This window comes from Eleutherodactylus coqui, chromosome 7, assembly GCF_035609145.1.
Source record: "Eleutherodactylus coqui strain aEleCoq1 chromosome 7, aEleCoq1.hap1, whole genome shotgun sequence".
NCBI lineage: Eukaryota > Metazoa > Chordata > Amphibia > Anura > Eleutherodactylidae > Eleutherodactylus > Eleutherodactylus coqui.
This window is the reverse complement of record NC_089843.1, coordinates 13,398,937-13,543,115: the sequence shown is the minus strand read 5'-3', so window position 1 is coordinate 13,543,115 and position 144,179 is coordinate 13,398,937. Positions and strand designations below refer to the sequence as shown.

Sequence of the window (144,179 nt, the reverse complement as noted above, 5' to 3'; positions counted from 1 at the left end):
CTTTCAGCTGTTCCCAGCTGGATGGACAGGACACACAATCACACACCCATCAGGACATAAAGAATCTATGCGTAGACTGCGACGAAGTATACCAGGTGGATCTTTTGATGCAGGTATTTATATTGATGAAATAGGGGTACCCAGGGGAGTGCCAAATGAGTTTAAAGCTAGAAACCAGATTACAGGTGGAATTGAATCATTCTTTTGTCCTTGGTGCACAATTAATAAAAATATTGATTGGATTAATTATATATATTACTAGCTTACCCGTCGCGCGTTGCTGCGAAGACAGACAGACATACATTGATTCATTTTTATATATCTAGATAACAACCAATCACAGCGCAGCTTTCATGTTACCTCAGTGGTATAATATATAACAACCAATCACAGCGCAGCTTTCATGTTACCTCAGCAGTAAGAGAAATAACAACCAATCACAGCGCAACTTTTATTCTGCCTCAGCAATATAAAAAATAGCAACCAATCACAGCGCAGCTTTCATGTTACCTCTGCGGTATTATATATAGCAACCAATCACAGCGCAGCTTTCATGTTACCTCTGCGGTATTATGTATAGCAACCAATCACAGCGCAGCTTTCATGTTACCTCAGTGGTATAATATATAACAACGAATTGCAGCACAGCTTTCATGCAACCTCAGCAGTATAAGAAATAGCAACCAATCACAGCACAGCTTTCATTTTACCTCAGCATTCTCAATATCCAGCAATTGTCTGGCAAAACGTTCGGCAGATGCATCATTTTCTGGTTGAACACTCATCCCGTTGGTCGTAATGCCTTTTGCTTTCGTGCTTGAGATGGAAATCAAACGATCTTTGTCTGGGGGGCATAACTGTCGACGACGCTCGCACGCGCGGCACCTATCGTAGGATAGATGTACTATGGCAGTAATCTTCCCAGGAGTGTACTCAACAACTTCCCAAAGTCTCAGGGCAATTGGATGAATGGTGTAGTAATGCATAAAGGACAGACAGACAGACATACATTCATTTATATATATCATGAAGTGAGAGAATTAGATTCCGTATGTAAAATTTGGACGCTAATTCTTTTGCGCATAGAATTGAATAATCGAGTTTGGACCCATTAGCTTTTCCTATTTATGACATATTCAATGCCCGTGCCAAATTTAAAGTTTCTATGTGAGAAAATTACATTCCGTACGTAAAATTTGGACGCTAATTCTTTGGCGCATAGAATTAAATAATCGAGTTGGGACCCATTAGCGTTTCCTATTTATGACATATTCAATGCCCGTGCCAAATTTCAAGTTTCTATGTGAGAAAATTACATTCCGTACGTAAAATTTGGACGCTAATTCTTTGGCGCTTACAATTGAATAATCGAGTTGGGACCCATTAACTTTTCCTATTTATGACATAATCAATGCTCGTGCCAAATTTCAAGTTTCCATGACATTGGTAAGCGAGAAAATTAGATTCCGTACGTAAAATTTGGACGCTAATTCTTTGGTGCTTAGAATTGAATAATTGAGTTGGGACCCATTAACTTTTCCTATTTATGACATAATCAATGCTTGTGCCAAATTTCATGTTTCTACAACATCGGGAAGTGAGAGAATTAGTGGCAATGATGGAAATCGAACGATCTAGGTTTGGGGGGGTCGCAACTGTCGACAACGCTCGCACGCGCGCCATTTATCATAGCATAGTTGTACTATGCCTATAATCTTCCCAGGAGTGTACTCAACAACTTCCCAAAGTTTCATGGCGATCGGATGAATGGTATAGTAGCGCATAAAGGACAAACAGACAGACAGACACACACACACGCATACATTCAATTTTATATATATAGATAATCAACAGAGATTTGTAAACTACACCAGAGATGCCATACAAGGATTAGCGGAACAACTAGGATCAACATCCTCTATGGCCTTTCAGAACCGTCTTGCATTGGACATGCTTCTAGCAGAAAAAGGAGGAGTCTGCATGATGATTGGGGATTCATGCTGCACCTACATCCCCAACAACACGGCTCCGGACGGATGAGTGACTAAAGCTTTGCATGGACTACAAAGTCTATCTATTGAACTTGCAGAAAATTCTGGTGTTTATGATCCATTTACATCATGGTTGGAGGACATTTTTGGACAATGGAGTGTTTGGATCATGTCTCTTCTTACCACCTTGATTATTATAGTAATTGCTTTTGTAGTAGTAGGTTGTTGTCTAGTACCTTGTATACGCCGTATATTGGCAAAATCTGCTGAAAAGGTGATACCCACTATGATAGCACAAAATGGTATCTATGCCCAGCTCTTAAGTATACCCGGCTTTGAACATTCTTATATTGATCAGAACAATAGTAATTTGGAGGAATCCAGTGAAGAAATGTAATTAAAAGGCTGGCAGACATCGCTAGGATGAACTGAAGTTTGTCAAATGTTTACTGTTGTTCTGGGATGAGATAAGAAACAAAAGGGGGCAATGTCATGGAATATAAAGTGTTAAGTTTAAAGAATGCAATAAGTGTATGTTTCTTATCTAGTTTTGGACTATTGGTTCTTAAATAGAAGACTAAAACCTATGCTTTGTAGTGCCAGGAACTAGGATTCTTAGATAAGAATTGAATAGACAAAGCAAATAAAGCTAAGCTTTATTATAGAACTATTGTCTAATTCACCAGCAATCTCCTGACTTGGGTAATTTTGTGTCTTTGAGCTTTGAGACTATTTGGTAGATGTCAATAAGTCCTAAGTAGTTTCACCTTTGTACCAGTAAGTGATAAGTAGTTTCACCTTTGTACCAGTAAGTGACACATTTAGATACGCCTTCTTCTTCTTGTATAAGAATTGGCAATGTTCACAATAAAGTAGAATTCATCCATTGATTCTCACTGGAGGTGTCTTGACATAACATGGAGTGATTTCATGCTATTGATAGATAATTTCTAGCAAAATCTCCTTATCACGGGCTTCCATATCTACCAATTTGGCACCTGGCAACGAGGTCATCAGATCGGTACCGGTGGGGTCCGGTAACACACCCAATAGTTGTATGGAGCAGAGGCATCACGGCGGATTGTGGTGTGATCGGCTACCTATTCCCTCACCATCTTTTTACAGTGCTCCCTCCAACTCAGCCTTACTGGGGAGTGGTGACACAGTCTGCTGGGGAGCCATAAAGCTGGCAAAGGCCTTGGAGAGTGTTGTCTGCACTGGACATGCTGCCTGATCCCCGCTCCTCCCTTGCTACTTGGCCCTCGGAACTGCATCTTCTGCCACTAGCGCTGTCAGATTGGAACTTTACCATCACTTTTTTCACCAAGCCCTGTGGTATTGCATCACTCTTGTACCCCTTTCCTCTTCGGGAATAAAAGTGGAAAGGTTCGCCTTATACCATGGGTCTAGAAGGGTGTACACCCAGTAATCTGTGAGGCCAGAATGCATCTAATGCAAGGGTCACGGGAAAGCAGCTTAACATGAAGTCAGCCATGTGTGCCAGGGTCCCAGTACGCAACATATTGCTGTCCTCACTAGGAAGATGACTTTCAGGATCCTCTTCCTCCTCCTCCCCCTCTTCAGCCCATACACGCTGAACAGATGAGAGGCAAGCAGCATGGGTACCTTCTGCAGTGTGGCCAGCTGTCTCTTCCCCCTCCTCCTCTTCCTCCCCCTCTCCCCCTCCTCCTAAGCCTCCAAAACGCACTGAGATATAGACATCAGGGTGGTCTGGCTATAAAGCAACATACTGTAATCCCCCGTCTCCTGTTTCAACCACAAGGCGTTGGCATTTATGCTTAGCAGCGAACTTCTCAGCAGGCAAAGCAGCGGGATGGTAATGCTAATGATGGCCGCATCGCTGCTCACCATCTAGGTAGACTCCTCAAAGTTTCAGAGGACCTGGCAGATATCTGCCATCCATGCCCACTCCTCAGTAAAGAATTGCGGAGGCTGAATTCCACTCTGCCGCCCATGTTGCAGCTGGTATTCCACAATTGCTCTACGCTGCTCGTACAGTCTGGCCAACAAGTGCAGCGTAGAATTCCAGCGTGTGGGCACATCGCACAGCAGTCGGTGCTCTGGCAGTTGAAACCGACGTTGCAGGGTCCTCAGGTTGGCAGCGTCCGTGGTGTACTTGCTGAAATGTGCGCAGACGCGGCACACCTTGCTGAGCAGGTCTGACAAGTGGGGGTAATTTTTCAGAAACCGCTGAACCACCAGATTGAAGACATGGGCCAGGCATGGCACGTGTGTGAGGCTGCCGAGCTGCATAGCCGCCACCAGGTTACGGCTGTTGTCACACACGACCATGCCTGGTTGGATGCTCAGCGGCGAAAGCCAGAGGTCAGTCTGCTCTGTCAGACCCTGCAAAAACTTGGGGGCCATGTGCCTCTTGTCACCTAAGCTGATTAGTTTCAGCACGGCTTGCTGACGCTTGCCCACAGCTGTGCTGCCATGCCGCACGATACCGACTGCTGGCGACGTGCTCACACTTCTTAATTGAGAGGTAGACGTGGCGGAGGAGGAGGAGGGTTTGGAGGAGGTGGCAAAAAATGCCGCAGATACCAGCACAGAGGTAGGACCCACTATTCTGGGTGTGGGTAGGACGTGAGCGGTCCCAGGCTCTGACTCAGTCCCAGCTTCCACCAAGTTCTCCCAATGTGCCGTCAGGGAGATATAGTGGCCCTGCCTGCCAGTACTTGTCCAGATGTCCGTGGTTAAGTGGACCTTCCCAGTAACCGTGTTGGTGAGGGCATGATTTATGTTGCGGGAGACGTGCTGGTGTAGGGCGGGCATGGCACACCAGGAAAAATAATGGTGATTGGGGACCGAGTAGCACGGGACCACCGCCACCATCATGTTTTTAAAAGCCTCCGTTTCCACAAGCTTGTAGGCAACATCTCCAGGCTGATTAATTTGGCAATGTGCACGTTTAAAGCTTGTGCATGCGGGTGGGTGGTGGCATATTTCCGCTTTCGCTCCAACGCTTGTGTTAGCGACACCTGAACGCTGCGCTGAGAGACATTGCTGGATGGAGTGGAGAACGGTGGAGGTGAGGGTGCCGGCTGAACGGCGCTCATGCCTGCATCCTGGAAAGCGGATTTGAGTTGGGGCACAGGGGAAGAGGCAGTGGTGTGACTCCGAGGTGGTGAATGGCCTTCGTCCCATCTTATGGGGTGCTTGACCATAATATGCCTGCACATGCTGGTGGTGGTGAGGCTGGTAGTGGTGGCTCCCTGGCTGATCTTGGTGCGACACAGGTTGCACACCACTGTTCGTTGGTCCTACACGCTCTCACTAAAAAACATCCACACCTTTGAACAACTAGCCCTCTGCATGAAGGCTTGCATGATATGCACCCATTACAATCCGGGCGAATTGGTCAAGGTACCTTCTCGGTGTGAGTCAGACTATCTGTTTCAGTGTCTGCAGAATGACAGCAGATATCAAAGATGGGTGCTTGGAGTTTGTTGGTTTGCATAGAACTCTTTTCTTGTTAATTGGAGGCGTAGCTTGAGAAATAAAATTAAATTAAAACGCCATTAAAATGACTAAAGGAATTGTTTTATAAAAGTAATTTTGAATTTTTCAAAGTCATAGTAAATAATAGAGGTAAACATTTTATTAGTCATCTACTCGGTTAGAACCACGCCACATTGTAAGACTAAGTTGAGTCCTTATGAATGTTTGTTTGGTAGGGCTCCTGTAATAAGCCTATGCTTATTCCAGGCCAAAAAGGAGGGCCTCGTCTCCCACGTGAGTGCCTTACATCAGGAGTTAACTGTCACTCATAAATGTGTATTTTCCTTGTTTCCAGATCAAGAGTCGCATAGTTTGCTTTCAGGTGGTTGGGTTGTCCTAAAAAGATGCAAGGAAGAGCTTGGAATCAAGAAAAAAAGAACCCTTTCAAGTGCTGTTAAACACTACAACCCCAGTGAAACTTAAAGAAAGCTAACTTAGGTTCATGTCAGGCATTGAATAAAGATTATCAAGGGAGGAGACAAATGTGGCCCATATCCTTTGTTATATGTGGGACCCTTGCTATCATTGGGCTGTCGTTTCTCTTCTTCCTTATAAGGGGAACGGAAGTCTTGTATCCTGTGAAAAGGGTTATTACTGTTTCACATGTAATGTTTCAGAGATCCGAGAATGTCAGCAGATACAACAAGGTAGCAGTAAGTCTACAAATGATTCAGCCGTATTGTGTAATCAGACAAAGTGTAAATATGTAACAAATAATTTGACCTGAAAATTGTACCATGGTAAGCCGATCACATTAAACATGTTATGTTATCTAAACTATGAACAAGGTGGGTTATGCGGAAAAGATAAATATTTTAGGAGCCATCTACCCAGAATACCATTGGGAAAATGTAACGTGTTGTGAGGTATTTTCCTTATCCTAGATATCACCCAGCAGTAGGGAGGGATAATTTAGGAGACAGGGAAAGGGTGGAGGCATGAGCAGATTTCTTTGCAGAAAGGAGGGAATTGTGGGAGATGGCTGAGAGTTTCGCCATTTTGTGTATTTTCTGTTGTAAGCCGTGAAGGTGTTAAGATGGGGAAGGCAACATCCCCCACAAGAATTGAAGGAGTAGTGTATGGTGTCCAAAAACAGGTCAAACCAGTTTTGACCAGCAGTGGAAAACTTATGCAAGGCTCAAGTTACAGCCGCATGGCAAAAAGGAATGTCTTTGTGTTAAAGGACAGAAAATGGCTGGAGAGAAACAGAAAGTATCTTCTTTGGACAACAAGTCAAAAATGAATAGAGCATGCTCAAGGGAAGCTCCTTCCTGGTGAATGATCTCACAGCTACCACACAAATACCTCCTTATGAGAATGACCTATCAGCACACAAAATGCTGTAACTGGACCCTGAATGACCCAACTTCCTTATATAAACTTTTACCCGTCTAAATAAAGGTTAGATCCCTTTTGGTGCACACCATGTAGTGTTCATTTTGGGGGGGGGGGGGGGGTGTCCTCCGGGCCTATATATATATTAATCAGATCTAATATGGCACCCACAGTATATTGAATAGCGAAAATTGCGCTATCAGTACTAGCCTAGCATAGCCCACCTATATTATACCGAGTGTCTTTGGATTTACTCGGAATCATCAGTGGAAAACCAAACTGAGTGTCAGCCCAAAAAGGATACTAATTGCATAACACTCCAAAATGGGTTCCAATGTGTTATAAAAGGTTCAGAATTCCACCATGCATCCACAGACTTGATTTAAATCTTCAGTGGAAAACCAAAGTGGGTGAAAGCCAAAGTAGATGCTGATTGTGCATAACACCCACAAATGGATTCCAGCACATAAAATAAGACTCAACACATTTCTAAGATTCGGATAAATACTCTTTCATCAGAAGTCTAAACCTATGTGGAGATGATCGTGCTGTCTGTTCTATTAGCTGGCAGGATACACTAAAGCTTAGTAAGTCAGTCTTCATGCCCTGACATCAGGCTGATTAGACTAGAGTTTAGTAGATAATTCTAACTGCCCTGATAACTAGCAAGTTTGCTGTGGATCACAAGTTTGCTGCATCTGTCCCCGTGTGTGAGTAGACCGCAGAGTCAGCAGTGCAAGCCTTGGGCCACTTCACACAAGCGTTTTTTTCAAAAATACTGTGTTTTTCAATCCTGAAAACAGCGTTTTACAGTGTTTTGTGAGCATTTGCCTGCATTTTTACTGCATATTTTGTGCAGTAACAACACAGGCAAAGCAAGCTGACGAAGTCACCCCCCCCCCCCCCCAGTGGCTTAGTAAGCAGTGTTAAAAGGCTGTAAGACACTGTAAAATGCTGTACACTATTTTAACAAACCCCATGCATTTCAATGAACGATACAAGGCAGCAAAAACATGCTGAATGCCTGAAACTAGAACACACAGCGTTATAAATGCTGAAATAAAAAAGCTCATCTGAGAAACCTCATTGGAATGAATGGATGCTTAGTACAGCGTTTTTAATGCCTGCTAAATCCTGTAAAAGACTGTCTGTGTGAGAGTGGCGTTACAGAAATATTTCGTATTGCTGTATGGTTGTCCCACTGCAACAGTATCGAGAACACCGATCCTCATCATCAGTATTGATCACAAAATGTATGATGTTAAGAAAGGGGAGGAGTTCCCTCTGTGATGTCATCGGCCCGCTGCCATGAAATAGCAAAGGCTGATTGGTTGACATGTCAACAACAGGCCTAACAGTGGCCTTTGAATCTGACATGACATTCAATGTGCAACAATAGCAATAATCACACTGCAGTACAGTAGTGCAAGGACATAGAAAAGGTGAAAAAATAGTAAAAAATAAATTTAAAAAAACCATGTTTGGTATTGTTGCATCTGTAATGACCCACATAATGCAACGCTGTAAATTGAAAACACTGCAAACACTATTTTAAAAAATATATATATTTTATTCTTTTTTTTTTTTTAAAAAAAAAAGGTTTTATTGTAAAAGAAAGTGAAAAAGCCTACACAAATATAATTTTGATATTTTCATAATGGTGCTCATCCGCAGAAAAAAGTTATCATTATTTATTTTGCATAGTAAATACTTTAATAAAAACAATTGCAGAATTGACGTGTTTTTTCTTCCTGCTCCCCTAATAAGATAAATAAAAGTTATTCATTACATTATATGTACCAGGAAATGTTGCCAATAAAAACTACAGCTTGTCACCCAAATAACAAATCCTTATATGGCCATGTCAATGGAAAAATAAAGTTTTAACTTTTAATAAGTGGTGATGGGAATTCGAAAAAAAATCACTGCATCCTGGTGCATCCTATTTCCTGAAGTATAACTTCTAGAAATAGTGGTCCCATTTCTAGACGTTGTGCTTCAGGAAATAGACAGTTGTGTACATGGCCCAGTGGCCCAGTGTGGTATTGTTGGGTGAGACCTATTGAAGCTAATGAGACTCAGCCCGCACTAGGGAGCCAAGCCACAGCACAATGTAGTCATCTACTTTCTGCAGCTAAATAGCTAGAAGTGGGACAACCCCTTTAAGTACCAATCTAAGCTGAATCCTTAAGGGGTTAATTGAAGAGTTGTACTAGTTGTACCAGATGCCCCACCCCCTTCCAGGAAAATTGGGCTAGAGAACACCTAAACCAAATCCTTTTGTAGCTCTTGATAAATGGTGGAAGGTCAGAGGGAAAGGAGGCCAGACTACACTGATGAGATGGTATGGGTGTATGACAACCCAGTGCATACTGCCTGCTGATGCTTTAGAAGAATAGATGGTGCCACCTGAACATAATGATGCCAGTCTGTAGAAACAGTGAAGAGTGGACATCGCAGAACTGGATGAGATAATCAAAGGAAGAGATGTATAACAGTGGCTTAGAAACTAGTTCCGTGTATCCTAATGACTAATGGAAAATTGAAAGAGTTAAGCCTGTAGGCAGAAGACCAAATCATGGTAGACAGTAGTGGCAATAGGAGGACTGGAAAGTCGCAGTGGAGATGGTAACCCATTCCGTATGAAGGTAGATGTCATCCCAATTCTTTTATACCAGTAATTGAGGTGAAACCAGAAGGGAGTCAAGTATCTGTATGGACAGTACATAGAAATGTGATGAAACTAGTGGTAGATTAAGGGGCCCAAAGGCTTGGTTTGCACCACACGGACACAACACTCCCCCTCTGGTAGAATATTTTCAGTCCCAGAAGCTCCTGTAGTCTTCATAGGCTGGTGTATCATTCACATGACTGCTGCAGCCAATCACTGGCCCCAGCAATCATGTCTGCATGAATGGATGAAGGTCACATGATCGCAGAAGATAACCATTGAGCTCAGCAATCATGGAAACAATGAACTGACTGATGAAAGCTGCAGGAGCTTTCTGGACCAAAGTGGCAACAAGTGACCAGAGGCACAATTTAAAGGAGATTATGGTTTTGCTTTATTTTATACTGCTAGAATATGTTCACATGGGGTGGAAATACTGCAGAAAATTGTGACTCTAAATCAGCTGATTTCATCAGAACAAGCGCTACCTTCATTTTACATTGTGCTGTCAGCAAACCATGGCACCTCGCAGACTATAGCAAGCGCCGAGCCGCTGGTCAGGTGTTGCCATTTCCAAATCACCTGACCAGCGGTTTGGCGCTCACTAGAGGTTGACATGTGATGGGGCTCAATGCATTGGGAGTTGAGAGGAAGCACTGTAGCTGCTGGAATCAGCTGCGGATACACAGCTGATTCCGTGTCAAAATTCATACCAATGGTGGAGATTTTAAGGTGGCAATTAATGTGGAAATTCTGCAGCATTTATGCTGTCTGTGTACCTACCCCTTAGGGTGCAGTCACACGTGGTTCACTTTGATGAGGATCCACAGCTGATTTTATCCTCTCAACATAGCTGCACCTCTGGCTACTATTAGAAAATCCAATAGGGGGTTTCTGACAAATGAAAAACATCAAAGCATACAAATGAGACCAACTTAGCTGAACTGTTTGGCCTCAATTACCCTATAAAGTTCAGTAAAAGGAAACCAAGACATCATCACTCCACTGATACCTATTGTGGAGCAAAACCGTGTGCATTAAGCTTTAGGACTGGTCTGTGTTGATGGCAAGATGACATGAAATATATAAAACTAACAAAAATAATTGATTTTGAGTTTAGGCCAACGTAGATATTTATTTTTTTATCTGTTTTCAATGTTACATTCAAATCTACAAAGTAAACGTGGATTTCCTTTTCTAATCTCCTGTATGACCCTTCATATCACTAGTTTTCACCGTAAAACTCATATTTTTAACAATTTCTTCTGACATTTCTGTCAGACTTCATGGTTATTATATAACATTTTGGTACAAATATACAACCTAATAGCCCAGCACTGGAGGCCAATATAGCAAATATCTCTACAGCCAACATGTATTTCCCCCTGGTACTCAGATAAGCTGGGATCATGGAGATCCAGACACTGCAGAACAGCACCATGCTGAAGGTGATGTACTTGGCCTCATTAAAACTGTCAGGTAATGTCCTCACCATGAAAGCCAGAACAAAGCTCACAGCTGCGAGTAGGCCCATATAACCCAACATTGAGTAGAACCAGTAATCTGACCCTTCATTACATTGTATGATGATCTTATCCATATATGATGTCATGTCTAACTCCCGATATGGAGGAGAAACAGACATCCAAGAAACACAAATCAGAATTTGGACTGATGAACAAATCCCCACCACATAATTAGATGTCTTCACCCCAATCAGCTTCCTCCAGATGCTTCCAGGTTTGGTGGCCTTAAAGGCAATGCAGACTGTGATAGTTTTGGAGAGCACAGAAGATACAGAGATGGAGAAACATATCCCAAAAGATGTTTGTCTCAGTAAGCAGGTTATATCCCCGGGACAACCAAGGAAGAAGAAGACACAGAGGAAGCTCAGCAAGATGGACAGCAGTAAGATGAAGCTCACAGTTCGGTTATTGGCTCTTACAATGGCAGAGTCCCAGTGATGGATAAAGATTCCTAATATACAAATGGTTGCAAGGGAAAATAATAAAGATGCAAATATAAAAATAATGCCAATATGGTCTTCAGAGGACAGGAACTCATATTTCTTCGGGACACATTTTGCTTTCCTCTCATCTGGCCACGCATCATCAGGACAACTGTGGCAGATCTCACTGTCTGTGGGAGAATGAACAAGAAGATATTAAATACTGTAAGTCAAACTGGAGGGATAAACAACTCCAAAAGGGATTTATGAAGCACCCTATGTACCCTCCAAGAACCCTGTAAATCCAACTCATAGGCTAGAGGATTAATGACTCGCGTTATGGCAAAGGGACCGATAAAATGCGGCGCAAGCTTTACCGAGGCGTGCTTCAATTTTAAATTTTTCGTGGACAGATAGACTTTTTGTTCGACCTGAAATGGCTCGAAACAGTGGAACTTTTACAACTACATAGTTGCATACGACCACTTGCTTCCTCCAGGTTTTTGTGTACACCATTCCAGACCTCCCGCAACTCACTAGTAACAACATCAACCGCAGGACAACTGTAGGTGCTGCAATGGAAGTCAGGAACTGCGGATGCCGACCGAACACACAGAAGAAAGGTGACACCCCCGTCGCCGAACTGATACGTTTATTTATGGCAAATTCGTCCAAAGGTAAAAACTCTACCCGCCGACTGACTCACCCACAAAAAGTCGCAAATATTGTACTAGGTCTTGATTCTTACGATCCATTTGCCCATTCGTCTGTGAATGAAACGCTGATGAGAACGACAGAGATGTTCCCAATTTTTTACAGAAGGCCCTCGAAATTGGGCCACGAATTTCACACCCCGATATGAAACTATATTAACCGGTATTCTGTGCAATCTTATAATCTCTCTAATGAAAATCTTCACTAATTCAGCGGCAGACGGTAATTTTTTCAGAGCAACAAAATGGGCCATCTTCGAGAACCTGTCAACAACTACCAAAATGGTGGAACAACCTTGAGACAGAGGCAGGTTAGTGACAAAATCCATGGACAAGTGCGACCATGGTCTACCAGGTGCTGGAAACGGCCTTAACGGTCCCTCAGGGCTCTTACAGCGACTCTTGCCATGTGCACAAGCTGAACACCGATTTATGAACTCCTGGACCTCCCGTGCCATTCCGGGCCACCAGTAGAATCAGGAACATAGCTCAAGAGTCCCTGGACCCCCGGATGCCCTGCAAAAATGGAAGAATGGGACTCCTCCAGAACCAACAACCGCAGAGACATTGGTACAAATAACTTTCCTGTCGGAACCCCCTCCGGGGCTTCTTGTTGATATTCCTGAATCAGACCTGGAAGTTTCTGTGTCAGGATTGCCACCATGACACCGGGAGGGAGGATGCCTTCTGGAGAAGAGTCCCCAACCTCCGGAGTCCCGAAACTGCGGGAGAGGGCGTCCGCTTTCACTTTTTTATCTCCCGGCAGGTACGTGACTGTAAAATTGAATCTCAAAAAGAAAAGCGGCCACCTGGCTTGCCGCGCATTGAGCTGCTTAGCATTATCAAGATACAGTAAGTTCTTGTGATCGATGAAGACTGTCACCTGGTATTGGGCCCCCCTACAGACGATGACACCATTCCTCAAATGCCAATTTTATTGCCAACAATTCCCTGTTCCAAACATCGCAGTTGCGCTCGGCGCTACTGAATTTATGGGAAAAGAAGGCACACGGACTATACACTGAGCGGCTCACCAATTCCTGGGAGAGGACTGCCCCCACCCCAACCTCCGAAGCGTTCACCTCCACAAAAAAGGGCTTCTGAGGGTCTGGCTGAACAAGCACCGGCACGGTGGAAAAAGCCCTCTTGAGTTGCTCAAATGCCTCTGAAGCTTCCGGAGACCACGACGTCATGCCGGCTCCTTTTTTAGTGAGCTCAGTCAGTGGTTGTGCAATCAAAACTCCTGTAGCCGCTCTAAAACTAAATGGAGATGTCTGACATGCGTGTCCCAATCCGACGAGTACACCAAAATGTCATCTAAATAGACAACCATAAAAACCCCAAGGAAATCGTGGAAGACCGTGTTCATAAACCCCGAAGGAGTTGCATAACACGAAGGGCATAACCAGACACTCGAAGTGCCCCAACGGGGTGTTGAATGTGGTTTTCCACTTGTCACCAGCCTTAATACGTATAAGATTATAAGCCCCCTGGAGGTCAAGCTTAGAGAACCAGGGTGCTCCCACCACCTGATTCAACAGATCAGGGATCAGAGGGAGCGAGCACTGATTCCTTATGGTGATCTTGTTTAAAGCCTGATAGTCAACACAAGGCCGCAAAGACCCATCTTTCTTTTCAACAAAAAATAGGCCTGCTCCAGCTGGTGACTTTGATGGTCCGATATGTTCCTCGGCTAAAGCCTCTGAAATATAGCATTTAAGAGCCTCATGCTCCTGACCCGACAGATTAAATATGGCCCCCTTAGGGATGGGACTATCTGGGACAAGATCAATCCTACAGTCCCATTCGCGGTGTGGGGGCAATACCTCAGAAAGCTTTTTAGTGAACACATCTTGAAACTCCCGTAAATAGTCTGGAAGACTAATAGTATCGGTGGAGCACAATGTAACAGGCACAAGATGTTCCTGACAGGACCCTCCCCACGACCTAGCTCCAGCGTAGATCAATCGAACTGAGGATTGTGCGTCCTTAGCCACGGCAATCCCAGAACGATATCCACAGACATCTTCTCCATGACCAGAAATAAAAACCTCCGAATGTAATGCACCCACCATGAACTGAAGTTCTGTTGTCCTCCACCGCGCTACCCAAGAGGACAGAGGGGTTGCATCAATGCTGGTAAAGTGGATCGGCAAACCTAATGCGGTAAAACTTGACAACAGTGGTCTTACAAACTGTAAATGGATACAGTCACCTAGGAGCTGAAGTTTTCTTGCTTCTTCCGTAGCTGCCTTTCCTGGGAGGATGCGATACAATGAACAGCCTGGCCGCAGTAAAAACATAGTTGGTTAGAAACCTGGAAACGCCTCCGCTCTCCAGGACTCAATCAGTCCACTTCCTTACCATCATCTCTGGGGGTTGACGATCGGGTACAGGCTGTAGAAGTCGCCAGAGACTTGGCACCACGTTCTTGATGGGCCTCTAACTTAGCTTCCTTTCTAGACCTGAGCCTACGATCAGCTCTGACTGCCAATTCCATAGCCTGATTTAAGGTAGATAGTGACGGATGGGACAGCAATAGATCTTTTACTGCGTCAGACAGGCCTACCAAAAATAAATCTTTGAGCACACAATTGTTCCATGCAGATTCACCAGAATACTGCCTGAAACTAGAGCAATATTCTTCTGCCGACTGGCACACCTGGCGTAGGGCCAGCAACTTACTGACTGCGTAACATGCACGATCGGGTTCGTCAAAAATATTCCTGAGCTCAAGAAAAAAAAGAGTCTACCAACTACAGACAAGCAGAATCAGCCGGTAAAGAATAGGCCCATGACTGAGGCCCTTCTCTGAGCAACGACATAACAATACCCACCCGTTGGGACTCATACCCAGTGGAACGAGGCCGCAAGTGAAAAAACAACGTACAAGCCTCCTGGAATACAAAGAATTTTTTCTGGTCCCCCAAGAACATCTCGGGTAATGGGCATTTCGGTTCTGGTACTGGATCAGCGGGCACAACCAACCGCTGCTCATGATGGCTGAGACGCCCCGACAGGTCCTGAACCATCCTGGCCAGGTCACGAATCTGACCGATAATCGTATTGTAGGACTCCATTCACACTGTGAATCCCACCTCAAAAAAACACAGGAAAATATTTTTTGGGCCAGTTATTATGATACTGTACTAGTGGAATGCACAGGTACGCACGGCGCGGGGCTCCCTGACCTTCACCCATGCCAATGTCCCTTCCTGGAGATAGCCCCAAAGGTGGACACATCCAGGCTGCCAACTCTGACCCTACGCTGCCTAGTGGCAGGACAGGAAGGCACCACCGTACCTATGCAGGTGACTACTCACTAGTACTGACAGGCCAGGCAGAAGGAATAACCAACACAAAAGGAAACCACAGAACACAGGCAGAGCTGGATCGGGGCAGGGTAACTTTCACTGGAGCAGGACCGAGTTCAGACACACAGAGGACGGAACCAATAACTGGCAACTGCTATCAGCAGCTGCCAGACTATATTCAGGAGTCTCCTCCCCTAGGGCAGAGACCAATCAAGCCGGCTGACTGGAGCTCCCAGCCAGCCACTATAACTCACAGAGCTAGAGCGCGCGCACCTCTCATAGCAGGCACACGTGTGCGCACGGCTGCGCGTGCCACCTGCCGTGCCCGCACACCGGAGCGTGGTGCTGCCACTCACCAACCCGAATGTGGGGGCAACGTCATCCCAGAACGCCGCGGTAAACCGTGCCACCGCGACCCGGGGTCCATGTACGGCCTCATGGTAACATTTTTAGTACTTTTTTATAGTTTTACTTGTACTAAATGAACTTGTACAATTGGCAGTGATGTAGACTTTCAGCTGGTGGATTCTCTCTACTTACCTCTAACCATTTTCTTTTCTCAAAATCAGTTGATTATTTTACGTATCAATCAGCTGGAACATTCCATCCACCAGCCTAATATTGTGTGTTATACAACTACACAGCCCCATACACAGCCAGCTGCGATGCCCAGTGGGATCTTACACCTTTTTACCTTTTCAGTAATTTAAACTACAGTCGCTCTTCTGTGAGATCAGATCAGACAGGTAGCCTTTACTTCCCAGGGGCATCATAGAGCCTTGGGCGCCCGTGATCCTCATCATGGAGCCTTGGGCGCCTGTGACCCTACTGCCAGTCCAATGATTGTCCTTCAGTAATACAATGCAGTTGCAGAAGGGGAAACAGCAGTTGTGCTCTCCGGGATGGGTGCAGAAAGATTTAGGTAACACGGAGGCAGAAGGGTTAACTACAAATAAGTATTTACTGATATAATAAGCAGTACATAAACCGGCCACACTGAAAAAGTCTCTGGGACTCCCCTGCATACCATGGTTACTTCCCCCTTTGTGCCGGTCACATAATTGTACATGTAATGTTCTCACTATCAGGAGTTCTTCTCTACATAACATCCCACCTGTTATTGGTGACATTTCTCCTTCAGAGCAGGGCACACAGTCATAGCAGCAGTCCGCGTGACCGGTTCTAGAAGCCATTCTGTATCCAGGAGGACATCTGTCATTACACCGGAACTGGGGGAGTTAGAAGATGCAATTGGTAGACTGAAAATATAAAAGGGGTCTCGTTGTAATTTCATCACATTCTTCGTATTCTCCTGGACTTCCTAATCTGTCAATGCAGACACATGTAAAGGGGATGGAAATACTAGCTTTGTGTAGTTGGGAATTGCTATAGCTTCTGATGTTTCTTAAATAACTACTAGTGTCAATTATGCTACTGCTTAAGCGGATTATTTTTATGTAGACTGTTATAGCTTCTGTGGATATTGTGTCTGTGGTCTCCATCACCAGTGGAATTCTAAGGTTTCTGTAACTGATTACTGTACCGTGTGAGGCATGTTACTATTCCGATTACTGTACCGTGTATGTCTGTTGCATGACTGGTACGGCTTGTCTTGTCCTGCAGGGTGTGCCTGTGTGTGATGCAGATGTCAGAGTGTGGCCACCAAGTGAGTCATTGTTGCTACTGTAGTGAGGTGTACATGTAAGTGGAAGAGGTCTGTGCAAGGTTGGGTGAAGTCCTGGAGCCTGCTGAGGAATTCAGTGCAGCCAAAAGCACTGTATGTGTGAAAGCCCAGGAGCCTCCTGAATGCAGAGCTGAGAGCAGACCGGTCAGTCTGGACCATCAAGGTGTGGGAGCTCCGAATATTGATCTGCTGTATAGCTAAAAGAGTGGAGGCCTTGACACCAGAGACTGTGAGTGCATACTTCTGTGCGCCGACAAGTGTGTTCCCGCAGCCACCCCAGGCCTGGGATTGTCTGTGAAGATACGGTAGTAATTGTTGCACACGCTCAGATCTTGTAGGAAGAAACAGGGAGGCAGCTGTAAGTAAAGGCTAAGTCCATGAGAGAGGAATTGTGAGAACTCTAGTCCTTTACATTAGTGATCCCACCAAGAAGAAGCCCCGGCAGCAAGAAAACTGCTGAGCTGCACAGGACTGAGCAAAAGATGAAAATGAAAAGAGTCTTCAGGTACATTCTGTAGGTACAGTTATTTATTTTAATAAGCTTGTGAACTCACTTTCATTCTTTCACCACATCACATCACCAATACAGGATACTATAAGTGATGTTTTAATATAAGTACATGAAAATAAACTAACCTTGGTTTATAGGACACTTACTCACTTGGCCAGGTTTCCATGTGATGTTTTCTCTGTGAATTTGGAGCTGTTGATCCTCTGCAGTGAAATAGATTCCTGTGTTCTTAAACAACATATCCTTTTCAATAACCAGCAAGTTCATTAGTGGAAGTTGAGAGGTAAGTTCTCCTTCCTCAGTGAAGGAAATCTTGTCACCATTATGACCCAAGTAATTAATTCTTCTAACAAAATGTTTTATCTATAAAAAAGAAAGATGAAGGAAATTCAAAGACAACAAAATTCTGCAAAAACAACTGAAGTGTATGGGAACAGAATGGGACGCCCACTCTCTCTATGACCTACTACTCTAGGGTGTGTAAACATCATCAAAATATGTCCCCTCCAGGGGGCATGGCTTGGTGAGGCACCAGAAAGGACGCTTGTGCCTAAGCTCCGTTAAAGAAAGGCTCACAGCAACATTAAAAGCATCAACAGACGGGAGAAAACAACCCCATCGGGGAACTCACCAGGCATCAAGCGATGTCCAAAAGGAGAACAACCAGGGTGAAGCCCTCCAGACTGGAAGATTTCTTCACGGTGCGCGGCTCCTCTCCTGACATGGCGGCGGAAGACGAACCAGCCGACGGCACACTGATGGGGGAAGTGCAGGCAACCACAGGCGCCGAGGACACAGGTGACCTGCTGACAGCCGTGGAAGAAGTAGAGGAAGTGGAGGAATGTGTGGAAGCTGTGGTAAAGAGGCAGGCAACAAAATCTCTCAGGGCTGGGGACAACACTAAGTGGGATAATAGGCACAAGATGGCGCCGGACACGCTGCTGCTGAGCGCTCCCTCCCCCACAGGCAGCCCGGAGAAACAAAGGCCAAGACTTTCTAATGCTGACAATCCAGATATACAGTGCAATAATCACACAAATGAGAATGGAAACAGCCTGGCTAATCTCTCAGCCTCAATCTCAGCCTCAAATAAACCAGCCTCAGAACTTTATATAAAAGAGATAGTAATGGCTCTGTGCGACACCATTCAACTCGACCTAAAAAACCTAACTTCCCACATGAATACCTCAGTCCAAGAAGTTAACAACCGTATTGAAAAAACGAAACTAGGATGGGAGAACTACTTAAATCTCACAACTCCCTAATAGATTCGCACTACGACTTGGAAGCAAGCGTAGCTAAACTGCCACAAAAACTTACAGACCTAGAGGACAGAAACAGACGTAACAACGTCAAAATACAAGGAGTGTCTGAAAAAAATCTCAAACGCTGAAATAATGGGAATTGTACTACACTTCCTCTGAAAAATCCTGCCTGAAATCCCAGAACAGGAGTTGAAAATTGATAGAGCCCACAGGCTTCCACTCCCGAAATTCCTCAAACATAATACTCCAAGAGACATTATTTTACGTATACATTATTACAGCACTAAAGAAGCCCTCATGAACGCGGTGAGGAAACTTAAAGTGCTTCCGAGCCCATATCCAGATCTACGCATTTTTATAGCCCTCTCACAAGCCACCATGGAAGCAAGAAGAGGCTTCACAGAAATAACATCTGCTCTGAGAGAAACAAACATCCATTTTAGGTGGGATTTCCCTACAAAAGTCATTGCCACCAAAGCAAACACAACCCACATCTTGCATAACCCCACTTCAGTGGCAGAGACTTTAAAAGCATGGGGCATCAAAATTCCATACCGTACCCTTAACGCACCTGTTAAACCTGGTTTGAGCAAATCTGAAACGCAAAGCTAAAAGATCAACACTTTAGATCACTAAAGCTTTAAATGTGCATCTAATCTAAGGATCTCCTACTTCACCATCCCGTCAAAGTCAAGATGTTGGTGAGTCTTCTCACCGTAGTGACTCCCCCCCCCCCCCAAATGATATCGCAGGCGCAAGCTTGTGTAGATAAATGTTCTAGCAAACACCTCTACTGTACCTTACTCCCCATGCAAAACATCTTCAGCTGTTTGGAGATAAATATCACTTGCTGGGACATAAGCTATATTGCAATTTTCCTACAAAGGGAAAAACGTCGATCCCATAGTAAGGTTTCCGTATGTGATTCAATCTTTTACTGGTTTCTAGTTGTACATGTAGTTTGTAAATGTTTGTACAGTTCTTTTGTTCTGGCAGAACCACACAGGATCCACCGATCTCCTCTCCTCCAAAGTAAACACACAACAACTCAAGAATGGCCACCAGATTGATGTCCCTAAATGCCAATGGTCTGAACACCCCCTTTAAGAGAAGCTTGGTGTGGAGAGAAGCAAATCGCCTTGGAGCAGAAATCGTATGTATACAAGAGACCCACCTGCTAAATGTTGACAGCCATAGAATGTCCCACAAAAAATTTCCACAAATAATACATGCCTGTGCACCCAAAAAACGCAGGAGTCCTAATAGCATTCAAAGAAACAGCCCCGTTTAAAATAGACAAACAAATCTGTGACCTAAAAGGCCGCTTTATAATCTTGGCAGGCTCCCTAAAGAACACACAGGTCACAATAGCCAGCGTATACGTACCTAACTCAAAACAAGTTAATTTCCTAAATAAATTCTTGAAAAAAATAAAACAGATGGCTAAAGGCTCATTAATTATTAGTGGCAATTTTAACTTGGTGCCAGAAAGATACATAGACACTACTTCTCGGGAAACAAGGGGAGGCAGGTCCTTGGGCATGTGGTTGAGAGAAGCTGCGTTATTTGACACATTTAGATGTATCAATGCTTCGGCCAGAGACTACTCCTTTTTCTCAATCACTTATAGCCTCGGTAGTTAAAGCCAAAATAGGCGTAATAACTTGGTCAGACCATGCTCCTATAATGACATCCCTGGCCTTCGAAAGCAACCGACAAAACAATAAATTGTGGAGAAACAATATCTATCTAATGAAAATACCTAAATTCCGTAAAGATATACAAGACGCGCTAGGAGATTACTTTTCTTTAAATGACACACCAGACGTTAGTCCTGAGACACTCTGGTTAGCTCACAAGGCCTATATAAGAGGCATTCTCATAAAATGGGAGCCAGATATTAAAAAGAAAAACTAAAAAACACCGAAACACTAATGGCAAAAATTCAGACTCTAGAAAATCAGATACAATCCTCCGCAACCCAACAATTGTATGACGACCTATTTAAAGCAAGATTGGAACTACGCAGAGTACTACAAAGGGACTTTGATAGAGAGGTGGCCTCCCATCGAGTGAACATCTACTCCTCCTTAAACAAGCCCTCTAAATGGATGGCAAACCTATTAAAAAGAAAAACAGTCAAAACCAACATCCCCTATATTTGGAACTCAAAAAACAAAAACTATAAAATATCGCACCCTAAACAAATCCTTGAGATATTCCGCTCTTTCTATAGCAACCTATATCATTTAGGAAAAGACCCACAACTTTCTTATCCCACAAATGCCAATATAGAAGAGTTCCTGAATAAAATCAAACTCCCTTTGGTGCACACATCTCAGGCAATCATGCTAGACCGTCCTATAACAATATCAGAAGGGGCCGAAACAATTTCCTCCATGAAAAGCCAAAAAGCCCCCGGGCCAGATGGCTTCTCATCTGAATATTACAAACTGTTTTCGGATCCCCTGTCCCCCTACCTAGGGAAAATTACAAACTCAGCTATGACAAAGGGATCCTTTCCGGAGGAAATGCTCCAGGCCACTGTAGTGGTACTGCCCAAACCTGGCAAAGAGCCAAACGAACCAGCAAATTTAAGACCGATATCTCTACTAAATACCGACGTCAAGATATATGCAAAAATACTAGCAAACAGAATGCTCAACATTCTTCCAAATATCATTCATACCGACCAGGTCGGATTTGTAAAGGGGCGGCAGGCCTCGGACGGCGCGAGAAAACTTCTCAATCTCATTCACTCTTCAAAAACATCAGGTTCCCCATCTATCATGGTAGCTTTAGACGCAGAAAAAGCGTTTGATAGGGTCCATTGGGGATATACATTCCAAACCCTAGCTAAATTTAGTTTTGGGGAGGGTGTGATTCGCACCGTCCGGGCCCTTTACTCCTATCCTATCGCTACGGTGTTAGTTGATGGTAATCTTTCGGATAAGTTTATAATAATTCACCAAAATTTCATATTACAAGCTTAACGTGGACAAATCAGTAATATTAGGCATAAATGTCCCAAGAGATCTAAAACACGCAATACAATCAGAATTTTCTTTCAGATGGAGGACAGACAGCATCCCATATCTGGGAGCAATGATGTCAGAAAACATTGACAAATTAGAAGAAATAAATTTTATACCGCTTTTGGAAATATTCCAAAAAGAGCTGGATTATCTATCGAGCATAAATTTATCTTGGCTTGGCAGGATTATGACATATAAAATGAAAATCTTACCAAAGATTTTATACCATTTCAGGGTTCTGCCAATCCCTATCTCAAAATACATCTTCAAAAAACTACAAAGGCAGCTGACAAAATTCATTTAGCAAGGAGGCATACCAAGAATTGCTTTACCAATTCTAGCCCTCGATCGGAAAAAAGGAGGTGCAGATATACCCAACTTAGAAAAACATTTCAAAGCCACAATTTTAAATCAAAGTAGACAATGCGTAAAAAACGACAACATAATGACCTGGGTGGGTATGGAGACACACACTACTAAATCCCCCAAAGGAAAATTACTACTTCTTGCAACATCAATTACAGCTACAGCAGAACACTCAGACGTAAAAATCATTTTAAAAAAACCACCCCCTACTGTAGTGGATATCCGCCATATGTATATTTTCGGGACAGTGGACATACATTTCATGTGTAGTGAACAGGAGACCTGTTTTCATTAAAGTTAGGCATTCTGTATACCAATTACAGTATTATTTCATTTTGTTTGCTCCTCTACAAATATAAATATATTCTTCATGTATCCAATATATCTACTTCCTCATATATCAAGAAACTTTCCGCTTACTAAACTCCTATAGATACAAGCAGAAGCTAGCATTTAGCAAGAACGCTCTAGTTCCCGATCCTGGTAACTTTAGGAGAAGTAAAAAATCAGACACAAGTAACCGCAGTCTGAGACATTACCACTTTTTAGCAGATGACGCAAATAGCTATGGAAAATTTAAACTAATAATAGTGCAAGCTATAACCTCCAATCATATCGGACCATCCACATGTGGGGTTCAAGCAAACCCTCTTCTCTTCCTGCCCTCTCCAGACTGATACCACGTGACGGGCAACAACAGATGACCGGATGAAGGAAGAATCTCAAGATGCTTATCCAGTAATTAAACAATACGTTGTATCTATGTAATCTTTGGCATGCCCAAAAGGGCAGATATGTTAAACCTTATAAAAGAGGCTCCGCGCCCACAAATAAAGGAGAAAGGAGGAACTTTTCATATGCTGAACTTGTGTCAGTGTGGTTGCTTCAGGCTGTGCGCACAGTCTCATAACCTTAATTTGGAAGGGTGCAAACACTCCTATTGAGTAAGCCGTGGACCCACAAAGGATATTCATGACAGTACGGTGTCAGCCTCCATAAAAATCTGGAGAGAATACTCGGAGAGAGCGGCTCTAGACGACTCTCACAAAAAACCCAAACTACCACTAGAGATACTGAACCTAATAATACCCGACATAAAACTTGACACATGGATAAAGAAGGGACTAAAAACACTAGATGACCTAACGACAGAAAAGGGGATAAAAACGTTTGAGAGTATAAGCCTAGAATTCAACTTAACACAAAAAGACCTCTTCAGCTACACAAGAATTGCTGCCTTTTTAAATAAGTCCCCTATATACAAAACAACAATTCCAAACATGGTTCTGGAAAAAATCAAACAACCCCCCCCCCCCCCCCCCCCCGCCTGGAAAATCAGAAACCAGATAATTCTACGATATTTTAACTGGAAATAATAACCTATCCAAAAAGACACATATGATCAGCTGGGATAAAGAAATAGGCGAGGACATACCAATTGAGAAATGGGAAAAGGCGTATAAAATGGTGTGTGGCTCCACCAGGGGACTGGGTGTCTTAGAGACACAAATGAAAATAAACTTAAGATGGTACTACACCCCAAGCTTAAAAGCCACAAGATTCCAACACAGCAATGACAAATGTCAAAGGGACTGCGGTCAGAGAGGTGCACTCACCCACATATTTTGGACATGCACCGAATTAAAATGTTTCTGGGATCCCATCCTAGACTATCTCAACAAAATTTTAAAAATTCAAATTAATCCTATTATTGGTAGACTTGAATAAATACCCTCCCAATTCTAGATACCTATTGGCTCATGCCCTGATGACAGCCAAATCCCTAATCGCCAAACATTGGAAATCTCCCTCCCCTCCTACATTTGGTGAATTCATAAACCGTATGGCTGAACAACATACATTTGAAAAATGTTTGGCGCTGAGAGATAATTCTCTAATAAAACACAAGGAGATCTGGAGACTGTGGAAAACAATCTAAATAGAATTTTATTTCTTAAAATGCCAAATGTTCGCTTTAATAAATGTTCGTTTAATAACATTATAGCCAAATACTTGTTTAAATTGTTGTAATAAAAAATAAAAAAAACTCGGAGATATTCAACAGATGACATACATGACATGTAAGATTTTGTAGAAATGTCACCCAAATGTACATATTTTATGTCAGATCGTTACGATGTTTGTAAACTGTCTAAAATCCGAGAATAAAGATCTAATATTTTAAAAAAAATAAAGATATATATATGTCCCCTCCAAATTATGAAATTGGAGGCATACACAAGGATTCCAAAGTCGGCCTTCGCCATATTGTTATGGTTCCATACAAGTCTGAGTTTAAGGTGACCTTGAATCTTTATGCCTGCCATTATGTGTGATTTCTAAAGAAATTACATGTTGGCAGCATGGTAGCAATTTGCATGTTACAATGTATATGGCATTTGTGTAACACATCTACCTACCTGCCTGCATTCTGGAATCATTGTTGTTGCCAAACAACTTACATTTTGGAAACATGACCGTTTAACTAATCAGAAAAAACAAAAACAATTATATATATATATTTATTCTAGATGACCTGTCAATGAGGTGTCCAAGCAGGATTGCATTCTGACCTTTGAACTTGTCTGACTACCCCAAGCCTGCTGTTCTGGTGATTAAGTTATTATATCAAATGCACCTTTATTATTAAATACATGAGACATCCAGACTATAGCTGAACGTACATCTCTCTGTATATAGTGGTATAGATCATGCTGGTGTAATCTGAATATCTATGTATGTAATGTAGAGGTGCAGGGAATGGCCTTTGGGGGACTACAGGCAGGCGTTCTGGTGCCCGAGATGAGAGGTTACACCTGTGGGTGTGGCAGGAGGTGACATAAAAGTTTGGGTTCCTCTGAGCAGAAAGTGGGCTGAAAGCCAGAGAGAGAGGTCCAAAAAGAGAGACATAGGCTGAAAGCCAGCAAAGGAAGTCGAGAGTGAGAGACCTGAACTGAGAGCCAAAGAGTGTGGAACTTGTCCTTGAGTGAGAAGCAAGTCCAGCAGAACAAAGAGAAATAGATCATCTCTATGCAGAAGCTCTGGAGAGCTGGGTGGAACTGACCTGGGAAAGCTGAATCATGTTAACCCTAAGAAGATAATGGATGAGAACCAGTCTTTAAACTTACAAGGATTGCAAATTGTTGAAGTTGTGGATATTGTAGTTGCTGAGCAATGCCTATTTAAGTGAGTTGTACAGACTTCTGAAACAAACTACCCTTAGTTACAGTCACTTCCTAATGCTGCCAGCTGATTTCTCATGTGGAAATAGACCTCTTATACCAGTGATGGCGAACCTTTTGGAGTCCGAGTGCCCAAACTGCGACCTAAAACCCACATATTTATCGCAAAGTGCCAACATGTCAGGGGGCGGGGCTTATCACGACGTATGATTTTACCTCCGTCGTTCTAAAAAGGACAGGGCCGCTTCAAAATAGACAGCGTGCAGATTTTAACTGCTTTTTGGATGCGCGTCCATCAAAGTAGCACATTATTTACCCCACATGGTGACCGTCATCCGAAAAAATTTAAAAAAAAAGAACGCCAGAAATGCACTTTCAGTCACCCTGTCTCCCAGAAAAAAATGCAATAAAAAGCGATCAAAAAGTCGTATGTATTCCGAAATGATACTAAAATAAACTACTGGACATCTCGCAAGAAATGAGCCCTCGCACAACTACGTTGATGGAAAAATTAAAAAGTTATTGTGCGCAGATGATGGCGGCAGAAAATAATTTTACAAAATTAGATGTCTTTACAAAAAAATAAAAGTAGTACAGCAAAAAAAACTATACAAGTTTGGTATCATTGTAATCGTACTGACCAACTCGTCCCGCAAAAAACAAGCGCTCATACAGCAACGTCGATGGATAAATAAAGGAGTTATGATTTTTAAAAGGGAAAAGGAAAAAACGAAAATGGGGAAAAAAAACGAGTCCACGTCATTACAGGGTTAAACGTGAACTTTGAGCCACCTGCACATAGCCGGGTCAGATCCCGCAGCAGAATCAACCCTGTGCCTCGCCAGTGATCCCCGTGTACCTATCCGGGTTCTTCATAATCTGTATTACGGCTCTACCAGCCAGCATGCATGCGCAGTACAGATTATGCCGCGCTGACGCAGGTCCTGCGGCCATTCTGTAATTATGACTGCGGAATGGCCGCAGGACAAGCTGCTTCCATTGACTTCAATGGAAGCCATCCGTGCGTAGCCCTCACAGAATCGCTGCATGCTGTGATTTCTCTTCCGCGAGCGGAAAATCGCAATCAATTTCTGCTCATGGAAGTGAAACCACGTATTTCCCCAGCATGCTATGGGGCGGTATTTGCTGTGGAGTTTGGAGGTGGACGCCCGCTGTGGACTCCACAATGCAAATCCACCTGTGTGCGTTCTGCCAAAGGCCGCCTGCACATGAGCGGAAATTCCGCGGTGGGATTTCCCGCGAAATTTCCGCTGCTGGAAGCCTGCATAGGATTGCGTTAACAAACGCAATCCTATGCAGACGGCCGCGGTTTGGCCGAGAGAAATATCGCGCAGCAAACAAATTGCGGCACGCTCTATTTCTGTGCAGGGCTCGCAGAAATGTCACTCACCCGCTGCCGGATCCGGTCTGCCCAGCAAGCCAGCACATCAAACAGCCGGAGCTGCGGGGCGCGGGTGCGTACGCACTGGTCCCTGCAGGTGCTCGGGTCGGATCCCGCGGCGAGAATTCTCGCTGCCGGATCCGACCCGCCCGTCTGCAGGCGGCCAAAATACAACATGCTGCGATTTTCCATCCGCGAGCGAAAAGTCGCAATTGATTTTCGCTCGGCGACATGGAAAACTGATTTCCAACAGCATGTCTATGTGCAGTATTTGCATTGCGGAATCCGGAGGCGGACACCGCAATGCCAAAACGCCCGTGTTTATGTGTGTAGTGGTGAACTGAAGTGTTTAGCAGTTATCTTTGCAGTAACTGCTGTTCGCTTCTTACTTTAACCCAGGCAGCAAGGATCTTCTTTTAAACCTCTTCTTTACTGCTGAAGCTCTGCTCTGCTTCTCTCACCACCGGCACTCACTGAGCGCAGGCTGTTGTCGGCTCTGCATTGGAAATCCCCGCACTACTTCTGACATGGGAGGTAGAAAGCGCTCCCATTGGGCTGCTGTGCGGAGGGGCGGGGATATGAGGAGCAGACAACAGCCTGCGCGTGCCGGCATCTCCTTCACCTCCGCTGCCGTCTGGGCTTTATTTAAATCTCCCGCTATAGGAGTGACAGGGGAGTAAGGAAGCGCTCCCATTGGCCTGATGTGTGGAGGGGCGGGGGACGAGGAGCTGCTAGAAGACCGCGCGTGCCGGCAATCAAGTTCACTCTGCAGTCAGCGCTGCCCTGCCTTACATTTGACAGGGCAGGAAGCTCTCTCTGCAGTGCCGACGGCCGGGTGATATCAGCGAACAGCACGCGTGCCGGCAGAAAGGACTCCGCGTGCCCTCCCCGGCACGCGTGCCATAGGTTCGCCAACACTGTCTTATACTATCCTGCTTACAATAATTCTATAGGTACAGCTGGTATGAGCTACAGGATTCTGTATGTAGTGATACTGACCATGCTGGTAGACCCTGGTATATCACTATATACAGGATGCATAACTTACACCAGATGTACATTATTAATTTTATACAGAAGATACCCAGGTTATACCAGTGTGCTCCAAATCAAAATACTAATAACCACCTGTCTGTGAGTGAGTAAGTGACTGTGTGAGTTATATGCGATGATGTCACCACCGTGTGATCAGTACCATGGCTCTGAGCTCCACCACTAATCACAGACTGCAGGAAACTGAACAGCAGGTATGGGGCTAGTCAAACAAATCCAAACGTCATAATGCAATTATGCTTGGTCTCCTTATTGACAGGTCATGTACACCGCTGGACTGGCAGAAATATTTGTTTTTTTCTGATTGGTCAAATTTCCATGTTTCATCACAGGTCCTAAAACAGCAGCCATGTAATTATTAATCAAATCCCTTCACCCTGGCTTTAAGCTTCACCCCTGATCACATGACAGTGACATCATCTCAGGTCCTAAAACAGCAGCCGTGTGCTTAAAACCCAATCCCATTCACTATATTATATTAGTAAGTGGTACATTATAATCTCCCTTAATTGCACCACCAGAAACACTGGCACTATAATTATCTAATAATTACTTGTCACTATATACATAAGATGTGTAACGTATTTCAGCTATAATATAATTATATACAGGAAATACCCAGGTTATATCAGCATGATCCATATTACTATATATACGGAGACGTATCACTTATACCAGCTGTACATATGTTATAATTAGAGATGAGCGAGCATGTTCGTCCGAGCTTGATGCTCGTTTGAGTATTAGCATATTCGAAAGTGCTCGTTACTCGAGCGAGCACCATGCGGTGTTTGAGAAATTGTCACCCCTTCTTCCCCACATGTTTAGCGGCTTTTTTAGCCAATGAACATGCAGGGAAGGCTTTGACATCTTCTGCTATGACGTGCCTACCCAGTTTTTTTATTTGTTTTTGGCTGAAAGCATTAGCATAATAGGCCCAAGTGTGTGTCCTGTCCATGCGCACTATATAACAACACTGTACTCATCTTACACTGTCTATTTTTTTATATATTGTACGCAAAATACCCCTGTGTGTGTCCTGTCGATCCGCACTATATAACAAGACTGTACACATTTTACACTGTCTATTGCATAGCATTTTGACGCAGTGCATTATACAACATGATCAACACTAGGGGTAAGGGTCGAGAACGTGGGCATCCGAATGGGGTGTGGGCAGAGGCCGAGGTCCTGGGTGAGGTGAAACAGTGCTTGCTGCTGAGGGAGAAGTACAATGCCGCGTATCTACGCTCCCTAGCTTCATCTCACAGTTTGCAGGTCCACGTGGTAGACCATTATTAAAACCACAACAGTGCGATCAGGTGATGACGTGGATAGCGGATAGTAATTTATCCACCACCCAGTCTTGCACGCAGTCCCCTCACGTTAGCCAAGGGACTGGACGTGTGAATCCTAATGCTGATCCTCCTTCCTGCCAGCCTGGTAACTCCAGGAGAAGGAGAGATTATGAACAGGCATACTCACAGGAACTGTTCTCGGGTCCCTTCCATGAGTCACAAACAACGGTTCATGAGCCACCTGAGGAGTTTGTCGTGACTGATGCCCCAAATTTGAACCTTTCACAGTCTCAAGGTGATGAGGGTGGGGACTTCCAAGTAGTATCTCTAGAGGTATTTGTTAATGATGATGATGAGACACAGTTGTCTGTCAGTGAGGTTGTTGTTAGTGCAGTAAGTCTGAGGGAGGAGCAGACTGAGGATTCAGAGGAAGAGCTGGTGGATGATGAGGTGACTGACCAGAGGACTGGAATACCCGGAGAGGCTATCAAAATTGGAATTTTTTACCCTGGAAAAAAGACGGCTAAGGGGCGACCAAATAACTATGTATAAATACATTTGAGGACAATACAAGGATCTCTCCATGATTTGCCATTATGGAGTCAGGAAGGAATTTTTTTCCTCCCAATGAGCTAAACTGACTTGTTTTTTAAAAATTTTGCCTTCCTTTGGACCAACAAGGATGGGGGTGATTGAAACAGGCTGAACTAGATGGACATTGTCTTCATTCAGCCTAACATACTATGGTACCCTGTGTATAGGAAGTATCACCTTCAGGTGCGAGGATCAACAGACTGCTAGTGGAACTCATTCTGGAACAGCCACATAGGACTGACAATGTGAAGAACAGTCCTCCCTCAAGTCTGTTGCTGCTATGAAATGTCCGCACTGACTAATTCATCAACACAGCGCCAAAACTACTCAAGTTAGAAATGTGAAATGTGGACAGCAGCTTCTTTGTATAATGTGGATTTCAACTAAGGAATTATATTTTGAAATTCAGCAATGCTTATCTGCTGGTTTTAATTGACACAATAAGAAGAGAAGCTGTGTAAATGTTATCCTACTGCCTGTTGAAATTTATTGGAGAGCGGCGCCAGACTACGGGTATGTTTTCTGCATTTGCTCCATTTTTGTCCACCAATTAGTGGTTCTATCTGGTTGGCAGCGCCTCCTAGTGAAATTAGTTTTCACACAAATCGACACTTTTTGATTAAGCTCCTGAAGACTTGTGGTCCCTGGACAACATACTGGGCTCCGAACCCTCCTACACCGTGTTTGCTCTACTCCTTGTCTTTTGTTTTTTACAAATGAATTTTTATTAAAGATTTTTTCATTACAAACACTTTACTGTCTTCCTTCAAACATATATATCGCCAAATATTAATATCTCAATTGCAGAAGCGATCAGTTTCTGATCTGACATTAAATAATCCACAAGCCAATACTAAGCTGCAAAATATAAAGATCTCACGGAAAACCGACAATATACTTTAATAAAAGACAACACTAAAGAATATAAATGGACAAAAGGAGAGGAGAAAGGAAGAATAGAGGGGAGAGTAGAGGGTATAAGCAGGGTAGGGAAGAGGGGACAAATCAGTAGTGGGAGCCACAAATCAGTGCACAAATTCATTCAGATACCTCAAACTCTGCCAAGGACTCCATATTTGGAGGACGTTCTCATGTGTATGTATATAGCATATCTCCACACGAAGCCCGAAAAGGCTGAATGAAGGGTCTTAAAGATCTTACTGGAATGTGAATAGGAAGCATACGAATCTTCTATAATATGATCGAAAGAATGTAGGATTTCAGGATATTTTTCCTGCCAAACCAGGAAATAAGCAGAATATTATAAGATCTCAGGAGATTATTAACTTGCGCAAGCAATGGCACGAAGGTAGCTGCATACAAATCTTTAATCTTTTTAGTTAATTTAACACCCAGCTAGTCCAATGAAGCTTCTGACCACATAAAGGGAAAACAGCTCTAAGGGCTCTACTGCAGGTAGAGGGTATAAAGATGTGCAGAACCATAGATTTTGAAAAATGAATTTTAAAATTTGAAAGCGAACAGAACATTTTCAGAAGCTCAGTGAGTCTAGGGAGGCCTTTTTCCAGGTCGGTGACTAAGAAGATGATGTCTGTGAAAGCCAAAATTCAGGCCTTTGATCATGGGAGTCTTGTCTAACTTTTTGAAGGATGGGTTCTATCGGTAAAATAAAGCGTGTGGGAGAAAGTGAGCAACCCTGACGGGTGCCATTTCTAATGTCAAATGGAGGGGACAAGATGTCATTGACTTTTAGTCTCATGTGGGGGCTGGCATAGAGGGAGAAGACAGCTGAGACGAATCCCACAGGTAGATTAAAGTGTAATAGAATTCTTTCCAGGTAGCAACAGTCAACCCTGTTGAATGCCTTTACGGCATCTGTTCTTACCAGGGCCAGTGGGATGTTGTGACATTGTGCAAATTGAGTGTGAAGTAACCTATGGCAGTTGTCTCTGCCCTCCCTCCCACGAAACCAGCTTGTTTCTCATTGATCGGGATACAATTCTCAAGTCTTTTAGCTAAAAGTTTTGCCCAAAGTTTAACATCAATATTAATCAAGAAAATCAGTCTATAGCTGCCGCATAGTTCCTGTTCTTTATTATCCTTATGGATTAGTGTGATATGGGCTTACTGTGATTGTTTTGGCAAAGGTGCTCCTTGTAATAGCACGTTAAAGAGATCAGGCAATCTGGGGACTAGAATTGTTTGAAATGACTTATAGTATGCTAAAGTTAGTCCATCCGGGCCTGGACGTTTGCTTGGCAGACAGGAATCCAATAACTTTTCAATCTCCGAATGCGAGACCGGTAACAGTAAGGAACAAGCATTGCTATCACTCAATTTGGGAAGATGAACTTGTTGCAAAAAATAATCTATGATCTCAGAAGAATTATTTACCTCACCAGGCGTTAAGTGGCCTTTAAATATTATGTAGGTTTGCGTAAAATCGTTGAAATTCCTTTGCTATATCTTTAGAGGAGGTAAGGGGTATATCCGCCTGAGTTTTTATGGCGTTAACCATGTTCCTTGCTCTGGATTTTTTAATTAGAGAGGACATAAATTTGCTCCCTTTATTGCCCTGAGCATACACCACATGTTTCAAATGTAAGTGTATTTTATTAAATCTAGATTTGAGACAGTCAGTGTCGTAATTCTCTCCTCATATCTGCCAATCAGTTAAGGTTTAACTTTGTTTGGTAAAGTTTCACCGTTTGTTCTAGTTTTGCTATAATGCACAATTTATCATCAATATCTGTAAGCGTTTCTTGGTTCTAGAGCCTAAGGCTATTAACAGTACTCTTACAAAAGCTTTATGGACCTCGCACACCTTCGGGACCCCAATATCACCCTCGGCATTAAAATGGAAGTACTCCTCTATGAATTTGGACAGAGATTCGCTCTCTTCTTTTGAGTCTAAAAGGGATGCATTAAGTCTCCATCTTCATTCTCTTGCAATCAGCTGAAAAGGTTTGGGACTTGCATGTAGTAGGGCATGGTCAGATACTGTCATTGGGTCTTTACTGGCCGAAGGTAAGGAGGCCAGAGGAGATAAAAATATAATGCAGTCTCTGAAATGAGGAGTGGACCTGTGAAAAAAAGGATAAATCTTTTGCTGTTAGGAACAGCGAACACCAGGCATCCACTACCCCTAACTCCTGAAGGCAACAATTGAGTTTCCGCAGCCTCATCTGTGAAATCTGAGACCGTTCCACTGAGCAATCAAGTAGATGATTTAGAGTGACATATAGATCTCCACCAAGAATTATCTGCCCCACTGCAAAGTGTTTTAAGACCTCCAATTGTTTAAGTAACCAGGGGATCTGATCAACATTGGGGGCATACAGAATCGCAATAGTAATTTTTGCATCATTAACTGACCCTTTTAGGAATAGTACTCTGCCCTCCTCATCCTTCTATTGAGCTTCACATACAAAATTCCCAGTTTTGTGGATAAAGATGGACACCCTCTTGTAAGCAGACGTGGGGTGAGCATTATGAAAATTCTGAGAGAAGTGTCTCCCGGGCAACGATAAGCATTTGTTTGTTTTGAAATGGATCTCCTGGAGAAGGAGAATATTAGTGTCGTACCTTTTTAGGAGAAGGGCGATATTGTGTCTCGTGTATGGCGAGTTTAGGCCTCTGACATTGAATGAAGTGATTTGCAGGTCATCCATATTATTCCAAACTTGTGCTATGTAAAAAAATGGAAAACGTTAAGTGATATAAAGCATCTTTTGCAAATAAAATCTAGGTTTAGCGCAATCCCCTTAACCCCTTGAGTGGCACGCCCGGAAAATTTCCGGGGACGAGCTCCACTGCTCATAGCAACATAGCCCGGAAGATTTCCGGGCTATGTATCACTATGGGAGCTGCAGAGCACAATGCCACAAGCTGTGACAGTGTGCTCTGCCTGCACAGACCCACAGAGCAGTGCAAGGGCTTTGAAAAAACAGCAGAAGATATTGCCGACATGTCGGCAACCTCCTGCTTTGTTTACAGGTTGCCATAGAGACCATCGGCTTGTCAGAAGCAAGCCGATGGTCTCAGTGGAGGGGGAGCTGGTTGTTAGCTGTCAGAGGACAGCTAGGTACTAGCCATTACAGCAGAGATCAGAGAAAACCTCCGATCTCTGCTGTGTTAACCCTTTACATGCTGCAGTCTATGTGACTGCAGCATGTAAAGGGTTGTCACTGCAGCATGTAAAGGGCTGTCATCATCGGACCCCGGAATGTGATCAGGGGTCCTGATGGGTCCCTGTGGAAGTCCCCTAAAGGGACAAAAAATAAAAAAATAAAAAAAAAAAATAAAAAAAATAAAAAGTAAAAAAATTATTAAAAAAATAAAAAAAACACTTGTCTCCCTTTACTTTGTAAAAAATAAAAAATACAATCACACATGGTATCCTTGTGCGTCGTAATGACCCAGAGAAGGAAGCTAATACATTATTTAACCCCTTAATGACATGGCCCCTTTTTTTCTTTTTTCCCCATTTCTTTTTTTCCTCCCCCCTGTTTAAAAAATCACAACTTGTCCTGCAAAAGACAAGCCCTCATATGGCCGTGTCAATGGAAAAATGAAAAAGTTATGGCTCTTGAGACGCAACTGCAAAACTAGTTGAAATTCAATGATTAGACCATTTTAAAAAACCTGCCCTGGTGGGCACGACAGGGTGGTAGGAAACCTGCCACTCAAGGGGTTAAAGGAGGGGAGGGGAAATTGGAGATGAGGAAAGGTGAAAGGATAACAAAGGGAAAGTAAAGTAAGGGAAAAATAAAAGAAAAAATTTGTTCACAAGATACGACCAGAAGTCTAGATTAGTACTCCGGAAGGTGGAGCCAGTCCCACTTGCACTTGCGGCCTACTCCAAAATTGTGGGCAAGGCACCGCAACGTACCACGAAGCATTAAAGACAAAAATTAAACACAGCCTGACCTGACAGGCACGATCTGAGACCCCTGCTTATGGGGAAAGAGCATGCAGGTATAAGATTTATGTTACATAAAATCAATCCTACAGACTCTATTCAACTTGAGAAAGAGAGGAACAGGAGGGAAGGACAGTAATTCCGCAAAGGGTAGGAATAGGACCCACTCCCACCACACCCACAAGGAGCCCATTAAGGAAACTATGAATCTGGTATGCAGACGAGGGTACCCATTCCTACCCTCCTAACCAAACAGTAGTAACTATATCAAAACCATCCTTGAAATGTCACATAGACTAATCACCGCCTTAAGAACGAGTCAGCACTCAGGTGTAATCCCCCAGCCTCGACTCTGGCCTTCTTCTTCTTGTTTTTGGGCAACTTGGAGTTACCCGCCAGATGCCATCTTTCTGTAAGTTCCAGGCTAGTGAACCTTGGAATATCAGGAAGAAGGAGCCAACAAGGAAGTTCCAAAAACTGCCAACAATTTTGGAGATCTTCGGGTGAAAGGATATTCAGCTACCTCCCCTTGTAGGTGATTCCCAGTCCAAATGGAAATAGCCATGCATATTTTATGCTGTTTTCCCTTAGAGCATCCAAAAGCGGACATAGCAGACTGTGCTTTGTCAGGGTGGATGGAGCCAAATCCTGAAAAATTTGGATAGGAGCATCCGTGTAGCAGAGATTTTTATAATTTCTTGCTGTTCTTAGAATAGCTGCTGCATGCGGGAAGGAGAGAAGTTTGGAAATGACATCTCTCGGTGGTTCTGTTGCAATTGGAAGGGGTCTGAGTGCTCTGTGGATGCGTTCAATAATAATAATATCAGCCGCCCAGTCCGCTCCAAGTAGCAATTCAAAGATTTTGTTAGCGACTTTAGCTAAGTAGTACCCTACTCAAGACTCCGGCAGCCCCTTAATGTGCAAATTGCTGCACCTATTTCTGTTCTCCAAATCCTCTTGCATTAGAAGGATCTTATTTATCTGAGAGTGCTGCTCTATGAGAATCTGTTCAAGTTCCAAGGTGTGAGAGGTGATAGATGCAGAAGCCTCCAGCTCCTCCACCCAACATCCCATCTGTTTGATCTCCTCCTTAATTTCAGCTAGATCTGATCTAACTGGGCGCAGGGCTTGAGAGAACAGGTCCCTCATAAACCCCTTGGAAATGTTCTCTCTGTCCTCCCAATCAGTGGAGGCTTCATCCTCCCCCTCCTTACTGTGAGACGCAGACATCTCCGAAGCCGGCCCCATCTTGGAGGCTGCACGTGGGGACTGGGCGCTCTGGTCTTTAAGATACCTCTGTAAGTCTGTTTGTCCTCTGCTTTGTCAAGGAGTGCTCTGGAGCTCTCCCCTCTTCTCCTTGCTGATCTTTCCCATCCTGTGCTGTATATAGCGGCTGAGAAGGGTCTCAGAAGGTACCGCTAAGATGGAGCTCTGTAATCAGATGTCCATCCTGGTCAGCAGCCAGGCTCTGCCCCCTGCTCTACCCCTTTTCTATCTCTCAGAGCAAAAGAAAGACGGGCGTTATGTAGCCAACTTGTTTTCAGTTACTCATGCAAATGTGACACATTATGATTGGTTTACATGTTATCACAAACTTCTGTCCCAGCTTAATTCAGTCTTCTACCTTCATCTTATGCTGCCTTCAAACTAAAATGCAGATATACATTTATAAACTAAAATGGCAGAAAACACAATTTTCTGATGTGATTCCATCATCCTATAACTGACACACTATATAGTACAAGTATATTCCCTACGTGTGCAAGAAGCTACTGACAAAGGGAATATAACTCATGGTGTTTAACTTCTATAGAAACCCTTATCTCGATCACAAACTACGTAAGGTCTGAGTACTTTCTGGCCTTGGTTAACCCTTTACATCAACATTTAACCATTTACTTCCCAGGTCTAGCTACCACAAAACCACCATAAGTGTGGGGTCGCAACAAAATCAGCAAAATAGTCAGCTGAACTTTTATAATTATTCCCATCACTATCATGAGATAATACATGACAGAAATAAAAGCTGCACTCTGATTGGTTGCTATGGGCACCACACCCTTATAAAAGCTTTCTAAAAAATCTGTTTTTGCTGCCCATAGCAGCCAATCACCACATAGCTTTGATTTCACCTCAGTAGTATAACTAATGAAAGCTGCTCTGTGATTGGTTGCTATACTACTGAGGTAAAATGAAAGTTATGCTGTGATTTGTTGCTATGGGCAGCAAAAACAGATTTTTTTTAGGCATCTTTCATAAGGGTATAGTGCCCATTGCAACCAATTACAGTGCACCTTTTATTCTTATGCTGCTGAAGTGAAGTGAAAGCTGCACTGTGATTGGCTGCTATGGGCAACTAGGATAGATAAACTTATAGACAGCTTTCATAAGTGTGTGGTGCCCAGCTGCTTTTCTAGCCCTCCGGTATTATTAATGATAATAATCTTTATTTATATAGCACCAACATATTCTGCAGCAAATACAAAAACAGGGGGATACAGAAAGACAAAAGTACAAAACTACAAAAGCCACGGTTACATGTAGAAATTAGTTGATGGAAACAGTAGAGATGAGGAGCCTGCTCCAATGAGCTTACATACTACAGCTAATAGGTGATATGGAAGGTAAAGGGGCTAGAGATGTGCCCGGTATGGCAAGGTGGAGAGCGAAGGATGCTATACACATAAACAATGGTCGTACATTAGGCCGTGTGGTGGCTAAATCAGTATGACTGCAGGGGACAGTTGATGGGGACTGGCAGGAATTGCAGTCAATGTGGCAGAAACCATGTTTTTAAGCAGAGTAAAAAGGGGCTTGGTTTAGGAGATATGGTGTAATGGAAACCCGATATATCTATATTTTGGATTGTGGAGCTTTGTAGTGGACAGTGAACCTGTTTTTATTCTGTATAATGAATGCCAGTACATTTCCATTACTGATATAAATATAGTTATGCCTTCGTTTCATGTATTCAATGTATCTGTTTCCTTTAACGAAACTTCCATTCCCTAAACTCTGCTGACGAGACAATATTTAGCATAAAACGCTGACAAGTTAATATAAAGCTAAACACGCTATATTTTTCCATCAATTTTGTGATTTTAGAAGAAGTAAAAATCAGACATAGATAACCGCAGTCTGAAGCAGCCAGCACAATAATAACCCAAGCAGTTTTACTGGAAACTTATGCAAATAACACGGGGGATTTGTGCAATTAATAGTTCAAGCTGTAATATCCAATCATACCGAAGGAACCACACGTGGGTCCAAGACAACCCACTCATTTCGTCCGCCACTTGATGGCCAATCACAGATGACCGGAGGATGGAAGAATTGCAAGATGCTTATCCAATAATTAAACAATACGTTGTATCTATGTAATCTTTGACCTGCCCAGATGGGCAGATATGTTAAACTCTTTTAAAAGAGGCTGCGCGCCCAACATTAAAGCAGAATTGAGGAATCTTATACATGCTGAACCTGTGTCAGTGTGAAATCTTCTTATGCGCATATAATCAATTCAGAATTAATCTGGAAGGGTGTAAACATTCCAAATTGAGTAAATCATTGGACACAAAAGGAAATCCACGACAGTTGGTGGCCCGTACGGGGAGTGATCGATAGGCTCCAAGCAGCTCGGACAGAAGACACGGACATAGGCAACCTTGGACTTGGCGGGCCCAACAAATCATCAGAACACGGTAAGATAAATTAATTATCTATACCTGTGTGGCTCATTCCAAGCTTGCCTATGTGCCGTGTCAAGGCCGATCGATTTGGATCCGCACGACAGGTATTTTTAAGTCTCGATCACTCGATAAGAACCTGTCATAAGATATAAAAGGAATGTTTGCATGCCTGTTGTCTTGAGAGTACTGGTCGATTGGCGAGGTCAGTAAGTTGCCCTAAGGGAAAGGAAGACCCTGTACAGGCGTCCCTGCTTGGGTCAGGTTTGGTGACAAAAACCTAAGAGTAAGGGACCTGTCAGGGGAGTTTGACTAGGTGTTCCTGCTCGGGTCAGGTTTGGTTACAAAACCTAAGAGTCAGGGAACTGTCAAACGTCTGGACAGGTACCGCTGCTTCGGTAAAGTCTGGAAAAGACCTAGGAGAGAGGGAACTGCCAGACAGCATCCCAAGGGGCAGTGAGACTAAGCCAGCCGTACTGGTGCTCTGTCTATTTGTGTGTGTACACCCATGTCTTGCCCAAATTGCCAAAAAGGGTTGTTGTTGATGATAAGTACCTGTGGATGGGAGATTTGTAGACAGGATAACCCCTACCCCACTCACCGGTATGGCTATGGTCCACTGGTTGAGGGTTACCATCCACACTTATTTGTTTATCGTTTGAACGTTCATGAGTAGATCCCTCTCTCTGAGAGTAGATTATTAACCTGTGCAGCGGCAGAAATGCTAGAGACTCCAGGGCGGGACATACTGTGTCCGGCGTCTGAGGAGGATCCTATACTCATGAATCTGGCTGCCATGATTGAGATTGAGAGGCAGCAGACATTGTACCAAGGTCAATTCTTACACCATCCAGGAAAGTGTGGAAGATGTGGAGAGTCAAGTTATCATTGATTAATCGAGCAATCTTCCTGTGTGCTCAAAACGTCCTACCTGTCAGTTTTATAAAGTTAGTGTGCTTGTCTGTTGTGTAGAGCTAATCCTGCTGAGTTGTTAATATAGAAATAGTCTGGTTGTCTGTCATATAGAATTAGTAGCAGTCCTGAAGAAGGGATTGTTGGCAATGAGAGCGCATTGGCTGGGTTATAGCCAAGATTGATGCACCGTACACAGCGGCTCACTGTGAGTTTGGACTTTATAGGTTAGATGTGCATGATTGGATCCCTTCTAGTAAAAGCAGACTGCTAAAATGTGTTGCTGTTGAATTGTTAAACGTTGAAAGTATAGGCTTGTGCCTGTAAGTGAATGTATACAAAGAGTTAACTGAGTTTTAGTGAGAGAGAAAGGCTGCTTGATGGAATCTGCAGCCTCAGACTCCCCCCCCCCCTCAGACCCCCTTACTTCCTCATTCTCCAGGAGGAAATAACTTTGTTGTTTAATAAAATAAAGGAATATAATGAGTTATACTGTCTTATAAAGGCAGGTAAAGATAGAAGTATTGTAAGGTGCATTTTTACCGGTGGCTAGAGTCACAGTTGGACGTTCTGTATTGTACTAAATTGTTAGAGCAGGTGGATTAGACCCAAGCGATAGAAGAGAAAGCAAATTCATGTGCTGTGACAAATAACAACTACTGTTCGTATGTCTTGTTATGTAATCTAATCTTTGTTATACGTCCATCATACAAATGTAAAGTTATATGCCACTCACATCCTGAGGGGGCTCTTAAGAATACAAGGGTTACAAACTGTAACAAACTGCATAGTCCGCCGTGCCCACTAAAAAAATACATCTATGTTTGCCAAATACCACATACAATGTTAGGTGGTCACAGCTGTGACCGTAAAGTTACAACATAGTAGTTATACATTAGACGTTAATGTCAGTCAAAGGAAGAGAAGGCGGGCTGAAATGGCGTCGGTACCAACGCATGCCAAGACACCAGCGTTCAATATAACAGTTCAGTAAATAAGGAGATAGAATAATATCTCACTCAGCAACCTTTGGCACACAATATGTGAATTGCAGTACGTTACCAATCAGATGGAGATGCCTGGCATCTAAGACTGCATCTGGCCGGTCGCCAGAGGGACGACCAGGAACAAGTCTGGGACAAAACTGTTGTAAAAGTAAATTAGCCACGTTCTCCCTTATAATCCTCTTTATCTGTCCCTTTTCATTCTGTGTTAGAGAAAGGAGGGGCTGTCAGGGGAGGGAGAGATTTTAAAAAGAGGAAGTTACTGGTGCTGAAGTCCCATGGAAGTTACATCTAAATACTGTAGTTTAAACTAGTTTGTATAGTTAAATTTAATAGAAGTTAAAATAAATTACAGGGAGTAAGAGGTAGATCTAGGTTAACCCCTTAGTGACAAAGCCTGTTTGCGCCTTAGTGACGGAGCCAAATTTTGGAAATCTGACATGCGTCGTTCAACGTAGCAAAACTCTGTAAAGGCTTTACATATCCAAGTGATTTTGACATTGTTTTTTTGCCACATGTTGTACTTCATTTTGGTTGTAAAAAGAGACCGGTATAATTCGTGTATATTTATTAAAAGTACCAATATTGGAAACATTTTGAAAAAATTGTCATTTTTTCAAATTTTCAACTGTAATATCTCAAATATGTCCAAACATACTGTACAAATTTTTGATAAGATATATATTTCCATCTGTTTACTTTATTCTGAATGCACACTTGAAAAACGTTTATGTTTTTTTTAACCATTTATAGGACGTACAAATTTAACATTACTTTTCAGCATTTTGAGGAACACTTTGTTTTCCTGCACCAAGCCAAGTTTGCAAAGGCTCATGAGTGTCAGAATAATAGATACCCCCCCCCAAATGACCCCATTTAAAAAACTACACCCCTTAATGTATTCAATGAGGGGTGTCATGAGTATTTTGACCCTACCAGTTTTTTTCAGGAATTAATTCAATTTAGAGAAGAAAAAATAAAATTTCATAGTTTTGCAAATATGTCATTTTAAAGACATATTTTTTTCCTATATTGCCCATGAAAATGAGGATTTACACCCCAAAATGCATACCCCCGTTTCTCCCGTGTTCAAAAACATACCCATTGTGGCCCTATTCTTATGTCTGGATGCACAACGGGACCCAAAATGAAAGGAGTAGTCAGTGTCTTTTAGAACATAAATTTTGCTTGAAGGCGTTTTAGACCCATAGCAATTTTGTAGAGCAATTGAGCGGCCAAAACCAAAGAGAACCCCCACAAGTGACCCCATTTTGACAACTAGACCCCTTAACGAATTTATCTAGGGGTGAACTGCCCATTTTGACCCCACAGTTTTTGAATGAATTCCAGCAAAGCAAAAGGAAAAAAATGTGATTTTCGTTTTTTTGGCCGTTCTATCGTTTTAAACACTGCTTTTTTGGTACAGCACACATATAAATGAAGACTTGCACCCCAAAATGCATACCCCTGTTTGTCCCATCTTCAGAGACATACCCATTGTGGCCCTAATATTTTGTCTGGATACACAACGGGGCCCAAAATGAAAGAAGTAGTCGGTGGCTTTCAGAACAGAAATTTAGCATGAAGGTGATTTAGGCCCCATTGCCCACTTGTAGAGCCCTTGAGCGGCCAAAACGACAGAGAACCCCAACAAATGACCCCATTTTGAAAACTAGACCCCTTAAAGAATTAATCTAGGGGTGTACTGTGTATTTTTACCCTACAGTTTTTGAATAAATCTAAGCAAAGCAGTAGGAAAAAAATTACAATTTTCATTTTTTTGGCATTTGTATCAATTTAAAAACTGTTTTTTTTGTACAGCACACATAGGAATGAAGACTTTCACCCCAAAATGGATACCCCTGTTTGTCCCGTGTTCAGAACCATACCCCTTGTGGCCCTAATCTACTTAAAGGACACATGGCTAGGCCTATAATGGAAGGAGCACCCGTTGGATTTCAGGGTACAACAGAATAAATTCCAGGCCCCATTGCCCACTTATAGAGCCATTGAGCGTCTAAAACGATAAAGAACGCCCTCAAATGACCCCATTTAAAAAACTAGACCCCTTAATGAATTCATCTAGGGGTGTACTGCGTATTTTGACCCCACAGTTTTTGAATAAATCTAAGCAAAGCAGAAGGAAAAAATTAAGTTTTTCATTTTTTTGGCAATTTTGTCAATTTTAAAACTGTTTTTTTTGTACAGCGTACATAGGAATGAAGAACTTCACCCCAAAATAGATACCCCCTCTTGTCCCGTGTTCCAAAACATACCCATTGTGGCCCTAATCTACTTATAGGACACATGGTTAGGCCTGTAATGCAGGGAACACCTGTTGGATTTCAGGGCAGAACTGAATAAATTCAAGGCCCCATTGTTCATTTGTACGGAATAAAAATTGACTCCCTAAAAATCCCCCGCCCCTCCCCCACACACTCCGCGCCCTTTTCAGCGTTCCCCAAATCTTAGATAAAAGTAATGATGTGAACTGTGTGGTATTTCCGAAGACAGGGATAATTACGAAGGCGAGTTGGGATGGGTACATGGGGCAATAAAACTAGTATCCCCCCCTCCTCTCATGCTTTTTGGGGGTCATTTCTTGACCTCAGTGGTGGGTATAGGGTGTAAAAAGTGGCGTTCTGTGAGTCTCCGTAAGCTTGATGAGGTGCGGCGGTATCGCACAGAAGACGCTCAACAAGCTGCTCCTGGAACTGCAGGAAGGTGAGCGCTCCCGGGGCTTCTTGTAAATTGCGTATTACAGGTAGCGGTCTGAATAATGCCGGGCTCATATGGCCGTAGGTGGAATCCGCTTGCGGAGGCCCGCAGCGGATCCCAGCTGTGAGCCCGGCTGTGTCCCTGTGTACGGCCTCCTATTGTACTGCACATAACTGCCTACTCACACGGGCGGTCATTCGCAGTACTTTTTTAAAATTTGTATTTCCCGCACAGTCGCTTAGCGATGACCCGGGTACCCGCAGCCCGTATACAAGGTAGTTGCATATGGGCAGCGGGTATATCCGTGACCATGGAGCACAATGGGCTCTATGTTGCGGATATCCGCGGTAAAATAGAACCTGCTGCGTTCTCTTTTCTGTGAGTGGATTACGCAATTCCGACCTGCTAATGTGAGCGGAATTGTGTAATCCAATGCGCTTCATCTGCGTATTACCGCGGATCAGACGCATGCGGAATCCGTAATTCCTATCCGGTCATGTGAGACCGGCCTAAGGTAGATCGCTACCTTTTTATCACGTGACCGGGGACCGCTCAACGAGGCCACCCGTCACTGCTGCAGGCTCTCGGCGACCGTTGGTCGCTGGGAGCAAGGAGATTTCCTGTGCTCCCCGACTCCTGCGCATGTGTTCGCTGTTTTGCCGGCGGTCACATGTGCAGAATCCGGGTAAGTTCACGGAGGAAGATCGCGTCGGGGTGCAAATACGGAGGCCTCCGGTAAAAAGTTTAATCTCCTCTCACCGATCCCATCGGTGAGGGGAGATGAAGCTTCACCTTTTTTTAACTTTTACGTGATCGCCATTATCCATTGGATAACGGCGAACAGGTGACGAGGAACCGCTCACTGCGGCCCCCCGTGAAATCTCCAGGCTCTCGGCTAAGTTTTGTAGCCAGGAGCAGGGAGATTTTAAATTATCCTGGCAATCCACGGCTTTTGCGCATGCGTCCGCCATTTTGGCGACGGGCGTGTGCGCAGAAGCTGGGGTAAGGTCCGCGGATAAATCCATGGGCCTTAGGTACGTCATTTCATCCTCCCTCACGAATATGATCCGTGGGGAGAGATGAAACGCAAGCTTTTTTAACTTTTTAAAAACTTTTTAAAACTTTTTTAAAACCTTTTTTTTTACTTTTACACTTTTTTTTTCACTTTTTACACTTTTTTTAACTTTACATGATCACTGTCATCCATTGGATAACAGTGATCATGTCCCCGGTATAATCTCTCTGTTCCTGGCTACACATGGCAGCCAAGAGCAGAGGGATTTTAAATTTCCCGGGGCTCGAGCCCGTCTGTGCACGCGCCCGATGTCAATCATCGGGCGCGCATGCGCAGACGGGGATTCGGGTTCCGGGACATCGGGGAGGACTTAGGTGAGTATTTTCACCTCCACTCATGGATCCGATCCACGAGGGGAGGTGAAACTGACTTTTTTTTTTACTTTTTCGCGATCGCCGCTATCCAATGGTTAGCGGCGATCGCGTGCCCAGGGACCGTTCACCGTGGTCCCCGGTAACACCTCCTGGTTCCCGGCTACCTTCAGGAGCCAGGAGCCAGGAGATTTCAAATTTGCCGGGGGCTCCCGGGCTTCTGCGCATGCGTCTGACGTCATCGCCTGGCGCGCATGCGCAGAAGACCGTCGGCGGGTCCGGGAGGACCTGATCTCCGGGGGACACCGCCGACAAGCCAGGTAAGAATTTTCAGCTGCTCTGATGGATCCGATCCATCAGGGCAGCTGAATATCTAACTTTTTAGGCACTTTTCTTTACTTTTTTGCGATCGGCACTATCCATTGGATAACGCCGATCGCAATACCGAGGGGGACTGCCCGCATCCTGGGATGACAGCTCCATGCTGTCGGCTACCTGCGTGCACCGACAGCATGGAGCTGTCACGTCCTCAGGCAAGTGGGCATCAATCCAAAGAGGATGCATAAAACTACGTCCTCTAGGATTAAAGCCCACTTAGAGAGGACGTAGTTTCCCGATGGGGCAGTTGTTAAGGGGATAAGCAGAGAAGCCAAAGAATGGGAAACAAGCAGGTAACGATAAGGCCTGGTATCCACAGGAGGGACGGGGCAGGTTGACCCGTAATGTGTAAAATGTAAATTGTGTGATGCATAAGACTTTATTTGGTTGTGATGTGTATCCGAGGACTGCAAACGTTGAATGAGAAAATGAGGAAGTAAGTGATCAGCCAAATTCAGAGGGGTGGAGCTAGATGATGCAAGAATACGTAATGGGTCTCTTATCCAAGGAGGGGGTGAGAATCATAGATAGCCAGGAAAAAGTTTTGTTTTTTTCTCCTGTCTCAAACTCAGCTTTCCACGGTTCCTGACAAACAGTATCCCCTTAGTGAAAAAAAAAAAGGGGGTGAAGGGTCAGCCACGCACGTTAGGTGCTGTGTGCTGATGCTTTGGGAAAACTGCCGACCGGCCACAATTTCACTGTTAATTTCCCTTGCAGTAGATGGCTGTAAGGCCTGGAGGCCTCCAAAGACTAACCAAGTTCTGCAAGAAAGGTTGTTCTCCTGGTCAGGCCATACCTGTACATACATCCGTTGCCAAATTTCGCACCTTTCTGGGCCTTGTTTCATACTGCCGCCCATACGACAGTATTGACACAAAAGCACGGAGGACAACCACGGCCACTGAGATACTACTCCATGAGGTTGGATCCAGTGACTCGAGGAGCTCCCTCATGTGTTTGTGCGGTGGCAGCAGTACAGGCAATGGCCGACAAATCTTCTAAGTTGGTATTGGCACTTATCTCTGGCCTATTAGATCCGGCTACAATGTGCTCTTTCCATGCCTCCCCTAATATTTCTTTCCGATATTGTACTACCTTGAACCTGGCTACTCTTCTTTTAATCAGGTATTCCGGTTCAAACGGGGGAGGGGAAGCATAGGTGATCTGAGTATGGCAGATCAGATATTTTTTTTATTTTTTAAATTCTTTGCAACAAGATTCTGACAAAAACTGTTAATAGAATCCACTGTTAATGATGCATATTTTGAGTTTTCTTTTGTAGATGGTACCAGGGTGAGGATTGATGACTCCGAACCAGATATGCAGAAGTTACACAACAAGATGTCCTAAACGCAGAAGCTCGGCCTCCGCATGCCCCAGTGCAAGAAGCGGAACCGAAGGCCCTCACTGAGGCATGTAGAGTGGTAGAAGGTAAGACGGCAACTCTTTACACTGACTCCTGGAATGCATTTGGCATAGCTCATGATTACAGCCCAATATGGAAGGCCAGACAGCTTGTTATCTCAGTAGGACAGCCAATTAAGAATGGTGCAGCGGTACAGAGTCTCATGGAAACCCTATTACTACTACCGGGCAATGGAGAGCTCACACCGATTTCTATAAAGGAGAAGCGAGAGATGACACCCTCGCCGACAGCACAGCAAAGGCAGCGGCCCTCAAGCCGTGGAAGAAAGAAGAAAAGATACTGACAGCATGAGTCAGTGGTAAAAACTTTGGACATTGATAAAACCTTTGGACTTTGATAAAAACTTTGGACATTGACAAAACTTTGGACATTGATATGTCAGGGACTTTACAGTTACAAGCCCACGAGGAAGGAAAGCAAGATGGGCTAAAAGACGGGATCAAGAGAACAGGACGGCGTTTGGCGAACAGTCAACAGAACTTGCCTACAGAGGTCCCTGTCCCCCATGATGGCCCAACTGGTACACAGAATCAAAAGCAGCAATGACGTCGACACTGAACAAGAATGGGTGACACCTGGGTTCTCTGTAGCTGCTGCATCATTTGTCCAGTTAGCATGGTCATTGCCATATGCGAGTCAGGACAGAAGTAAGGTGGCCATATAACACTTGCCTGGACCACTCTACCCATTTCAGAGATTGCCAATTTTACCACATTCAGCTCACACCTGTTGGGGGGTATGAATATGTGCTTGTTGTTACTGGAGTCTTTTTCAGGTTGGAGGCCCACCCTGATACTAAGGTAAGTGAGCAGGTAACCACACAGAAGCTCATGAATGAGGTAATCTACAAATACAGGGTACCGAAAGTGAATGAGGTAAACAAAGGTACACACTTCATAGGTGAAATAATGTGACATCATGTCTGGTAGGTAATTGGACAGGGGAGTGTGCCTTAGTAAAGCTCTTATGCTCCCCCACATCCTGTCAGACAGCATTGAGGATAATGAGGTTACCCCCAATAGTTACTTTATCTCGATCCAACCCTGTCTGTGCTCTGTGGTTATCCTGTCATGTTGGTCTGTCCTTGTTTTCCGCATAGGTACGGCGGCTCCTTCCAGTCTTGTCACTAGGTAGTGTAGGGTCAGTGTCAGCGGCCTGGACGTGTCCACCATCCAGGCTATCTCCAGGAGGGACATTGGTGTGGGTGAAGATCAGGGAGTCCCAGGCCATGCGTACCTGTGCACACTACTAGCATTGTAATAGTACACTAGAATGAGAAGAGAGGCTCCTGGTGGTAGTTTTGACCTACACGTGTACATTGACGTCATAGGACAGCCAAGGGGGGTACCTGACGAGTTTTTAAAACTTAGAGACCACGTTAAAGCTGGGTTCGAGTCCATTTTTCTGATCATTATGGTAAATAAAATGTTGACTGGATTAATTAATGTTTATTATAATTAGCAGCGGTTTATAAATTATACTAGAGATGCCTTATAGGGACTAATCGACCAATAGGACCTACCTCGACTATGACTCTTCAAAATAAAATGGCACGAGGTACAATTTTAGCCAAAAGGGGAGATTTGCACCTACATTCCAGACAAAACGTGACCCGCGGGTAAAGACGTAGTTGCCATTAAGAAGCTGACCGCACTAACTAAAAAGAGCTAACCTTAGTCTGTTTCCTCAGTTAGGTACACACCTAACAGCAGAATAGAAAAATAAGTTTTAAAATATTGTGTATTTAGAACACTGATAGGTTTTCGCTAAGATTTTGCTTTATTTTATCTGCAGTGCACTCTGCTCATGCCACGCAACATGCCGGTGTTACAACGCCCCTGGTCCTGTTACCTTGCCGCCTCTGGAAAAGGGAAGTGGGAATAATCACCTTGCAGCTCTTTCCTTCCAGACTGATAGATACGATTATGCACTTACTAATAAGACAGAAGTTCAGTCATGTTGATCAGGCATTAGATAACCCTAATTTTACACTCTTTGTGGATGAATCGAGGTAGTGTCAAGAAGGCGGGTTCTACACAAGAGGTTACTCTGATAAAAAAGATACTAACTATATTTGTTGCCATTATAATTGTCCTAATTTCTGTTTGTTGTTGCATACATTGAATTCCGACCCTGATAACTACCTGGTCCACCTGTCTCACTATGATGTCCAACAAAAAGCCCCCTGTCAGCGCAAACGTCGTCATCATGGATCCAGAATATGATGATGTCGAACCATCCTATACCCCCATGGCAGTGATAGCCTCAGTCCACAACACAATGCAGGTCTAGGGTCAACGGTGGGGGATTAGGGTGGGACAGAGTAGGGACACGGAGTGTAGTGAGTTTAGTGAAACAGATAGTTTCAAGGGGGGTCTGTAATGGAAACCCAATATATCTATATTTTGGATTGTGGAGCTTTGTAGTGGACAGTGAACCTGTTTTTATTCTGTATAATGAATGCCAGTACATTTCCATTACTGATATAAATATAGATATGCCTTCGTTTCATGTATTCAATGTATCTGTTTCCTTTAATGAAACTTCCATTCCCTAAACTCTGCTGACGAGACAATATTTAGCATAAAATGCTGACAAGTAAATATTACCCTAGACACGCATATTTTTCCATCTGTTTTGTGATTTTAGAAGAAGTAAAAATCAGACATAGATAACCGCAGTCTGAAGCAGCTACCACAATAATAACCCAAGCAGTTTTACTGGAAACTTATGCAAATAACACGGGGGATTTATGCAATTAATAGTTCAAGCTGTAATATCCAATCATACCGAAGGAAACACACGTGGGTCCAAGACAACCCACTCATTTCGTCTACCACCTGATGGCCAATCACAGATGTCCAGAGGATGGAAGAATTGCAAGATGTTTATCCAATAATTAAACAATACGTTGTATCTATGTAATCTTTGACCTGCCCAGATGGGTGGATATGTTAAACTCTTTTAAAAGAGGCTGCACGCCCAACATTAAAGCAGAATTGAGGAAGCTTATACATGCTGAACCTGTGTCAGTGTGAAATCTTCTTATGTGCATATAATCAATTCAGAATTAATCTGGAAGGGTGTAAACATTCCAAATTGAGTAAGTCATTGGACACAAAAGGAAATCCACGACAATGGTATACATCCCTAAAGAGGTCCATTTTTAAAGCACGCCTGAAGCTTTGTGAGTCATGGATTACCCTGATTGAAAGAGAAGGAAAAAATGCCAGAGGTCAGAGATAGGTTGAATATAGTGGTGAGATGGGCGATAACAACTGGGGAGAGGAACCGGGGCAGGTGTGACGGGAGGGGTTTACTAATGCAGGTAGTGGGGAGAGCAGAAGAAATCAATCTGGAGACTTCTTCCTCTGTCATTGGTGTGAGTACAAATTGTGAGTAGGAGCTGTTACTGACAAGACTAGGGTCAGGGCTATTCTGAGATATGGAGGTTATATCCTGCCGGATGTCATCAATTTTCTTTTTGAAGTAGGCAGACAGCTCTTCAGCACTGATATCTGTTATGGGGTATGGGTGGGCTGCAGTTTAGGGCTGAGAAGGGAGTGAAAGGTATCAAAGAGAGGTTTTGGGTCGTGAGATAGTGAAGAGATGAGAGAAGTGAAGTAGACTTAGGGCGAACACCCACTGGCGTTTGCGTTTTCCGCGGGAAAAAACGCAGCGTTTTTGCGGCGTTTTCGCGGCGTTTTCACGGCTTTTCCATTAATTTCCATGGAGAAAAATAAGGACACATATGCAACTGACAGTTCCTATGTTAAAAACGCAAACGCAACGCAAAAAAAACGCCAGTGGACAGGAACACATGTTATCTCTATGCCTGTGCAGGAAAAACGCAAAACGCAGGTAAAAAAACGCCAGTGGGTGCTCGCCCTTACTTGGCATAGTGGAGGGCTAGGTTGTAGTTTCTGAGCATGAATTTGTAATGGAGAAAGTCCATGGACATTTGTGACTTTCTCCACAGCTTTTCAGCAATCTAGAGCACTGCTGGATAAAGTGGGTTTGAGGCGTGAGTCAGGATTACTGATGTCTACATCGGATGGCTTGGGTCACGGGGGTTGCCGCTTCATCCATGTTTGAGAGTCGTGTTGTAGTGCGCGGCAGCCAGATTAGGGCAGCAGAGGAAAGGGAAAGAGGACAAAGAGGACTGTAGGGACTCAACAATGTATTTGGTGTGAACGGCCTGAAGTTTCCTGTAAGTATGGTAGGTAGGAGGGTCTGGGGAGATATTAGGAAGCTTTACAGAGAAAGAAAGGAGGTTATGATCAGAGAGTGGGAGAGGGAAGCTGGTGAAGTGGGAAACAGAACAGACACGGAGGAAGAGCAGATCAAGAGTATTGCTATCCTTATGAGTGGGAGAGGCTGTGAGTTGTGAGAGACCAAGGGAAGGGGTGAAAGATAGAAGCTGAGAGGCAGATGGGGACATGGGGTAATTTATGGCCATGTTAAAATCACCTAAGATGGGGATTGGAATTTCGCAGGATAGGAAGTGGGGAGCCAGTTGGCAAAGCAGTCCGGAAAAAGGCGAGGAGCACCTGGGGGCGGTAGATAACTGCTATTTGCATGGACATTGGATGGAAAAGTCATAACATATGTACCTCAAGCGATGAAAAAGTGAGTGAGGGTATGGGGGGATGACCTGGTAAGTACATTTCGGGGAGAGAAGAGCACCTACTCTTCTGCCACACCTGTTTTTCAGGTCTTAGGGTACGGGAGAACTGCAGCCCATTGTAAGACAGTGCAGCAGGGGAGGCCGTGTCAGACTGCTGTATTCATGTTTCTGTGAGAGCTAGCAGATTTAGCAGTAAGAAAGTCGTGGATGGTGGGAAGTTTATTGCATGCTGACTGGCAGTTCCAAAGCGCACATTTAAAGGAGTCAGGGGAGGGTATGCATGGCATAGTAGTTGGGCTTGAGGGGTGTCTAAGTGAGTCAGGTAGGGGGTAAGAGTCAAGGGAAGTGGAGGGTGGGCCAGGATGGAGAGAATTATCTCCAACTTCTAGTAGCAGCAAGATAGCAGATGGCTAGGAGCTGTTTTGGGGGACTGTTATGTTTGTCAGTGGCATTAGGGGGTTTGATGCTTAGTAAGAAAGTAAATAATGCATGTAAACTGCATGGGTGAGGGTAGGAGAGAGGGGCTAATGTGAATAGAATGCCCCAAAGGTGGCCATTGGAAAGAGGTTCTGAAACTGACAGTAAAGATGAGGACAGAGGTGACAGCATTAGTAATAGCTTTGAAGTGCAAGGATTTTTGGCAGAGTCTGTGGCTTACCTCTCTCTTGCCCTGTCAAACTGCCATTTCAAACTGCATAAAAAACTTGATCCAGCTGCCACTTAATACAGCTTATATTCGCGAGGCATGCATACACTTGGCTAACATGCATACACTGATTTTATAATGAAAGTCAAGGTACAACAAGGAATCACCTGGGAGTGGGTACTCAAGTACTATTGACTAGGCAGCTGGGGTTAGCATTGCAAACTAACTGACCAAAAAGTGTATGTGCATATGTGCATGTGTGTAGGGGGGGGGGGGGATTTATTGCTCTCCTTAGGTAAGGCAAGGAACTCCAAAAAGGCTGAGTGAAGATGCTATTATTGGGGGAGGTGAATGGCAGAAATGACTAAACAGTAAAGTTTCATTTAGCCAGGAAGATGTACCAAATGCAGACAACACAGAGGGTTTAAGTAGAGGGGTAGAGCAGAGATATTATTTTGTTTCTTTGTTTGTTATCCCACTACAGTCATGTTCTCCTCATTTTGAAATGGCTGATAACAGGGAGCAATAGATAACATTTAACAGGAGATATGGAGCACATGGTGAATCACTGGGGTGATTGTCTCATGATAGTGATGGGAATAATTATAACAGTTCTGCTAACTATTTAGCTGATATGTTGGACCTCACACTTATGGTGGTTTGTGTGATTTAGTGACAGCCGGGCAAATATTTAGGTCTGTGTTTTTGACAATCGGTAAAATACATGTCTAATTATTTGTTGAATAGATTATTTTTGCCAAGTTTCAAGTACATAGATGCATTAGATATTGTTTTTCCATAAAAAATTGTGACCCTCTTGAGAGAGAGAGAGAGAGAGAGAGAGAGAGAGAGAGAGAGAGAGAGAGAGAGAGAGAGAGAGAATTGGCGTCGAAATTATACGTACATAATCTAAATCTGTCACTTCCCAATGCCATAGAAACATGTGAATACAGCAGTCTGACACGGCCTCCCCTGCTGCACTGTCTTACAATGGGCTGCAGTTCTCCCGTACCCTAAGACCTGAAAAACAGGTGTGGCAGAAGAGTAGGTGCTCTTCTCTCCCCGAAATGTACTTACCAGGTCATCCCCCCATACCCTCACTCACTTTTTCATCGCTTGAGGTACATATGTTATGACTTTTCCATCCAATGTCCATGCAAATAGCAGTTATCTACCGCCCCCAGGTGCTCCTCGCCTTTTTCCGGACTGCTTTGCCAACTGGCTCCCCACTTCCTATCCTGCGAAATTCCAATCCCCATCTTAGGTGATTTTAACATGGCCATAAATTACCCCATGTCCCCATCTGCCTCTCAGCTTCTATCTTTCACCCCTTCCCTTGGTCTCTCACAACTCACAGCCTCTCCCACTCATAAGGATAGCAATACTCTTGATCTGCTCTTCCTCCGTGTCTGTTCTGTTTCCCACTTCACCAGCTTCCCTCTCCCACTCTCTGATCATAACCTCCTTTCTTTCTCTGTAAAGCTTCCTAATATCTCCCCAGACCCTCCTACCTACCATACTTACAGGAAACTTCAGCAAGAAATACAATTTATGAGAGGGTTTTTTTTTCAAAAATATATAAAGCCTAGGAAAGTTCTTTTTGGCACTCGCACTACTTTTAGGCCTTTAACTTCAGGTAATAGGCAGGCATTTTTGAGAAATTCATTGCCCATCCGTGATAATTTAGAATAAAATTGTGAATCTTGAAAAAAATGTAATTTATTTCCCATTAAACTATTAAATCTATCTTATCTGAATTTATTTGTAAACACAATGTCTATTGAATTCATCATTGTTGATGGGCATCCTACCCCACACAAAGTGGTAAATATTCCTCCGGATGGTTCCTGTCTTTTCCACTCTTTATCTTATTTACTTTATGGAAATCTGACTAGAAGCCACTACATCTTATTGTCAACCATGTACTGTGCTGTTGGCAGAGGTTAAAAGTCTGGACGGATGATGGGAGGGGTAGTAATTATTTAACAGAAGAGGATTACAGGGAGGAGATGCTAAAACCCACTACCTATGGTTGTGCTTGCGAGTTGGTGGCAGCAGGAGAAATATTTCCTTTTTACTTTGAAATTTACTACAATAAAAACAAACTGTGTCATGCTTTTGGTCAAGAAGGGAGGCTTGTCAAAAGACTTCGATTCAGCGGTGAGGATTTTAGCAATGGTCACTTTGACGTTTATGAAGAAGTTGTAGCCTTACCTGAAACTGTCAAAGAGCACACACTAAGTGTGGCAACACCTGCTAAGACACAAAAATATGAGGTAAACAGTTCAGATGAAGACAGGTTCCTTAAACCAAAACATCGAAGGTACAAAGGGAAATTTTCAGATGCTGCCAGGAAAAAACAGCAACGAGACGCTGCATCAAAATATGCAAAAACTCACCCAGAAGTCCATCGCAAATCTGTAGCAAAGTACACTGAAAAAAATCCACAAGCTCATAGAGACGCAGCAGCTAAATACACCCAACAACACCCTGATGTAAACATGAAGGCAGTTGCTAAATATACCCAACAACACCCTGATATACACAGGAAGGCAGTTACTAAATACACCCAACAACACCCTGATGTACATGTGAAGGCAGTTGCTAAATACACCCAACAACACCCTGATGTAAACAGGAAGGCAGTAACTAAATACACCCAACAACACCCTGATGTACACAGGAAGGCAGTTACTAAATACACCCAACAACACCCTGATGTACACAGGAAGGCAGTTACTAAATACACCCAACAACACCCTGATGTACACAGGAAGGCAGTTGCTAAATACACCCAACAACACCCTGATGTAAACAGGAAGGCAGTTGCTAAATACACCCAACAACACCCTGATGTAAACAGGAAGGCAGTTGCAAAATACACCCAACAACACCCTGATGTACACAGGAAGGCAGTTGCAAAATACACCCAACAACACCCTGATGTACACAGGAAGGCAGTTGCTAAATACACCCAACAACACCCTGATGTACACAGGAAGGCAGTTACTAAATACACCCAACAACACCCTGATGTACATGTGAAGGCAGTTACTAAATACACCCAACAACATCCTGATGTAAACAGGAAGGCAGTTACTAAATACACCCAACAACACCCTGATGTACACAGGAAGGCAGTTGCTAAATACACCCAACAACACCCTGATGTACACAGGAAGGCAGTTACTAAATACACCCAACAACACCCTGATGTACATGTGAAGGCAGTTACTAAATACACCCAACAACATCCTGATGTAAACAGGAAGGCAGTTGCTAAATACACCCAACAACACCCTGATGTACACGTGAAGGCAGTAACTAAATATAGTCAACAACACCCAGAGGTAAATAGAGCCTGTGTTAAAAAGTACACTAGGTCAAATCCTAAAGTTCATCAAGATGCTGCAGCAAAATATGTCCAGACTCATCCACATGTTAATCGAAACGCTGTTTCCAGATATGATCCACACAATGAAAGACGACTTCAGCGTAAAAAGCAAGTTTGGAGTAAAAAGGAAAATTCTGGATTTACATATGATCCTGATATTTTATATGAAAGTGATCGATCTGTCACTATAGGAGGTATGGAAACTGTTTGTGTTTTCTGTGAAGCTCTAAAGTGGAAAGATGAGACTCCTGGAATGTGCTGCTGTAGTGGTAAAGTTAGAGACCTACCCATACTTCTTAATTCTCTTTTCATAGGGAAACATCCTGAAAGTGAACACTTTTTGAATTCAATCCAAAAATACAACAGTGCGTTCCAAATGACTTCTTTTGGAGCTAAGCAGGTTGTGGAAGGAAATTTTATGCCTACCTTCAAAGTTCAAGGACAGGTTTACCACTTAATAGGTAGTTTATTGGCATCTCCTGAACATCAGCATACGTTTTTACAAATTTATTTTGTCGATGATGAAGAAAAACAAATTAATATAAGATGTAAAAATGCATCTGTTGTCAATCCTAATTTGATTCGACAGCTTCAAAGAATGCTTCATGACTGCAACCTGTACATTAAAGACTTTAAATCTGCAGTGGAAAGTCTACCCAGTGATGACAAGGATCAGGTTCAAATAGTCATTCATGCTGAAAGAAATCCTGTAAATGCTCATTAGGGCTGTTTTAACAAACCTACAGTCAATGAAGTTGCAGTTGTCATAGTAGGCCAAACATTTGAAAAAAGGGATATTGTGTTACAAGCTACAGACAGCAAACTTCATAGAATCAGCGAAATTCATCAATCATAATGCTTTACAGTACCCAATTATGTTTTGCTATGGAGAAGACGGCTATTCCATATCTCTGCCTCAGGTCCATCCTACCACGAAACAGCCACTTAACAAAACAATCTCAGCTTTGAATTTTTATGCGTATCGTCTAATGATAAGACAGGATAAACAAAATCACATATTCCACTGTAGATCTTTGCTTAGCCAGTTTTTGGTGGATATGTAGGCAAAAATAGAAACAGAGAGGTTACATTTCATCCGAAATAACCAGAAAACATTGAGAGCAGAAAGTTACATTCACCTCAAAGACGCCATTGATAAAAATGATGCAGACATCAGACAGTTGGGCCAGGCTGTTATCTTGCCATCGTCATTCACAGGAGGACCACGGTACATGCACGAACGTACCCAGGATGCGATGACCTATGTGCGTCACTATGGCCGTCCAGACTTATTCATTACCTTTACGTGTAACCCAAAATGGACAGAAATTACAGAAACTCTACTCCCCAGGCAGAAACCCCAGCATCGTCATGACATCACAAGCCGAGTTTTCCATCTTAGGGCGCCCACCCACTGGCGTTTGCGATTTTCGTGCGTGAAGAACGCAGCGTTTTCGCGGCGTTTTTCCCGCGTTTTCCGCACGTTTTTCGTGGCGTTTTGTGCCGCGTTTTCGCGGCGTTTTCGCAGCTTTTCCATTAATTTCCATTGACTTTCATGGGTGCATTAGGAGAAAAATAAGGACACATATGCAACTGACAGTTCCTATGTTAAAAATCGCAACGCAACGCAAAAAAAAACGCCAGTGGACAGGAGTACATGCAATTCTAATTGCTCTTGAGAAAAAACGCAAAACGCAAAGAAATAAAAAATCGCCAGTGGGTGGGCGCCCTTAAAGTTAAAAAGATCATGAGTTTGTTAACCAAAGGGAGTCTTTTTGGAAAGCCCAGGTGTTACATGTATTCTGTCGAATGGCGGAAACGTGGTCTCCCTCACATTCATATTTTGTTATGGCTTGAAAATGCAATCACACCAGACCGGATTGACAATATAATTTGTGCAGAGATACCAAATCCAAAAGAAGATCCTATTCTGTACAGCATTGTTAAACGTAATATGATACATGGGCCATGTGGAAACTTCAACACACATTCCCAGTGCATAAAGGATGGCAAGTGTTCCAAGAGGTACCCCAAGCCATTTCTCAGTGAGACCCAGACTGGTGATGATGGGTATCCGAAGTATAGAAGAAGATCACCTAGTGAGGGTGGCTTTACAGTAACTATTGAGAAGGCCCAAGGGACTTGGGTACTTGATAACAGCTGGGTAGTTCCTTTTAATCCTGTTCTTGTCCGCACCTTTAATGCACACATCAATGTTGAGTACTGCAATTCTGTCAAATCCATTAAATATATTTGCAAGTATGTGAATAAAGGTAGTGATCAGGACACGTTTGCAGTGGAGAATGAATGTGATGAAATAAACATATACCAGACAGGTCGCTATATTAGCAGTTCTGAAGCCATTTGGCGTATTTTCTCTTTTCAAATCCATGAAAGATTCCCTTCTGTAAAGCACCTTGCGGTTCATCTGGAAAATGGGCAAAGAGTCTATTTTACTGCAGATAATGCAATAGATAAAATTAACACCCCTTCAAAAACTACTCTTATAGGATTTTTTGAACTGTGTAAGGTTGATGGCTTTGCAAGAACCCTCCTATACCACGAAGTTCCTTCATTCTATTTATGGAAAAAAGATAGATTTGATCGAAGAGAACAAGGAACCTGTGTTATCGGATATCCAGGCGTGAAAAAAGACACAGTTCTTGGTAGAGTTTATACAGTGCATCCAAATAACTCTGAATGTTACCATTTGCGACTGCTACTGCATGAGGTTCGGGCCCCACATCTTTCAGTCATCTAAAAACTGTGGACAGTGTGCTTCATCTAACATTCCAGTCAGCATGTAAGTCACTCGGTTTACTTGAGGATGACAGTCATTGGAACAAAACATTGGAAGAAGCAGCTTTGTCTGATTCAGCAGTTAGGTTGAGGGAATTGTTTGCCATCATGGTGATCTTTTGTCAGGTGTCTGAGCCATTGCTGTTGTGGGAGACTCACAAAGACAATTTCTCTGAGGATATCATGCGGCAAGTGCAGAGACATAATCAAGAAATAAAGACAAAATAAAGAGCATATTTATAACAAGACCTTGATTTTGCTGGAAGACATCATTCTGTCTTTGGGAGGTCGAACCTTACAAGAGTATAGCTTACCAGAATCAATATGAACTGAACATTTTAGAAAACCGAGAATATCTGAAGCAAATTACTCACGATGTTGCAATACTGAAAGACACAGTGACAAAACATGAAGCATGCCTTACTGATGACCAAAAGATTGTCTACCATAAAGTACTACAAAGTGTTGAGTCTAATTCAAACAAAGTCTTCTTTTTGGATGCATCAGGAGGAACTGGAAAAACCTATTTGATAAATTTGTTGTTGGCCAAAGTAAGGAGCACAAAAAACATTGCAATCGCTGTAGCATCCTCAGGCATTGCTGCTACACTACTACAGGGAGGAAAAACATCACACGCCACCTTCAAGCTGCCATTAAATTTAATTCGAGTTGAAGCCCCAGTCTGCAGTATTTCGAAGCAGAGTGACCTTGCACGAGTACTCCAAGACTGTAAACTTATAGTGTGGGATGAATGTACAATGTCGCATAAAGCCGGAATAGAGGCAGTTGACCGCACTCTTTGAGATCTCCGTAACAGCAACAAACTCATGGGAGGAGTCAGTGTTGTTCTCAGGAGACTTCAGGCAAACTTTACCTGTCATGCCCCAAGGTACTCGTGCTGATGAGGTCAATGCTTGCCTCAAGAGTTCCTTTCTTTGGCCAAAAGTAGAAAAATTATCTCTTTCTACAAATATGAGGGTTCATCTTGTCAGGGTAAAATTCTAAGTACAGCACCAATCAGGCCCACCCCACTTGCCCCGTTGCCGGCGGTAAGAATAGACACCACACAGAGGTCTGGTATAGTTTCTCACACGGGACATGGCTCTCTTTGCCGACGTCGTGCTTTATTACAGATTACATGAGATCTTATACCCTTTGTCCCATCCCCAGCAAGGGGTGATGGGCTAATAACCATATACGGGCAGTCCGGATTTCCGGCCTGAGACACTGAAAATCATATAACAGTCATTATCTTGATACTGGCGCCTCTGGCTTATGTACAGAAAATCACGTATTCAATTAACTCCAGTGCAAAGAATCACCCACTCAATTCTAAGAAAACGGCCAAGCATGCATTCTCCATATATGGGAAGTCCGGATTTCCGGCCTGGGACAGTGAAAATTATGTACATTTGAACATCTTGATATCTTGCTTCTGGGAAAACAGCCAAGTACATGCGGCCTTCATGTCTGGTTCTTCTTTGCTGTGTTTAAAATACATTTTGTTCAAGCCTGGCAAGGCCTCTTGGAATATCTGATGTAAGGCGACATATAAGTTTTTTCTCATTTGGAATTGAATAAAACTTGAATATAGGTATAAAGCATAAAAAAACATGTGGCAATATATATATATATATATATATATATATATATACCCTCACAATCTGAGGGGGTGACATCAATGCCAGCGAATTTGCTGATCTTCTGTTAAAAATAGGCAATGGAGATCTTAACAACATCCATAGCATCCTTAAGATCCCACCAAATCTGTGTACTACTGTCGACCCTGTAGACAGTCTCATCGCAGAAATATATCCTGACATTAAACACCTCAGACAGAAACCTGCCTCTTGGCTATGAGAAAGAGCATTGTTAACGCCTACAAACGCTTCTGTCTCTGAGTTAAATCATTGTTTGTTGGAACGTCTTGGTGGAAGTGAGACTGTTTACAAGTCGATTGACTTCTGAACAGTGATGATGCTGTCAACTATCCTGTTGAGTTTCTCAATACACTGGAGCCGCCAGGAATGCCTGCTCACCGTCTTACTCTCAAGGTTGGAGCACCCATAATGTTGTTACGGAATTTGAACCCTCCAAAACTGTGTAATGGAACAAGGCTGCAAATAAAGACATTGCGGCCGAATGTTATTGAGGCGACTTTGTTCACAGGCTGTGGTGAAGGTGAAACAGTGTTTATTCCACGGATACCTATAATCCCTTCAGACTACATTTTTTAATTTAATTCAATTTCCTATTAAATTATGTTTCACCATGACTATTAACAAGTCGCAGGGGCAGTCACTGACAAAGGCAGGTATAGATGTGAGACAGGGCTGATTCTCTCATGGCCAGTTCTATGTGGCATGTCCCCGAGTCGGCCAGCCAAGTAACCTGTTGATACTGGCTCCTGGGGGTGAAACTGCCAACATAGTGTACAAAGAGGCCCTCACCACTTAATACCATTATTTGTTTTCTATTTGTAAAATTGATAAAAATCTGAAGTTTTAAATGTTTCTTTTAAGCAAAGTTTTAACCTTACCTATGATGAGAGTTAGATTCCTAAGTTTAGTATTTTACATTCATATTTGTTATTTACAGCAAAAAACTACCTTTTTAGTTTTAACGAGGAATTATTATATACTTTTTAAATTCAATTGTTTTCTTATTTGTTTTTCACAAATCTTTTTAGTTTTATTTTTTATTTTATATGAAGGAAACGTCGCATGGTTACCTCCACGTGGTGTTTCCTGGGTAACGCAGAGAACTATGCAAAATGGTGAACATATGTTTTTCCTCAGTATCTCTAAAGTAAGCACGACTTCATAAGATTTTCCGTGTGAACATCAGATAAACACCAGTACCAAATTAACTCGGGCGAAGCCGGGTATATCAGCTAGTATCTATATATATAAAGCTGAAAGCCGTCACTGACTCACTGACTGACTGACTCACTCACTCACTCACTGACTGACTCACTGACTGACTCGCCAAAAGTTCTCCAACTTCCCGATGTCGTAGAAACATGAAATTTGGCGCAAGCATAGATTATCTCCAAAATAGGAAAAGAAATTGGGTCCCAACTCGATTATTCAATTCTAGCGCAAAAGAATTGGCGTCGAAATTTTACATGCGGAATGTCATTTTTTCACTTTCCGGTGTCATAGAAACGGGAAATTTGGAATGAGCATTGATTATGTCATAAATAGGAAAAGCTAATGGGTCCCAACTCCATTATTCAATTCTATGCGCAAAAGAATTAGCGTCCAAATTTTACGTACGGAATCTAATTTTCTCACTTTCCGGTGTCATAGAAACGGGAAATTTGGCACGAGCATTGATTATGTCATAAATAGGAAAAGCTAATGGGTCCCAACTCGATTATTCAATTCTATGCGGAAAAGAATTAGCGTCCAAATTTTACGTGCGAAATGTAATTTTCTCACTTTCCGGTGTCATAGAAACGGGAAATTTGGCACGAGCATTGATTAAGTCATAAATAGGAAAAGCTAATAGGTCCCAACTCGATTATTCAATTCGATGCGCAAAAGAATTAGCGTCCAAATTTTACGTACGGAATCTAATTTTCTCACTTTCCGGTGTCATAGAAACAGGAAATTTGGCAGGAGCATTGATTATGTCATAAATAGGAAAAGCTAATGGGTCACAACTCCATTATTCAATTCTATGCGCAAAAGAATTAGCGTCCAAATTTTACGTACATAATTTAAATCTCTCACTTCCCAATGTAATAGAAACATGAAATTTGGCACGGGCATTGATTATGTCATAGATAGGAAAAGTTAATGTGTCCCAACTTGATTGTTCAATTCTATGCGCAAAAGAATTAGCGTCCAAAATTTTACGTACGGAATCTAATTTTCTCACTTTCCGGTGTCATAGAAACGTGAAATTTTGCACGAGCATTGATTATGTCATAAATAGGAAAAGTTCATAGGTCCCAACTCGATTATTCAATTCTAGCGCAAAAGAATTAGCGTCGAAATTTTACGTGCGGAATGTAATTTTCTCACTTTCTGGTGTCATAGAAACGGGAAATTTGGCACGAGCATTGATTATGTCATAAATAGGAAAAGCTAATGGGTCTCAACTTGATTATTCAATTCTATGCGCAAAAGAATTAGCGTCCAAATTTTATGTACGTAATCTAATTCTCTCACTTCCTGATGTCATTTTATATAAAGTAAACGTCACATGGTTACCTCCACGTGGTGTTTCCTGGGTAACGCAGAGAATTATGCAAAATAGTGAACATATGTTTTTCCGGTATCTCTAAAGAAAGCACGACTTCATAAGATTTTCCGTGTGAACACCAGATAAACACCAGTACCAAATTAACTCGGGCGAAGCCGGGTATATCAGCTAGTATATATATATATATATATATATATATATATATATATATATATATATATATATATATACAGCTGGTATAAGTTATACATCTCCCTGCATATAGTGATATGGGCCATGCTGATATAACTTGAGTATCTCCTGTACATGATTATATATGTACAGCATGTATAAGTTATACATCTTACTGCACATAATGATATGGACCATGCTGGTATAACCTGGGTATCTCCTCTGTATATTTATATGGGCACAGATAGTCTAGGCTACACAGCTACCTGTATAAAGTGATATTGACCATACTGGTATAACCTGGGTATCTCATGTATATGATTAAAAATGCACAGCTGCCATAAGTTATACATGCTGTATATAGTGATATGAACCATGCTGGTTAAACCTGGGTATCTCCTGTATATGATTATATATGTACAGCTGGATTAATATATACATCTCCCTGTATACAGTGATATGGACCATGCTGGTATAACCTGGGTATCTCCTGTATATGATTGCATACTTTACAAACAATTAAAAAAAGGCATCAAAGATCGACATGCGGTTAAAAAAAAATGACACATATATTGTTTAAATTCACATGCAGTGTTCAATAGTGTATGTAGGTTTTGTATGTGTTTTTTTTAATTGTGGTTCAAAAATCAACAAATCATGTATGTAAACTATTTTTGCAGCACAGTTTAAGTTTGGGTATAGATACAGGTGATGGGGCAAAGCTGAACATTTGCACGCAGGCCCCTGAGCCATTAGCTACACCCTTGCTCCTGGTATTTGACTCTGTTCCTGACTCTGGATATTTTACCCTTTGGCTCTGATGCACCCTCTGACTTTACAGTATAAACCCCTGGCCTATTCACTCTGTCTCCTGTTGCTCCACTAATCAGTTGCTAGTCTGGAGATGCACCCCAGGGATTTGCAGCAGTGGAGGTCACATCCCTTAACAAGAGGTCAAAGGGTGAAGACCTGCAGTCCCTGTTAGCCCCTAACCAGAGAAGCCAGTGACAAGCCTGATTGTAGACCGTCTGTTACTGGAGGGGCTATTCCTCCATTATTAGTAATGTTATAGTTTTGCCCATAAAGGTCTAATATTGTAGGACCTCTGTTTCAGTGCCATTTAGCTTCTATTGCTGTAGATGTTTGTGGTGCGCTGAAACTTTGTATGTAGGAATCTATTATATTACAGTGTGTTTTGTGTGTACTCCTTTGTGTAGATGGGAGCTTTTAGGTGCACCTATAAGATTTATTACAGTTTGTTTTCAACTCTCTCTTTTTAACACAACAACATTTTGTGAAGGTGGACATGGCTATACGCAGCTGGTTAGGAGAAGTGAAATGTGAGTCCTTGGACTCAGTGCCCTAGTCTTTATACATCCATATATGTATATTGTATATATGGCTCATAGAAGCTCCCGCTAGAAAGTAAATGTAAACTGAGGTGAGGGAAGGTGTTAATAATATAAGCGATTAGGACGATAATAGTAGTGATGATGATGAAGGTGATGATGTATATCACTAATAGAAGTTCAGCTGGTAAGTATTACCATCCGGCTGTAGTCAGATGCTCTGGATCCTGTATGGCTCATTTTCAGATAGAGAATCATTTCATGAATAGCATGAGCCAGGACCTGTACCGCCGTGTATACATTGTAATCCGCGGTACGGTGTGAATTATACTTTAGAAGATTGATATGATGTTCTTCACTTGTACAGTTTTTAAGATGCCACTGCATAAATCTTTGTAATATGCGCAGCTTAGAAACATTTGTTAAGGAACAATTACCATAAAAGTAATAGATGTCTTCCAGAAGAGGATCACCGGGACGGTTAACTAGGTTTACTTCACCCAGAAATGTCACCAGGCCCGGGATCGGCTTGTAAAATGGTAAAAATATCAATATACAGTCGGCTATTTGGTAAAATTTATGCAAAAAATGTAAACTGATGAACCAAGAATCATTGAGGATCAGAGTTCTGTCCCGATGGACAACTTCTATTTGTAAAATATCAAGAAGATAAGGAGAAATTTGACCACAAATTATGATAACTTTAGACGTTGACTTCTGGATGATGTTTTGTTCCTTACTAAAGGTTTTGCTTTTAAAATATTTCAAGCTAAATTCAATGCAGATTCCATGTTTGGCCAATTCCTTGCTCAGATACAATAATTCTGATTCTCCGCAGCCTTCATCTGATACAATAATACCAACCCAGTTCCATTCTAAGTTTTCAAGGAGAGATATAACGGCCAAAGACCAAAAGTTCCTTGTTTGAGCAATTTTAAAATCAGTTTTTAAAAAATCAGTGTCCCTTTGAATTGATTCAGTTGCTCCATAGCTGATCTAGAGGAAAGAAATTAGAGAAAATGTTTTAAACATCCCTTTGTAGCTGTGTTGTGTTATGTATGACAGAGCTATGGGCACCTTTATTGCTCCATTCAGGCTCCATGAACAAATCTCAGTAATGTGCATGAGGCCCAAATACTGAAATTTTGATTTGGATTCCCCCGAGGAGCAGCTGATGGCAGGGCAGTCAGTAATCAGAGCCTGAAGATAAGAACAACACGTCAGCGTTGAGTGCTCTGTACAGAGTCAAACGTTTGTATGACCAGCTTCTGTGCTGCACACCATCATCTCTCCTCCCTAGCTGATCATGGTGCAGGCAGATTGAGGGGTCGCCCTTTGCCCTGTCCCTGACATCCTTGAGAAAATTATCACCAGAATTTTCGTGAAATTTTTGATACATTCTGTTTTTTATTTAAAAAAACCCAAAATGTTTTGACCAAAGTTTACCACTAACATAAAGTACAGTGGGTCATATAAAGCATTCTCAGAATCACTTGGATACATAAAAATACTCCAAGGTTATCACCACATAAAATGACATGTTATATTTAAAAAATGGGTCTGAGTCTACAAGACCAAAACTGGCTGCAACTGTATCATGGTTACAATAAACATGCACAACCTACCTAAATATTGTACAGACTAAGTACAGTAACCCCCTTTATGGCAGCAGTGCCCTTTTTAAAGGATAATGTGCAGGCCATTTGGAAACATTGTTCAGGAATATGACGAGCTCTTGGCGATGACTTGTCCTCCAATCTCATTGAGCATCTGTGGGATGTGCTGGGAAAACAAGCCAGATTCATGGAGGCTGCACCTCACAACTTACAGGATTTATGGTTCGTGCTGCTGGTGCCTTGTGCCAGATACCACAGGACACCTTAGAGGCCTTGTGGACTAGATGCCTCAATGAGTCAAAGCTCTTTTGTGAAAGTTGATCTATACAATATTAGGCTGGTGGTCTTAATCCTTCAGTGACCAGCCATATGTCACTATGGGATGTTAGGGTAAGACGCTGTAAAAAGATCATGGCTTAGTCTGAGGCTGGCATAGAGGCCCTGTGTCAGAAGAGCCAGAGCTTCAGTATCTATTGATCAACAGGATTCTTCTCTAATAGCCAGGTGCAGAGAAAGTTCTGATCCTAGCTGTTTAACCCCTTACATGCGATGATCATTAGTAATCATACCATGTAAGCAATTGGCAGAGAAGAGGGCTCTCCCTGTCATCTGTCTGCACCCCCAGTGTGATTGCAACGTGCTGGTAGGCTCCCATGGAAGCCAGAGGTCAGATCAAGACCTCCAAGTTAGCCATGCAAGCCAGCCTAATTATCAGAGTCTCATAGGGGATGTCAAAAGTATGCTACACTGCACTTCAGAAACTGTTTAGTGTGGTATAATAGTGATCAATCTATCACATCTTTAATTCTCCGTTAGAGACTAGAGATGAGCGAGCACCAAAATGCTCGGGTGCTCGTTACTCGGGACGAAATTATCGCGATGCTCGAGGGTTCATTTCGAGTAACGAACCCCATTGAAGTCAATGGGCGACCCGAGCATTTTTGTATATCGCCGATGCTCGCTAAGGTTTTCATGTGTGAAAATCTGGGCAATTCAAGAAAGTGATGGGAACGACACAGCAACGGATAGGGCAGGCGAGGGGCTACATGTTGGGCTGCATCTCAAGTTCACAGGTCCCACTATTAAGCCACAATACCGGCAAGAGTGCCCCCCCCTCCCAACAACTTTTACTTCTGAAAAGCCCTCATTAGCATGGCATACCTTAGCTAAGCACCACACTACCTCCAACAAAGCACAATCACTGCCTGCATGACATTCCGCTGCCACTTTTCCTGGGTTACATGATGCCCAACCCCCCCCCCCCCCCCGGCACGACCCAGTGTCCACAGCGCACACAAAAGTGTCCCTGCGCAGCCTTCAGCTGCCCTCATGCCACACCACCCTCATGTCTATTTATAAGTGCGTCTGTCATGACGAGGAACCGCAGGCACACACTGCAGAGGGTTGGCACGGCCAGGCAGCGACCCTCTTTAAAAGGGGCAGGGCGATAGCCCACAATGCTGTACAGAAGCAATGAGAAATATAATCCTGTGCCACCGCCATCAGGAGCTGCACACGTGGGCATAGCAATGGGGAACGTATGTGCCACACACTATTCATTCTGTCAAGGTGTCTGCATGCCCCAGTCAGACCGCGGTTTTTAATTCATAGACACAGGCAGGTACAACTCCCTATTGTGAAGTCCCTGTGGACTGACAGCATGGGTGGCTCCCTGGAACCCACCGGCGGTACATAAAAATATCCCATTGCATTGCCCAACACAGCTGAGGTAGTAATGTTGTGCTTAATGCAGGTGGGCTTCGGCCCACACTGCATGCCCCAGTCAGACAGGGGTTCTTTAGAAGTGGAAACAGATGCATTTACAAGTCCCTGTGGACCCACAGCATGGGTGGCTCCCTGGAACCCACCGGCGGTACATAAAAATATCCCATTGCATTGCCCAACACAGCTGAGGTAGTAATGTCGTGCTTAATGCAGGTGGGCTTCGGCCCACACTGCATGCCCCAGTCTGACTGGGGTTCTTTAGATGTGCTTTCAGATGCATTTATAATTCTCTGTGGACCCACAGCATGGGTGGGTGCCTGGAAGCCTCCGGCGGTACATAAATATATCCCATTGCATTGCCCAACACAGCTGAGGTAGTAATGTCGTGCTTAATGCAGGTGGGCTTCGGCCCACACTGCATGCCCCAGTCTGACTGGGGTTCTTTAGATGTGCTTTCAGATGCATTTATAATTCTCTGTGGACCCACAGCATGGGTGGGTGCCAGGAAGCCACTGGCGGTACATAAAAATATCCCATTGCATTGCCCAACACAGCTGAGGTAGTAATGTCGTGCTTAATGCAGGTGGGCTTCGGCCCACACTGCATGCCCCAGTCAGACTGGTAATATGTACCTTAACAGTAACCGCGTTGGTGGTAATGTGGTGGTGACTGCGGACCTAGTAGCGCGGTTTTATTTTAATGGTTTTCGGAATGTGGCCAGGATTAAGTGGGCTGTGGCGGGGGATGTTTTTGAGGCACTACGTGTCCTCTCCACGTGTCCGTGGTTATATGCACCTTAACAGTAACAGCGTTGGTGGGAAATGGCCTCGCCGCCATCATGTCTTTGGGTAGCCTCTGTTTCCACACCCCAGAGACATACCATTAACAGCGGTATAGGCAGAGCCCATAATTAGTAACATTTCAGCAGTAGCATTAGGACAGGCCCCACTAACATATCACTAGCAGCATTATAGGGGGAGCACAGTATTCGTTCCATTTCAGTAATAGTAGCACTCAAGACAGGCCCCAGTAACAATTCCGAAGCAGCAGTATAGTGGGAGCGCAGTCTTCGTTCCATTTCAGTAGCTGCAGTATAGACAAGGCACAAGTTACATTTATGTAGCTAAAGTGTAGGCCAACCCCACACACCTTTCTGTACCATGAGTGCAGGCGAAGAACATAGAAATTGCTATGATTACACTGTAGGCGAGGGCCCACAAAAATTGCTGTATCAACAGTACTAATGTACATCCAAAAAATTGGCCATGGCCAACCAAGAGGGCAGGTGAAACCCATTAATCTCTTTGGTTAATGTGGCTTAAGTGGTAACTAGGCCTGGAGGCAGCCCAGTTTAACGAAAAATTGGTTCAAGTTAAAGTTTCAACGCTTTTAAAGTTTCAACGCTTTGTTTAGAAAAATTATATGAGTGAGCCTTGTGGCCCTAAGAAAAATTGCCCGTTTGGCGTGATTACGTGAGGTTTCAGGAGGAGGAGCAGGAGGAGGAGGAGGAGGAATATTATACACAGATTGATGAAGCAGAAATATCCCCGTTTTGGATGGTGAGAGAGAACGATGCTTCCATCCGTGGGTGCAGCCTATGTATTGCTTAGGTATCGCTGCTGTCCGCTGGTGGAGAAGAGAAGTCTGGGGAAATCCAGGCTTTGTTCATCTTGATGAGTGTAAGCCTGTCGGCACTGTCGGTTGACAGGTGGGTACGCTTATCCGTGATGATTCCCCCAGCCAAACTAAACACACTCTCTGACAAGACACTAGCCGCAGGACAAGCAAGCACCTCCAGGGCATACAGTGCGAGTTCAGGCCACGTGTCCAGCTTCGACACCCAGTAGTTGTAGGTGGCAGAGGCGTCACGGAGGACGGTTGTGCGATCGGCTACGTACTCCCTCACCATCCTTTTACAGTGCTCCCGCCGACTCAGCCTTGACTGGGGAGCGGTGACACAGTCTTGCTGGGGAGCCATAAAGCTGGCAAAGGCCTTGGAGAATGTTCCCCTGCCTGCGCTGTACATGCTGCCTGATCTCTGCGCCTCCCCTGCTACCTGGCCCTCGGAACTGCGCCTTCTGCCACTAGCGCTGTCGGATGGGAAGTTTACCATCAGTTTGTCCGCCAGGGTCCTGTGGTATAGCATCATTCTCGAACCCCTTTCCTCTTCGGGAATGAGAGTGCAAAGGCTCTCCTTATACCGTGGGTCGAGCAGTGTGTACACCCAGTAATCCGTAGTGGCCAGAATGCGTGTAACGCGAGGGTCACGAGAAAGGCATCCTAACATGAAGTCAGCCATGTGTGCAGGGTACCTGTACGCAACACATGGCTGTCTTCACTAGGAAGATCACTTTCAGGATCCTCCTCCTCCTCCTCAGGCCATACACGCTAAAATGATGACAGGCAAGCAGCAGGGTACCGTCAGCAGTGGGCCAAGCTGTCTCTTCCCCCTCCTCCTCATGCTCCTCCTCCTCCTCCTCAACGCGCTGAGATATAGACAGGAGGGTGCTCTGACTATCCAGCGACATACTGTCTTCCCCCGGCTCTGTTTCCGAGCGCAAAGCGTCTGCCTTTATGCTTTGCAGGGAACTTCTCAAGATGCATAGCAGAGGAATGGTGACGCTAATGATTGCAGCATCGCCGCTCACCACCTGGGTAGACTCCTCAAATTTTCCAAGGACCTGGCAGATGGCTGCCAACCAGGCCCTCTCTTCTGTAAATAATTGAGGAGGCTGACTCCCACTGCGCCGCGCAAGTTTGAGTTGGTATTCCACTATAGCTCTACGCTGCTCATAGAGTCTGGCCAACATGTGGAGCGTAGAGTTCCACTGTGTGGGCACGTCGCACAGCAGTCGGTGCACTGGCACATGAAACCGATTTTGCAGGGTCCGCAGGGTGGCAACGTGCGTGTGTGATTTGCGGAAATGTGCGCAGATCCGGCGCACCTTTCGGAGCAGGTATGACAAGTGGGGGTAGCTTTTCAGAAAGTGCTGAACCACCAAATTAAACACATGGGCCAGGCATGGCACGTGCGTGAGGCTGCCGAGCTGCAGAGCTGCCACCAGCTTACGGCCGTTGTCACACACGACCATGCCCTGTTGGAGGCTCAGCGGCACAAGCCAGCGGTCGGTCTGCTCTGTCAGACCCTGCAGCAGTTCGTGGGCCGTGTGGCTCTTCTCTCCTAAGCTGAGTAGTTTCAGAACGGCCTGCTGACGCTTGCCCACCGCTGTGCTGCGGTGCCGCGCGACACCGACTGCTGGCGACGTGCTGCTGCTTGCTGACACATCTTGATTGCGAGACAGAGGTTGCGTTGGAGGAGGAGGAGGAGGAAGGTGCTTTAGTGGAGGAAGCATACACCGCCGCAGATAGCACCACCGAGCTGGGGCCCGCAATTCTGGGGGTGGGTAGGACGTGAGCGGTCCCAGGCTCTGACTCTGTCCCAGCCTCCACTAAATTCACCCAATGTGCCGTCAGGGAGATATAGTGGCCCTGCCCACCTGTGCTTGTCCACGTGTCTGTTGTTAAGTGGACCTTGGCAGTAACCGTGTTGGTGAGGGCGCGTACAATGTTGCGGGAGACGTGGTCGTGCAGGCCTGGGACGGCACATCGGGAAAAGTAGTGGCGACTGGGAACCGAGTAGCGCGGGGCAGCCGCCGCCATCATGCTTTTGATAGCCTCCATTTCCACAAGCCTATACGGCAGCATCTCTAGGCTGATCAATTTTGCAATGTGCACGTTTAACGCTTGAGCGTGCGGGTGCGTGGCGTCGTACTTGCGCTTGCGCTCAAACTGTGGCGCTAGCGACGTCTGGACGCTACGCTGAGAGACATTGCTGGATGGGGCCGAGGACAGCGGAGGTGAGGGTGTGGGTGCAGGCCAGGAGACGGTAGTGCCTGTGTCCTCAGAGGGGGGTTAGATCTCAGTGGCAGGTTGGGGCACAGGGGGAGAGGCAGTGGTGCAAACCGGAGGCGGTGAACGGGCATCGTCCCACCTTGTGGGGTGCTTGGCCATCATATGCCTGCGCATGCTGTTGGTGGTGCCTCCCCAGCTGATCTTGGCGCGACAAAGGTTGCACACCACTGTTCGTCGGTCGTCAGGCGTCTCTGTGAAAAACTGCCACACCGTAGAGCACCTTGACCTGTGCAGGGTGGCATGGCGCGAGGGGGCGCTTTGGGAAACAGTTGGTGGATTATTCGGTCTGGCCCTGCCTCTACCCCTGGCCACCGCACTGGCTCGGCCTGTACCCACACCCTGACTTGGGCCTCCGCGTCCTCGCCCGCGTCCACGTCCTATAGGCCTACTCCTACCCCTCAGCATGGTGTATTACCAGTGATTTGATTTCCCAGGCAGGAAAGAAAGTGGCGCAAGCCTGCTGTAAAACGTAGCTGGTTGCGTCTGATTTTTTAACGTTCTCTACGCAACACACACGTACCCAGAGCCCCGAGGACTGTCAGAGGCAGGCCAAATATACTTTTTTCCCTGACTATATTCAATCAGATAAGAAATCTGTTCCACAGAAATGCAGTTATATGAAGTGCAGCAGGGCGGTGATTTTTCCCAGGAAGGCAGGAAATAAATTGGCGCAAGCCTGCTGTTAAACGTAGCTGGCTGCGTATGATTTGTTTACTATCTCCACCCACCACACACGTACACAGAACGCTGAGGACTGACAGAGGCAGGGCACATAGAATTTTTCCCTTTTTTTTAAAAAGAAAAGGCCCACTGACTATATTCAATCAATAATATGTCTTCTGGCCCTGCCTACACAATTCTCTCCCTGTAGTATTACTGCTGGGCGCAATGCTCTGCACAGCCGATTAAAAAAAAATAAAAAAATGCAACACTGCTAACAGCAGCCTGCACAGTACTGCACACGGTTAAATGTGGCCCTAAGAAGGACCGTTGGGGTTCTTGAAGCCTACACTCACTCCTAACACTCTCCCTGCCTAACCACCACTTCTGTCCCTGGACTATTAATGCGGGGCGCAATGCTCTGCAGACAGCCGATTTAAAAAAAAAAAAAATGCAACACTGCTAACAGCAGCCTGCACAGTACTGCACACGGTTAAATGTGGCCCTAAGAAGGACCGTTGGGGTTCTTGAAGCCTACACTCACTCCTAACACTCTCCCTGCCTAACCACCACTTCTGTCCCTGGACTATTAATGCGGGGCGCAATGCTCTGCAGACAGCCGATTTTGAAAAAAAAAAAAATTGTGCAACACTGCTAACAGCACCCTCCACAGTACTGCACACGGATAGATGTGGCCCTAAGAAGGACCGTTGGGGTTCTTGAAGCCTACACTCACTACAAACACTCTCCCTACAGCAACTCCGGCACCAGCACTTTCCCTCAGCTAACTGAGTCACAAGGCATCTGAGGCAAGCCGCGGGAGGGGCCGACTTTTATACTCGGGTGACACCTGATCTCCCCAGCCACTCACTGCAGGGGGGTGGTATAGGGCTTGAACGTCACAGGGGGAAGTTGTAATGCCTTGCCTGTCTTTCAATTGGCCAGAAAAGCGCGCTAACGTCTCAGAGAGGAAACTGAAAGTAACCAGAACACCGCGTGGTACTTGTCACGAGTAACGAGCATCCCGAACACGCTAATATTCGCCCGAGCATCAAGCTCGGACGAGTACGTTCGCTCATCTCTATTAGAGACCAAAAAAAGCTAAAAAGTTTTATTGAAAAAAATATGTAAAACATATTAAAAAAAATAAACATAGTTTCAGGAAAAAAAGGTTTCCTTCCGCGCTCCTACTGTAGACCTTCTCTTTCAAAACGAATCGGCTGTCATAACGGACAGTCTTTTGTACAATAAATTTATTCGAGAGAAAAAATAAATAAATAGCAAAATTGCATACAAGTACAATCCTCTTGCAGCAATAATCGTGCAACGCTTTTCGGCATTTTAAAACACCCTTTTCAAGCATAACATACATTTGAACATTCTTCTTATAAATAGCATGTCTTACCTTGTGGAGGTGGGAGTCCCGAGCGTGTGGCGAGCGCCGCCATACCGTGTCGCTCTGACGTAATCTCTGGGCGTCTTGTAACCCGTTCGAGAGAATTTCTACAGCGCATGCGTACGTCGAGTCTAGACCTAAGTTACGTAGTACGGAATAGGAGTTGCGCTACCAGCGCAGCTCCCTACGTAGCGCCTGCTTCTGTGACTCCGATCTCCATAGGAAAGAATTCAATTGCTGCTTATTCTACTTATCTATGTAGCACTGCAAGTGTTTTCATATTCTACACTTATATTTAGAATTGTATAACTTAATTGTTTTCATATATAAAATATACTTAATGATGGGACTATATTGCTAAAAATTATGAAAAAATCGATATGCATAACAAATTCTCCTGGATGAATAGCTGGTAATTTATCAATTTATATAGAATGTAAAAAGTGGACCCAAAAATGTAAAAAGTGGACCCAAAAATGTAAAAAGTGGACCCAAAAATTCATTTTTAAAGTATTAATTAAAAAACACTATAATTGTATAATATATAATAAATACTTTTCTAAAATGGTGCTATATCAAATTTTCTCTAAAACCTCATTAAGACCAGAAGGGAACAAAGTGTTCATTCTAAAAATCCTGTACATCTCTCGTGTTATCCATTTCGCAAAGAAAAATGTACGGATTTGTTCTAGTGGAGTTATTTTCATGTCTCTCGGGTTTTTATGGTGTTTCTCTGTGAAATGACGTGAAACACTGTTTGGAGTAACCTGTTGTTCTATTGAATCTGTGTTGATTTAGTCTTATACTGAGAGTATTCGTGGTGCGTCCTATATATTGCAGTCCGCACAGGCATTCTATTAGGTATATAATACATTTGGAACAACAATTTAGGAATTGGTTTATTTTAAGATTTCTCTGTTCTTTCTGACAATATACCTCCTTTCTCCCCTGTACTTTACTGATACAACACTTACATTTCTTTCTGCCACAACGGTACACTCCTGTCACTGTTAATAACTTCCTTATTAAATTTATTATGAGGATTAAATGGGGCTAGGGTGTTCTGTATACTTTTATTCCTACGATAGATCTCCTTCGGCTTATCTTGTATCTCATTATTTAAAATTGGGTCTTTTAATAAAATATTCCAGTTGTTTTTTATTATTTTTTTCTATCATGTTAGACTGAGAATTATATTTCGTTATAAATAAAACCTTTTTCTCTATATCAATTTTCCTGTTGTCTGTTTCTTCTTTTTTATCGGTAAGATTAATATCCCCTACGGGCAATTCAAAAGAATTCGGAGAAATTGCTCCACAACAAATATGTATTCTTCCCAATCGAATATCTTGAAAGAGCGCTTTAAACAGAAGGGGTATCCTATTAATTTAATAGAAGTTGCATATACAAAGCACTAAATGATCCCCACGGGGATGAAGGAACCCTCTGTTACAGCTGTGACAGCTGTGGCAGAAGTCAGCGGCATGCTATCCCATTGCTTTCAAGAATGAATAGCTAATTCATGAATGAATAGCTAAGAGCTATCTCCCATTGGCTGAGCGCTCAGCCAATAGCTAAGCAGTAGCTGCTATTGGCTGAGCCCTTAGCCAATCTGCACAGCCCTTTCAGGAGGCAGGGATTTTTAAATCCCCGTCTGCTGAAAGAGCTCAGTAGCAGTGCCGGGGAGCCAGCCACAGGATGCGGCTGACAGCAGGAGAGGTGAGCAACTTTTTTATTATTTTTTTAACCACTTTTTTATGATTATCTGGGAAGGGCTTATATTTCAAGCCCTTCTCCGATAATCATTCTGCACGGCTTGTCAGAAACCACTGCTTTCAATGGGATTGGCAGCAATGGGATAGCATGCTGCTGACTTCTGCCACAGCTGTGACAGCTGTGACAGAGGGTTCCTTCATCCCCGCGGTCCCCGCGGGGATGAAGGCAACTCCTGCCACAGCTGTCACAGCTGTCACAGCTGTGGCAGAAGTCAGCGGCATTCTCAATATCTTTTCAATGAGGCTAACGCTGCTGCCGCTGGCCCCATTGAAAAGACTGTTGATGTCGCAGCGATATCCCAGCGATTTTGGGATATCTGCCTGCGTTTTTCACACACTGCGATGCGAGACTTTAACTTTAGAATCGCATCGCAGTGGAGAAAATAACGCCAGTGGGTGGGAGCCCTAAATGTGGTTAGGTGGAGCACTGGGTGAGCTGAGCCTGAAAGCCCACTATCCAGCTGTATCCCCTGGCTATTGCTCCGGTTGGCCCTGGCTATTTGGTTCTGTGTCAGTTTTTCACATTAATCTCACATTTAGGGCGCCCACCCACTGGCGATTTGCGTTTCTCTGCGTTTTGCGTTTTTTCTCAAGTGCAATTAGAATTGAATGTACTCCCACCCACTGGCGTTTTGCGTTGCGTTGCGTGGCGTTTTTTAACATAGGAACTGTCAGTTGCATATGTGTCCTTATTTTTCTCCTAATGCACCCATGAAAGTCAATGGAAATTAATGGAAACGCCGCGAAAACGCCGCGAAAATGCGGCGTTTTTCACGCACGGAAATCGCAAACGCCAGTAGGTGGGCGCCCTTAGGGTGGACACAAACTTGTGTTTTTCTTGTGTTTTTTTCATGTGTTATTGCTGCGTTTTTTTTTACGCGATTGTCAATGGGACTTTCTAATGTTAAAAACATATTGCAAGCTTGTGCTTTGCGATTTTTGTCCGATGCATTTTTCACATTAGAAAGACCCATTGACAATTGCGTAAAAAAAACCCCAGCGCTATCACGTGAAAAAAATGCACAAAAAAAGGAGGGGGGCCACCCTGAAAGTTAAGGTAACTGTTCACTTCACTTGTTTATAATAACAAATAGAAAAGATATACAATATTGTTGACAACTAGGGAGAGTTAAGTCTCTCTAACTCATACTGTGTCCAGTTTTGGGCACCCCACTTTAAAAAAACAGACAAACTGGAGCATGTTCAGAAGAGAGTTACCAAGATGGTGAGCGGTCTGCAAATCATGTCCCTTGAAGAACAGTTAAAGGATCTGGGAATGTTTAGCGGTCTACAAATATCTGAAGGGCAGTCACTACAGAGGGATCAGCCCTATTCTCATCTGTACAAGGAAAGACTAGAAGCAATGGGATGAAACTGAAAGGAAGGAGACACAAATTAGATATTAGATAGTGAGGGGGATCAATGAGTGGAACAGGTTACCACAGGAGGTGGGGAGTTCAAACAAAGACTGGACAAATATCTGTCTGGGATGATTTAGTGATCCTGAATGGAGCAGGGTGTTGGACCCGATAACCCTGGAGGTCCCTACCAACTCTACCATTCTATGATACCATGTGCTGCATTAAGTAGGTGCATACTATGCTTGAATAATTTCCAACCTAATATTCTGAGACCCCGATTGTTGGAAAATGTTGCAGTCTTCTTGGTTACACAAGATAAATTCAAGTGCAAACGTATTACCTTCCCTCTAATCCCAGTTTCTCTCTAGATCCAATTCCCAACGTTTTCTGAAGGGAGGTCTCTTCCCAGACAATAAATGATATACATATTTATATTTTCTTATTGTCTCACTATTGAAAGCTAAAATGACAGACTAATTTATTGGCTCATGTTTAAATACTAAAGGCCTGAATTCCCCCCCAAAAGAGGAATAGAGTGCTATGGCTGCTAAAGAAGATGACAACATCCATTGCGTTTCTACAGGAAACCCATTTTAAGGGAGCTATAAAACCAAAGCTCCCAAGAAAGTGTGGCTAAGGAAGTAGCCATTGCACTACTCTCTTCAGTTCCATTCGTCCTCCATAGCAGCTTATTCAACTCGGAGGGAAAAATGCTTTTCTTAAAAGGCAAACTCTTAGCTGGAACTTTCACGCAAGTAAATGTACTTACAGATGCTTTAAATAAGCACCTGTAGTCATACTCATTCAGTCACTATATGGCCTGACCATTGTTTATGTGTATATCACCCCTCACTCGCCATCTTGATATACCATGCACATCTCCAGTCCCTCTGCCTTCTCTATAACCCCATTATTTGTAGTATGTAAGCTCGTTGAAGCAGGACCCTCACCCCTACTTTTTCCATCAATTGATTACTTCATGTAACTGTAGTTTTGTTTTTATTTCCCCTGTATTGCAAGCGCTGCGGAATATGTGGTGCTATATCAATAAATCACAGAAAGGGAAATATAAAGACAAACAATCACTGAAAATGGCCATATACTTACTGACACAGGAGGGAAAACATGTACACCAGCATGCAGGTAGCAAACTGCCAAATGAGGGAGCCAATTGCACCTGTAAAGGACACCTTGTGCCACTCACACAACTTCCTAATAAAGAAAGGGGTGGCTGCTTGATGTATACTCCTACACAGAGTAGATAAAAAAGTGTCAGACTATCCTGATACATATGGTGCACCATGCAGAATAGCAACCTATCAATGACGCTGTGAAGGTCTCAGGCCTGAATATGATTTTATCTTGTCTACCACTTCTTGACACAGCCAAACAGGATTTTCTGGGCAGACTGCTAGCAGTACAACTCAGCAAAATTTACTAATCGCATATCCTGATCAGCTGGAACCAACAATATAATGTAACATTGGAATGTAAAAACGCAAGTTATTGTTCAATCTACGATAACATCTTCAAAAAACAATGTATGTTTATGTGAAAACAAGTTTATCAGACATAAAGCCCGCCCTGCGTCATGTTAATATATAAGTTGTGACATATGTAATAAAGGTAGATTGCTTTGCACATACACCTGTGTCACTGTTTTCTCATGGCGGCAACCATAACCACTTCTGATTTGGAGCCTCACAGCATATTGATGGAACAATTGAATTTCCCTAACAAATTGGTGCCCAAGAAACATGGGGCTTGGAGGAACAGGAGGACCACCTACACCTTGAACCCCCCCCCCCCCCCCCCCCGGACCCAGATGGGATAAGGCGCCAATCGGAACCACGGATTGACAACATTACGCAGTAAGGTAAGATTTTATCTTGCCACAATCTATCCATGTTTCCTGGCCGCTTCTTGCCTGTCCAAGGAGTAAGAAGTGCATGCTTCTTATAAATCTTCAAGCTTTTTAAAAGAATCCATATGGTAGGCTGAATATGCTGTGCAGGTGTTCTTTAAAGGGGTTGTCCCGCGGCAGCAAGTGGGTCTATACACTTCTGCATGGCCATAATAATGCACTTTGTAATATACATTGTGCATTAATTATGAGCCATACAGAAGTTATAAAAAGTTTTTTACTTACCTGCTCCGTTGCTAGCGTCCTCGTTCCCATGGAGCCGACTAATTTTCGCCCTCCGATGGCCAAATTAGCCGCGCTTGCGCAGTCCGGGTCTTCTGCAGTCTTCTATGGAGCCGCTCGTGCAGAATGCAGGCTCCGTGTAGCTCCGCCCCGTCACGTGCCGATTCCAGCCAATCAGGAGGCTGGAATCGGCAATGGACCGCACAGAAGAGCTGCGGTCCACGGAGACAGAGGATCCCGGTGGCCATCTTCAGCGGTAAGTATTGAAGTCACCGGAGCGCGGGGATTAAGGTAAGCGCTCCGGTAAGCTTTGTTTACGTCCCTGCATCGGGGTTGTCTCGCGCCGAACGGGGGGGGGGGGGGGGGGTTGAAAAAAAAAAAACCCCGTTTCGGCGCGGGACAACCCCTTTAACTGTTATTGTCTTTATTTGTTACTTTGCGTGGTCAGTTTACAGAATATGAAACCCTCTTGTTGATGTCTGAAAGGCGTGGTATAAGTTGTACCAAGGAAGCCTAAAGTATTTAGGGGATAAAATCCCTGATGGGAGCCTTTTATAGGTATAAGTAGTAGAGATGGGGGGAAATAAGCAGGGTGAGGAAGTACTGACAATTACAGAATATGAAACCCTCTTGCCCATCTCTGAAAGGCATGGTATAAGTTGTACCAGTGAAGCCTAAAGTATTCAGGGGATAGAATCCCTGATGGGATCCTCTTTTAGGTATAAGAGAAGTAGTAGAGATGAGGGGGGGGGAGCAGGTTGAGGAAGTACTGACACTTAAAAGAAGAAATAGACATGCAAATGTTTTTCTCTTTATGTGTGCCTGTTTATGCATGAGTGAGTGGTTGAGATGAGCTAACCTGATCTACGGAACCTGACCTCCGGGGTGCAAATACAAATCTCTGTGTCCCATGTTAACAGAAACACGATCAGTGACACTGTAAGGAGTCCATAACAAGTACACAATTCTGAACAGGGCTCCCTGCGTTTCCATTTGTACATTTCAACGGCCAGGGGATTATTTATTGTGTGTGAACGACTAAAAATAATAAGCCTCTTGGGGTACATAAGCCCCCAGCCATGGGCAATACTGCTGGTAAAGAGGATAAGGTGAGGAAGATGGCTAAGTAGATTGTACAAGGAAGAGAAGGCAGGGATGCAGTAAGTAAAGAATGTGCTACATTGTTAAAGCACGTAGGATATGAAGAGACAGCAGTATTAGATCTCTAGTAGTGGGAAAGGTTTGCAGAAAGTCATGCAGGATGGGATAAAGATAATGGATTACAGGAAATGTTGAATAGTTGGAAAAAGGCAAGTAAAGATATAGAAAAAGGTTTAACAGTGATAATAGTTGCTAACTTAAGTGATGAATATAAGTATGTGTGTGGAAATGGGCATAAGTTGTATTGTGTTTGTCAATAGATAGCCTATACTGGACAAAATATGTAAAAACCGCGGTACATAAGAGTTTTTCTTATATATGTGTTTTGTCCACTGTCGGCAGTTCTATGTACAGTAAATACAATCCCAGTTTCTACTTCACATGGTAAACCTATCAGTCCGTATATGAATGAATAAAACCCAATTGTGTGAATTTGCAGTTTTGTAAGGTGAGGCAAATATATTACACTCTAAGTTAAGTGTAAGTAGCCTCAGGCTATTTGCACATACAGAAGATGGTTATAGGCAGTGAAACCTGTTATACAGTTCTATTATTTGTCTAAAGAAGTTTCTGCGTTCTATAGGAGATAAGTTTAATTCCAAAGGGTGGGGTACTATGCTGCATAGGGCCTACTTGTCTGTGCAAAGAAATGTGAATTGAGAATTGGTTATATTTGGCTGCACAAGAGAATTAGAGTGTCATATATTTGTTGGTCCTGATCATAAATGTGCATCTGTCATTTTTTCTATGTGTACAAAGGGCCCGTATGCGAATCATGTTGTACTGTATGAAATATATACTGTTCGATGGCTGAAAATGAAATGAGAAAAGAATTCAAAGGGCAGATATATTATGCTCCCCCATTGCCGGGTCAATTCCCTCTTCCACCTCCACTCCTTCTTCATCTCTATTCCAACCGTCTCCTCCTCCCCAACCCTATGCCAAGCCTTCCACTCCAACATCAAACATTGGACCGGAAGGATGGACCTGCTGGCATTGTGGACAACAAAACCCGGAATGGAGAGAAAGCTGCACTGCTTGCGGAGCTCCTTGGCACAAACCGGGTATGCCTATGCTCACTAGATCCAAGGCTAGTGAGTGGAAGCATGAGGAAGAGGACAAGGAGGAGATGCAGGGAGCGGTGGGTGGTACAGGAGCAGATGTAACATAGGGGAAGGCAGAAGGAGCCAATATGATGCAACATCACAAAAAGTCAAATATAGATCATGGATGCCACAAGAGCATATGTCGCTCATACAGCAATTACTCCGTGACCAGACCTATGCCTTTCTTTAGACAGATAGCATGAATATAAGACACATACTCTGCAACATCAGCTGATCTTAGTCCTCTGATTATGTTGAAAACAGGGGAGGCAGTGGGAACTATAATTTTAAATCATGTGAAAGACTATTGTGGCACAGATTGGGATAAAATTCAACATAGAGAATTAAGAAGTGGTATTATATTTTTAATTGGTCTAGAACGTTGGGCAGTAGACAAGTTGATAGAATCCTCCTTGTCTCTTTCTAATATCACACAAAGAGAAAGATGAAAGTGTAGAACACTTCTATGCCCGCCTTTAACAACGTTGATCAGATCTGGGGTATAGGGGCAAAGAAGAATTGGGTGAGCATGTACTTAGTATGGCCTTTGTAGAAGGTTTATAGGAACCTCTAAAGTCTAAACTCATAGACGATAGGTCAGAGTGGAGACAGTCTGAATCTCTGGCCCTTTTACAGACAAGAAAGGGCATTGAGTTAAATTTAAAAAAAAGGATGCTTGGACAGTCCTGCCACAAGGTGCACAGAATTCTCCAGACATGTACACCCAGGCACCCCAGTCTGTCTTGCAGGCCTGGATTTCGCCTGATGTGACTGTGCTGTTGCAATATGTTGATGACCTTCTGCTTTGAGGATCTGAAAACATGTCAATCTGTATCCATTTCTCTTCTAAATTTTTTAGCAGAAAATGGCTGCAAGGCTTCAAAGGAAAAATTACAGATTTGTAAACAAAAGGTTGTGTTTCTAGACCATTGCCTAGCTCAAGGGACCAAACATCTCACAGTAGAATGCAAGGCTGCAGTTCAAGCCATTTCTGTACCTTCTTCTGCTGCCAAACTCCGCACCTTTTTGGGACTTGTCTCATACTGCCGTCCTTGGATCCTTTGCACTGAACTTTCCGGTCATGCAACAGCAGTATTAATGCAAAAACATGGAGGACGTCCACGGCCACTTGGGTATTACTCCATGAGAATGGATCCGGTGGCCCAAGGAGCCCCCTCCTGTGTCTGTGCGGTGGCAGCAGTACCAGCAATGGTTGACAGGTCTTCTGAGTTGGTCCTGGACTACCCCCTAGTGGTTCTCACCCCTCATGACAACCAGAGTATACCCACTCAAGTACACCCTAAACACCTGTCTCTAGCTTGTCAAACCCAGCTACAATGTGCTCTTTTCATGCCCCCTTCTAATATTTCTTTTTAATGTTGTACTACCTTGAACCTGGCTACTCTTCTTTCAATCGAGTATCCTGGTTCAAATGGGGGAGGGGGAGGTATAGGTGATCTAGGTATTACAGATCAGCTATTTTTAAAAAATATTTAGCAAATAAGATCGTGATCTATTTGAAATAGAATATCAGCATGATTGTCTAGCATTGATGCAACAAGAAAATTCAGGTTTTAAAAACAGTTACTGGAACGCCTGTTGACAATGCGTATTTTAAGCTTTTTGTAGATGGCACCAGGGTGAGGATGGACGACTCCATACCGGATATGCAGTGGTCACATAATAAGATGTCCTAAAAGCAGAAGCTCTGCCTCCGCATGTCTCAGCACAAGAAGCGGAACTGAAGGCCCTCACTGAGGTGTGTAGAGTGGCAGAAGGTAAGAAGGCAAATGTTTACACTGATTCCAGGTATGCATTTGGCATAGCTCATAATTACGGCCCATTATGGAAGGCCAGACAGTTTTTAACTTCAGGTGGACAACTAACTAAGAATGGTGTAGCAGTACAGAACCTCATGAAAGCCCTACTCCTACCAGACAAAGTAGCAATCCTAAAGATGAAAGCTCATAACAAAGCCGACACTGCAGAAGCAAAAGGCAATGCTCTAGCAGACTTCACAGCAAAGGCAGTGTCCCTCAAACTGTGGAAGAAAGAAGTAAAAATACTGACAGTATAAGTCAGAGACAAAAACATTGGACATTGACTAAATTTTGGACATTGATATGCTAAGGTCTTTACTAGAGATGAGCGAACGTACTCGTCCGAGCTTGATATTCGTGCGAATATCAGGGTGTTCGGGATGCTCGTTACTCGTAACGAGTACCACGCGGTGTTCCGGTTACTTTCAGTTTCCTCTCTGAGACGTTAGCGCGCTTTTCTGGCCAATTGAAAGACAGGGAAGGCATTACAACTTCGCCCTGTGACGTTCAAGCCCTATACCACCCCCCTGCTGTGAGTGGCTGGGGCGATCAGATGTCACCCGAGTATAAAAATCGGCCCCTCCCGCGGCTCGGCTCAGATGCCTTGTGAGTTAGCTGAGGGACAGTGCTGCTGGTGCCGGAACTGCTGTAGGGAGAGCGTTAGGAGTTAGTGTAGGCTTCAAGAACCCCAACGGTCCTTCTCAGGGCCACATCTAATAGTGTGCAGTACTGTGTTAGCACTGCAATTTTTTTTTTTTTTCAAAATTAGATCTGCAGAGCATTGCGCCCTGCAATAGGGACAGAAGTGGTGGTTAGGCAGGGAGAGTGTTAGCAGTGAGTGTAGGCTTCAAGAACCCCAACGGTCCTTTCTAGGGCCACATCTATCCGTGTGCAGTACTGTCCAGGCTGCTGTTAGCAGTGTTGCATTTTTTTTTTTCTCAAAACCGGCTGTGCAGACCATTGCACCCGGCATTAATACTACAGGGATAGAATTGTGTAGGCAGGGCCAGAAGACATACATTATTCATTGAATACACGCAGTGTGGCTTGTCCTTTGAAAAACAAGGGAAAAAATTCTATTTCGCCTGCCTCTGACAGTCCTCAGGGCTCTGGGTACGTGTGTGCTGCGTGCAGAACGTTAAAAAAAATCAGACGCAGCCAGCTACGTTTTACTGCAGGCTTGCGCCACTTTCTTTCCTGCCTGGGAAATCAAATCACTGGTAATACACCATGCTGAGGGGTAGGGGTAGGCCTATAGGACGTGGACGCGGGCGAGGACGCGGAGGCCCAAGTCAGGCTGTGCGCACAGGCCGAGCCAGTGCGGTGTCCAGGGGTAGAGGCAGGGCCAGACCGAATAATCCACCAACTGTTTCCCAAAGCGCCCCCTCGCGCCATGCCACCCTGCACAGGTCATGCACACCCTGCAGGTGTGCTGCGTGCAGAACGTTAAAAATAATCAGACGCAGCCAGCTACGTTTTACTGCAGGCTTGCGCCAATTTTTTTCCTGCATGGGAAATCCCTGATCTACTGTAGCGAATAACTTTGCATCACTGCAGTTCTCTGACACATTTGCAGGGCCACAACACAGTTATTACACTTAGTAGTATTCATTGAATACACGCAGTGTGGCTTGTCCTTTTGAAAAACAAGGGAAAAAATTCTATTTTGGCTGCAGGCTTACGCCAATTTTTTTCCTGCATGGAAAATCCCTGATCTACTGTAGCGAATAACTTTGCATCACTGCAGTTCTCTGACACATTTGCAGGGCCACAACACAGTTATTAAACTTAGTAGTATTCATTGAATACACGCAGTGTGGCTTGTCTTTTTGAAAAACAAGGGAAAAAATTCTATTTTGGCTGCAGGCTTGCGCCAATTTTTTTCCTGCATGGGAAATCCCTGATCTACTGTAGCGAATAACTTTGCATCACTGCAGTTCTCTGACACATTTGCAGGGCCACAACACAGTTATTAAACTTAGTAGTATTCATTGAATACACGCAGTGTGGCTTGTCCTTTTGAAAAACAAGGGAAAAAATTCTATTTTGGCTGCAGGCTTGCGCCAATTTTTTTCCTGCATGGGAAATCCCTGATCTACTGTAGCGAATAACTTTGCATCACTGCAGTTCTCTGACACATTTGCAGGGCCACAAAACAGTTATTAAACTTAGTAGTATTCATTGAATACACGCAGTGTGGCTTGTCCTTTTGAAAAACAAGGGAAAAATTCTATTTTTGCTGCAGGCTTGCGCCAATTTTTTTCCTGCATGGGAAATCCCTGATCTGCTGTAGCGAATAACTTTGCATCACTGCAGTTCTCTGACACATTTGCAGGGCCACAACACAGTTATTAAACTTAGTAGTATTCATTGAATACACGCAGTGTGGCTTGTCCTTTGAAAAACAAGGGAAAAAATTCTATTTCGCCTGCCTCTGACAGTCCTCAGGGCTCTGGGCACGTGTGTGCTGCGTGCAGAACGTTAAAAAAAATCAGACGCAGCCAGCTACGTTTTACTGCAGACTTGCGCCACTTTCTTTCCTGCCTGGGAAATCAAATCACTGGTAATACACCATGCTGAGGGGTAGGGGTAGGCCTATAGGACGTGGACGCGGGCGAGGACGCGGAGGCCCAAGTCAGGCTGTGGGCACAGGCCGAGCCAGTGCGGTGTCCAGGGATAGAGGCAGGGCCAGACCGAATAATCCACCAACTGTTTCCCAAAGCGCCCCCTCGCGCCATGCCACCCTGCACAGGTCAAGGTGCTCTACGGTGTGGCAGTTTTTCACAGAGACGCCTGACGACCGACGAGCAGTGGTGTGCAACCTTTGTCGCGCCAAGATCAGCTGGGGAGGCACCACCAACAGCATGCGCAGGCATATGATGGCCAAGCACCCCACAAGGTGGGACGATGCCCGTTCACCGCCTCCGGTTTGCACCACTGCCTCTCCCCCTGTGCCCCAACCTGCCACTGAGATCCAACCCCCCTCTCAGGACACAGGCACTACCGTCTCCTGGCCTGCACCCATACCCTCACCTCCGCTGTCCTCGGCCCCATCCAGCAACGTCTCTCAGCGCAGCGTCCAGACGTCCCTAGTGCCACAGTTTGAGCGCAAGCGCAAGTACGACGCCAAACACCCGCACGCTCAAGCGTTAAACGTGCACATGCCTGGCCCATGTCTTTAATTTGGTGGTTCAGCGCTTTCTGAAAAGCTACCCCCGCTTGTCATACCTGCTCGGAAAGGTGCGCCAGCTCTGCGCACATTTCCGCAAATCCCACACGCACGCTGCCACTCTGCGGACACTGCAACATAGGTTTAATCTGCCAGTGCACCGACTGCTGTGCGACGTGCCCACACAGTGGAATTCTACGCTCCACATGTTGGCCAGACTCTATGAGAAGCGTAGAGCTATAGTGGAATACCAACTCCAACTTGGAAAATTTGAGGAGTCTACCCAGGTGGTGAGCGGCAATGCTGCTATCATTAGCGTCACCATTCCTCTGCTATGCATCTTGAGAAGTTCCCTGCAAAGCATAAAGGCAGACGCTTTGCGCTCGGAGTCAGAGCCGGGGGAAGACAGTATGTCGCTGGATAGTCAGAGCACCCTCCTGTCTATATCTTAGCGCGGTGAGGAAGAGGAGGAGGAAGAAGATGAGGAGGAGGGGGAAGAGACATTTTGGCCCACTGCTGACGGTACCCATGCTGCTTGCCTGTCATCCTTTCAGCGTGTATGGCCTGAGGAGGAGGAAGAGGAGGAGGAGGAGGATCCTGAAAGTGATCTTCCTAGTGAAGACAGCCATGTGTTGCGTACAGGTACCCTGGCACACATGGCTGACTTCATGTTAGGATGCCTTTCTCGTGACCCTCGCGTTACACGCATTCTGGCCACTACGGATTACTGGGTGTACACACTGCTCGACCCACGGTATAAGGAGAGCCTTTGCACTCTCATTCCCGAAGAGGAAAGGGGCTCGAGAATGATGCTATACCACAGGGCGCTGGTGGACAAACTGATGGTAAACTTCCCATCCGACAGCGCTAGTGGCAGAAGGCGCAGTTCCGAGGGCCAGGTAGCAGGGGAGGCGCAGAGATCAGGCAGCATGTACAGCGCAGGCAGGGGAACATTCTCCAAGGCCTTTGCCAGCTTTATGGCTCCCCAGCAAGACTGTGTCACCGCTCCCCAGTCAAGGCTGAGTCGGCGGGAGCACTGTAAAAGGATGGTGAGGGAGTATGTAGCCGATCGCACGACCGTCCTCCGTGACGCCTCTGCCCCCTACAACTACTGGGTGTCGAAGCTGGACACGTGGCCTGAACTCGCGCTGTATGCCCTGGAGGTGCTTGCTTGTCCTGCGGCTAGCGTCTTGTCAGAGAGTGTGTTTAGTGTGGCTGGGGGAATCATCACGGATAAGCGTACCCACCTGTCAACCGACAGTGCCGACAGGCTTACACTCATCAAGATGAACAAAGCCTGGATTTCCCCAGACTTCTCTTCTCCACCAGCGGACAGCAGCAATACCTCAGCAATCCGTAGGCTGCACCCGCGGATGGAAGCATCGTTCTCTCTCACCATCCAAAACGGGGACATTTCTGCTTCATCAATCTGTGTATAATATTCCTCCTCCTCCTCCTCCTCCTCCTGCTCCTCCTCCTGAAACCTCACGTAATCACGCCGAACGGGCAATTTTTCTTAGGGCCACAAGGCTCACTCATATAATTTTTCTAAACAATTTTTATATGTTTCAATGCTCTTAAAAGCGTTGAAACTTTAACTTGAACCAATTTTTCGTTACACTGGGCTGCCTCCAGGCCTAGTTACCACTTAAGCCACATTAACCAAAGCGATTAATGGGTTTCACCTGCCCTCTTGGTTGGCCATGGCCAATTTTTCTGATGTACATTAGTACTGTTGATACAGCAATTTTTGTGGGCCCTCGCCTACAGTGTAATCAAATGAATTTTTAGCCCACCTGCATTACAGCTGACGTTACATCCGCTGTGTTGGGCAATGCAATGGGATATATTTATGTACCGCCGGTGGCTTCCTGGCACCCACCCATGCTGTGGGTCCACAGGGAATTATAAATGCATCTGAAACCACATCTAAAGAACCCCAGTCAGACTGGGGCATGCAGTGTGGGCCGAAGCCCACCTGCATTAAGCACAACATTACTACCTCAGCTGTGTTGGGCAATGCAATGGGATATTTTTATGTACCGCCGGTGGGTTCCAGGGAGCCACCCATGCTGTGGGTCCACAGGGAGTTATAAATGCATCTGAAACCACATCTAAAGAACCCCAGTCAGACTGGGGCATGCAGTGTGGGCCGAAGCCCACCTGCATTAAGCACGACATTACTACCTCAGCTGTGTTGGGCAATGCAATGGGATATTTTTGTGTATCGCCGGTGGGTTCCAGGGAGCCACCCATGCTGTCGGTCGACAGGGACTTCACAATAGGGAGTTGTACCTGCCTGTGTCTATGAATTAAAAAGCCCGGTCTGACTGGGGCATGCAGAGACACCTTGACAGAATGAATAGTGTGTGGCACATAGGTTCCCCATTGCTATGCCCATATGTGCAGCTCCTGATGGCGGTGGCACAGGATTCTATTTCTCATTGCTTCTGTACAGCATTGTGGGCTATCGCCCCGCCCCTTTTAAAGAGGGTCGCTGCCTAGCCGTGCCAACCCTCTGCAGTGTGTGCCTGCGGTTCCTCGTCATGGCAGACGCACTTCTAAATAGACATGAGGGTGGTGTGGCATGAGGGCAGATGAAGGCTGCGCAGGGACACTTTGGTGTGCGCTGTGGGGGGGGGAGGGGGGGCGGTTGGGCAGCATGTAACCCAGTAGAACTGGCAGTGGAGTGTCATGCAGGCGGTGATTGTGCTTTGTTGTAGGTAGTGTGGTGCTTAGCAAAGGTATGCCATGCTAATGAGGCCTTTTCAGAAGTAAAAGTTTTTGGGAGGGGGGGGGCCCACTCTTGCCGCTATTGTGGCTTAATAGTGGGACCTGTAAACTTGAGATGCAGCCCAACATGTAGCCCCTCGCCTGCCCTATCCGTTTCTGTGTCGTTCCCATCACTTTCTTGAATTGCCCAGATTTTCACACAAGGAAACCTTAGCGAGCATCGGCGATATACAAAAATGCTCGGGTCGCCCATTGACTTCAATGGGGTTCGTTACTCGAAACGAACCCTCGAGCATCGCGATAATTTCCTCCCGAGTAACGAGCACCCGAGCATTTTGGTGCTCGCTCATCTCTAGTCTTTACAGTTACAAGCCAGCAAGGAAGAAAAGGACAAATGGACAAAAAATGGGAACAGCAGGACAAAACGGCGTATGGCGAACAGTCCACACAACTTGCCTACCACGATCCCTGTACCCCATGATGGCCCAGCTGATCCATGGAAAGAGTCAATATCGAAGGCAGCTATGTTCCTGACTCTTGAGAGAGAAATGGTGGCCCTGGGTTTTCTGTAGCTGCTGCATCATTTGTCTAGTAGTGCATGATCTGTGCCACTGGCAACAGGGCAGAAGTAAACTGACCACATAACACTTGCCTAGGCCACTCTACCCATTTCAGAGATTGCAAATTGACTACATTCAGCTCCCACATGTTGGGAAGTATGACTATGTGCTTGTTGTTGTTGATGACTTTTCAGGTTGAAGGCCTACCCTGTTACCAAGGCAACTGCACAGGTAACTGCAAAGAAGCTCATGAATGAGGTAATCTGCAGGTATGGGGTACTGGTAGTGATTGAGTCAGACAGAGGTTCACATTTTACAGGTGTAGGGGGTTTTTGAACTTTATAGATTTAGAGGTGATGAGGAACAAAATGGCTGGGGTAGGACAGGATGTTTCTAAATTGGTAAATGTTCAGGCACAATGGATGCCTTCCTTGTTCCTTTCCCAACACCTTATGCTCGGTTCTGATAAAGATGTATTTTAATTTGAACTTTGCACTACTGTAGAATTTATTTGCAAATGTAAGCGATTTTATAAAATACACACAATGTAATCTGCAATATATGTATATGACACATGAGAGAGACAAAGCGCAGTCGGACCCCATGACCAATAATGAAAGATTATGGAGAAATATATTTAAAAATATGATACGTAAGGGAGAATGGATACGGCCTGAAATAGACAGTATAGAATGCACAACTGAGCATTGTACAGGCTCTATGATGTATTTCCAGGTAAAAAGCACTGATCTGATGTGCAAGTTTATTGTTTTACCTGTGATATTTGGTCCACAATAGAGATGAGCGAGCACGAAAATGCTCGGGTGCTCGTTACTCGGGATGAAATTATCGCGATGCTCGATGGTTCGTTTCGAGTAACGAACCCCATTGAAGTCAATGGGCGACTCGAGCATTTTTGTATATCGCCGATGCTCGCTAACGTTTCCATTTGTGAAAATCGGGGCAATTCAAGAAAGTGATGGGAACGACACAGCAACGGATAGGGCAGGCGAGGGGCTACATGTTGGGCTGCATCTCAAGTTCCCAGGTCCCACTATTAAGCCACAATAGCGGCAAGAGTGCCCCCCCCCTCCCAACAATTTTTACTTCTGAAAAGCCCTCATTAGCAATGCATACCTTAGCTAAGCACCACACTACCTCCAACAAAGCACAATCACTGCCTGCATGACACTCCGCTGCCACTTCTCCTGGGTTACATGCTGCCCAACACCCCCCCCCCCCACCGCACGACGCAGTGTCCACAGCGCACACCAAAGTGTCCCTGCGCAGCCTTCAGCTTCACTCATGCCACACCCCCCCTCATGTCTATTTATAAGTGCGTCTGCCAGAGGAACCGCAGGCACACACTGCAGAGAGTTGGCACAGCTAGGCAGCGACCCTCTTTAAAAGGGGCGGGGCGATAGCCCACAATGCTGTACAGAAGCAATGAGAAATATAATCCTGTGCCACCGCCATCAGGAGCTGCACACGTGGGCATAGCAATGGGGAACCTATGTGCCACACACTATTCATTCTGTCAAGGTGTCTGCATGCCCCAGTCAGACCGCGTTTTTTTATAAATAGTCACAGGCAGGTACAACTCCGCAATGGGAATTCCGTGTGCACCCACAGCATGGGTGGCTCCCTGGAACCCACCGGCTGTACATAAATGTATCCCATTGCAGTGCCCATCACAGCTGAGGTAACGTCCGATTAAATGCAGGTGGGCTTCGGCCCACACTGCATGCCCCAGTCAGACTGGGGTTCTTTAAAAGTGGACACATGCAGTTACAACTCCGTGTGGACCCACAGCATGGGTAGGTGCCAGGAAGCCACCGGCGGTACATAAATATATCCCATTGCATTGCCCATCACAGCTGAGGTAATGTCATGTTTAATGCAAGTGGGCTTGGGCCCACACTGCATGCCCCAGTCAGACTGGGGTTCTTTAGAAGTGGACACATGCAGTTACAACTCCGTGTGGACCCACAGCATGGGTGGGTGCCAGGAAGCCACCGGCGGTACATAAATATATCCCATAGCATTGCCCATCACAGCTGAGGTAATGTCATGTTTAATGCAAGTGGGCTTGGGCCCACACTGCATGCCCCAGTCAGACTGGGGTTCTTTAGAAGTGGACACATGCAGTTACAACTCAGTGTGGACCCACGGCATGGGTGGCTCCCTGGAACCCACGAGCGGTACATAAATATATCCCATTGCAGTGCCCAACACAGCTGATGGAACGTCAGCTGTAATGCAGGTGGGCAAAAAATTTATTGGATTACACTGTAGGCGAGGTCCCCCAAAAATTGGTGTACCAACAGTAAGGCCTTAGTCAGACGGGCGTTTTTTCGCGCGATTTGCGGATCGCATGACGGATGCGCATCCGCAAATCGCGTGACCGGTGCCCGAAAATCACCCGAAAATCTGCTCCTAGCCGCGTTTCATTAGAAACGGGCCGGAGCTGTCCAGTGCATTGCATTCAATGGAGCTGGCAATACAGCGGCTCCATTGAAAGCAATGCGCTGCGGGCGAGTGTGGGATGAATTGTCGGGAAGGGCTCAAATATATAAGCCCTTCCCTGCAATTCATCCAGAAAAGTGTTAAAATAAAAAAATATACATAATCACCTGCTCCTGGCAGCAGGAGTTCCGCGTGGCCGGCCTGCAGTGGGTGTGAAGGGGGTGTGAGTCAGACCTGCCCCCTGATTGGCTCAGCCCATTGCTTTCAATGGAGCCGGCTGTATTGCAATGGGCTAACATCGTTCCTCTCTGCCACAGCTGTGAACAATCTTTATGCTGACAGTGCGGGGGGGGGGGGGGGTGTCTCACTCTTGCCACTATTGTGGCTTAATAGTGGGACCAGGGACCAGGGAACTTAAGATGCAGCCCAACATGTAGCCCCTCGCCTGCCCTATCCGTTTCTGTGTCGTTCCCATCACTTTTTTGAATTTCCCAGGTTTTCACAAATGAAAACCTTAGCGAGCATCGGCGATATACAAAAATGCTCGAGTCGCCCATTGACTTCAATGGGGTTCGTTACTCGAAACGAACTCTCGAGCATCACTGAAAGTTCGACTCGAGTAACGAGCACCCGAGCATTTTGGTGCTCGCTCATCTCTAGTTTTAAACCCCTGAAACATGTTGTACAGTGTATGATTATATATTATTGTATTATGTATTGTTTATTTTATATTTACGATCAAGGTCTTGTACCCGGGGCTATTCCTGTAATGCTCTCCCTAAACTCTTGGAAAAAGACAGTGATTGGATGTATGTAGCAGTCCCCATTGGAGGCATTTCTAAACACGTGATGTGGGAGCCTGCCGTCAGAGAGGTGAGTTCAACTTTGATTTTATTCACTAAAAGAAAAACATTTTCTTTGGAGCACGGACAAAAATATTTACCCAAGAGTGATGATAAGGAAGGACAAGGAGTTATGTGTTCTTCGTTGTCTTTACCAGATGTTTTATTTTAAATATGACACAGTAATAAAATTAGTTTTGCCATTATCTGCAATCTGATAGCTAGAGGGCCTTTTAGAGAAAAATAGTGAGCTTGTAATGCAATTTGAGTTCCCATCACATTAACCCCTTCAGTGGCAGTCCTGAAAATTTTCTGGGACTGGCTCCACTGCCCATAGTGATATAGCCCGGAAGATTTCCGGGCTATGTTTTACTATGGGTTCGTGCAGAACACAATGCCATAAGCTGTGGCATTGTTTTCTGCACACACACCGCTTGCACAGTACAACAGAGAACCAGTGCAGGACTTTAAAAAACAGAAGCTGGAATATATAACTGATTTGCCGGCAATTTCCCACTTCTTTTTTTAAACTCCTGCACTGTTTACATGTTGCCACAGAGACCATCGGCTTGTCAGAAGCCGGCCAACCATCCCAGTAGCATGGAAAGCTGGTGATCGGCTGTCAGATGATAGCCGGGCACCAGCTCTTACAGTAGAGAATGGAGAACATCTTTGATCTCCACTGTTTAACCCTTTACATGTCACGGTCTGTGGAACCACAGAATGTAAAGGGCTGACAGTGGAAGGGGGCTCCCTCTGTCACCATCGGCCCTTCCACAATGTGATCTGGGGGTCCTGATGGGTCTCTGTGGCATCCGGAAGCTTAAATATAGCCTCTGGGTCTGTCACCTAAATTAGGCTAGGATGCTCAGAATCTGTCTGAGTGTCATAGCCTGTCTAATACCCTGCTATGCATCAGCATAGCAGAGTATTAGAAGAATAAGAAAGTAGTATTATGCAAATCCCTTAAAGGGGCAGAAATTTAAAAAAAGTTTAAAAAAAATAGCAAAAAACCCCCCCACAAAAACACAACCTTTTTTCCTTTACTTTGTAAAAAATTAAAAGAAAATTACACATGTGGTATCCCTGCATTTGTAACCACCCTGAGAAGGAAGTTAGTACATTATTTAATCTGCAGGGTGCATGGCATAGAAAAAAAATTAAACGTGGCAAAAATAGCTAATTTAGCTTCTCTCACCATACAAAAAAATGTAATAGAAAGTAAAAAAAATACTGCACGGATCAACAAATTGTACTAATAAAAAGCACAACTCATCACACAAAATAAAAACCCTTACACAGTTGACAAAAAAAATAACATTTTAGGGATCTTTGAATGCAGTGATGTATTTTTTTTTAATTGTGAAAAAGTAGCAAAAAAGAAAAAAACTTACAATTTTGTATTGGCATAATCATACTGGCCTGTTGAATTACTTTAATATATTAATTATACTGCTCAGAGGATGCAGTTAAATATAGAAGTTAAAAAACACGCCAGAATTACAGATTTTGCTAATCCTGCCTCTAGAAAAAATGGAAAAAAAAGCAATCAAAATTTTGCATGTTCCCAGAAATTAGATAAATGAAGACTAGAGTTCATCCTGCAAAAAACACGGCTTTCTAGAGCGCTGGCAATGGAAAAATACAATTAATATGGCTCTTGGAATGTGATGACACAATGACAAAAAAACTAAATGTAAAAAAATAGCACAACATAAAAAAAATACTCGGTATCGCCGCAATCGTGTGACTCAGAGAATAATGTAATTAAATTATGTATTCTGCACGCTGAACGTCGTAAAAATGAAATCCAAAAAACAAATCGCAGAATTTCTTTTTTCCCCCAATCTCCCTACATTTTTTTTACAAAAGTTATGCAATACATTATATATACCCAAACATGATGCCATCAAGAAGTACAGCTTGTCCCACAAGAAACAAGCCCTTATACGGCCGTGTCAGTGGAAAAATAAAAAAAGTTATGGCTCTTGGAACGCGACTGGAAAATTAGTTGAAATTAAATGATTGGCCCATTTAAAAAAAAACTGCCCAGGTGGGTCTGATAGGGGGGTAAGAAACCCGTCACTGAAGGGGTTAAAGAGCCTGCCCTGGTGGGTCTGACAGGGTGGTAAGAAACCGCCACTGAAGGGGTTAAGAAAAAAAAACAGTAATCCAGGGTAAAAAGAAAAAATCAATAGAATCCAAAATGAAAGCTAAAAGATCAGATTTAGAGGGTCACTTCGGTGCAACCATATTTTTCCACATTTGCCTCCTCACCTGCCTGTATGTCACACCCTGCATGTCTCCTCTTTGTATCACAGTCACCTCCGTGCAGCGCAGACCCCTGTGATGTTTTACTTTCAGCTTCACATCAATCCCATGATGCATCAACACTGCATTAGCTAGAGGCTATACCATTTGTTTCTGCTGAGGGAATAAATTACTTTTCTTTACCCTCTATAGTCACTTAAAAAACTACAGACCATGAATATACAGTCAGGAGGATGAGCTGTGATGTCCTCTGTTATAACTGTGTGAGCATCAATGCTACCTTTGACAGGAGTGACTGTGCCCTCCTGTAGGCAGCTTCTGTGGTAGATCCATGTACCAGCATCACACAGACTGAGAATCTGAATCCATATCTCCCAAGTAGATCTGAGTTGGTCAGAATTGAGATTACATGATCATCTGAGGAAAAAGAGGCCGGGAGGTTCAGACAGATAGAAAGTACTAACCAATGTAACACTTGCAAACTTATCCTGGGCAGAAAACACCAGACTGGCCCTTTAATAAACCTTTACATGTGAGTTTGATAGCTGTATAAGATGATACAAAGATTATTCTTTTCTCATACAAGAACCCTTTATAACGTGTATAGGACACTTACTTGTGGATGATTGTATATGTTCAGATTATCTGCTGATTCAAAATCTTCACTGATGACTCCAGCGACTTCCCCATGATGACTGCAGGAATAGTTGGGGGCGTCCTTTTTCTCCCCTGATATAATATTTAGCATTTTGTGGACATACATGATCTTGTCCCCACATGTATCATACAGATGGTAACCCAGAGTGATATTAGGGAGGAGGTCCGGGTCCTTGTTCACCTCATCAACAGCAAAGATCAGAGTCAGGAGGTCCGTGTACAACCTTACATTTGGCCTGTGAACATGTCATTATAACAGGAAATATATGATCTTGTTATTTTCTCTCTGTATTGCCCTCTATCGAGAACATATCACATATACATATACATAATTAAAACAGATAGTGAAACAGTTTTCATTTTATGTCTGTTTCTATCTTCGTCTGTTGTCTGTACATGATTTATGGGGTGGCCGTCCTGCTTGAGCTGCAGTTAAGAGCATTAAGAGATGACCTTTACAGCAGAACTCAGTGGTCATTCACATAATGGGCAGGAGGTGAGCCGTTAACTTCTACAGACTATGTTATAGGTCTGGAAGGTATCAGACTATTGTTAATATTATTGGTCAGTATGAGAACTGCTTCATTTTAGGACTTTTTAACATCTTAATGTTACAGGATGTACATTTACATCCTGGAGCTTCCAGGTTAGTATGGAAGGTCGGGGACTGATCCTGCCCCATAAAATGCGGTGCCGACAGTTTCTTACAGCCGACAACCAACAGTTCTGATAAGCAGCGCCGCTGATCGGAGCTGTAAACCCTTTAAATTCTGACAGCGGCATTTAAATGCCCCAATTGATATTTGGCACATCCCGCACTACCCAACATGATGATATTGTAGGGGGCCATGTGGTTGCCATGGCAGCTGAAGGCATGCCATTGCAGACTGCCTACCTGCATTACTGTCTATAATTTTGATATTTGTAAGTATAACAACCTGCATGTCATTTATTCTGTGCGGTGAATGCCATGAAGACAAAGAAAAAGAAATCTGCAGATTTTTAGCTACGATTTGGAAATTGTAGGCAAATTAAGCATCACCTTAGGCCACATTTGTTAAGGGGTTAAAGGAAACCTGTCATGTCCCCACAGCACTTAAAAGTTGTGGTTCTGTTAGGTGACATGACAGGGAGTCAGGTGATGTAGTCTTATACTCATCGGCTCCAGTGATCCAGCTCTGTCGCCCGCTGATGTAGGTGCGTGGCACTAAAATCCAACTCTTTTCATAGTCCTCTGCATTTGCTCTCCTATACATATAAAAGAGAGAACGTTCTTGGAACTCTAAAATAAGTCGGATTTGCGTGCAACGGCCTACTCCAGCAGGTGACAGCATTGAAGCAAGTTAGCATAAAAAGTAAACCAGCTCCCTCCTGCGTCCCCCCATAACTTACTTTATGGTGCTGTGGGGACATGACAGGTTCCCTTTAAGTAGATCAGCTATATTTGCAGTGATAACTGTGAGCCCATCGCCCTAGAAGTCTGAATAATTATTTGTTCAGTGAATTAGCTAACAATCAAAATCATTCTCCACACTTATATCGGTCTTATCTGGCCATAATATGGGTAGATATTAATGGGTGTATTATGAGTACAACAACCAGACCCCCGCGGCCCTACAAAACCAAACTACAACCTGCAGCGCTCTGTAGTGGTCAATGTTGGGTCAGTAAAATCACAGGAATCTGAGAATGTCGGCCCTAATTCATACACCGAAATGTATCTGCAGACTGAAACCAGCATCAGAGGACAATGCTTTGTCAGAGAGCCATCTGTTCCCCATGAGGGCCTTCTGCTTCAATGAAACCTAGAAATGTAGAAAAATGTAACTTTACAATTAAAGTGTTAATCCGCGGCAGCGGACAATAGCTCTTCTATGGCTTCTGTTGGGTTGGGATAACATAAGTTGTTCCAGTGAGATAAACTTTGTTACATCTGTACGTCCCTCTACATCAGGCTTAGCAGCTGCTTAGTTCAAAGTCCATGGGAGTGGGATGCAACCAAATATAAACCCTGCTGTATCCCTTATATGTAGGATACATTTAATGAAATAATGTATCTCTGTTCTGTGGGATGTAGCGGGACATTAATGAAGGTCGTTCATATAGAATGGATAATAGGAAACTTACACTACACATAAAATCCTTCCATAAACATGGTAAGGAAATGCTGATAAATAGCGGCTGTTGACAGAGAACAGTCCTCCTATGATGAAGTCTCCTCTCTGATAATATTCATATTCCAGTCCGGTTACCAGTTGGTTCTGGCTGAGTGTACATTGGGATGATGACTCCTGTAATCCGTGTCTGTAGGATGAGACACATATGATAAGTAATATATGGATAATAACTGAAAGCATAGACATGTCACGATGCAGCGGTGCCTGTGGCAGCTGTACAGATCCTGCGTCCTCCTCTGTCATCTCCTCAGCACAGACCCAGGCTGCAGGATGCAGGGGTTTATATCTATGAACTGGGATTAATTTTACAGCTCAGATGAAATATCTCATCCTTCAGGGATTCTAAAACATCTCAGTCTGTAGGTAATAAAAGTAGGTTTATGGAGAGAAGATTTATTTCTGGTATTTATCTCTATGTGTATTGAATGAAGAAAAAATAAACTTCTGAAATGTAACTCAAATGTAGAACAAACAAAAAAGCAAAAACAAAAAGAAATTGACAAATTACTAGCCCAAATTACCAAACTTGAATATACAACAAAACAATCTCAGACCAAACAGAATCTCGAAGAACTTACCTCCCTAAGGCACCGCCTCAAATGCATCTTAATAGAGAAATTTAATAAAAAACATATCTATCTTAAACAGGCAGCCTACGCCCATGGCAACCGAGGCAGTAAACTCCTGACCTCGCTTCTCAAAAAGATCAAGACAAGGAATGCTATCCTAACTATAAAAACACAATCTGGGTCTCGAGTTTCCTCTACACCAGACATAGCTAGAGAATTCCAACTCTTTTACTCAAAACAGTATAATCTCAAAGAAAGAGCAACCCCCCCTGACTAAACAGAATCCTACCCAGAGGGTAGACGCGTTTTTGAGATCTCTAAAAACACCAGAATTGAGTGAGACAGAAGCAGCATCCCTACTGACTCCGATCACAGGGAAAGAGGTGGAAGAAGTTCTGAACTCCTTTGCCCATGGTAAAAGCCCTGGCCCCGATGGCCTATCACTTACCTATTATAAAGCCTTCAAGGCACAATTAATCCCCAGACTTACCGAAACCTTCAATGCATTACTAAAAGGGTCCACTTTACCTAGACAAGCCCAAGAAGCACATATCACCCTTATCCTGAAGGAGAACAAGGACCCTACACAGTGTGGTAGCTATAGGTCTATCTCGCTTATCAATTTGGACGTTAAGATCTGGGCCAAACTCTTAGCTAAAAGAATGGGCGAGTTTATTCCGGCATTAATAGATCCAGAGCAAGCAGGCTTTGTCAGGGGCAGAGAGGGGAGGGGAAACTGTCTCAGACTACTCCATGCAATTCACCATGCCCAAGCTCGTAAAATCACGTTGGCCTTAGTAAGCACGGATGCAGAAAAGGCCTTCGATAGGGTAGACTGGGTCTTCATGGAGAGAACATTACTTCGCTTCAACTTCCCTCCTGCCCTCATTGTGGCTATATTGACGCTATATTCAAATCCACACGCCAGATTAAAAATAAACGACTCACTGTCTCCACCATTTGAAATTAGAAACAGGACGCGCCAAGGTTGCCCCCTCTCCCCAATACTATTTATCCTTACTATAGAATCATTGTTACAATGGGTAAGACAGGACCCGATAATGGGCCTTAGAGTTTAGTCAGGCACGCTGTTGTCAGCGGCATTCGTGGACGACGTCATGTTTGTTATTACTAAACGAGAGAGGAGCCTGCCGAGACTGGTCTCAATTCTGCAAGACTTCGGATCTCTATCAAACTTTAAAGTTAATTTTGAGAAATCAACGATCCTTAACGTTTCAATCCCAGAAGTCAGCTGCAGGCTTCTGAAAGCTGGCTCCCCATTCGCATGGTCCGAGACAGTGGTGGACTATCTAGGAATAAAACTCATGAAAAGAATTGGAGATCTTTTCTCAAAAAACTATTACCCTCTAAATGCCCAAATCAAAACACTATTGCGAAAATATGACCTGCCATTCCTTTCATGGTTTGGAAGGAAAAATATCCTGAAATCCTATTGTCCTTTACAAGCTTCCTATGATTCCAATACACCTCCCGCTAGCCTTCTTTAAATCTGTACGAGTAATTTTCTTGGGCTACGTGTGGAGGCAAAAAAGACCCAGACTGGCATATAATCTAATGACTATGAGGAGATTGGAGGAGGGGATGGATTTGCCAAATGTCCAGGACTATTACTACTCTACTCAAATCGGATACTGGATGGACCTGACCCATCCGTCGAGAGACCCATACTATATGAACTGGCAAAAGCCTCACACGGAGAATCTTTGAGGGAGGACCTGTGGCTCCCAAAAAGGAGCCTATACAGAGCCAAGGGATTCAACCCCCTCCTTAAAGGCCCATGTGAAATTTGGGACAAAACTAGAGAATCACTGGCCCCTACCCCCTCCCCACTGATACCTATCCGAAGCCTATGTAGTTTACTAGAAATTCCCTCAGACCCAGGCTCCCAGAGTATCTGGAAACAGTTACATGGAAGCAGAGTGGAAGAACTGCAGACCCAAGCCCACAAAACACCAGAAGAAATTGTGACCTCACTGTCCACCAATCCCAAGCTTTCATTCCTGCAGTTGGCACATGTGGGAAAAGTGATAAAAGAATTCTTAACCAAATACAAATCTGTTAGGCCAAAGACAGACTTTGAAAAAGCCTTACTAGAAGCGTTACAAACCCAGCGCTTGGAGAATCTCTAATATCAGGAGGAACTTCATAACCCCACCCTTATTTTCCAAACCAACCTTCCTAATGTTCCGGGAAAAGGAATTAAAAATCACCCTATCTACGGCTGACACCAAGCTAATCTTAAAACTAGCATATGGCTTGTCCCCATGTGTCCTGATGCAGGAAAGCCATTACAAACTTCTAGTTCGTTGGTACAAAACCCCTCAATGGCTACACGATTACAAATTAGCCCCTGATAATAAATGCTGGAGATGCAATGCTGCAACGGGCTCATATCTCCACATTTGGTGGGAATGCCCGGGAATCACCCCTTTCTGGAAAGAGATAGAAAAGGACTTGAAAGTCTTCTCGCCAAATATAATAATTCTACCGGAGATGGTTTTCCTTTAGAAGCCCTCCCCCAACTTCTAGCCGTACAGAAACAAACTAATAGCTTTCTTACTAGACGCCACAAAAGCGCTGATTCCCTTAAACTGGCTTCAACAAAAACCTCCATCCGTTTCACAGTGGAGAGAAAAAGTAGACATGATATGTAGTATGGAAGAGCTAACAAGCTGGACCAGGGGCACTCACGAAGATTTTATATTAACCTGGCATCCCTGGTGAGAGGCAAGGAAGGATCACTAAGCTTACTAAAATTAGTTCTGCAAAGCACAACATACAGAAATAGACGAAAACCCCCATTATCACTGGTAAGCAACGGTAGCTGCGGACGATCGGGACCCCGGGAGTTGTCTACAGAAGCAGATCCGCGTCCACCCGTCGGGGTGCGAGGAGGAGCGGAAGAAGGAGAGCGACTCAGGTGAACAAGAGCTGTTTCCCTGGTCCCTCTTCTATATCTCAAATGTAACTACACCGCGCCCCCTTCCCCCTTCCCCCCACCCATTTACCTTTCCTCCCCGTTGTGTTTCCCTGGTCCCTCTTCTATATCTCAAATGTAACTACACCGCGCCCCCTTCCCCCTTCCCCCCACCCATTTACCTTTCCTCCCCGTTGTGTTGGGCACAGTAGTATATATGCTATAGAAGCAAGTTATACTGCTAGACGATATTCCAAGATTTGCTTATAATTTTATTGCAGATACTGTCGATGGGAGTACCCCCAGTGTGACACCAGCCAAGAGTTAATAATAAATGGATGGGCGGCTCTTCCCAGAAGGCATCCCTGGAAACACCTGTCCCATACTAAATTCCAAGTGCTAGCTAGATGAACCACAAGCCTCCCACACAGGTTGGGAAGATTAGGCGGGTCTGACACGGGAGGTCCTCCCAGTAATTACTGTATTACTGTATTAGCAGTTGCAATACCTAATGTATGTATTTGCAATCTGAAGAGCAACGTTTGATTGCATTGTATGTATTGAAATTAATATAAAAATCTCAATAAAAAATTTGATTTAAAAAAAAAAAAAGTAGAACAAACAAATACAATAACTGCTGTAAGTCTGCACTGATCCATGATGGGGCTATGCTTTAGGAATGTAATAAAGAGTCTACCCCTTTGGCCCGCTGCCCAGAATAGTGGACTCCCCTGCTACATTGGGCCGTACTACTTTTCCACCCCACACGTAGCAGTGTATGTTAGCAAGTGCCTGGAGCTGAGAAAGATAGTAAGAAGATTGCTCTCATCACATCTGTGGCGCTCTCCAATTTCATATGCATGCCTCTTGGTCTTACTGTAAGGGCTTAGACAGATGGGCGTGATTTTGTTTCATTATGCGGACGTGTAAATCACAGCTGCATAATTAGACAGAACAAAAGCATTGATTTCAATGGCTTCATTTTCACTATTGGGATTATCGCACATTATTTCTCCATTTGAGAAAAGATAAACCTTACCGCAATGGTGCGGAGTTTGAATAGTGAAAAAATAATTGTACTTGGTTTATGTGCTAATACGCTCTATACTGGCGAGCATATTAGTGCGAGCGCCCATGTTTCTCTCCCCTAAGGTACAACTGAGATGATATAATGACGCAGAAATGAACAGAAGGACATGAGGTGTTTACAGCACACAAAAGCTGTTACTGTACAATGTACTCGTTACCTTACATACAAGGGTGCATTACTTGAAGTCTTACCTTAACTTTGTGTTTCAGGTAAACACTGGCTTACTGGTCACTGAAGGGGAATAGGCTATGTACATGAGCACTATAACAATCTCTGGCACAGTCTTTTTATAAGGCGCTTAGTATTGAGGTGCGACTTTCCTGAAACAGGGGTGATGACAGGTGACTTTTATCAGGACTCGGGGTCCAGGAAACTGGAGGTCCCTGAAAATACCGGCAACTCCTGTCCCTATCTACTTGCCTCCCTGGGCTAAGCCCCAGGGTGAAAACTGGACTACGGTCCATACACTCACTAGGGGAAGGGGACACCGGGACTAACAAACAGACAGACACTGGAACCAACAACAGCAAGGAGAGTCAGACTATCCAGGTCAGCAACGAGAGGGTACGCGGTACAAGAGGGTCAGGCAAAGGCAATGTCAGGTCCAAAAACAGGTAGTCAACAAGTCAGGAGTCACAAAGAAGTACGCTGGTGTAGCAGGAAGACCAAACTAACACTGGCACTGGAATGCAGATACAAGCAGGTTTAAGGCCTCATGTCCACGGGCAAAAGAAGAATTAAAATCCGCAGCGGATTTTAACTCTTCTCCTGCACGCGGATCCGCATCCCATAGGGATGCATTGACCACCCGCGGGTAGATAAATACCCGCGGATGGTCAATAAAAGGGATTTAAAAAAAAATGGAGCATGAAAAAATCTGGACCATGCTCCATTTTCGTGCGGGTCTCCCGTGGGGACGGCTCCCGCAGGCTTCTGTTGGAGCCTATGGAAGCCGTCCGGATCCGCGGGAGACAAAATTCGGAATTTACTCACCCGCTCCGGTTCTTCCCTTTGCCGCGGCTCCATCTTCTCTCCGTCGCGGCCGGATCTTTTTTCTACGGGACGGCGCATGCACGGGGCACGTCACCAACAGAGAACATGATGCCGCGGCGAAGGAAAGATCCGGAGCGTGTGAGAGGTAAGTTTATTCTTCTTTTTAGCGCTCATGTCCACGGGGCAGGAGGGACCCGCTACGGATTCTCCATGGAGAATCCGGAGCGGGCCTGATTTTCCCCGTGGACATGAGGCCTAAATGCTGTCAGAGCTCCCGCCCCAGCAGCTGATTGGGGCGGGGAGTCTGACAGCAGCTGAGAGCACCTAGCAGCACTGGGAAACCCACCCCCAGCTCTGCAGGAGGCAGAGAAGCAGACACAAGCCGGGTAGCCAAGGTACCAATGACGCCTAGTGGGGCAACACCCACCGCATCCCTAGCAACCCGGTGGCGAGGAGGAGCTCGACGGCCAGGGGAGGTGACGAGGACAGGGGCTCCCCTGTGCCGCACGGCAGCAGCCCATGTGACAGGACCGGCGGTGAGGGCACGAGGGAGCCGCGAGTCCTGATAACTTTTATATTTGGGAACTACATTCCTGCAGTGATCCCCACTCACTTGGAGCATTCAGTCTTTCAGCAGTTCCACAGGATGTAAGCCATGAACTCCCATGATGTTCAACAGTGTTGCTAGAAGGGCCTGAAAGTTGCAATGGAGATGAGAACACAACCCCCCAGGAAACTTTATAGAAGCCCATTTCTATTATAACCAAGTTTTGAGGTGAAACCAGAAGGCTGCTGAGGCCCTGTAGGACCAGTACATAGAAACGTGTCGAGTTCATGAACATGTGTATGTTAGACAGCAGAATCAACTACAGGTAATCCTCCTGCATCTGAAGCAATGCTTATGGAAGAAGACTAACGGGAACCACTGCAAGAAGGAATACAAGCCATTAGAGAAGAGAAAAGAATTTTACTGCACTACCCAAATGAGGTGATGGTCAAAATCCTTCAGAAGATGACAATTTTCAAATATGACACTAACGGCCTAATTTTGGTAGGTTTTCCTCCAACTTTGAGCAAATACAGACAGGTTTCCAGACAATACCCAATAAACTGCCGATGCAAAACATAAAGATGATGCAGCATTTAAATCACACTTAGGGCGCCTACCCACTTGCGTTGCCGATTTTCGCGTGTGAAAAACGCTGTGTTTTCGCGCGGTTTTTGCGCGTTTTCCGCGGCGTTTTTTGCAGCCCTCCATTGACAATCATGGGTGCATTAAGAGAAAAATAAGGACACATATGCAACTGACAGTTCCTATGTGAAAAAAACCCACGAAACGGAAAAAAAACGCAGATGGACAAGAACACATTCTATACTAATTGCTCTTGAGAAAAAACGCAAAACATCGCAGAAAAAAAAATCGCAAGTGGGTAGGCACCCTTACCTGTTTACCAAAGTTTACCAAAATCCTGACAGAGATGGACAGTAAGAAAGTCTTGGCTCAGACAGAAAAAGAAGTGCACTGTTGTATTTTTGTGTTTTCATTTAGAAGTTCGACCAGAGAAGATGTATATAAGAAATGTGCCTTGTGAGCTCAAATAAAATAAGGCATTATAGCAATGAGAATATTACTCACCCGGCACTCGGTGGGTTAACCCTGGCAAGGAATTTCCAATCGGCACCCTTTTTCCTGAATAGCGTGTAAAGATGTGATTTTCCCCAATCCAGTACCACTGGAGAGCCGATGAGCAAACTGAATCCAGGTGCTCACTAGGTAATTGCACTTATAGCAAAAAAATGGCACCGCACTTCTAGGGTCCAAAGACACAATAGTATCATGTTCGTGCCTCACTTGAAGTTTTATTTCTAATGCTAAACGTTTCAGCACTATGCAAATGTGCCTTCATCAAGCAGATATATTAAAATAGTACACTTACATATTTATAAGTAGAGAACACTTACTTGGAGGCGTTTGTCATGTGCCTGAATCAGGGCATTAAGACGTAATCCACATGGGAGGGAGTCTCCTCCCTTAGCGTAGAACTATCATGTGACATTCCAAATTGTTTTAAATAGCTTAATTTGAGCCAATGAATGGCACAACAGATAGTGTGTAAGAATAGAGGACATCCAGTGTCCTGGATTGGGTACAATACAGAATCTATGTGGCCAGTTCTTATTTAAATGTACGTATGACTTAAAGGTTATGTCTTGCAATCATATTCTGCTTTTCAGTTTATCTCTGTGCCCTATTTACTGTCCACCCCCACGATTCTCATTGGGGTTTCTATCACCTAGCAAAAGCTTAGGAGGACTGGTTAGTTAGTTAACAGCAAGAGAGAGGGATCTGGTGATTGGAAATTCAATCCTCCACATGGGTTGGTTTGAAACAGACAGTTAAATAGGTAGAGAGGGAGGAAAGATACCATCCTGGAATACCTCAAGGAAAACAATGCTATAATTCCTCATCAGCATGGGTTCATGAGGGGTTGATCATGTCAAACCAATTTGATCAGCTTCTACAATGAAGTAAGTTCTAGGCTAGATCTGGGAGAGTCTATTGATCTCGTATATCTGGACTTCTCTAAAGCATTTGACACCATGCCGCATAAAAGGCTGATATATAAAATGAAGCAGCTCGGACTGTGTGAAAATGTGCTTAGCTGGGTAAAGAACTGGCTCACAGTTAGAAAGCAGAGGGTGGTAATAAATGGTTTGTACCCTGATTGGGCCACCATTGCTAGTGGGGTGCCACAAGGTTCAGTATTAGGCCCTATTCTGTTCAATATATTTATCAATGACCTGATAGAGGGACTGCAACAGTAAAATATCGATATTTGCAGATGATACAAAATTATACAAGGTAATTAAAACAACGGAGGACAATGTACGACTACAAAAGGACCTAGATAAGCTGGGGGCTTGGGCAGGAAAATGGCAAGGGAAGTTCAGTATTGTTAAATGTAAAGTTCTGCACATGGGCAGGAGAAATGGATGTCACCAATATACACTAAATGGGGCACTGCTAGAGAAAAGTGATATGCAAAAAGACCTGAAGGTACTTGTTGACTGTAGACTTAGCTGGAGCAATTATTGAGACGGGGACGGGAAGCGCAGAGCAGGCTAGATAGGTCATAGTGGTGGGGGACTCAATTATAAGGGGGACAGATAGGGCAATCTGCCATAAAGACCAGGATCGTCGAACGGTGTGTTGTCTTCCTGGTGCTCGAGTTCGACACATTGCGGATCGGATTGACAGATTTCTGGGAGGGACTGAAGATGATCCAGCGGTCATGGTGCACGTTGGCACCAATGAACAAATTAGAGGTCAATGGAGGGCCCTCAAAAATGATTTCAGGGACTTAGGGTCCAAGCTTAGGGCATGGACCTCCAGGGTAGTTTTCTCGGAAATACTACCTGCACCTAAGGCCACACTAGAAAGGCAGCAGGATCTTAGGGAGGTAAACAAGTGGCTCTGGAGTTGGTGTAAGAAGGAAGGATTTGGGTTCCTGGAGAACTGGGCTGACTTTGCTGTCGGCTACAGGCTCTACTGTAGGGATGGGCTGCATCTTAATGGGAGGGTGCAGGTGTGCTGGGAGAGAAGATGGCTAGAAGGTTGGAGGAGTGTTTAAACTAGGGACTGGGGGGAGGGCAAAAAGAGAAATAGGGGGGTAGTCAGTACAGCTAGCGACTTGGGTCTAAGCAATGGGAAGGCGGGTCGAGCAGGGGATGGGGTTAGTACAGTTAGGACTGACAGATCAGCCAATAGTACCATTAGCAACAAAACGAATTTAAAGAACAAAGAAAACTGTATAAATTGTATGACCACGAATGCAAGAAGCCTGATCGGTAAAGTGGGTGAGCTTGAAGCGAGCATGGCTGATGAAAATGATGATATAGTCGGAATAACTGAAACATGGCTTGATGATAAGTGCGATTGGGCGGCGAATTTACAGGGTTACAATCTCTTCAGAAGAGACCGTGGGAACCAGAAAAGGGGAGGGGTATGTCTGTACGTTAAATTGTACTTATTGCCAAGGCTACGGGAAGATAAAGGGGCAGGAGATGAACACGTAGAATCTCTGTGGGTAGAAATACAGGGAGAAAAACATAACAAAATCCTGATAGGGGTTTTCTATAGACCACCAAAAGCAACAGAAGAAACTGAAACCTTACTACTAAGGCAGATAGAAGAGGTGTCAAACCGCAACAAAGTAATTATCATGGGGGACTTTAATTATCCAGATATAATATGGGAAAACGGACTGGACTTAGTACTAACAAACAGGACCGAATAAAAGGGGTGCAGGTTGAGGGGCACTTGGGGAACAGTGACCACCATGCAATCAACTTCCAGCTGTCATTCAATAAGAAGTCTTATCAGGGAGCGACACACAAATTAAACTTCAGTAAAGCAAAATTTGATCAGCTTATAACTACTATCGATAACATTAATTGGGACAACATCCTCAAAAATATCAGTACAGAGGAAAAATGGGAAAAGTTTAAAAGGATCCTAATCACCTCATGTGAGCAGTTCATTCCCTTTAAAAATAAAAGAACTTCAAGTAAAAGGAAACCAATGTCGTATTTGTGGATACTATCAAGACTGGGGTTGTACTATTGGATTGGCGCATTGCCAACGTGGTTCCAATTTACAAAAAGGCCTTTCACAGGTTAGACTATATGAAATTTACTTTTTATTAATGACTAGCTTACCCGTCGCGCGTTGCTGCGAACACAATCATACATACATACATTCATTTGTTTTTATATATCTAGATAACAACCAATCACAGCGCAGCTTTCATGTTACCTTAGCAGTATAAAATATAACAACCAATCACAGCGCAGCTTTCATGTTACCTCAGCAGTAAGAGAAATAACAACCAATCACAGCACAACTTTTATTCTGCCTCAGCAATATAAAAAATAGCAACCAATCACAGCGCAGCTTTCATGTTACCTCTGCGGTATTATATATAGCAACCAATCACAGCACAGCTTTCATGTTACCTCAGCAGTATAAGAAATAGCAACCAATCACAGCACAGCTTTCATTTTACCTCAGCATTCTCAATATCCAGCAATTTTCTTGCGAAACATTCGGCGGATGCATCATTTTCTGGTTGAACACTCATCCCGTTGGTCGTAATGCCTTTTGCTTTCGTGCTTGAGATGGAAATCAAACGATCTTTGTCTGGGGGAGCATAACTGTCGAGGATGCTCGTACGTGAGCCACCTATCGTAGGATAGTTGTACTATGCCTATAATCTTCCCAGGAGTGTACTCAGCAACTTCCCAAAGTCTCATGGCAATTGGATGAATGGTGTAGTAATGCATAAAGGACAGACAGACAGACAGACATTCATTTTTATATATCAGGAAGTGAGAGAATTAGATTCCGTACGTAAAATTTGGACGCTAATTGTTTTGCGCTTAGAATTGAATAATCGACTTGGGACCCATTAGCTTTCCCTATTTATGGCATATTCAATGCCCATGCCAAATTTCAAGTTTCTATGTGAGAAAATGATATTCTGTACGTAAAATTTGGACACTAATTCTTTTGCGCATAGAATTGAATAATGGAGTTGGGACCCATTAGCGTTTCCTATTTATGACATATTCAATGCCAGTGCCAAATTTCAAGTTTCTATGTGAAAAATTAGATTCCGTACGTAAAATTTGGACACTAATTCTTTTGCGCATAGAATTGAATAATCGAGTTGGGACCCATTAGCATTTCCTGTTTATGACATATTCAATGCCCATGCCAAATTTCAAGTTTCTATGTGAGAAAATTACATTCCGCACGTAAAATTTGGACGCTAATTCTTTGGCACTTACAATTGAATAATTGAGTTGGGACCCATTAGCTTTTCCTATTTATGACATAATCAATGCTCGTGCCAAATTTCAACTTTCTATTACACCAAGAAATGAGAGAATAGGATCCTGTACATAAAATTTGGACGTTAGTTCTTTTGCACTAGAATTGAATAATCGAGTTGGGACCCATTAAATTTTCCTATTTATGACATAATCAATGCTCGTGCAAAATTTCAAATATCTATGACATTGGGAAGTTGGAGAATTAGATTCCGTACGTAAAATTTGGACGCTAGTTCTTTTGCGCTAGAATTGAATAATCGAGTTGGGACCCATTAGCTTTTCCTATTTATGACATTATCAATGCTTGTGCAAAATTTCATGTTTCTACAACATCGGGAAGTGAGAGAATTAGTGGCAATGATGGAAATCGAACGATCTACGTGGGGGGGTCGTAACTGTCGACGACGCTCGCGCACGCGCTATTTATCATAGAATATTTGTACTATGCCTATAATCTTCCCAGGAGTGTACTCAACAACTTCCCAAAGTTTCATGGCGATCGGATGAATGGCGTAGTAGCGCATAAGGGACAAACAGACAGACAGACACGCAGACAGACACACGCGCATACATTCAATTTTATATATATAGATAATCAACAGAGATTTGTAAACTACACCAGAGATGCCATACAAGGATTAGCGGAACAACTAGGACCAACATCCTCTATGGCCTTTCAGAACCGTCTTGCATTGGACATGCTTCTAGCAGAAAGAGGAGGAGTCTGCAAGATGATTGGGGATTCATGCTGCACCTACATCCCCAACAACACGGCTCCGGACGGATGAGTGACTAAAGCTTTGCATGGACTACAAAGTCTATCTATTGAACTTGCAGAAAATTCTGGTGTTTATGATCCATTTACATCATGGTTGGAGGACATTTTTGGACAATGGAGTGCTTGGATCATGTCTCTTCTTACCACCTTGATTATTATAGTAATTGCTTTTGTAGTAGTAGGTTGTTGTCTAGTACCTTGTATACGCCGTATATTGGCAAAATCTGCTGAAAAGGTGATACCCACTATGATAGCACAAAATGGTATCTATGCCCAGCTCTTAAGCATACCCGGCTTTGAACATTCTTATATTGATCAGAACAATAGTAATTTGGAGGAATCCAGTGAAGAAATGTAATTAAAAGGCTGGCAGACATTGCTAGGATGGACTGAAGTTTGTCAAATGTTTACTGTTGTTCTGGGATGAGATAAGAAACAAAAAGGGGGAAATGTCATGGAATATAAAGTGTTAAGTTTAAAGAATGCAATAAGTGTATGTTTCTTATCTAGTTTTGGACTATTGGTTCTTAAATAGAAGACTAAAACCTATGCTTTGTAGTGCCAGAAACTAGGATTCTTAGATAAGAATTCAATAGAGAAAGCAAATAAAGCTAAGCTATGTTAACAGAGAGAACACACAATTATTATAGAACTATTGTCTAATTCACCAGCAAACTCCTGGCTTGGGTAATTTTGTGTCTTTGAGCTTTGAGACTATTTGGTAGATGTCAATAAGTCCTAAGTAGTTTCACCTTTGTACCAGTAAGCGACAAGTAGTTTCACCTTTGTACGAGTAAGCGACAAGTAGTTTCACCTTTGTACCAGTAAGTGACGTAACACTAATCTTTGTACCAGGCAACATTTGGATACACCTTCTTCTTCTTGTATAAGAATTGGCAATGTTCACAATGAAGTAGAATTCATTCATTGATTCTCACTGGAGGTGTCTTGACATAACATGGAGTGATTTCATGCTATTGATAGATAATTGCTAGCAAAATCTCCTTATCACGGGCTTCCATATCTACCAATTTGGCACCTGGCAACGAGGTCATCAGATCGGTACCGGTGTGGTCCGATAACACACCCAATAGTTGTATGGAGCAGAGGCATCACGGAGGATGGTGGTGTGATCGGCTACCGATTCCCTCACCATCTTTTTACAGTGCTCCCTCCAACTCAGCCTTATTGGGGAGTGGTAACACAGTCTGCTGGGGAGCCATAAAGCTGGCAAAGGCTTTGGAGAGTGTTGTCTGCACTGGACATGCTGCCTGATCCCCGCTCCTCCCTTGCTACTTGGCCCTCGGAACTGCATCTTCTGCCACTAGCGCTGTCAGATTGGAACTTACCATCACTTTTTTCACCAAGGCCCTGTGGTATTGCATCACTCTTGTACCCCTTTCCTCTTCGGGAATAAAACTGGAAAGGTCCTCCTTATACCGTGGGTCTAGAAGGGTGTACACCCAGTAATCTGTGAGGCCAGAATGCATCTAACGCAAGGGTCACGGGAGAGCAGCCTAACATGAAGTCAGCCATGTGTGCCAGGGTCCCAGTACGCAACACATTGCTGTCCTCACTAGGAAGATGACTTTCAGGATCATCTTCCTCCTCCCCCTTTTCAGCCCATACACGCTGAACAGATGAGAGGTAAGCAGCATGGGTACCCTCTGCAGTGTGGCCAGCTGTCTCTTCCCCCTCCTCCTCTTCCTCCCCCTTCTCCCCCTCCTCCTCTGCCTCCAAAACGCACTGAGATATAGACATCAGGGTGGTCTGGCTATCAAGTGACATACTGTCATCCCCTGTCTCCTGTTCCAACCGCAAGGCGTCGGCATTTATGCTTAGCAGCGAACTTCTCAGCAGGCAAAGCAGCGGGATGGTAATGCTAATGATGGCCGCATCGCAGCTCACCATCTGGGTAGACTCCTCAAAGTTTCAGAGGACCTGGCAGATATCTGCCATCCATGCCCACTCCTCAGTAAAGAATTGCGGAGGCTGAATTCCATTCCGCCACCCATGTTGCAGCTGCTATTCCACAATTGCTCTACGCTGCTTGTACAGTCTGGCCAACACGTGCGGCCTAGAATTCCAGTGTGTGGGCACATCGCACAGCAGTCGGTGCTCTGGCAGTTGAAACGGACGTTGCAGGGTCCTCAGGTTGGCAGCGTCCGTGGTGTACTTGCTGAAATGTGCGCAGACGCAGCACACCTTGCTGAGCAGGACAGACAAATGGGGGTAGTTTTTCAGAAACCGCTGAACCACCAGATTTAAGACGTGGGCCAGGCATGGCACGTGTTGTGATAGACATGATGATTAGTCAGTGTAAAATGTTTATTGATTTGTACTAAACTAGATGTATTACGCAGCTGTAGTCACTTTAACTCTTAGAGGCTAATGACAGCATAATTTTATTATAGTAATTGCTGGACAATGGCATGGTGAAAAGATGTGTGTTTTGTGACTTTAGCCTAATGTGGAACTCTGCTGCATAAGGAAAGAGTTAAATCATAGTGTTATATGTTATTGCTTGTGTTCATCTTGAGTGTTTTCCCAGTCCTTCCCCATCCCCCACACAGAATCTTCTTCAACAAAGAGATACTTACTTTCAGTTTCCGTTTTGGCCACATGTTGTTAAGACAAAGGCTCCTATTTGAGAGAGGTGGGGAGAGGGGGAGGCAGGGAATTCTATATAACCCAGCGAATAAGAATATATATATGTTACTGATGTAATATGTTGAACGCCCATAAAGGGCAGGTGTTATGTCTTGTAATAAAAGAGGCTGTTTGGACGTTCCTGCCCATAGAGCCATTTTGGATATGAGACTGATAACTTGTGTCTGATCTGGTCGATGATGTGTGCACACTATAAAATTTGGAAGCTACAGAATACCCCGAAACCTGCTGGAGAAAACCATATTCCAGCTCAGTGGCGTCCCTGGGTGGGCAGGTGGATCTGTGAAGTCAGAGCCTGGAACGTATAGACACCGGCAGATAGCATGCGGAACTTAGGGGCCCAAAAATCTACAGAACACGGTAAGATTGCTTTATTTTAATCTACCTGTGTCCAGCTGATTTCCAACTGCTAATCTGCCTGTATCTGATGCAGACTAGACCTTCACTGAAAGGCAGGTAATAACTCTAGTTCTGTCCACCCGATTACCACCATGTTACCTGTCTAGGGGTATTTTGTATGCTGTGGCTGTTGTGTCTGAGACGGTTAAAGATTGTGTATACAAGACCAAGAGACAAATTCTGTGAGGGTTAATGTGTCAGAAGGGCAGACTTGGCTGTTTAAGTCTGAGGGAGCACGCTAGAGACACTTACTCCTAGGTAACTAGTGTGAGGTTAGGAAAATTTATGATACGCGTATGCACATGTATGATTGAGCGTGTTATGTTCTCATATGTGGAAAGGTATATACGCGGGAATTATAGCCGGGCTTTGTGACGGCTGACGTCTCCGGATATTGTTGAGGTCTTTGGTCACTGAATATAATCGTCAGTCACTGTGTATAGCTAAATGTCCTGTCCCAACTGTGTGCAGGCAGTGCTGTTGGGGATTACTAGTGGAGGGTGGGCAGTCGCAAAGGTAGGCAAGCCATATACCTTGAGCCGTTGTGGGTATTCTCCAGTAATCCCATCTGTACCGTCTGTTCGGTGTTATAGAATTAATGTGCATTGTGATCTGAGGGGGGTTATATTGGAAGGATTTGAAGAAAGCAGATTTTACAAGAGGAACACTACTGTGTCCAGAAACTTCGGATAGGATAGACTTGGTAGGTAGAATAGAGTTGAGCAGATTGAGAAGGTTAGGCATAGACGCAGGTCGTTTAGAGAATGGGGAGCAAAGTGAGCAAGGACAAAGGCCATAGAGCTTGTGATTTGGTTGCTGAAAGGGAGGGAGCAGAGTTTGTTGAACAATGGGAAAGGGTCAGGAAAAGTTGCAGAAAAAAAAAATCTCGGGTTATGGACAGATAAGCAGAAAGAAAGGTGTATTAGATTGCTAGGAGAAGGTATAATGTAGGAAAGAGATTCAAGATGAGAATCATGAACAATGTAATGCCTTTGTGTTGACTACAGCCCCTCCCTATAATGGCGGCCGCACTTGCAATGTTTCTGCAGCAAGTGTGGTGAGCTCTGCTCCCACCCTGAAATTACTTCCCCCATGTGCTCAGTTTCAGGGTGTGTGATGTTGCTTCCGGCCATTCCAGTCCGGGATAGGACTAAGCCCCGCCCCTTCCTCGTCCAGCAGCCATCTTGCCTCACCTGGGAAATTTGTAGCCCCGCCCCTTTCTGCCTCTGGCGGCCATTTTGCTGCACTTGGGAGGGCTATATTCCCCAATGCCACTGTATCCAGTGCTAACCTCATGATTGTCTGAAGTAAGGTTTTGTTTGACCGAACTTTGTTACACTCCAAGATGTGGCCACTTTGGATGTGTGATAAGTTCAGGGAAACAAACCTTTGTGAAGATGCAGCTTGGGACATAGTAGATGACTAAGCTGGTTTATAGTGTATGGAAGATTGGAGTTGATGCATGGGGGACAGAGGCCAGGGATCCATGACAGGGGACGCCTTCTCATGGTGTGTTCCCAGGGGCTCTGTTTTCCACTGCCTGCTTCTCCAATGGATGTTCAGACAGATGATGTTACGGAAGGCTCCTACAGATGGAATAATTTCCCTATAGTCACCCAGCAAACTTTTTCACGCAATTTGATGAAGTAATTTTACTTGTTATGTGAGAAAGAGGGACTAAATTGCCCAGAGTAGGATGTTAATTCATCCGTATTCTTTAGTTTTTTCCTTAAGTCTTTTGTATATTCTAGTGTCAGTCTACACTGAAGCTATAATTATATTCCGACAGGAGTGTGAAAGTTAAACGCTGGACGTTCCCTGAAATACTATAACACTGGGTGATGTAAAATTTTACTTGTGTTGCGCCCCCTTGTGTTAAAAAATGCTAACTGCGACCTGAAAAATTTTTTTTAAGGAGATTTTCGCTCAGACTTCGCTGCGTACAGTGTCACCTTGACCTACAAAGTGCTTGTTTTTGTGCCTCTTGGTTTCCTTTTTCAACGTTGTACTAGTTTGAACGCGATTACTCTTTTTCCATTGAGTATTCTGGTTCAAAAGGGGGGAGGCATAGGTGATCTGGGTCATAGATGATCTAGGTGTTGTAGATCAGCTATTGGGTTTAAAAAAATATATATAAATAAATAAATAAATGATTTTGTGCTACAAGATTCCGAGCCATGTGAAATACAATATCAACATGATTATTTAGTACTAATACACTAAGAAACTACAGGTATGCAAACAGTTACCGGAATCTCTGTTGATAATGCATATGTTGAGCTTTTTGCAGATGGTACCAGGGTGAGGATTGACGACTCCACATCGGATATGCAGTGGTCACACAACAAGATGTCCTAGAAGCAGAAGCTCTGCCTCCGCATGTCTCAGCACAAGAAGCGGAACTGAAGGCCCTCACTGAGGCGTGTAGAGTGGCGAGAGGTAAGACGGCAACCATTTACACTGACTCCTGGTATGCATTTGGCATAGCTCATGATTACGGCCCAATATGGAAAGCCAGACAGTTTTTACCTTAGCAGGACAGCCAATTGGGAATGGTGCACCGCTGCAGAGTCTCATGGAGGCCCTACTTCTACCTGACAAAGTTGAGAGCAAGAGACGACACCCTCACCAACAGCACAGCAAAAGCAGCAGCCGTCAAGCCGTAGAAGAAAGAAGAAAGATACTGACAGCATGAGTCAGTGGTAAAAACTTTGGACATTGACAAAATTTGGACTTTGATATGCTAAAGACTTTTACAGTTACAAGCCAGCAAGGAAGGAAAGAATAAATGTACTAATATGGGAGCAGCAGAAACAGGACAGCGTGTGGTGAACAGTCAACAGCACTTGCCCACCACAGTTCCTGTATCCCATGATGGCCCAGCTGATGGACGGAAAGACCCACCTAGTAAAGCAGCAATGACGTCGACGCTTGAAAGAGGACGGGCGACTTTTGGGTTCTCTGTAGCTGCTGCATCATTTGTCCAGTTTAGCATGATCTATGCCATAGGTGAGTCAGGGCAGAAGTAAATTTGCCACATCACACTTGCCGGGACCACTCTACCCATTTCAGGGATTGCAAATTGACTACGTTCAGCTCCCACTTGTTGGGAAGTATGAATACGTGCTTGTTGTTGTTGATGTCTTTGCAGGTTGGAGGCCGACCCTGTTACCAAGGCAAACAAGTAGGTAACCGCAAAGAAGCTCATGAACGAGGTAAACTGTGAATATGGGGTACCAGAAGTGATTCAGAGTCAGACAGAGGTATAAACTTCGCAGGTGAATGTAACATGTCATGTCTGCTCTGGGTGTATCCCAGGCCTTTTACATACTCTACCACCTTTAGAGTAGTGGAAAGGTGGAGAGACTTAGTGGCACGCTAAAAAGTAAGATACTTAAAAATGACGCCACTCTGAAAAGACTGTCATTCAATAGCCCTATTCAGTGTTAGATATGAACCCAGGGGGGATCATGCATTATCTCCCTAAAAGATTGTTTGGGCTAGCCCCAAGGCTAGGTTGCTACTATCCTCAGTAGTTACAATTACAATCTGATGTGTTGACTAAGTATGTGATTTCCGTTGTTAAAGCACTAATCAAAGCCTATGCACAGGTGTTCTCTTCCAGACTCAGAGGCAGACACTGGGACACATATCTTGCAGCCTGGGGATTGGGTGTGCGTCAAGAAGTTCCTCAGGAAACACCCTCTTGAGCCCCGATTTGATGGCCCCTACCAGGTGCTTCTGACTACTGCCACAGCTGTGAAACCAGCCGAAAGACTCACATGGATCCACAATTCATACTGTAAGAAAGCTTCAGATCCAGGAGACCAGTCTTAGTTGTGCCAAGGACATTACTCTGGTTAGGGCTAGTGAGAGAGGAGGGTGGCAACTGGAATCCTTAGTCTGAAGAATATGAGGGTATGGTTACCTTCTGGTATAACTCGTCCAATGCACAAGTAGCCGCATATTCCTTTGACTATTGTACTGTGGTCCCGTGTCTAGGCGCAAGATCTCACCGCAGGCCAGTTTTAGCCCAGTCCGGCTGGTTATATGACTTATATACCCGGGGAATACAATATGTTTGCGCCACTGATAACGTCTGGGGAGAAGACTGCCGTTATTGGGGATTAGTGGGATGGAACGCAGGAACAGACTAGTCCTATAAACCGCGAAGTGCCTTAAATAAGAAAGATAAGAGCGGGAAATCCCTAATTAGTCGTATAACCCTCCTTGAGAATAATAAGGACAGCAGGTATTGGAAGGCTGAACTTAGTATGTTGCTTGGTTTTAATGCGGTTTTTACACTAACCATGGGAGATCCAAGCCCGGGGGACAGGGGGACTTACAGTCTGGGGACATACCGGGGGACGGGAGGACAGATCCCTTAGGGAAGTTCAAAATAAGGGGTATGGTAGATGCACCCGAATGGAAGCCTTCACTTAGTCTCGTGCCCATAATTAACCCCCTCCGCCATAAGATAAAGACCTTGACGAACATGATGATCATAGCCGACCCTACCTTTGAGGACACCTTGACAGTAGCGACTGGCTACTCTGACCAGACTCTCTGGTTGGAGTTGATGAGGTACAGTGCTAACAGGAGCAACAAGTCTAACTGTTGCGTGTGCGGTAGTGCCCGACTACACTTGGGGATGGTCCCCCTAAATCTCCCGGTAGATGCTGAAGAGTGGTTTCTTAGTCTCTTCACGAACATTTCTTCTAATTACACTGTCCGTGAGAAGTGGAAGAAGGAATACTCTATAACTACTTAAGTGTTTTGCACCGGAGAGAGTATTACTGACTACCCTGGAAACTACACCTGCCAGGCAAAAAGGCAGGGTGGAGGGAGATTTTTGGGGAACTCACTAATGGGTATTACTCCTCCTACGGTACGATAGGAGGGGAATGGATGCAGAATCAGGTCCAGTCCTTAGGAGACGTTTACTGGCTTTGTGGAGACATGAGGTAGAGGACCCGCCTGGAGGGTAATTGGACATGGGAGTGTGCCTTAGTAAAGCCCTTATGCTCCTCCACATCCTGTCAGACAGCATTGAGGATAATGAGGTTACCCCCAATAGTTACTTTATCTCGATCCAACTCTGCTGTGTTCTGTAGTTATCCTGTCATGTTGGTCTATCCTTGTTTTCTGCATAGGTACGGCGGTTCCTTCCAGTCTTGTCACTAGGTAGTGTAGGGTCAGTGTCGGCGGCCTGGACGTGTCCACCTTTGGGGCTATCTCCAGGAGGACATTGGTGTGGGTGAAGATTAGGGAGTCCCACGCCGTGCGTACCTGTGCACACTACTAGTATTGCAACATTATACTAGAGCGAGAAGAGAGACTCCTGGTGGTAGTTTTGATCTACACGTGTATATTTACGTCATAGGGTAGCCAAGGGGGGTACCTGACGAGTTTTAAAATTAGAGACCAAGTTAAAACTAGATTCAAGTCCATTTTCCTGATCATAAGGGTAAATAAAATGTTGACTGAATTAATTATGTTTATTATAATTAGCAGCGGTTTATAAATTATACTAGAGATGCCTTATAGGGACTAGTCGACCAATAGGACCTACCTCGACTATGACTTTTCAAAATAGAATGGCCTTAGATATGATTTTAGCTAAAAAGGGGAGTGCCTGTAAGATGATAGGGGAGACTTGTTGTACCTACATACCAGACAACACGTGACCCGCGGGTAAAGACGCAGTTGCCATTAAAGAAGCTGACCGCACTAACTAAAAAGAGCTAACCTTTCGGACCAGTACTCGCCATGGATGAGCGGGTGGTAAAGGATCCTGGCACAGACGGGCGTCGCTGTTGTATGTGAACTGATTATCTTTTTCATTCTAGTCTGCTGTGTTATCCCCTGTGTCAGAGAGACCTGTGAAACTGATGCTGGAAAGGCTGCTCCCACAATGAGTTTGCAGGATGCATCCCCAGAAGGAGTGGACAAGTCCTACACCCCCTTGAAGACCCTAAATCGAACTTTCAACGCGCTCCGATTATAGGCTTACACGCAGAGAACTGTGAAAATTTGACGGGAAGAGTTAGAGGATAGACATTTTAAGGGGGGATTGTGATAGACATGATGATTAGTCAGTGTAAAATGTCTATTGATTTGTACTAAACTAGATGTATTATGCAGCTGTAGTGACTTTAACTCTTAGAGGCTAATGACTGCATAATTTCATTATAGTAATTGCTGGACAATGGCATGGTGAAAAGATGTGTGTTTTGTGACTTTAGCCTAATGTGGAACTTTGCTGCATAAGGAAAGAGTTAAATCATAGTGCTATATGTTATTGCTTGTGTTCATCTTGAGTGTTTTCCCAGTCCTTCCCCATCCCCCACACAGAATCTTCTTCAACAAAGAGATACTTACTTTCAGTTTCAGTTTTGGCCACATGTTGTTAAGACAAAGGCTCCTATTTGAGAGAGGTGGGGAGAGGGGGAGGCAGGGAATTCTATATAACCCAGCGAATAAGAATATATATATATATATATATATATATATATATATATATATATATATATATGTTACTGATGTAATCCGTTGAACGCCCATAAAGGGCAGGTGTTATGTCTTGTAATAAAAGAGGCTGTTTGGACGTTCCTGCCCATAGAGCCATTTTGGATATGAGACTGATAACTTGTGTCTGATCTGGTCGATGATGTGTGCACACTATACAATTTGGAAGCTGCAGAATACCCCGAAACCTGCTGGAGAAAACCATATTTCAGCTCAGTGTGTAAGGCTGCCGAGCTACCACCAGGTTACGGCCGTTGTCACACACGACCATGTCCGGTTGGATGCTCAGCGGCGAAAGCCAGAGGTCAGTCTGCTCTGTCAGACTCTGCAAAAACTCGGGGGCTATGTGCCTCTTGTCACCTAAGCTGATTAGTTTCAGCACGGCTTGCTGACGCTTGCCCACAGCTGTGCTGCCGTGCTGCGCGATACCGACTGCTGGCGACGTGCTCACACTTCTTAATTGAGAGCTAGACGTTGCGGAGGAGGAGGAGGGGGAGGGTTTGGAGGAGGTGGCATAAAACGCTGCAGATACCAGCACAGAGGTAGGACCCGCTATTCTGGGTGTAGGTAGGACGTGAGCAGTCTCAGGCTCTGACTCGGTCCCAGCCTCCACCAAGTTCTCTCAATGTGCCGTCAGGGAGATAAAGTGGCCCTGCCTGCCAGTACTTGTCCCCGTGTCCGTGGTTAAGTGCACCTTCCCAGTAACCGTGTTGGTAAGGGCATGATTTATGTTGCGGGAGACGTGCTGGTGTAGGGCGGGGATGGCACACCAGGAAAAATAGTGGTGATTGGGGACCGAGTAGCGCAGGACCGCCACCACCATCATGTTTTTGAAAGCCTCCGTTTCCACAAGCTTGTAGGCAGCATCTCCAGGCTGATTAATTTGGCAATATGCACGTTTAAAGCTTGTGCATGCGGGTGGGTGGCGGCATATTTCCACTTTCGCTCCAACGCTTGTGTTAGCGACACCTGAACACTGCGCTGAGAGACATTGCTGGATGGAGTGGAGAACGGTGGAGGTGAGGGTGCCGGCTGGGAGGCGCTCGTCCCTGCATCCTGGAAGGCAGATTTGAGTTGGGGCACAGGGGAAGAGGCAGTGGTGTGACCCCGAGGTGGTGAATGGCCTTCGTCCCATCTTGTGGGATGCTTGGCCATAATAAGCCTGCACATGCTGGTGGTGGTGAGGATGGTACTGGTGGCTCCCCGGCTGATCTTGGTGCGACACAGGTTGCACACCACTGTTCGTTGGTCCTACGTGCTCTCACTAAAAAACATCCACACCTTTGAACACCTAGCCCTCTGCATGAAGGCTTGCCGTGAGGGGTTGCTTTGGGAAAGAGTTAGCGGATTCTTCACCGTTGACCTGCCTATACCCCTGGCCACTCCACTGCCTCTTCCAACCTGTCCTGCTGCTGCACTTGCCTCCCCCTCTGAAACCCTGTCCTCAGTAGACTTAGCAAGCTCGTGGGGTCAGTCACCTCATCGTCCAGCTGCTCTTCCTCCAAATCCTCTGTGCGCCCCTCCCTTGAACTTTCTGCCCTTACTACTACCTCACTGACAGACAACTGTGTCTCATCATCCTCATTCACAAACAGCTCTTGAGTTGCCTGTCTGAGAAGTCCCCAGCCTCATCACCCGGACCGGAGAGGAACCGTTTTTTCCCACTCAGGGCAGATACCCGAGAACAGTTCCTGGGAGTCTGCCTGCTCAGAATCTGTCATTTTCATGGAGTGAGGAGGCTGTGAGGAAGGAGGAGCAGCCAGAGAATTCAGAGTTACAGTCCCTAGGCCAGGAGTAGTGGACTGCGTAGAAGACTGGGTGGTCGATACTTTGCTGGTTGTGTTTTCTGCCATCCTCAACAGGACCTGCTCGCACTGCTCTGCTTGTAATAAAGGTCTACCACGCGGACCCGCAAATTGTGATATGAATCTGGGGAGCCCAGAAATGTGGCTCTCTTCTAATCCCGCAGCAGCCGGCTGTGATTCATCTCGCCCAGAAACTCGGCCTCTGCCCACCCCCTCACTTGGACGCCCGCATCCGTGTCCTCGACCCTTAGCCCTACTCCTCATCATGGCGGATTAAGGATAGAGCAGGGCACAAATGAATTACCCCACTGTACAGCGCTGACAAGTGTGGCTAATTCAAAACACACAGAGACTTGTAGATAGCAGAGGCTCTATGCTGTGACTTGAAAAAATTAACCAGCTGCCTTTCGCTGATACCTAGGGGTAATTTACCGCTCACAGAGACTTGTAGATAAGAGAGACTGTATAGAGTGGGAGAACACTCTAAAGCCAGTGGATAGTGCGGGTAACTGCAGCTATCTCAACTCCCCCAAGAAAAGGGTATTGTGAGACGCTCTGCACAGTGGCAGAGCTGAAATACTTTGCAGTGGCCTAGGAAATATTAGAGTACTGTTTCGTGGTGAGACCTCTGTCTAATGCACTGCAGACTGAGAACGGTATAACTGAAAGGCTCTTCACAGGGCTAGATGCTTTAAAAAAAAGGGTGCACTAATGCGTCCAGCTAGCCACAACTATAATGCACACGGTGAGGATTACCCCTAAGAAGGACTGTTGGGGTTCTTGTAGAGAGGAACCCCCACTGTAACACTTTCCCTATCCTAGCATCTCTTTCCCTAAACTCTGCGTAATGAACTGCAGACTGAGAATAGTATCACTGAAAGGCTTTGCAGTGGCCTAGGAAATATTAGAGTACTGTTTAGCGGTGAGAACTCTGTCTAATGCACTGCAGACTGAGAACAGTATAACTGAAAGGCTCTGCACAGGGGTGCACTAAAAAAAGGTGCACTACTGCTCCCAGCCAGCCACAACTGTAATGCACATGATGAGGAGTAGCCCTAAGCAGGACCATTGGGGTTCTTTAAGAGAGGATCCTACTCTAACACTTTCCCATATAAGCATCACCACTTTCCCTAACCACTTCCAGCATGCGTCTGAAGTGAGCCGTGGGCGGGACCACTTTAAGTATTCGGGGGTCACCTGATCGGCCCAGCCACTCACTACTGTGGGAGGGAGAGGGCTGGCACGTCACAGCAGGAAGTGGTAATGCCTTCCCGCATGTTTATTGGATAGAAAATGGCACTAAACATGTGGGGAAGGGAAATGCAATTGACTCGAGTACCACATGGTGTTCGTCTCGAGTAACGAGCATCTCGAGTACCCTAATACTTGAACGAGTAGCAAGTTTGGAAGAGCATGCTCACTCATCTCCAGTAATTATACAAAAAACACTTTTTTCCTCCTGAGAGACTCAGTTACTCAGGAAATAGAGGTGATGGCGCTCACTAAAAAATGTAAGCTGGCTGCAAATAAGACTGTTTATGTCTGTACCAACTTAAGGTACACATTGGGAATCGTACACGATTTCACATCCTTTGTGGCACAGTGGAAGTTTCATGGGGTCCTTGTGTAAGCCAATCCAGAATGAAGAAGCAGTGTTTTTGTTCTACCAGGTTTTAGCTCCTTCTGCACAGGTGACTTATCATCAAAGTCCAGGCTTATGCCAAACAGACAACTACTGAGGCTGGAAGGAACCAGAGAGCAGGCACCACAGCAGCCTGACTTCCCTTGAATGAGGTAATGGCTGGTAACCTGCTTGCACCTGAAGCAGGTGTAGATATTTCTTTGTTGCCTGACTTCTAGGAACAGGCCTCGAAGGTAAGAAGAAGGAGGAGTGGAAAAAAAAAAAAAAAGCAAACAGAACGCTAACGGGGCCTGGCAAAAAGGTAAATGCCTCCCCTGCACGCTGTACCCCATGATGTCACACCTGAGCCATGAGCTAACCCATCCATCCAAGGAGGTAATGTGTGGTATAGTGTCTTCTGCCTGGCTTACCCCAAGGTTCAACATTGCTGGGATATGGTTTGTACAGGGATGCATGATATGTGCCCATTACAATCCGGGCCAATTGGTCAAGGTACCTTTTTGGTGTGAGTCAGACTATCTGTTTCAGTGACTGCAGAATGACAGCAGATATCAAAGATAGGTGCTTGGAGTTTGTTGATTTGCATAGAACTCTTTTCTTGTTAATTGGAGGCATAGCTTGAGAAATAAAATAAAATTAAAACGCCATTAAAATGGCTAAAGAAATTGTTTTACAAAAGTAATTTTGAATTTTTCAAAGTCATAGTAAATAATAGAGGTAAACATTTTATTAGTCATCTACTCGGTTAGAACCACGCCACATTGTAAGACTAAGTTGAGTCCTTATGAAGGTTTGTTTGGTAGGGCTCCTGTAATAAGCCTATGCTTATTCAAGGCCAAAAAGGAGGGCCTCGTCTCCCACGTGAGTGCCTTACATCAGGAGTTAACTGTCACTCATAAATGTGTATTTTCCTTGTTTCCAGATCAAGAGTCGCATAGTTTGCTTTCAGGTGGTTGGGTTGATCTAAAAAGGCGCAAGGAAGAGCTTGGAATCAAGAAAAAAGAACCCTTTTAAGTGCTGTTAACCACTACAACCCCAGTGAAACTTAAAGAAAGCTAACTTAGGTTCATGTCAGGCATTGAATAAAGATTATCAAGTGGAGGAGACAAATGTGGCCCATATCCTTTGTAATTTGTGTAATCAGACAAAGTGTAAATATGTAACAAATAATTTGACCTGAAAATCGTACCATGGTAAGCCAGTCACATTAAACATGTTATGTTATCTAAACTATGAACAAGGTGGGTTATGCGGAAAAGATAAATCTTTTAGGAGCCATCTACCTAGAATACCATTGGGAAAATGTAACATGTTGTGAGGTATTTTCCTTATCCTAGATATCACCCAGCAGTAGGGAGGGATAATTTAGGAGACAGGGAAAGGGTGGAGGCATGAGCAGATTTATTTGCAGAAAGGAGGGAATTGTGGGGGATGGCTGAGAGGTTGGCCATTTTGTGCATTTTCTGTTGTAAGCTGTGAAGGTGTTAAGATGGGGAAGGCAACATCCCCCACAAGAATTGAAGGAGTAGTGTATGGTGTCCAAAAACAGGTCAAACCAGTTTTGACCAGCAGTGGAAAACTTATACAAGGCTCAAGTTACAGCCGCATGGCAAAAATGGCTGGAGAGAAACAGAAAGTATCTCCTTTGGACAACAAGTCAAAAATGAATAGAGCATGCTCAAGGGAAGCTCCTTCCTGGTGAATGATCTCACAGCTACCTCACAAATACCTGCCTATGAGAATGACCTATCAGCACACAAAATGCTGTAACTGGACCCTGAATGACCCAACTTCCTTATATAAACTTTTACCCGTCTAAATAAAGGTTAGATGCCTTTTGGTGCACACCATGTAGTGTTCATTTGGGGGGGTCCTCCGGGCCTGTATATTAATCAGATCTAATATGGCACCCACAGTATATTGAATAGCGAAAATTGCGCGATCAGTACTAGCCTAGCATAGCCCACCTATATAATACCGAGTGTCTATGGATTTACTCAGAATCATCAGTGGAAAACCAAACTGAGTGCCAGCCCAAAAAGGATACTGATTGCACAACACTCCAAAATGGGTTCCAATGTGTTATAAATGGTTCAGAATTCCACCATGCATCCACAGACTTGATTTAAATCTTCAGTGGAAAACCAAAGTGGGTGAAAGCCAAAGTAGATGCTGATTGTGCATAACACCCACAAATAGATTCCAGCGCATAAAATAAGACTCAACACATTTCTAAGATTCGGATAAATACTCTTTCATCAGAAGTCTAAACCTGTGTGGAGATGATCGTGCTGTCTGTTCTATTAGCTGGCAGGATACACTAAAGCTTAGTAAGTCAGTCTTCATGCCCTGACATCAGGCTGATTAGACTAGAGTTTAGTAGATAATTCTAACTGCCCTGATAACTAGCAAGTTTGCTGTGGATCACACGTTTGCTGCATCTGTCCCCCTGTGAGTAGACCGCAGAGTCAGCAGTGCAAGCCTTGGGCAACTTCACACAAGCGTTGGCAAATATAATGCGTTTTTCAATGCTGAAAACAGCGTTTTACAGTGTTTTGTGAGCATTTGCCTGCATTTTTACTGCATATTTTGTGCAGTAACAACGCAGGCAAAGCAAGCTGACGAAGTCATCAACCCCTCCCCCCCCCCCTCCCAGTGGCTTAGGAAGCAGTGTTAAAAGGCTGTAAGACACTGTAAAATGCTGTACACTATTTTAACAAACCCCATGCATTTCAGTGAACGATGCAAGGCAGCAAAAACATGCTGAATGCCTGAAACTAGAACATACAGCGCTATAAATGCTGAAATAAAAAGCTCATCTGAGAAACCTCATTGGAATGAATGGATGCTTAGTACAGCGTTTTTAATGCCCTATAAATCCTGTAAAAGACTGTCTGTGTGAGAGTGGCGTTACAGAAATATTTGATATTGCTGTATGGTTGTCCCACTGCAACAGCATCGAGAACACCGATCCTCATCATCAGTATTGATCACAAAATGTATGATGTTAAGAAAGGGGAGGAGTTCCCTCTGTGATGTCATCGGCCCGCTGCCATGAAATAGCAAAGGCTGATTGATTGCCATGTCAACAACAGGCCTAACAGTGGCCTTTGAATCTGACATGACATTCAATGTGCGACAATAGCAATAATCACACGGCAGTACAGTAGTGCAAGGACATAGAAAAGGTGAAAAAATAGTAACAAATAAATTACAAAAAACATGTTTGGTATTGTTGCATCTGTAATGACCCACATAATGCAACGCTGTAAATTGAAAACACCACAAACATTATTAACCCCTTCCCGCTCCTGGACGTACCTGGTACGTCATGGCAGCCATGTGATCCCGCGCTATCCCGCAGCGGGAGCCGGCTGTCAGTCACAGCCGGCGTCCCGCTCCAACAGCGGGGGGGCATCGGAGATGCGCCCGCCGCTGTTAACCCCTTCCCTGCCGCGATCTAAGTAGATCGCGGCAGGGAAAGAGTTCACAGAGGGATCGCGATCCCTGTGTGTCTCCGGCCGGAACTCGCGATGTTATCGCGAGAGCCTGGCCTGTCACCATGGCAACAGGACGCCAGACACTGGCGTCCTGTATTGCCTGTGCCTATAATCGCTGTACAAGCGATAAGGCATGGCAGAGCAGTAGCTCTGCCATGCCTTATGACAGCGATCATAGGCACAGTGATGTAAGTCCCTCAGAGGGACTCAAATAGTATTAAAAAAAAAGAAAAGAAAAGTGTAAAAAAAATAAAAATGTAAAAAAAAAAATGTAAAAAACCCCTTTTTTATGCTTTTTCTAATATTAGCATAAAAAAAGGGAAAAAAAACTAAAACCCCACATATTGGGTATTGACGCGTCCGTAACGACGTGTACAAAAAGTTGAACACGCTTTTTATTTTGTACGACAAAAAGCGTTAAAAAAAACGCTAAAAAACAGAGGCAAAATGCTAATATTTAGCATTTTGCCTCACAAAAAATGCAATAAAAGTGATCAAAAAAGCCGTACATTTCCCAAAATGGTACCAATAAAAACTACAGCTCGTCTCGCAAAAAATAAGCCCTCATAGAGCTCCGTACATAGAAAAATAAAAAAGTTACAGGACTTTGAATGCAGCTATAGAGAAAAAAAAAAGATTTCCAAAAAAAGGGGGTTTTATTGCAAAAAAGTGTAAAAACCTAAAAAAAATATAACAATTTTGGTATCGTTGTTACCGTACCGACCCGCAGAAAAATTTTAGTGTGTCATTTATGCTGCATGATTAACGCTGTAAAAAAAAAAAAAAAATCTATGGCAGAATTGATGCGTTTTCTCTCCCTGTTATCATTAAAAAAAAAAAAAAAAAAAATTTACGATATTGTCTATATACCCAAAAGTGGCACCGATAAAAACTACAGATCGCCACGCAAAAAACAAGCCCTTACACGGCCGCGTCCACGGAAAAATAAAAAAGTTATGGCTTTTGAAAAATGGAGATGGAAAAATACCAAAAAATCGCTTGGTCCTCAACGCCAAAATAGGCCATGTCATTAAGGGGTTAAAAAAAAAAATTATATATATATAAAATTTTTTTTTTTTTTTTTTAAAGGTTTTATTGTAAAAGAAAGTGAAAAAGTCTACACAAATATAATTTTGATATTTTCATAATGGTGCTCGTCCGCAGAAAAAAGTTATCATTATTTATTTTGCATAGTAAATACTGTAATAAAAACAATTGCAGAATTGACATGTTTTTTCTTCCTGCACCCCTAATAAGATAAATAAAAGTTATTCAATACATTATATGTACCAGGAAATGTTGCCAATAAAAACTACAGCTTGTCACCCAAATAACAAATCCTTATATGGCCATGTCAATGGAAAAATAAAGTTATTTTTCTAAGTTAATAAACTTTTAATAAGTGGTGATGAAAATTCTAAAAAAAAAATCACTGCATCCTGGTGCATCCTATTTCCTGAAGTATAACTTCTAGAAATAGTGGTCCCATTTCTAGACGTTGTGCTTCAGGAAATAGACAGTTGTGCACATTGCACAGTGGCCCAGACTGATATTGCTGGGTGAGTCCTATTGAAGCTAATGGGACTCAGCCCGCACTACCGACCCAAGCCACAGCACAATGTAGTCATCTACTTTCTGCAGCAAAATAGCTAGAAGTGGGACAACCCCTTTAAGTACCAATCTAAGCTGAATCCTTAAGGGGTTAATTGAAGAGTTTTATTGGTTGTACCAGATGCCCCACACCCTTCCAGGAAAATTGGGCTAGAGAACACCTAAACCAAATCCTTTTGTAGCTTTTGATAATGGAAGGTCAGAGGGAAAGGAGGCCAGACTACACTGATGAGATGGTATGGGTGTATGACAACCCAGTGCATACTGCCTGCTGATGCTTTAGAAGAATAGATGGTGCCACCTGAACATAATGATGCCAGTCTGTAGAAACAGTGAAGAGTGGACATTGTGGAACTGGATGAGATAATCAAAGGAAAAGATGGCAGTGGCTTAGAAACTAGTTCCATGTATCCTAATGACTAATGGAACATTGAAAGAGTTAAGCCTGTAGGCAGAAGACCAAATCATGGTAGACAGTAGTGGCAATAGCAGGACTGGAAAGTTGCAGTGGATATGGGAACCCATCCCGTATGAAGGTAGATGTCATCCCAATTCTTTTATACCAGTAATTGAGGTGAAACCAGAAGGCAGTCAAGTATCTGTATGGACAGTACATAGAAATGTGACGAGACTAGTGGTAGATTAAGGGGTCCAAAGGCTTGGTTTGCACCACACAGACACAACACTTCCCCTCTGGTAGAATATATTTAGTCCCAGAAGCTCCTGTAGTGTTCATAGGCTGGTGTATCATTCACATGACTGCTGCAGCCAATCACTGGCCCCAGCAATCATGTCTGCATGAATGGATGAATGCCACGTGATCGCAGAAGACAACCATTGAGCTCAGCAATCATGGAAACAATGAACTGACTGATGAAAGCTGCAGGAGCTTTCTGGACCAAAGTGGCAACAAGGTACCAGAGGCACAATTTAGTGCCTGATAGAATATGTTCACATGGGGTGGAAATACTGCAGAAAATTGTGACTCTAAATCAGCTCATTTCATCAGAACAAGCGCTACCTTTATTTTACATTGCTTGTGCTGTCACCAAACCATGGCACCTCGCTGTCTATAGCGAGCGCCAAGCTGCTGGTCAGGTGATGCCATTTCCAAATCACCTGACCAGCAGTTTGGCGCTCACTAGAGGCTGACATGTGATGGGGCTCAATGCATTGGGAGTTGAGATGGAGCACTGTAGCTGCTGGAATCAGCTGCGGATACACAGCTGATTCCGTGTCAAAATTCATACCAATGGTGGAGATTGTGATGTGGCATTTTATGTGGAAATTCTGCAGCATTTATGCTGTCTGTGTACATACCCCTTAGGGTGCAGTCACACGTGGTGCATTTTGATGAGGATCCACAGCTGATTTTATCCTCTCAACATAGCTGCACCTCTGTCTACTATTAGAAAATCCAATAGGGGGTTTCTGACAAATGAAAAACATCAAAGCATACAAATGAGACCAACTTAGCTGAACTGTTTGGCCTCAATTACCCCATAAAGTTCAGTAAAAGGAAACCAATACATCATCACTCCACCTATACCTATTGTGGAGCAAAACCGTGTGCATTAAGCTTTAGGACTGGTCTGTGTTGATGGCAAGATGACATGAAATATATAAATCTATCAAAATAATTGAATTTGAGTTTAGGCCAACGTAGATATTTATTTTTTATCTGTTTTCAATTTTACATTCAAATCTACAAAGTAAATGTGGATTTCCTTTTCTAATCTCCTGTACGACCCTTCATATCACTAGTTTTCACCGTATAACTTATATTTTCAACAATTTCTTCTGACATTTCTGTCAGACTTCATGATTATTATATAACATTTTGGTATAAATATACAACCTAATAGCCCAGCACTGGAGGCCAATATAGCAAATATCTCTACAGCCACCATGTATTTCCCTCTGGTACTCAGATAAGCTGGGATCATGGAGATCCAGACACTGCAGAACAGCAGCATGCTGAAGGTGATGTACTTGGCCTCATTAAAACTGTCCGGTAATGTCCTCACCATGAAAGCCAGAACAAAGCTCACTGCTGCCAGTAGCCCCATATAACCCAACATTGAGTAGAACCAGTAATCTGACCCTTTATTACATTGTATGATGATTTTATCTATATATGATGTCATGTCTAACTCCCGATATGGAGGAGAAACAGACATCCAAGAAACACAAATGAGAACTTGGACTGAGGAACAAATCCCCACCACATAATTAGATGTCTTCACCCCAATCAGCTTCCTCCAGATGCTTCCAGGTTTGGTGGCCTTGAAGGCAATGCAGACTGTGATAGTTTTGGAGAGCACAGAAGATACAGAGATGGAGAAAAATATCCCAAAGGATGTTTGTCTCAGTAAGCAGGTTATATCCCCGGGACAACCAAGGAAAAAGTAGACACAGAGGAAGCTCAGCAAGATGGACAGCAGTAGGATAAAGCTCACAGTCCGGTTATTGGCTCTTACAATGGGAGAGTCCCAGTGATGGATAAAGATTCCTAATATACCAATGGTTACAAGGGAAAATAATAAAGATGCAAATATAAAAATAATGCCAATATGGTCCTCGGAGGACAGGAACTCATATTTCTTTGGGACACATTTTGTTTTCCTTTCATCTGGCCACGCATCATCGGGACATCTGTGGCAGATCTCACTGTCTGTGGGAGAATGAACAAGAAGATATTAAATACTGTAAGTCAAACCGGAGGGATAAACAACTCCAAAAGGGATTTATGAAGCACCCTATGTACCCTCCAAGAACCCTGTAAATCTAACTCATAGGCTAGAGGATTAATGACTCGCGTTATGGCAAAGGGAACGATAAAATGCGGCGCAAGCTTTACCGAGGCGAGCTTCAATTTTAAAGTCTTTGTGGACAGATAGACCTACTTGAAATGGCTCTAAAACAGTGAAACGTTTACAACTACATAGTTGCATACGACCACTTGCTTCCTCCAGGTTTTTGTGCACACCATTCCAGACCTTCCGCAACTCACTAGTAACAACATCAACCGCAGGACAACTGTAGGTGCTGGAATGGAAGTCAGGAACTGCGGATGCCGACCGAACACACAGAAGAAAGGTGACACCCCTGTCGCCGAACTGATACGATTATTTATGGCAAATTCGTCCAAAGGTAAAAACTCTACCCGCCGACTGACTCACCCACCAAAAGTCGCAAGTATTGTACTAGGTCTTGATTCTTACAATTCGTTTGCCCATTCGTCTGTGGATGAAACGCTGATGAGAACGACAGAGATGTTCCCAAGTTTTTACAGAAGGCCCTCCAAAATTGGGCCACAAATTGCACCCCCAATATGAAACTATATTGACCGGTATTCCGTGCAATCTTATAATCTCTCTAATGAAAAGCTTCACTAATTCAGCGGCAGACGGTAATTTTTTCAGAGATACAAAATGGGCCATCTTCGTGAACCCGTCAACAACTACCAAAATGGTGGAACAACTTTGGGACAGAGGCAGGTCAGTGACAAAATCCAGTGTACTATATTAAGTTGCTGAATTGGACTGCACTGTCAGTAGGTGCTCTCCTGATATGTATTTCTGACCGTAGCTCTATCTGCACAGGAGACACCATGGCGCATGCGCTAGAAGCCGGGCTTCCCACTATCATTACGTCAGAGTCTCTCTGATGCTCGCAAGACGCTCGTAACTCCGAGCATGCGCGGTTACACCTGAGGGATGCGGCGCTGCACATAATGTTTAACACGAGGAGGAGGAACACCATAGTGATCTTGGGAGCCATGACAACGAACACAGGAACCAGATGTCCATACACCTGCCGGTAAGGACTCCACCATACACATTGGATTTTTTGTGAAAGGGGGTGTGTTTTTATGCATAAAATGTAGTGTTTGTCTGTATACTGTCAGCTTGAAAAAAAAACAGTTTGGGTTGAAGCGTCACGTCACTGACGCTCAGGACCATGGGCCTAATAAAGATTGCACATTTGCTATAAGTCGCTGTATTGGAGTGCTGCCTTTTCCATGTACTTCTTCCGTGATCACAAGAACTTAGTGTATTTTGAGAATGCTAAGCGGCTTAATGCACGGCAAGCCAGGTGGGCGCTTTTCTTTTCGAGATTCAATTTTACAGTCACGTACCTGACGGGAGATAAAAAAGTGAAAGCTGACGCCCTCTCCCACGGTTTCGAGACTCCGGAGGTTGGGGACTCTTATCCGGAAGGCATCCTCCCTCCCGGTGTCGTGGTGGCAGCCCTGACACGGAACCTTCCGGCTCAGCTTCAGGAATATCAATAAGAAGTCCCGGAGGGAGTTCCGGCAGGGAAGTTATTTGTACCGATGTCTCTGCGGTTGTTGGTTCTGGAGGAGTCCCATTCTTCCATTTTTGCAGGGCATCCGAGGATCCAGGGACTCCTGAGCCATGTTCCTGACTCTACTGGTTGCCCGGCATGGCACGGGAGGTCCAGGAGTTCGTAAATCGATGTTCCGCTTGTGCAAGTGGCAAGAGTTGCTGTAAGAGCCCTGAGGGACCATTAAGGCTGCTCCAGCACCTGGTAGACCATGATCGCACGTGTCCATGGATTTTGTCACTGACCTGCCTCTGTCACAAGGTTGGTCCACAATTTTGGTAGTTGTTGACAGGTTCTCAAAGATGTCCCTTTTATACCCAAGGAATGACACGCGTTTAACCCCCAAATGAGCACTTCTCCAATTTAACATACAATTGGTACTCCCGTAGCCACTCTAAAACTAAATGGAGATGTCTGACATGCGTGTCCCAATCCGATGAGTACACCAAAATGTCGTCAAAATAGACAACCATAAAACCCCTAAGAAATCGTGGAAGACCGTGTTCATAAACCCTGAAGGAGTTGCATAACCCGAAGGGCATAACCAGACACTCGAAGTGCCCCAACGGGGGGTTGAATGCGGTTTTCCAGTCGTCACCAGCCTTAATACGTATAAGATTATAAGCCCCCTTGAAGGTCGAGCTTAGAGAACCAGGGTGCTCCCACCTCCTGATTCAACAGATCAGGGATCAGAGGGAGGGAGGACTGATTCCTTGTGGTGATCTTGTTTAAAGCCCGATAGTCAACACAAGGCCGCAGAGACCCATCTTTCTTTTCAACAAAAAATAGGTCTGCTCCAGCTGGTGACTTTGATGGTCTGATATGTTCCTTGGCTAAAGCCTCTAAAATATAGGATTAATAGGATTAAGAAGCCTCATGCTCCTGACCCGACAGATTAAATATGGCCCCCTTAGGGATGGGACTATCTGGGACAAGATCAATCCTACAGTCCCATTCGCGGTGTGGGGGCAATACCTTAGAAAGCCTCTTAGTGAACACATCTTGAAACTCTCGTAAATAGTCTGGAAGACTAATAGTATCGGTGGATCACAATGTAACAGGCACAAGATGATCCTGACAGGACCCTCCCCACCGAACTAGGTCTAGCGTAGCCCAATCGAACTGAGGATTGTGCGTCCTTAGCCACGGCAATCTCAGAGCAATATCCACGGACATCTTCTCCATGACCAGAAATGAAATAACCTCCGAATGTAATGTGCCCACCATGAACCGAAGTTCTCGTGTACTCCACCGCACTACCGCAGAGGACAGAGGGGTTGTATCAATGCTGGTAAACTGGATCAGAAAACCTAATGAGGTAAAACTTGACAACAGTGGTCATACGAACTGTAAATGAATAAGGTTCGCGGCCGACCCCGAATCTATAAATGCCTGCCCCACTCTGTGAAAAGCCTTGTAAGACACACTACAAGGCACCAGTAATTTAGGGAGTACCTGACCTCCCAGATGACCCTCCCGACAGTCACCTAGGAGCTGAAGTTTTCCTGCTTCTTCCGTAGCTGCCTTTCCTGGCAGGATGCGATGCGATGAACAGCCTTGCTGCAGTAAAAACAGAGTTGGTGAGAAATCTGGAAGTGCTTCCGCTCTCCAGGACTCAATTGGTCCACTTCCATACCATCATCTTTGGGGGTTGACGATCGGGTACAGGCTGTAGAAGTCGCCAGAGACTTGGCAACACGTTCTTGACGGGCCTCTAGCTTAGCTTCTTTTCTAGACCTTAGTCTACGATCAGCTCTGACTGCCAATTCCATAGCCTGATTTAAGGTAGACGTTCCATGCAGATTCACCAGATTACTACCAGAAACTAGAGCAATATTCTTCTGCCGACAGGCGCACCTGGCATAGGGCCAACAACTTACTGACTGCATAACCCGCATGATCGGGTTCGTCAAAAATATTCCTGAGCTCAAGGAAAAAAAGAGTCTACCGACTGCAGACAAGCGGAATCAGCCGGAAAAGAATAGGCCCATGACTGAGGCTCTTCTCTGAGCAACGACATAACAATCCCCACCCGTTGGGACTCATACCCAGTGAATCGAGGCTGCAAGCGAAAAAACAACTTACAAGCCTCCCGGAATACAAAGATTTTTTTCTGGTCCCCCAAGAACATGTGGGTAATGGGCATTTCGGTTCTGGTACTGGATCAGCGGGCACAACCAACCGCTGCTCATGATGGCTGAGACGCCTGACAGGTCCTGAACCATCCCAGCTAGGTCACGAATTTGACCGGTAATCGTATTGTAGGACTCCATTTACACAGTGAATCCTACCACAAAAAAACCGCAGGAAAATATTTTTTGGTCCAGTTCATATGTTACAGTACTAGTGGAATGCACAGGTATGCATGGCGCGGGGCTCCCTGGCCTTTACCCATGCCAATGTCCCTTCCTGAAGATAGCCCCAAAGGTGGACACATCCAGGCTGCCAACTCTGACCCTACACTGCCTTGTGGCAGGACAGGAAGGCACCGCCGTCCCTATGCAGGTGACTACTCACTAGTACTGACAGGCCAGGCAGAAGGAATAACCAACACGAAAGGAAACCACAGAACACAGGCAGAGCTGGATCGGGACAGGGTAACTTCCACTGGAGCAGGACCGAGGTCAGACACACAGAGGTCGGAACCAATAACTGGCAACTGCTATCAGCAGCTGCCAGACTATATTCAGGAGTCTCCGCCCCTAGGGGAAAGACCAATCAAGCCGGCTGACCGGAGCTCCCAGCCAGTCACTATAACTCACAGAGCTAGAGCGCGCGCATAGCAGGCACACGTGCGCGCACAGCTGCACGTGCCATATGCCGTGCCCGCACACTGGAGCGTGGTGCTGCCACTCGCCAACCCAAATGTGGGGGCAACGTCATCCCAGAACGCCGCAGTGAACCGTGCCACCGCCGCCCGTGGTCCCTGTCCGGCCTCATGGTAACATTTTTAGTACATTTTTATAGTTTTACTTGTACTAAATGATCTTGTACAATTGGCAGTGATGTAGACTTTCAGCTGGTGAATTCTCTCTACTTACCTCTAACCATTTCCTTCTCTCAAAATCAGTTGATAATTTTACGTATCAATCAGCTGGAACATTCCACCCACCAGCCCAATATTGTGTGTTATACAACTACACAGCCCCATACACAGCCAGCTGCGATGCCCAGTGGGATCTTACACCTTTTTACGTTTTCAGTAATTTAAACTACAGTCGCTCTTCTGTGAGATCAGATCAGACAGGTAGCCTTTACTTCCCAGGGGCATCATAGAGCCTTGGGCGCCCGTGACCCTCATCATAGAGCCTTGGGCGCCCGTGACGCTACTGCCAGTTCAATGATTGTCCTTCAGTAATACAATGCAGTTGCAGAAGGGGAGACAGCAGTTGTGCTCTCCAGGATGGGTGCAGAAAGAGTTAGGTAACACGGAGGCAGAAGGGTTAACTATATATAAGTATTTACTGATGTAATAAGCAGTACATAAACCGGCCACACTGAAAAGTCTCTGGGACTCCACCGTGTGCCGCGGTTACTTCCCCCTCTGTGCCGGTCACATAATTGTACATGTAATGCTCTCACTATCAGGGGTTCTTCTCTACATAAAATCCCACCTGTTATGGGTGACATTTCTCCTTCAGAGCAGGGCACACAGTCATAGCAGCAGTCCGGGTGACCGGGTCTAGAAGCCATTCTGTATCCAGGAGCACATCTGTCATTACACCGGAACTGGGGGAGTTAGAAGATGCAATTGGTAGACTGAAAATATAAAAGGGGTCTCATTGTAATTTTATCATATTCTTTGTGTTCTCCTGGACTTCTTAATCTGTCAATGCAGACACGTGTAAAGGGTAGGAAATACTAGCTTTGTGTAGTTGGGAATTGCTATAGCTTCTGATGTTTCTTAAATAACTACTAGTGTCAATTATGCTACTGCTTAAGCGGATTATTTTTATGTAGTCTATTATAGCTTCTGTGGACATTGTGTCCGTGGTCTCCATCACCGGTGGCATTCTAAGGTTTCTGTAACTGATTACTGTACCGTGTGAGGCATGTATGTCTGTTGCATGACTGGTAGGGCTTGTCTTGCCCTGCAGGGGGTGCCTGTGTGTGGTACAGATGTTGGGTTGTGGCCACCAAGTGAGTCGTTGTTGCTACTGTAGTGAGGTGTACACGTAAGTGGAAGAGGTCTGTGCAAGGTTGGGTGAAGCTCTGGAGCCGGATGAGAAGTTGAATGCAGCCAAAAGCACTGTATGTGTGAAAGCCCTGGAGCCTCCTGAATGCAAAGCTGAGAGCAGACCGGTCAGTCTGGACTATCAAGCTGAGGGAGCTTCGATTGTTGATTTGTAGTATTACTAAGAAAGTGGAGGCCTTGACACCAGAGGCTGTGAGTGCATACTTCTCTGTGCCGACAAGTGTGTTCCGGCAGCCACCCCAGGCCTGGGATTGTCTGTGAAGATACGGTAGTAATTGTTGCACACACTCAGATCTTGCAGGAAGAAACAGGGAGGCAACTGTAAGTAGAGGCTAAGTCCATGAGAGAGGAATTGTGAGAGCTCTAATCCTTTACATTAGTGATCCCACCAACAAGAAGCCCCGACAGCAAGGAAACTGCCGAGCTGCACAGGACTGAGCAAAAGATGAAAATGAAAAGACCTTCTGATCTGCAGTAAGGTGGGGTCACCCAGTGAGTCTTCAGACACATTCTGTAGGTACAGTTATTTATTTTAATAAGCTTGGGAACTCACTTTCATTCTTTCAGCACATTACATCACCAATACAGGATACTATAAGAGGTTTTAGTATAAGTACATGAAAATAAACTGACCTTGGTTTATAGGACACTTACTCACTTGGCCAGGTTTCCATGTGATGTTTTCTCGGTGAATACGGAGCTGTTGGTCCTCTGCAGTGAAATAGATTCCTGTGTTCTTAAACAACATATCCTTTTCAATAACCACCAAGTTCATTAGTGGAAGTTGAGAGGTAAGTTCTCCTTCATCGGTGAAGGAAATCTTGTCACCATTATGATCCAAGTAATTAATTCTTCTAACAAAATGTTTTATCTATAAAAGAGAAAGATGAAGGAAATTCAAAGACAACAAAATGCTGCAAGAACAGATGAAGTGTATGGGAATGAATGGGACACCCACTCTCCTTATGACCTACTACTGTAGGGGGTGTAAATATCATCAAAATATGTCCCCTCCAAATTATGAAATTGGAGGCATACAAAAGGATTCCAAAGTCGGCCTAAGCCATATTGTTATGATTCCATGCAAGTCTGAGTTTAAGGTGACCATGAATCTTTATGCCTGCCATTGTGTGTGATTTCTAAAGAAATTACATGTTGGCAGCATGGTAGCAATTTGGAATTTGCATGTTACAAATTATATGACATTTGTGTAACACATCTACCTACCTGCCTGCATTCCGGAATTTTTGTTGTTGCCAAACAACTTACATTTTGGAAACATGGCCGTTTGACCAATCAGAAAAAACAAACAAAAAAAAGATTTTATATTATATATATATATATATATATATATATATATATATATATATATATATATATATATATATATATATATATATATATATATATATATATATATATATATATATATATATATATATATATATATATATATATATATATATACTGCCAATCCAGTGGTCTAGATGATTTGTCAATGAAGAGTCCAAGCAGGATTGCATTCTGACCTTTGGACTTGTCCGACTACCCCATGCCTGCTATTCTGGTGATTGAGTTATATCAAATGCACCTTTATTATTAAATACATGAGACATCCAGACTATACCTGTATGTACATCTCTCTGTATATAGTGGTATAGATCATGCTGGTGTAATCTGAATATCTATGTATGTAATATAGAGATGCAGTGCAGGGACTGGCCTTTGGGGGACTACAGGCAGGTGTTTTGGTGCCTGAGATGAGGTTACACCTGTGGGTGTGGCAGGAGGTGACATAAAAGTTTGGGTTCCTCTGAGCAGAAGGTGGGCTGAAAGCCAGAGAGAGTGGTCCAAAAAGAGGGAATTAGGCTGGAAGCCAGCAAAGGAAGTCGAGAGTCAGAGACCTGAACTGAGAGCCAAAGAGTGTGGAACTTGCCCTTGAGTGAGAAGCAAGTCCAGCAGAACAAAGAGAAGTAAATAGTCTCTGTGCAGAAGCTCTGGAGAGCTGGGTGGAACTGGCCTGGAAAAGCTGAATCATGTTAACCCTAAGAAGTAAAGATGAGCGAGCACCAAAATGCTCGAGTGCTCGTTACTCGAGTCGAACTTTCAGTGATGCTCGAGAGTTCGTTTTGAGTAACGAACCATATTGAAGTCAATGGGCGACTCGAGCATTTTTGTATATGACTGGTGCTCCGCTAAGGTTTTCATTTGTGAAAATCTTAGCAAATCACCAAAGTCATGTAAAATACACAGAAATGGATAGGGCAGGTGAGGAACAACATGCAGGGCTGCATTTCGGGCTCTGAGGTCTCACTATTAAGCCACAATAGTGGCAAGAGTGAGACCCCCCCCCCCCCCCCACTGTCAGCATAAGGATCGTTCTCCTCTGCCACAGCTGTAACAGCTGTGGCAGAGAAGAACGATGTTAGCCCATTGAATTCAATGGAGCCGGCGAGCGCCGGATGTATTTTCGGAAGGGCTTAAAAATATAAGCCCTTACCTGAAAAAGAAAGATTTTAGTGTAAAAAAAGAATAAAAATGCAGGCACTCTTTGATGGAGCCGCTGCTGCTGCCGGCGACTCCATTGAAGACAATGGTCCGCTGGCACACCTGAATTCTTTTTCAGGCAAGGGCTTTACATATAAGCCATTCCCTGGAAATGAATTAAAAGTGATTTAAAAAACAAAAAAATAGATACTCACCTCCCTTCAGCTTCCGGGGCACAGCCGCGTCTTCTCCTGCTGTCCCCTGCACTGTGGTGCTGAACTGCTGTCATTCAGCTGAGAGCTGCGCTGAGCCAATGAGAGGCAGCAGTCACTCACCCATTCATGAATTCATGAATGGGTGTGAGTGAGATCTGCCTCTGATTGGTCAGGCTGTGACCAATCAGAGGCAGCTCATTCAGCAGGCGGGGATTTAAAATCCCCGGCTGCTGAATACTACAGAGAGCAGTTCAGGAGAACTGCCTGCTGGCCGCAGCTGAACTCCGTCTGCCGGGACCAGGTGAGTATATATATATATTTTTTATTTTTACACATTTCTGGATGAATTGCAGGGAAGGGCTTATATATTTAAGCCCTTCCCGAAAATTCATTGTGCGATCGCCGGCAGCCCATTGCTTTTAATGGAGCAGGCTGTATTGCCGGCTCCATTGAATTCAATGGGCTAACATCGTTCTGCCGGGACAAGGTGAGTCTATTTTTTTTTTACTTTTTACACATTTTAGGATGATTTTCAGGTAAGGGCTTATATTTTTAATCCCTTCACGAAAATTCATCCCGCGATCACCGGCAGCCCATTGCTTTCTATGGAGCCGGCTGTATTGCCGGCTCCATTGAATTCAATGGTCAGTGCTCATTTAATCGAGACGAGCACCACGTGGTGCTCGTCTCGAGTAACGAGCATCTCGAGCATCCTAATACTCGAACGAGCATTAAGCTCGGACGAGTATGCTCGCTCATCTCTACTAAGATGATAATGGGTGAGAACCAGTCTTTAAACTTACAAGGATTGCAAATTGTTGAAGTTGTGGTATTGTAGTTGCTGAGCAATGCCTATTTAAGTGAGTTGTACAGACTTCTGAAACAAACTACCCTTAGTTACAATCACTTCCTAATGCTGCCAGCTGATTTCTCATGTGGAAATAGACCTCTTATACTATCCTGCTTACAATAATTCTATAGGTACAGCTGGTATGAGCTACAGGATTCTGTATGTAGTGATACTGACCATGCTGGTAGACCCTGGTATATGACTATATACAGGATGCATAACTTACACCAGATGTACATTGATAATTTTACACAGAAGATACTCAGGTTATACCAGTGTGCTCCAAATCAAAATACTAAAAACCACCTGTCTGTGAGTGAGTGACTGTGTGAGTTATATGCGATGATGTCACCGTCATGTGATCAGTTACCATTAGAGATGAGCGAACGTACTCGTTTCGAGTAATTACTCGATCGAGCATCGCTATTTTCGAGTACCTGGCTACTCGGGTGCAAAGATTCGGGGGTCGCCGGGGATGGCGTGGTGGAGCGGGGGGGTAGCAGTGGGGAACGGGGGGGGGGGCGCTCTAACACTCCCCCCCACTCCCCTCTGCAACCCCTTGTTACCCACGGCACCCCCCGAATCTTTTCACCCAAGTAGAGTACTCGAAAATCGCGGTGCTCGAGGGAAAAAGGAGCGTGGCCGAGTAAGTTCGCTTATCTCTAGTTACCATAGCACTGAGCTCCACCACTAATCACATACTACAGGAAACTGAACAGCAGGCATGGGGCTAGTCAAACAAATCCAAAGGTCAGAATGCAATTATGCTTGGTCTCCTTATTGACAGGTCATGTACACCGCTGGACTGGCAGAAATATTTGTTTTTTTCTGATTGGTCAAATTCCCATGTTTCATCACAGGTCCTAAAACAGCAGCCATGTAATTATGACTCAAATCCCTTCACCGTGGCTCTAAGCTTCACCCCTGATCACATGACAGTGACATCATCTCAGGTCCTAAAACAGCAGCCGTGTGCTAAAAACTCCAATCCCATTCACTATATTATATTAGTAAGTGGTACATTATAATCTCCCTTAATTGCACCACCAGAAACACTGGCACTATAATTATCTAATAATTACTTGTCACTATATACATAAAATGTGTAACGTATTTCAGCTATACATATAATTATATACAGAAAATACCCAGGTTATATCAGCATGATCCATACTACTATATATACGGAGACATATCACTTATACCAGCTGCACATATGCTATAATTAGAGATGAGCGAGCATGCTCGTCGGAGCGTGATGCTCGTTTGAGTATTAGCATATTCGAAAGTACTCGTTACTCAAGCGAGCACCATGCGGTGTTTTAGAAATTGACACCCCTTCTTCCCCACAGGTTTAGCGGCTTTTTTAGCCAATGAACATGCAAGGAAGGCTTTGACACCTTCTGCTATGACGTGCCAACCCCGTGCACGTCTATAGCAGTGATCAGCTGGCAGATCAGGTGACCTAGGATCATAAAAACTCAGGTCACTTGATGCTCGCCTCACACAGAGGCTGGATTAGCTGAGGGACAGAGCTGCTGTGAATGAGGAAGAGCGTTAGTGTAGGTTAGAAGGAGCGTTTAGGCAGGGATCCATCTTCAAAGAACCCAACAGTCCTTTTTAGGACTACAACTCCGCTTTTGTGCATCATCAGTTTGCCGGCTGGGACCAATAGTGTGCACAAAGCATTCACAAGCATCCCGGCTGTATACTGCATACTGTTACCGGTTCTATACAGTATACTGCTACTGGTGTACACAGACTATATAGGAACTATCAAAACTCCTCTCATTGTGTGCATCATCAGTTTGGCTGCCTGGGACCAGTAGTGCGCTCAAAGCATTCGCAAGCATCCCGACTGTATACTGCATACTGTTACCGGTTCTATACAGTATACTGCTACTGGTGTACACAGACTATATAGGAACTAACAAAACTCCTCTCATTTTTCATTTTTTTTTATTTGTTTTTGGCTGAAAGCATTAGCATAATAGGCCCAAGTGTGTGTCCTGTCCATCTGCACTATATAACAAGACTGTACACATTGTACACTATTTTTGGCTTAAAGCACACACAAAATACCTCGCAGCTTGCATAGCATTTGACGCAGTACATTATACAACATGATCAACACTAGGGATAAGGGTCGAGGACGAGGACGTGGGTGTCCGAATGGGGGTGTGGGCAGAGGCCGAGGTCCTGGGTGGGGTGAAACAGTGCTTGCTGCTGAGGGAGAAGTACAATGCCGCGTATCTATACTCCATAGCTTCATCTCACAGTTTGCAGGTCCGCGTGGTAGACCATTATTAAAACCACAACAGTGCGATCAGGTGATGACGTGGATAGCGGATAGTAATTTATCCACCACCCAGTCTTCCACGCAGTCCACTCACGTTAGCCAAGGCACTGGATGTGTGAATCCTAATGCTGATCCTCCTTCCTCCCAGCCTGGTCAATCCAGGAGAAGGAGAGATTCAGAACAGGCATACTCACAGGGACTGTTCTCGGGTCCCTTCCATGAGTCACAAACAACGGTTCATGAGCCACCTGAGGAGTTTATCGTGACTGATGCCCAAAATTTGAACCTTTCACAGTCTCAAGGTGATGAGGGTGGGGACTTTCAAGTAGTATGTCTAGAGGTATTTGTTGATGATGATGAGACACAGTTGTCTGTCAGTGAGGTTGTTGTTAGTGCAGTAAGTCTGAGGGAGGAGCAGACTGAGGAGTCAGAGGAAGAGCTGGTAGATGATGAGGTGACTGACCAGAGGACTGGAATACCCAGAGAGGCTATCAAAATTGGAATTTTTTACCCTGGAAAAAAGACGGCTAAGGGGCGACCAAATAACTATGCATAAATACATGAGGGGACAATACAAGGATCTCTCAATGATTTGCCATTATGGAGTGAGGAAGGAATTTTTTTCCTCCCAATGAGCTAAACTGACTTGTTTTTTAAAAATGTTGCCTTCCTCTGGACCAACAAGGATGGGAGCGATTGAAACAGGCTGAACTAGATGGACATTGTCTTCATTCAGCCTAACATACTATGTTACCATGTGTATAGGAAGTATCACCTTCAGGTGCGAGGATCAACAGACTGCTAGTGGAACTCATTCTGGAACAGCCACATAGGACTGACAATGTGAAGAACAGTCCTCCCTCAAGTCTGTTGCTGCTATGAAATGTCCGCACTGACTAATTCATCAACACAGCGCCAAAACTACCTAAGTTAGAAATGTGAAATGTGGTCAGCAGCTTCTTTGTATAATTGTGGATTTCAACTAAGGAATTATATTTTGAAATTCAGCAATGCTTATCTGCTGGTTTTAATTGACACAATAAGAAGAGAAGCTGTGTAAATGTTATCCCACTGCCTGTTGAAATTTATTGGAGAGCGGCAAAAGACTACGGGTATGTTTTCTGCATTTGCTCCATTTTTGTCTACCAATTAGTGGTTCTATCTGGTTGGCAGCGCCTCCTAGTGAAATTAGTTTTCACACAAATTGACACTCTTAGATTAAGCTCCTGGAGACTTGTGGTCCCTGGACAACATACTGGGCTCCGAACCCTCCTACACACCGTGTTTGCTCTACCCCGTTTCTTTTTTTTTTTCTTTACAAATCAATTTTTATTAATGATTTTTTCATTACAAACACTTTACTGTCTTCCTTCAAACATATATATCGCCAAAAATCAATATCTCAATTGCAGAAGCCATCAGTTTCTGATCTGACATTAAATAATCCACAAGCCAATACTAAGCTGCAAAATATAAAGATCTCACGGAAAACTGACAATATACTTTAATAAAAGACAACACTAAAGAATATAAATAGACAAAAGGAGAGGGGAAAGGAAGAATAGAGGGGTGAGTAGAGGGTATAAGCAGGGTAGGGAAGAGGGGACAAATCAGTAGTGGGAGCCACAAATTCATTCAGATACCTCAAACTCTGCCAAGGACTCCATATTTGGAGGAAGTTCTCATGTGTATGTATATATCATATCTCCACACGAAGCCCGAAAAGGCTGAATGAAGGGTCTTAAAGATCTTACTGGAATGTGAATAGGAAGCATACGAATCTTATATAATATGATCGAAAGAATGTAGGATTTCAGGATATTTTTCTGGCCAAACCAGGAAATAAGCAGAATATCATAAGATCTCAGGAGATTATTAACTTGCGCAAGCAATGGCACGACGTTAGCTGCATACTAGGGATGAGCGAACGTGTCCGTTACGGACACATCCGCACCCGGACACCGGCTTTGCCGAACACTGCAGTGTTCGCGCGTAAGTGTCCGGGTGCCGCCGGGGGGCGGGGAGATGCGCGGCGGCGCGGGCGGCAGTAGCGGGGAACAGGGGGGAGCCCTCTCTCTCTCCCTCTCCCCCCCCACTCCCCGCCGCACCCCCCCGCGCTGCCACGGCGGCCCCCGAACTTTTTCGCCCGAACACTGAAGTGTTCGCAAAGTTCGGTGTTCGGGCGAAAAAGGGGCGGAGCCGAACGTGTTCGCTCATCTCTACTGCATACAAATCTTTAATCTTTTTAGTTAATTTAACACCCAGAAAGTCCAATGAAGCTTCTGACCACATAAGGGGAAAACAGCTCTAAGGGCTCTACTGCAGGTAGAGGGTA

The 144,179-nt window shown here is 44.3% G+C and overlaps 2 protein-coding genes and 1 long non-coding RNA gene across 3 annotated transcripts; 2 read left to right on the top strand and 1 right to left on the bottom strand.

Annotated features, from left to right (window-relative positions):
• The first annotated feature begins 56,693 nt into the window (after positions 1 to 56,693).
• On the top strand, positions 56,694 to 57,707 carry LOC136573407 (uncharacterized). The gene has a single exon (XM_066574698.1). The coding sequence runs from the start codon at positions 56,694 to 56,696 to the stop codon at positions 57,705 to 57,707; it is 1,014 nt and encodes a 337-aa protein (XP_066430795.1).
• Positions 57,708 to 77,749: 20,042 nt separating this feature from the next.
• On the top strand, positions 77,750 to 118,834 carry LOC136572358 (uncharacterized). Its single transcript, XR_010785800.1, has 3 exons — positions 77,750 to 77,798; positions 91,827 to 91,956; positions 115,974 to 118,834. It is a non-coding gene; the product is annotated as an uncharacterized lncRNA (long non-coding RNA).
• Positions 118,835 to 129,172: 10,338 nt separating this feature from the next.
• On the bottom strand, positions 129,173 to 135,544 carry LOC136572357 (vomeronasal type-2 receptor 26-like). Its single transcript, XM_066572866.1, has 2 exons — positions 135,413 to 135,544; positions 129,173 to 130,122 (listed from the first exon to the last, which is right to left on the bottom strand). Exons 1-2 carry the CDS (start codon positions 135,489 to 135,491, stop codon positions 129,236 to 129,238), a joined length of 966 nt encoding a protein of 321 aa, XP_066428963.1. The 5' UTR covers positions 135,492 to 135,544; the 3' UTR covers positions 129,173 to 129,235.
• Positions 135,545 to 144,179: the final 8,635 nt, after the last annotated feature.

Excerpts from the sequence above, each read along its gene's own strand:
- LOC136573407 (XM_066574698.1), top strand. The coding sequence starts at position 56,694 with ATGAGTTTGTTAACCAAAGGGAGTCTTTTTGGAAAGCCCAGGTGTTAC.
- LOC136572357 (XM_066572866.1), bottom strand. The coding sequence starts at position 135,491 with ATGGCTTCTAGACCCGGTCACCCGGACTGCTGCTATGACTGTGTGCCC. Across the intron at positions 130,123-135,412 it reads AGAAATGTCACCCATAACAG|ACAGTGAGATCTGCCACAGA; the intron begins GTGGGATTTTAT and ends ATTCTCCCACAG.